The sequence below is a fragment of the Stylophora pistillata genome, chromosome 1, assembly GCF_964205215.1.
Source record: "Stylophora pistillata chromosome 1, jaStyPist1.2, whole genome shotgun sequence".
Lineage (NCBI taxonomy): Eukaryota > Metazoa > Cnidaria > Anthozoa > Scleractinia > Pocilloporidae > Stylophora > Stylophora pistillata.
The window spans coordinates 27,393,589-27,536,047 of NC_142519.1; the positions used below are offsets into that span (position 1 = coordinate 27,393,589).

At 37.8% G+C, this 142,459-nt stretch overlaps 14 protein-coding genes, 1 long non-coding RNA gene and 4 pseudogenes across 22 annotated transcripts in view; 12 read left to right on the forward strand and 7 right to left on the reverse strand.

Moving 5' to 3' along the window:
* Positions 1 to 6,668: 6,668 nt before the first annotated feature.
* Positions 6,669 to 8,995, forward strand: LOC148741924 (adrenocorticotropic hormone receptor-like; annotated as a pseudogene).
* A 5,318-nt stretch (positions 8,996 to 14,313) lies between these two features.
* Positions 14,314 to 16,199, forward strand: LOC148741925 (adrenocorticotropic hormone receptor-like). The gene has a single exon (XM_088747023.1). The coding sequence runs from the start codon at positions 14,509 to 14,511 to the stop codon at positions 15,508 to 15,510; it is 1,002 nt and encodes a 333-aa protein (XP_088603149.1). The 5' UTR covers positions 14,314 to 14,508; the 3' UTR covers positions 15,511 to 16,199.
* Positions 16,200 to 20,705: 4,506 nt separating this feature from the next.
* On the forward strand, positions 20,706 to 22,495 carry LOC148741926 (adrenocorticotropic hormone receptor-like). Its single transcript, XM_088747025.1, has one exon. It carries the CDS (start codon positions 21,042 to 21,044, stop codon positions 21,978 to 21,980), a length of 939 nt encoding a protein of 312 aa, XP_088603151.1. The 5' UTR covers positions 20,706 to 21,041; the 3' UTR covers positions 21,981 to 22,495.
* Positions 22,496 to 23,211: 716 nt separating this feature from the next.
* On the reverse strand, positions 23,212 to 24,377 carry LOC148741927 (uncharacterized; annotated as a pseudogene).
* Positions 24,378 to 25,860: 1,483 nt separating this feature from the next.
* Positions 25,861 to 29,836, reverse strand: LOC148741928 (core alpha-(1,3)-fucosyltransferase-like). The gene has a single exon (XM_088747024.1). It carries the CDS (start codon positions 28,563 to 28,565, stop codon positions 27,351 to 27,353), a length of 1,215 nt encoding a protein of 404 aa, XP_088603150.1. The 5' UTR covers positions 28,566 to 29,836; the 3' UTR covers positions 25,861 to 27,350.
* A 139-nt stretch (positions 29,837 to 29,975) lies between these two features.
* On the reverse strand, positions 29,976 to 53,689 carry LOC148741929 (uncharacterized; annotated as a pseudogene). The gene is made up of 12 exons (XR_015996041.1): positions 52,394 to 53,689; positions 48,916 to 49,931; positions 36,507 to 36,764; positions 35,246 to 35,436; positions 35,065 to 35,119; positions 32,937 to 32,997; positions 32,393 to 32,491; positions 32,035 to 32,181; positions 31,820 to 31,938; positions 31,549 to 31,707; positions 31,325 to 31,440; positions 29,976 to 30,185 (listed from the first exon to the last, which is right to left on the reverse strand). The product of XR_015996041.1 is annotated as an uncharacterized LOC148741929 (transcript).
* Positions 38,114 to 39,417, forward strand: LOC148741930 (uncharacterized). Its single transcript, XM_088747026.1, has 2 exons — positions 38,114 to 38,699; positions 39,302 to 39,417. The coding sequence occupies exons 1-2, from the start codon at positions 38,437 to 38,439 to the stop codon at positions 39,387 to 39,389; spliced, it is 351 nt and encodes a 116-aa protein (XP_088603152.1). The 5' UTR covers positions 38,114 to 38,436; the 3' UTR covers positions 39,390 to 39,417.
* LOC148741931 (G2/M phase-specific E3 ubiquitin-protein ligase-like) lies at positions 39,393 to 40,349 on the forward strand (the record flags this gene model as incomplete). Its single annotated transcript, XM_088734541.1, has 1 exon — positions 39,393 to 40,349. A coding segment is annotated over one exon (957 nt), but the record flags the coding sequence as incomplete, so codon positions are not given.
* Positions 53,690 to 55,990: 2,301 nt separating the features above from the next.
* On the reverse strand, positions 55,991 to 58,688 carry LOC111324843 (failed axon connections homolog). The gene is made up of 2 exons (XM_022928502.2): positions 58,264 to 58,688; positions 55,991 to 57,730 (listed from the first exon to the last, which is right to left on the reverse strand). The coding sequence occupies exons 1-2, from the start codon at positions 58,656 to 58,658 to the stop codon at positions 57,295 to 57,297; spliced, it is 831 nt and encodes a 276-aa protein (XP_022784237.2). The 5' UTR covers positions 58,659 to 58,688; the 3' UTR covers positions 55,991 to 57,294.
* A 249-nt stretch (positions 58,689 to 58,937) lies between these two features.
* Positions 58,938 to 61,455, forward strand: LOC148741932 (uncharacterized). 2 transcript variants are annotated; one of them, XR_015996044.1, is made up of 3 exons: positions 58,938 to 59,176; positions 59,923 to 60,190; positions 60,544 to 61,455. It is a non-coding gene; the product is annotated as an uncharacterized LOC148741932 (long non-coding RNA). The 2 variants fall into 2 exon arrangements; XR_015996043.1 differs by having other exon boundaries at positions 58,998 to 59,195; positions 59,815 to 60,190.
* A 3,493-nt stretch (positions 61,456 to 64,948) lies between these two features.
* Positions 64,949 to 66,938, forward strand: LOC148741933 (adrenocorticotropic hormone receptor-like). Its single transcript, XM_088732023.1, has one exon. The coding sequence runs from the start codon at positions 65,442 to 65,444 to the stop codon at positions 66,513 to 66,515; it is 1,074 nt and encodes a 357-aa protein (XP_088588149.1). The 5' UTR covers positions 64,949 to 65,441; the 3' UTR covers positions 66,516 to 66,938.
* Positions 66,939 to 70,545: 3,607 nt separating this feature from the next.
* LOC148741934 (adrenocorticotropic hormone receptor-like) lies at positions 70,546 to 73,681 on the forward strand (annotated as a pseudogene).
* A 5,122-nt stretch (positions 73,682 to 78,803) lies between these two features.
* On the forward strand, positions 78,804 to 80,674 carry LOC148741935 (adrenocorticotropic hormone receptor-like). Its single transcript, XM_088747027.1, has one exon. The coding sequence runs from the start codon at positions 78,997 to 78,999 to the stop codon at positions 79,996 to 79,998; it is 1,002 nt and encodes a 333-aa protein (XP_088603153.1). The 5' UTR covers positions 78,804 to 78,996; the 3' UTR covers positions 79,999 to 80,674.
* Positions 80,675 to 85,014: 4,340 nt separating this feature from the next.
* On the forward strand, positions 85,015 to 88,340 carry LOC148741936 (adrenocorticotropic hormone receptor-like). Its single transcript, XM_088747029.1, has one exon. The coding sequence runs from the start codon at positions 85,536 to 85,538 to the stop codon at positions 86,472 to 86,474; it is 939 nt and encodes a 312-aa protein (XP_088603155.1). The 5' UTR covers positions 85,015 to 85,535; the 3' UTR covers positions 86,475 to 88,340.
* A 2,503-nt stretch (positions 88,341 to 90,843) lies between these two features.
* LOC111322720 (adrenocorticotropic hormone receptor-like) lies at positions 90,844 to 93,395 on the forward strand. Its single transcript, XM_022925878.2, has one exon. It carries the CDS (start codon positions 91,678 to 91,680, stop codon positions 92,701 to 92,703), a length of 1,026 nt encoding a protein of 341 aa, XP_022781613.2. The 5' UTR covers positions 90,844 to 91,677; the 3' UTR covers positions 92,704 to 93,395.
* A 10,901-nt stretch (positions 93,396 to 104,296) lies between these two features.
* LOC111322716 (uncharacterized) lies at positions 104,297 to 105,592 on the reverse strand. The gene has a single exon (XM_022925873.1). The coding sequence runs from the start codon at positions 105,590 to 105,592 to the stop codon at positions 104,297 to 104,299; it is 1,296 nt and encodes a 431-aa protein (XP_022781608.1).
* Positions 105,593 to 114,894: 9,302 nt separating this feature from the next.
* LOC111322723 (uncharacterized) lies at positions 114,895 to 120,189 on the reverse strand. Of its 2 annotated transcripts, XM_088753014.1 has the most exons (7): positions 120,076 to 120,189; positions 119,734 to 119,976; positions 118,818 to 118,858; positions 117,865 to 117,951; positions 117,432 to 117,684; positions 116,649 to 116,722; positions 114,895 to 115,469 (listed from the first exon to the last, which is right to left on the reverse strand). In XM_088753014.1, exons 2-7 carry the CDS (start codon positions 119,828 to 119,830, stop codon positions 115,302 to 115,304), a joined length of 720 nt encoding a protein of 239 aa, XP_088609140.1. In that variant the 5' UTR covers positions 119,831 to 119,976; positions 120,076 to 120,189; the 3' UTR covers positions 114,895 to 115,301. The 2 variants fall into 2 exon arrangements, with proteins under 2 accessions (XP_088609140.1, XP_088613466.1); XM_088757340.1 differs by lacking the exons at positions 118,818 to 118,858; positions 120,076 to 120,189 and having other exon boundaries at positions 119,904 to 119,961.
* A 1,104-nt stretch (positions 120,190 to 121,293) lies between these two features.
* LOC111322719 (nucleolar complex protein 3 homolog) lies at positions 121,294 to 136,823 on the forward strand. The gene is made up of 19 exons (XM_022925876.2): positions 121,294 to 121,644; positions 122,084 to 122,262; positions 123,321 to 123,508; positions 123,882 to 124,000; positions 124,772 to 124,814; positions 125,626 to 125,719; positions 126,161 to 126,225; positions 127,339 to 127,464; positions 127,937 to 128,008; positions 128,488 to 128,544; positions 129,909 to 130,067; positions 131,247 to 131,327; positions 131,766 to 131,939; positions 132,622 to 132,685; positions 132,835 to 132,906; positions 133,766 to 133,836; positions 134,174 to 134,284; positions 134,697 to 134,917; positions 135,985 to 136,823. The coding sequence occupies exons 1-19, from the start codon at positions 121,457 to 121,459 to the stop codon at positions 136,214 to 136,216; spliced, it is 2,316 nt and encodes a 771-aa protein (XP_022781611.2). The 5' UTR covers positions 121,294 to 121,456; the 3' UTR covers positions 136,217 to 136,823.
* Positions 136,824 to 138,345: 1,522 nt separating this feature from the next.
* Positions 138,346 to 142,459, reverse strand: part of LOC111322721 (uncharacterized) — a 4,311-nt gene continuing 197 nt past the window's right edge. The window contains exons 1-5 of one of the 5 annotated variants that reach the window (XM_088736802.1): positions 141,959 to 142,459; positions 141,431 to 141,504; positions 140,964 to 141,237; positions 140,723 to 140,805; positions 138,346 to 139,388 (exon numbers count right to left, since the gene is read on the reverse strand). The exon at positions 141,959 to 142,459 is cut by the window's right edge and continues 187 nt beyond it. In XM_088736802.1, the coding sequence (XP_088592928.1) occupies positions 139,266 to 139,388; positions 140,723 to 140,805; positions 140,964 to 141,228 (471 nt within the window). In that variant the 5' untranslated portion in view covers positions 141,229 to 141,237; positions 141,431 to 141,504; positions 141,959 to 142,459 and the 3' untranslated portion in view covers positions 138,346 to 139,265. Of the gene's footprint in view, positions 139,389 to 140,722; positions 140,806 to 140,963 lie in introns of all 5 variants that reach the window. The other 4 variants (XM_022925883.2, XM_022925880.2, XM_022925879.2 and 1 more) reach the window with 4 other exon arrangements.

A 142,459-nucleotide genomic window follows, 5' to 3' on the forward strand; every position in this document is an offset into this window, starting at 1 on the left:
TTTGAAACGTCCAGGCGTAAACATAAAGAGGAGTACCGTAAAGGTGTAATCCAGGGTTCAATATAACAGCCGGTTGGCGGCAGCAGCCGGATCTTTTAGCACAAGTAGTGAGCGGGTGTGTTTAATTTCTGGGAGTGAGTGTGTAACTTTTAACTGAGGTGGGGTTCGATTCCCCAGCGAGTTTGGCGTCTGGTGACCCTCGTTTATGGTGGTCCCCATCCCTAAGGCATTGCACGCCAGCCAATGGGTTGGGATTAGACATGTAGGTCGGCGGGATTGCACCTCCCTTCATCGGGGCCCGGCCGTCCACCTTAAACATAAAAAACTTGCCGGGGATTTTTCACAAAAGAACTAGAATTTGGTAGAAAATATCATGCTTATTGATAGTCCAACTGAAGTAAAAGTCGCTGACATATTATGGTGAAGATTACATATCAGACAATAAAGCAGCCAAGAAAAGTTTTACAAGCTTTTAGGAAACGAAATTTGAAGGGTGCTAAAGATAGATTATTGTTTAAAGTGTTCAGCTTTCTACATATTTGTTCAATCGTGAAACATGCAAGTTTGCGTACACACCGTCACATTACCGTGTTTATGTTTCTGCACAGACATACTACCTTTAATCAACATTTATTTTCTGCCAAATCCTGTTTAATGTCTCTTGTAAAGCCTTCTCGAGTGTTCAAATTAAAGTCGGAACTTGGCAGTATGGATTTCTCATGACTGTGTAGGAAGAAGCGCGATAGTTTGGACATACTTGTTCCTTTCACTATGCTTTGTTAGAAAGGGAATTGCCGCAACGAAACATGTTGATGAAAATAAAAATTTTGATGGTGAAATTATTTTAACAATTTAATCATGTTGAGTGTTGAAGACGTGCTGACTGCTCATTTATTATTGAAAGCCGGTAAAAAAAGAATAAGCCGTTACAAAAGCCTACAAATTTGCGCTAAAAGCTGAAAAACTATTTTGAACCCTGTTGAGCAATATGTATTTTTTCAAGCCAGCTTCGATCAAATTTTGTTTCCCTATTTTTGTGTGGGAAGTCTTCTTATTCTGCACAACATTTAGTTTCGAGCTTCTTTTTGCAGGATATTTTTTTCTGAATTCATCCAGCCCCTGTCCAGAACCAAACAGCGTAGTTCGATCATACTCAGATTTAAAATGTGATGCTGACAGAGAAAGCAGCCGCACATACCCAGCAAAAGAATGACCCATCACATACTCAAGTACTATGATTTTTATTCTTGCAATGGTTCTAAGTTTGTTGGTAGCAACTTTAGAAGTATATATCTCTTAAATACGTTAGCCAAGAGTTGGCCAGAGGCACCCTTTAATTTGACATGTGAAGATCCGTGAGGTGAAGGTATCACGGGTTCAAAACTGTAGAAATTACGATAGGCATTAGCATCCATAGTGATAAACGTAACACATCTTTGGGCATCTGCGAATTTCCCTTTCAAACCTTGTAATTTAAAATTTGTGATTCAAAAATTGTATACTCATCACTCGTCTGCTTGAAGTTGTACTCATATTGTAAGGAGAAATTCTGTCTTATTCATTCATAGTAGTGGAGAGAGTTCATTCATAGAGAGTGGTCAGCGGCGCAATGGCGGTCAGTCGTAATTTTCTCGGCTCCGCCATAGCCACTTATCTATATCTGTTCTGTTGTTTAAGTCGCTCTTTAATTTATCTAAATACGCTCATTTTCTGTCCATCTTATGCCCTTGATGATTCTGGAGTTACAAAGACCACTAATGAAGTGGATTTATACCGTGCAAGTTGCTCGTCGTCGATGCGTTTGTTCCGCCATCTTGGATTTTCATCTTCAACAAGATCACATCGCTACTTCACTGCTCGGATATCTCATACTCCGAACTCTGTTTCTTCCTTTAACCTAACGAGTCTTCGCTTAACAACTAGTGGCGACATCAGCCCGAACCCTGGTCCACCAATTACGTCTTTTACAACAAATCGTCGAGCAGTTAAACATCGAAGCCATCATCATAGCCACCGCTCCAACGTTGTGCAGGTAAACCGCGTATCTGATCTCCATTTGAGTACATCGAACACTCAGCTGACCATGTGCACGTTAAATGCTCGTTCTATTTCAAACAAATCTGCACTGTTTGTTGATTATGTCGACGAATGCAAAGCTGACCTAGTTGCAATAACTGAAACTTGGTTATCAGACAACGACTCCGCTGTGTGCTACGAGATAACTCCTGCTGGCTATAAACTGTTACACTGCCCTAGGGGTGATCGTAGAGGTGGAGGTACGGCCCTCTTGTTCAGAGATAACATCAATGTTTCCAAGCTCGAAACTGTTTCAAGGATTTCCTTTGAATCTTCTGAATACCTTGTCTGCACTGGCTCCCTACGCTTTCGACTGGCAATCATCTATCGACCGCCGTACTCTGTTAATCATCCTGTGACTGTAAACAGCTTTATTGACGAATTTTCAGAGTACCTTGAATCTGTTATCCTATCTAACGACGTCCTGTGTTTAACTGGCGATTTTAACATCCATGTTGATGATCACAATGATTCAGCTGCTTGTCGCTTTTTGGATTTATTGGAGTCAATGTCTTTAACTCAACATGTGACAGAACCAACGCATGAACTTGGTCATACACTAGATCTGGTAATTACTCGAACGTCAGACAACCTTATTAGCGGTCGACCATCGCCTGACATTCTATTTTCGGATCATCTAGCGTTACTTTTCAAATTGAAAACACCTCGACCACCTCTCAAAGTTGGGCGTGTCTCATTTAGGAAGCTGCGATCAATTGATAAGTCTGCTTTTGCGGATGAAATCTGTAACAGCGAGCTTCTTCAAACGGATACTGAAGATCCTGACGAGCTTGCCGCCTTATTCAACAACACATTGCGTTCCCTGCTGGATCGGCACGCTCCTGTTAAGCAAAAGAATGTTACTATTAGAACTCGTGTTCCATGGATGAATCATGAAATTATATCGGCTAAACGTCAACGGAGGAAAGCTGAAAGGAAATGGAGGGCTTCTAAAGCACACATCGATTTACTATCCTACCGCGCAATGAGAAATCGAGTGACGTTTTTGAGTAACGAGGCTCGTAGTGCATACTATACAAACTTCATAACTGAGAACAGCACGGACCAGAGAAGGTTATTTAGAGCAAGTAAGTCCCTGCTGAATTTATCAAATGGTCCTGGCCTCCCACTGTCGACTAATGATTATCAGTTGGCTAATGATTTTGGAAAATTCTTTGCTCAAAAAATTGCTGATATCAAGTCTGCTATTGCAAACCAGAGCCGCCTTCCTGTCACCATTGACGCTGCCAGTACTGTGACTGCTTCCTGTTTTTCAGAATTTACTCTCCTGTCCGAATCAGAGGTGTTTGATTTAATCAAAGCTTCATCAAAGAAATCTTGTCTTCTTGATCCTATTCCAACCAAGCTTCTTACTGACTTCGCCGATGTGCTACTACCTCCGATCACGAAAATAATAAATCTTTCGCTTGATTCTGGTTATTTTCCACGCATCTGGAAAAGTGCTCTAGTACGGCCGCTGCTGAAGAAGGATGGATTACCTCTTGTTTTTAAGAACTACAGACCCGTGAGTAATTTGGCATTTATCTCAAAGCTGGTTGAGACTGTTGTTGCCAAGCAGCTACAGCATTATCTGAATGGCAACAATCTGTTCCCAGTGTTTCAATCCGCCTATCGACAGAACCACAGCACAGAAACTGCACTCCTTAAGGTTACGAATGACATTCTCCTTAACATGAACAGTCAACGTGTTACTCTGCTTATTCTGCTCGATTTAAGTGCTGCCTTCGACACAGTTGATCACGACACCATGCTACGTCGACTTGAGTCATCATTTGGTATACAGGGGAAAGCCCTCTCCTGGTTTACGTCCTATTTGTCTGGTAGAACTCAACGGATCATGATTAACGATTCGCTATCGGAACCTTTTAAATTAGAATGCGGTGTGCCTCAAGGTTCCTGTCTGGGTCCGTTATTGTTTTCGTTGTATACGAGCAAGCTTTTTGAGATCATTGAATATCATTTGCCCACGATTCATTGTTACGCTGATGACTCACAAGTTTACATCTCATTTAGTCCCAACGACAGAGCTGAACAACTTGCTGTAGTGAGGAGTATGGAGGACTGCATCAGAGACATTCGTCTTTGGATGTTGAATAATGATCTTAAATTAAATGACGACAAGACTGAATTCCTTATCATTGGCACATCACAACAGCTGGGAAAGCTCGACAATATCAGTATACGTGTGGGCGACTCAGACATACACCCCGTGCCAATTGCGAGAAATCTTGGTTCCTGGTTTGATTCAAGGCTCTCCATGGCAACACACATCACGAAAATTTGTGCCTCTTCATTTTACTACATTTATAATATTCGTCGGATCAGAAAGTACCTTTCACAGCAGTCAACTGAAACTCTTGTCCATGCATTCATAACGAGCCGCCTGGACTATTGTAATGGCCTATTATATGGACTACCGGACTGCTTGTTGAATAAGCTGCAACAAGTACAGAATGCTTGTGCCAGACTGATTCTTAAAGAACAGAAATTTTGTCATATTACGCCCTTAATTTTTAAGTTACACTGGTTACCAATTAGATATAGAATTGAGTTTAAAATATTGTTAATTACTTTTAAGATTCTTAATTTTTTAGCCCCTTCTTATCTATCCTCTCTTATTTCCCTTAGACCCCCCTCCAAATATAATTTAAGAAATTCCAGCGATAAGCTTTTACTTAGCCATCCATCATTTAAATCGAAAGCTACACTGGGGGACCGTTCCTTTACCTGTGCTGCTCCGAAACTATGGAACGAACTACCGCTGGATATTAGGAGCGCAGGAACAGTAAATATTTTTAAAGCTAAACTTAAGACTCACCTTTTTCGTAGTGCATTTTTATAGCTTTTTTAGCCATTCTAAGTTTACTTTTAATTGTTTCTTAAAATTATTGTAAGTCTATTTTAATGGTAATTTTTAATCTTGTAATGCGCATTTGAACATTTTATGGAATTTGCGCACTATAAATTTTAATATTATTATTATTATTATTATTAGTTTAGGGCTTATTTTATTAAGGCTTTAAAAATCACGGTGCTCGTTTTATCGCACTTTCTTTCCATGTATTAAGACGGAAAAATCCTTAACTTGAATTTTCATGTCCTCGTAATTCCCGTATAATGAACCAGCATTTGACTGAGTCAGCCTGTTTAAGACGATATAGTTACAATAACATTTATATTTTTATTTGACCGCTAGTAACCGACTGTCTGTGTTTAATGGCGTTTGAAATAATCATGGCTATGTAGCAGCGAACAACAGGCGAACGAGGATCATTTCTTAAAATGAAGAACATGAAAAGTTCGGAGATCTTAAAGTACACGAAAGCTGGTTTTATCTTCGTTTTTTCCATTGACCAGGCAGTTCGCTAAAATGTCTGAAAACAACGGAAAGCTTACTTTTGTGAAACCCCCATTTTGCATGAATTTTGAACTCTATTTTGTAATTTAAATCGTCCTAAGAACAGCAGAGCAAACACTACTTAGCAGTACTACGCTTTAGTTTTAATCTAGTAACGATGATCATAATCAGGAACACGGTTCGATAAGCAATATTAAACATGTGATCATAGTCTTAAAAAAAATGTTAGGCTTTTTTCCTAACACTTTGATCGTTTTGTAATACATGTCCCGGCGTTCCCATCACATTTAATAAGCAACGTACACACCCCGTATAGTTATCATCATGATTGTTATGTCGATAGGGGAGATCCAGTTTTAATAAAATAACGAAAGGTGCAATAACCAGGATTGAAATGTCAGTTAATCACTTCATGCGAAAAATAAAAGTAATAGTATTGCATTTCATGTTGTCTTTAGTATTTAAAATTGTTATGGTTTACATATCATGTGTATGTTCATAAAGCTGGCTCAAAATCGAAGCCGGTACGAGTCACTAATTGCAAGAGTAGGAGGGAGTTTTGAATAGCATAAAGGGCAGGAAAAGAAACCTTCAAACTACATAACGCCTCTAATTACGAACTCTCGGAAGCAAAAAGTGATTGGAAAAGAAATAAGAATTTGATACAGAGGTTTTAATCTACATGAAACCTTCAACTGACAAGTAAGGGAAAAAGACTTAATTGGCAAACAGAAGCCCGTCAAAAGTTATTTTGAAAGCTATATCTATTTTCCTCCTTCCATAATCGATTGAATGGTATTCATATTTTTGATCGATGATTCCAGTTTTTCAGCAATTTTTAGCTCGATCGATGGAAAGACTAAAAGTGTTATGCCGAATTTTTTCTATGCTAATAGGGGGCATAGTCTGCTGTTGGAGATCAATTTCGAGCGATTTTTTGATGACCGAAAATAAATAAACTAATCCAGAAATGATCTTGCATTTAGCAAACAAAAGACATGAATGAAATGCGAATGAAAACGACTTCAAGGAGATTTCCGCAGCTTAGGAAGCGATTATCATAGAAATCGCACTAAAAGAATAGCACTCAATCAAACCTATTATTGACTCTTCTCTATTCCATTTTAAAATGAGAGCATTTCGATTGATTCACTTACTGCGTAATTGATTAAGAATGATGTTATGAGCGGAAAATACAAGGGTTGGCATTTTTTTTATGTTGTGTCTTTTTCGGTGCCTCACCGTCCTTTAAAATGCTTTGTTTAAAAAATATTGGCACACATGACCAAAAATTTCATAAACATTTAAAAGGGTATGTCAGGTAAATTGACCTTTTTGGTTCAGCTTCTAGAATACACCAGCTTAGAAAGAAGCATATTGTAGACGCGTATCGAAATCTTTTTTGGATTGTGCTTGAGGATAGCAGTTGGAAATACAACTAAAGTGCGCTTGTTTACGTGGGTTTAGTGATGCTTTCAATCAAAGATTATAATAACCGTTTTTTTAGCTATGCCTGAGGATGAATATTCTAGTGTTCATTTCCTTTTACTATCTCGGGTGCTTTGATATTTTTTCCTTAGAAATCATTCAGTATTCATCGACTTAGCTACTGAGAGACTGGATAGGTCAAGGGAGCTTTAGTGATTACTGCCCTTAAGTGAAATGATTCAACTTTAACTGAGATTTTTCTTGAGTAATTCAGCGCAAGTTTCTCAATGACTGTCTATTCTTATCTTGGGAACGGAATTTGTCCAAACATTTAATGCAAACCATGTCATATTCATCAAGCGTAACGTCATGCCCGACCGTTGTTGTAATTGGACCCTCGTCCATTCGTATACTTACCAAGTAACTAATGTACATGGGTTACAATAAAGACAGTCAAGAAGGATTTATCCTGTTTCACCAGACGTGGGAGAGATTTTATCGGTAATGCTATTTGTTGGTGTTGCATGAACAAATTAGATATTGAAGTTTATCTTTCAGGAAAGGTGTCGCAGGTTACAAAATGCTAGCGTAGCTTCAAAACCATTTGCCTTTCATGTGACTACGCTGTTCTTTAGTTAACCTCAGCCACATTGATCATCAAATCAAGAGTTTCTACATAAAAGCGTGAGCAGTCGCCATCGGTGTTAATAATGATCGAGAGTGATGAACAAGGACATTTTGACGCAACAGCACCAGTGGCACTTTTGACAGGAGTGTGTAGCGCATTGTTAGGTTTACTTTCATTCGCAACAAAGAGTGTTCTTCTTTGGACTCTTTTCAAAGATCCGTATAATTATTTCCGAGCGCGCCCTACGACCTTTTTCGTTGCAAGCCTTTCGTTAAGTGATTTTCTTGGGGGAGCTTTCGTGCAACCTTTGTACGCAACATACATGCTTTGCCTTCCATGTGGAGTTAAGATACCGAACCTATTCAAGATTTCTAGGATTTCATCTGATACTTGCACAAAAATATCAATTTTTACGGTCGTGGCGTTATCAGTGGATAGATTTCTTGCTATTAAGCTTGCTTTGAGGTATAAATCGCTTATAACAGTCAGAAGAGTCGTTATGTGTAATATTTTAATATGGCTTTTTTGCGGACTATTTGAAGCATCGCACTGGACAAGTATATCAAAAGAAATACTCCACTTGGTGGATCTTCATCTTCAAACGACAGCTCCACTGGCTATACTTTGTGTTGTCTACACAGCGACTTACATTGAATTTCGCCGATATTCAAGAAACGCTACGATCTTCAATCAGGACAGTGGTGGGAGAAGGCGCTTTTTTGTTCGGAACATCCGATCGGAGAAAAGGATCGTTTTGACTATTATCCTGGTCATAGTCGTGCTCTTCATATCACTTATGCCTTACCTAATTGTTACTAATCTGGGAGAGGAGTGTGTCGAGGAAAAAAGCAATGTTTGTAGCGAGCTAGCTTTTGAAGTAACAAGAGCTTTGTCAATATCGATGTTGTGCGTCAGCTGCGCTGTAAACCCGTTTCTATACGCGTGGAGAATACCGCAGTACAGACAGGCGCTAAAAGCTGTTTGGAATGCAACTTTCAGCCGATGTAGGCGACGGAACTGAACTGCCTGTAGAAGTGCTCTGGCGTCTGGAAGTGTAACTGAACAGAACACTCCCGCAGGGGATCAGATTCAACCAAAGAATGAGCGACTGAAATCGCCAAGACTTGGGCACGAGACTTTAATGCTATAATTCGTTTGCAAACAGGTCATTTTGCTGCTTATGGAGCATGTAAGACTAGACATCGAGACTCCATTCAATCCTCCTTCAATTTATCTTTCTATTCAGGATTTTTTTTTCTTAAAAGGTTATCATTTTAAAAATTCTAAGGTTTGTTTCAAGAGGTCAAGACCTGGCTTTTAAAGCTTGAGAGTAAAGTGCCTTAAAGACGAATTTCAAAGCTTAACGATGAAAAGAGAAACACCTTTCACTAATCCGCATTTTACATTACTTTTTGGGATGACGCCATACAAAATCTATGTAAATTTGAATGCGATTGAATGTAGACAGCGGAAATAAAGCTTTGTCTTTCAGAAATTGACAAATCTGTAAATAATGAATATTCTTTCCAGGTGGAGGTGCTCTTCCATTTTCGAAAGACTGATAATTACACGATTTGAATCTCAGAAATACGATACGATCTAAATCTTAAAAATACTTAAGATTCTACTGAGATCAAAACCTTTTCAACCTTTTTTTTTAGCGACCCTACTCAACAGTGCATGGAGGAAATTGTATTTCCTGATAGATACTCAGTGATCAGCGTGAGACAAGATGATCAAAAAGTTTTAATTACTTGTCTTTCGTGAGAAAATGACCAAGTCTGGTTAATCTCCTACACAGCAAATGCATCCATTGTAAAAGCGCCAAGTACAAGTGACAGGCTTTCACTATAATTGCCTTCAAACGTGAAAAATTAAAGCGTAACTAAGCTGTTTTCAGATTTTATCAACAACTACGGAAGGGTTTAATTACGCCAGATGGTAAGACCTTGGAGTTTGTTAATCTACAGCATTAGAAAAGAAAAAGGGCGGGTAGATGTATTCGATAAAATAAATCAAAATATAAAAATGTCTCCCACCAAAATAAATTGAACTCGGACACCCTGTCTGCAGAGATCTAAGTATATCCATATCACTACTACGGCACTAACTGAAAGACAATTCGGAAAAATAAGCTTCTTATACCATAACCTGAACTTGGCATTTGGGAAGTAATCACATTGTCAGCAAAGTTTATCAGATCATTAGCTTATACGGCTGTTTCGACATTTACTAAATCTAAATGCAATTCGAATGTTTCATATTGGTGCTATGATCAACTTGAAGACTGAATTTGAGGGGTCTTTGAAACGTCCAGGCGCAAAGATAACGAGGAGCACCGTAAAGGTCTGGGCCAGGGTTCAAAATAACAGCCGGTTGGCGGCAGCAGCCGGATCTTTTAGCACACTTGCCGGGGATTTTTCACCAAAGAACTAGAATTTTTATAGAAAATATTCCGCTTATTCATAGTCCAACTGAAGTAAAAGGCGCTGTCATGTTATGGTGAACGTTACATATCAGACAATAGAGCAGTCAAGAAATGTTTGACAAGCTTTTAGGAAACGAAATTTGAAGCGTACTAAAGATAGTATTTTTGTTTAAAGTGTTCAGCTTTCTACGCATTTGTTCAATTGTGAAACGTGCAAGTTTGCGCACACACCGCCACATTACCGTGTTTATGTTTCTGCACATACATATTACCTTTAATCAACATTTATTTTCCGAAAAATCCTGTTAAATGTCGTTTGTAAAGCCTTCTCGAGTGTTCAAATTAAAGTTGGAACTTGGCAGTACGGATTTCCCGTGACTGTGTATAAAGAAGTGCGACAGTTTGGACAAAGTTGTTCCGTTCATTACTCTTTTGTTAGAAAGGGAATTGCCACAACGAAACATGTTGATAAAAATAAAGATTTTGATGCTGAAACTATTTTAACAATTTAGTCATGTTGAGTGTTGAAGACGTACTGACTTTTCATTAATTATCGACAGTCGGTAAAAAAGAATAGGCCTTGAAAAAAGCCTACAAATTTTCGCTAAGAGCTGAAAAACTATTTTGAACCCTGGTGAGCAATATGTATTTTTTTCAAGTCAGCTTCTTTGGTGAAATTTTGTTTCCCTATTTTTGGATGGAAAGGCTACTTACTTCGCACAAGATTCCGTTTCGAGCTTATTTTTGCAGGATATTTTTTTCTGAATTCATCCACCCCCCTCTATAACCAAACGGCGGAGTTCGATCATACTCAGATTTAAAATGTGATGCTGATAGAGAAGCCAGCTGCACATACCCAGCAAAAAAATGAACCATCACACACTCAAGTACTATGATTTTTATACTTGCAATGGTTCTACTTTCTATCGCTTTTTGACGCCTAAGTATATATCTCTTTAATACGTTAGTCAAGAGTTGGCCAGAAGCGCCCTTTGTTTTGACATGTGAAGATCCGTTAGGTGAAGATATCACGGGTTTGAAACTTTAGAAATTAGGAGAGGCATTAGCATCCATAGTGATAAACGTAACACATCTTTGGGGCACCTGCAAATTTCCCTTTCAAACCTTGTAATTTAAAATTTGTGATTCAAAGTTTAATTCAAAAATTGTATACTCATCACTCGTCTGCTTGATATTGTTTTGATATTGTAAGGAGAAATTCTGTCTTGTTCATTAATAGTAGTTTAGGGCTTATTTTATTAAAGTGCCTATGGCACTAACGGTGTTTTAACTTAAATAAAAACTAAAAGTCTTAAAAAGCAATAAGAAAAAATTTCATCCACAAAGAATAAAAATTGAAGATTTTATAGCTCTCTGAATTTGACAATTTTCTTAGTAAAAAGTGGTATTCAATTCGCGCGGCTAAAACAGGCCTCGTGACGTCATCTTGTGTACCACAGCTTTCTGGAATTCAAAGCATCATGGCGGAAAACACAACATAGAGTAAGAGAACGAAGCTAAAAGGAGGAAGATATCGTCTTGCTGGAGCTCCAAATAAACCAAGTTGTAAAAATAGTTCTTACACTCTTGGTGTTACAATGCACCAAGTTTCCAATTGATTCAAATGTTTGTGAAAAGTGGAAAAAGTTTGTTCAAAGGCACCGACGTGACTTTCGTCCTGCAAGCAAGGACACTTCGCTATGCTCAGCACATTTTGAAGACGATTGCTACCATAGAACGGTAGAGATAGAGGGTTTTAAGATGGCGAGAGTCTTAAAGAAAGAGGCTGTACCGATAAGAGACACTGCGGCACCAACTAGAAACGATACAAGCTTGAGTGTTCGCAGCTTCAAAAGTCACGGTGCTCGTTTCATCGCACTTTCTTTCCACGTATTAAGACGGAAAAATCCTTAACTTGAATTTTCATGTCCTTGCAATTCCCGTATGAAATGATACCAGCATTTGACTGAGTCAGCCTGTTTAAGACGATATAGTTACAATAACATTTACATTTTTATTTGACCGCTAGAAACTGGCTTCCTGTGTTTAATGGCGTTAGAAATAATCATGGCTGGGTAGGGTACAGCGAACGAGGATCATTTCTTAATACTTAAGAACATAAAAAGTTCGGAGATCTTAAAGTACACGAAAGCTGGTTGCTATCTTCGTTTTTTCCAACGACCAGGCGGTTCGCTAAGAAGTCTGAAAACAACGGAAAGCTTATTTTTCCGAAACCCCCATTTTGCATGAATTTTGAACTCTATTTTGTAATTTAAGTCGTCTTAAGAACATCAAAGCAAACATTGGTTAGCAGTACAACGCTTTAGTTTCACTCGCGCCATGATGATCATAATCAGGAACACGCTTCAATAAGCAATATTAACCGTGTGATCATAGTCATAAAAAAAATGTTCGGATATTTTCCTAAGAGTATGATCATTTTGTGATATATGTCAGTAGCGGATCCAGGGGGAGGGTCCGGGGGGTCCGGACCCCCCCCCTAACAGACCTGATGCTTACAACTTTGAAATTGAAATTCTTACATCGATAGGATCGTATATCACTTTTTAACTAGCTGATCTTTTTAATGAATCCAAGCAAACGGCAAGCGACCAGGAATTATAACGTGCACCCGTGACTGGTGGAAGGGGTGTGGGGGAGAAGTAATTTGCCTCGAAAGAGTCCAACAGTCCTTTCTGAACCAGAGTTTGGACCTTCCCAATTAAAAATTTTTGGATCCGCCCCAGTATGTCTCGGTGTCCCCACCACATTTAATAAGCAACATACACAGCCCATGTAATTATCATCATGATTGTTATGTCGCTAGCGGAGATCCAGCTTTAATAAAATAATGAAAGGCACAATCACTTCCTGCCAAAAATAGAAAATAATAGTATTGCATTTCAAGTTCTCTTCAGTATTCAAAATTGTTATGGTTTACATATCCTGTGTATGTTCATGAAGCTGGCTCAAAATCGAAGCCGGTACGAGTCAGTAACTGCTAGAGTAATCCCTACTAAGGAGGGAGTTTTGAACAGCATAGAGTGCAGGAAAAATAACTTTCAAAGTACATAATGTCTCTAATTACGAACTGTCAGAGGCGAAAAGTGATATGCATAGAAATAGGAATTTGATACAAATGTTTCAATTTACATGAAACATTCAACTGATAGGCAAGGGAAAAAGACTTAATCGGCAAACGGAAGCCTGTCAAAAGTTATTTTGAAAGCTATATTTACCTTTCTCCTTCCATAATCGATTGAATAGTTTTCATATTTTTGATTGATGATTCCAGTTTTTCAGCAATTTTTAGCTCGATCAATGGAAAGACTAAAAGTATTATGTCGGATATTTTATATGCTAATAGGCTCCTGTTGTGAGCTTTACATTTTGCGGCATGGTTTGTTATTGGAGATCACTTTCGAGTCATTTTGTGATGACCCAATATAAGGAAACTAATCCAGAGATGATCTTGTATTTAGCAAACAAAAGACAAGAATGAAATGCGAATGAAGACGACTTAAAGGGGATTTCCGTAGTTTACACCCTAGAAAGTTGATAGTTTCAAAGGAATCGCACCAAATAAAAAACACTCAATCAAACTTATTATTTACTTTTTTCTATTTCATTTTAAGAGGAGAGCATTGCGATTGATTCACTTTCTGCGCAATTAATTAAGAATGATGTCTGGAGCGGAGCATACAAGGTTCGGCATTTTTTTTTGTGTCTTTTTTCGGTGGTTAACCATACCGTGCATTAAAATGTTTTGTTAAAAAACATTGGCACAGATGACCAAAGATTTCATAAATATTTACAAGGGCATGTCAGTTAAATTGGTCTTTTTGGTTTAGCTTGTAGAATGCACCACCTTAGAAAGAAGCATATTATAGAAGCGTATCTAAATCTTTTTTTTAGATTGTGTTTGAGGAGAGCAGTTAAAAATACAACTATAGTGCGCTCGTTTACGTGGGTTTTGCGATCCTTTCAATCAAAGACTATAATTAACATTATTGTTTTAAGCTATGCCTGAGGATAAATATTCTAGTGTTCATTTCCTCTTGCCATGTTGGCTGTTTTTATACTTTCTACTTGCAAATTATTCAGTATTCATCGACTTAGCTCCTGAGAGACTCGATAAGGGAAATGATTCAACTTTGAATGACTTTTTTCTTGAATAATTCACGCAAATTTCTCAATTCTGTCCAAATATTAATGCAAATGATGTCCTATTCATCAAGACAACGTCAGGGCCAACCATTGTTGTAACTGGACCCTCGTCCATTCGTATACTTACCAAGTAACTAATGTACATGGTTACAATAAGGACAGTCAAGAAGGATTTATCCTGTTTCACCGGACATAGGAGAGATTTCATCGGTAATACTGTTTTTTCGTGTTGCATGATCAAATCAGATATTCAAGTTTATCTTTCAGGAAAGGTTTCGCAGGTTACAAAATACTAGCGTAGCTTTAAAACGATTTGCCTTTCATGTGACCACACTCAGGCATATTGCTCATCAAATCAAGAATTCTACATAAAAGCTTGAGCAGTCGCCATCGTTAATAATAATGACGGTGACTGATGAACAAGGACATTTTGATGCAACAGCATCGGTGGCGCTTTTGGCAGGAGTGTGTAGTGCATTGTTAGGTTTAATTTCATTCGCAACAAACAGTGTTCTTCTTTGGACTCTTTTCAAAGATCCGTTTAATTATTTCCGAGCGCGCCCCACGACTTTTTTCGTTGCAAGCCTTTCGTTAAGTGATTTTCTTGGGGGAGCTTTCGTGCAACCTTTGTACGCAACATACATGCTGTGCCTTCCATGTGGAGGTAAGATATCGAACTTATTCAAGATTTCTACGATTTCTTCTCATATTAGCACGAAAATATCAATTTTTACGGTCGTGGCGTTATCAGTGGATAGATTCCTGGCCGTTAAGCTTATTTGGAGGTATAGATCTCTTATGACAGTCAGAAGAGTCGTTATATGTAACATTTTAATATGGCTTTTTTGCGGACTATTTGAAGCATCGCACTCGACAAGTATATCAGAAGAAATACTTCACTCGGTGGATCTTCATCTTCAAACAACAGCTCCACTGGCTATACTTTGCGTTGTCTACACAGCGACTTACATTGAATTTCGTCGATATTCAAGAAACGTTACGATCTTGCATCAGGACAGTGGTGGGAGAAGGCGCTCTTTTGTTCAGAACATCCGATTGGAGAAAAGGATTGTTTTGACAATTATCGTGATCATAATCGTGCTCTTTATATCACTTATGCCTTACCTAATTGTTACTAACTTGGTAGAGCAGTGTCGCGAGGAAGAAGGCGATGTGTGTAGTAGAGCAGCCTTTAAAGTAACAAGAGCTCTGTCAATATCGATGTTGTGTGTCAGCTGCGCTGTAAATCCGTTTGTATATGCGTGGAGAATACCGCAGTACCGAGAGGCGCTGAAAGCTGTTTTGCGTGCAACTTTCAGCCGATGTAGGGGACAGAACCAAACTACACGTAGAAGTGCTGTGGCGTCTGGAAGTGTAATTGAAAAGAACGCTCCCGAAGAATGAGCGACTGAAATCGCCAAAACTTGGGCACGAGACTTTTATGCTCTACTTCGTGCGCAGACATGTCATTTTGCTGCTTATGGAGCATGTAAGACTGGACATCGAGACTCCTTTGAATCCTTCTCGATCTTTTTATTCAGGATTTTGTATTTTTTTTTCTCGAAGGGTTATCATTTTAAAAATTCTTAGGCTTGTGTCAAGAGCTTAAGACCTGGTTTTTAAAGCTAGAGTGTAAAATGTCTTAAAGACGAATTTCAGAGCTTAACAATGAAAAGAAAAAGACATTTACTTCTTAAGGATGACGCTAAATAAAAGTTATGTAAATATGAATGGGATTGAATGTAGACAGCGGAAATGAAGCTTTGTTTTTCAGAATTTAACAAAACTGTGAATATTGAACACTGATTCCTGGTAGTCTTCCATTTTCGCAAGTTTGATAACTACATGTTTTAAATCTCAGAAATACAATCTAAATCATAGAAATACTCAGATCCTAATGAGATAAAAAAACTCTTCTAACTTTTCTTTTTTAGTGACGTTACCCAACATTGCATGAAGGAAATTTTATTTAGCTGATAGATAACTTAGTGATCAATGTGAGACGAGATGATCAAAAAGTTTTAATTAGTTGTCTTTCGTGTGCAAATGACGAAGTCTGGTGGATCTCTCACACAGCAAATACATCTATCGTAAAAGCACCAAGTACAAGTGACAGGTGCTCACTATATTTGCTTTCAAATGTGAAAATTTAAACCTAAACAAAGCTTTTGTCAGATTCTATCAACAACCTCGGAAGAGTTTAATCATGCTAGACGGTAAGATCTTGGAAATTTGTTTATACACGGAACCATACAGCGAGATATCGTTAAAACTTTTAGGCTTAGGTAAACATTTTCACTCCTTTCACTTACCCGCGGCGAAAAAAAAAGCGCTTTAATGGACTTGAGTGTTTTAGTAAATTTACCTCTTTTTCCGTTCTCTGAATTACTGAGATGGTTTAATACCTCAAAGATGTCCTTTAACTCGCGGGTACGCAATAGCGTCGAAACGAGTTATTGTGGGCACCTCGGGATATGCAAATTAGCGTGTACTCTTCGTAATTAGTCATAATTAGTCGGCTCTGAACTCGTGATCTATCCTTCCGAAGAAGTCCGAAGTCCTGGCGCTATTGTGATCGCATCGATCGCTGCGATGTTAGAATGTTTCAGATTAGTGCTATGATCAACTTAAAGACGAAATTGGTTTATGCGCTAAACATAAGGAGGAACAGCGAAAATCACGAAGAGTTTGTGATTGACAGAACAAGCTGTTGACATAGAAATTCCCACGGAAACATGTGCCTTTGACTTAAAAAAAAATGTTAATCTACAGCATTACAAAAAAAGGGGGAAAATGTATTTAAATAAATTAATACATAAAAATGTCTCCCACCGAAAAATCGAGCTCGGACACTGTCTGCAGAGATCTAAGTATATCCATATCACTACTACGTCACTAAATAAAGACAATCCGGAAAAATGAGCTACTTATACCATAAGCTGAATTTAGCATTTGGGAAGTAATCACATTATCAGCAAAGTTTATCAGATCATTAGCTTATACGGCTGTTCCGACATTTATTTTTTTGAAATGTACTTCTAATGTTTCAGATTGGTGCTATGATCAACTTGAAGACTGAATTTGAGGGGTCTTTGAAACGTCCAGGCGTAAACATAACGAGGAGTACCGTAAAGGTGTAATCCAGGGTTCAATATAACAGCCGGTTGGCGGCAGCAGCCGGATCTTTTAGCACACTTGCCGGGGATTTTTCACAAAAGAACTAGAATTTGATAGAAAATATCATGCTTATTGATAGTCCAACTGAAGTAAAAGTCGCTGACATATTATGGTGCAGATTACCTATCAGACAATAAAGCAGCCAAGAAATGTTTTACAAGCTTTTAGGAAACGAAATTTGAAGGGTGCTAAAGATAGATTATTGTTTAAAGTGTTCAGCTTTCTACGTATTTGTTCAATCGTGAAACATGCAAGTTTGCGTACACACCGTCACATTACCGTGTTTATGTTTCTGCACAGACATACTACCTTTAATCAACATTTATTTTCTGCCAAATCCTGTTTAATGTCTCTTGTAAAGCCTTCTCGAGTGTTCAAATTAAAGTCGGAACTTGGCAGTACGGATTTCTCATGACTGTGTAGGAAGAAGCGCGACAGTTTGGACATACTTGTTCCTTTCACTATGCTTTGTTAGAAAGGGAATTGCCGCAACGAAACATGTTGATAAAAAAAAAGATTTTGATGCTAAAATTATTTTAACAATTTAATCATGTTGAGTGTTGAAGACGTGCTGACTGCTCATTTATTATTGAAAGCCGGTAAAAAAAGAATAAGCCTTCACAAAAGCCTACAAATTTGCGCTAAAAGCTGAAAAACTATTTTGAACCCTGGTGAGCAATATGTATTTTTTCAAGCCAGCTTCGATCAAATTTTGTTTCCCTATTTTTGTGTGGGAAGTCTTCTTATTCTGCACAACATTTCGTTTCGAGCTTCTTTTTGCAGGATATTTTTTTCTGAATTCATCCAGCCCCTATCTAGAACCAAACGGCGTAGTTCGATCATACTCAGATTTAAAATGTGATGCTGACAGAGAAAGCAGCCGCACATACCCAGCAAAAGAATGACCCATCACATACTCAAGTACTATGATTTTTATTCTTGCAATGGTTCTAAGTTTGTTGGTAGCAACTTTAGAAGTATATATCTCTTAAATACGTTAGCCAAGAGTTGGCCAGAGGCACCCTTTAATTTGACATGTGAAGATCCGTGAGGTGAAGATATCACGGGTTCAAAACTGTAGAAATTACGATAGGCATTAGCATCCATAGTGATAAACGTAACACATCTTTGGGCATCTGCAAATTTCCCTTTCAAACCTTGTAATTTAAAATTTGTGATTCAAAAATTGTATACTCATCACTCGTCTGCTTGATGTTGTACTCATATTTTAAGGAGAAATTCTGTCTTATTCATTCATAGTAGTTTAGGGCTTATTTTATTAAGGCTTTAAAAATCACGGTGCTCGTTTTATCGCACTTTCTTTCCATGTATTAAGACGGAAAAATCCTTAACTTGAATTTTCATGTCCTCGTAATTCCCGGATAATGAACCAGCATTTGACTGAGTCAGCCTGTTTAAGACGATATAGTTACAATAACATTTATATTTTTATTTGACCGCTGGTAACCGGCTGCCTGTGTTTAATGGCGTTTGAAATAATCATGGCTAGGTAGGGCACAGCGAACGAGGATCATTTCTTAAAATGAAGAACATGAAAAGTTCGGAGATCTTAAATTACACGAAAGCTGGTTTTTATCTTCGTTTTTTCCATTGACCAGGCAGTTCGCTAAAATGTCTGAAAACAACGGAAAGCTTACTTTTGTGAAACCCCCATTTTGCATGAATTTTGAACTCTATTTTGTAATTTAAATCGTCCTAAGAACAGCAGAGCAAACACTACTTAGCAGTACTACGCTTTAGTTTTAATCTAGTAATGATGATCATAATCAGGAACACGGTTCGATAAGCAATATTAAACATGTGATCATAGTCTTAAAAAAAATGTTAGGCTTTCTTCCTAACACTTTGATCGTTTTGTAATACATGTCCTGGCGTTCCCATCACATTTAATAAGCAACGTACACACCCGGTATAGTTATCATCCTGATTGTTATGTCGATAGGGGAGATCCAGTTTTAATAAAATAACGAAAGGTGCAATAACCAGGATTGAAATGTCAGTTAATCACTTCATGCGAAAAATAAAAGTAATAGTATTGCATTTCATGTTGTCTTTAGTATTTAAAATTGTTATGGTTTACATATCATGTGTATGTTCATGAAGCTGGCTCAAAATCGAAGCCGGTACGAGTCACTAATTGCAAGAGTAGGAGGGAGTTTTGAACAGCATAAAGGGCAGGAAAAGAAACCTTCAAACTACATAACGCCTCTAATTACGAACTCTCGGAAGCAAAAAGTGATTGGCATAGAAATAAGAGTTTGATACAGAGGTTTTAATCTACATGAAACCTTCCACTGACAAGTAAGGGAAAAAGACTTAATTGGCAAACAGAAACCCATCAAAAGTTATTTTGAAAGCTATATCTATTTTCCTCCTTCCATAATCGATTGAATGGTATTCATATTTTTGATCGATGATTGCAGTTTTTCAGCAATTTTTAGCTCGATCAATGGAAAGACTAAAAGTGTTATGCCGAATTTTTTATATGCTAATAGGGGGCATAGTCTGCTGTTGGAGATCAATTTCGAGCGATTTTTTGATGACCGAAAATAAATAAACTAATCCAGAAATGATCTTGCATTTAGCAAACAAAAGACATGAATGAAATGCGAATGAAAACGACTTCAAGGAGATTTCCGCAGTTTAGAAAGCGATTATCATAGAAATCGCACTAAAAAAATAGCACTCAATCAAACATATTATTGACTCTTCTCTATTCCATTTTAAAATGAGAGCATTTCGATTGATTCACTTTCTGCGTAATTGATTAAGAATGATGTTATGATCGGAAAATACAAGGGTTGGCATTTTTTTTATGTTGTGTCTTTTTCGGTGCCTCACCGTCCTTTAAAATGCTTTGTTTAAAAAATATTGGCACACATGACCAAAAATTTCATAAACATTTAAAAGGAAGTGTCGGGTAAATTGACCTTTTTGGTTCGGCTTCTAGAATACACCAGCTTAGAAAGAAGCACATTGTAGACGCGTATCGAAATCTTTTTTAGATTGTGCTTGAGGATAGCAGTTGGAAATACAACTAAAGTGCGCTTGTTTACGTGGGTTTAGTGATGCTTTCAATCAAAGATCATAATAACCGTTTTTTTAGCTATGCATGAGGATGAATATTCTAGTGTTCATTTCCTTTTACTATCTCGGGTGCTTTTATATTTTTTACTTAGAAATCATTCAGTATTCATCGACTTAGCTACTGAGAGACTGGATAGGTCAAGGGAGCTTTAGTGATTACTGCCCTTAATTGAAATGATTCAACTTTAACTGAGATTTTTCTTGAGTAATTCAGCGCAAGTTTCCAATGACTGTCTATTCTTATCTTGGGAACGGAATTTTGTCCAAACATTTAGTGCAAACCATGTCATATTCATCAAGCGTAACGTCATGCCCGACCGTTGTTGTAATTGGACCCTCGTCCATTCGTATACTTACCAAGTAACTAATGTACATGGGTTACAATAAAGACAGTCAAAAAGGATTTATCCTGTTTCACCAGACGTAGGAGAGATTTTATCGGTAATGCTATTTGTTGGTGTTGCATGAATAAATCAGATATTGAAGTTTATCTTTCAGGAAAGGTGTCGCAGGTTACAAAATGCTAGCGTAGCTTCAAAACCATTTGCCTTTCATGTGACCACGCTGTTTTTTAGTTAACCTCAGCCACATTGATCATCAAATCAAGAGTTTTTACATAAAAGCTTGAGCAGTCGCCATCGGTGTTAATAATGATCGAGACTGATGAACAAGGACATTTTGACGCAACAGCACCAGTGGCACTTTTGGCAGGAGTGTGTAGCGCATTGTTAGGCTTAGTTTCATTCGCAACAAACAGTGTTCTTCTTGTGACTCTTTTCAAAGATCCGTATAATTATTTCCGAGCGCGCCCCACGACCTTTTTCGTTGCAAGCCTTTCGTTAAGTGATTTTCTTGGGGGAGCTTTCGTGCAACCTTTGTACGCAACATACATGCTTTGCCTTCCATGTGGAGTTAAGATACCTAACCTATTCAAGATTTCTAGGATTTCATCTGATACTTGCACAAAAATATCAATCTTTACGGTCGTGGCGTTATCAGTGGATAGATTTCTTGCTATTAAGCTTGCTTTGAGGTATAAATCGCTTATAACAGTCAGAAGAGTCGTTATGTGTAATATTTTAATATGGCTTTTTTGCGGACTATTTGAAGCATCGCACTGGACAAGTATATCAAAAGAAATACTCCACTTGGTGGATCTTCATCTTCAAACGACAGCTCCACTGGCTATACTTTGCGTTGTCTACACAGCGACTTACATTGAATTCCGTCGATATTCAAGAAACGCTACGATCTTGCATCAGGACAGTGGTGGGAGAAGGCGCTTTTTTGTTCGGAACATCCGATCGGAGAAAAGGATCGTTTTGACAATTATTCTGGTCATAGTCGTGCTCTTCATATCACTTATGCCTTACCTAATTGTCACTAACCTGGGAGAGGAGTGTCTCCAGGAAGAAAGCAATGTTTGTAGCGAGCTAGCTTTTGAAGTAACAAGAGCTTTGTCAATATCGATGTTGTGCGTCAGCTGCGCTGCAAACCCGTTTCTATACGCGTGGAGAATACCGCAGTACAGACAGGCGCTTAAAGCTGTTTGGAGTGCAACTTTCAGCCGATGTAGGCGACGGAATTAAACTGCCTGTAGAAGTGCTCTGGCGTCTGAGAGGGTAATTGAACAGAACAATCCCGGAGGGGATTAGCTTCAACCAAAGAACGAGTGACTGAAATTGCCAAGACCCGGGCACGAGACTTAAATCCTATAGTTCGTGTGCAAAAAGGTCATTTTGCTTCTTATGGAGTATGTACGACTAGACATCGAGACTCCATTCAATCCTCCTTGATCTTTCTATTCAGGATTTTGTATTTAGGCTTATCATTTTAAAAATTGTAAGGTTTGTTTCAAGAGGTCAAGCCCTGGTTTTTAAAGCAAGAGAGTAAAGTACCTTAAAGACGGATTTCAAAGCTTAACGACGAAAAGAGGAGCATCTCTCCCTATTCCGCACTTTTCATTACTTTTTGGGATGACGCCATAAAAAATCTATGTAAATTTTAAGGCGATTGAATGTAGACAGGGGAAATGAAGCTTTGTCTTTCAGAAATTAACAACTCTGTGAGTAATGAATATTGTTTCCAGGTGGTCTTCTATTTTCGAAAGACTGATAATTACACGATTTAAATCTTAGAAATACGATCTAAATCTATTTGTAAATACACAAGATTCTAATGAGATAAAAAAACTCTTCAACCTCTTTTTTTTCTTAGTGACCCTACTCAACAGTGCATGGAGGAAATTGTATTTAGTTGTGATAGATAACTCAGTGAACAGCGTGAGACAAGATGATGAAAAAGTCTTAATTAGTTGTCTTTCGTGTGAAAATGACGAAGTCTGTTTGATGTCCTACACAGCAAATGTATCCATTGTAAAAGCACCAAGTACAAGTGACAGGTTCTCACCATATTTGCCTTCAAATGTGAAAAATTAAAGCTTAAGTACGCTGTTTAAGATTTTATCAACAACTGCGGAACGGTTCAATTACGCTAGACGGTAAGACCTTGGAAATTTGTTAATCTAAAGCATTAGAAAAAAAAGGGGGTAATGTATTTAATAAAATAAATTAATACATAAAAATGTCTCCCACCAGAAAATCGAACTCGGACACTGTCTGCAGAGATCTAAGTATATCCATATCGCTATTACGTCACTAAATAAAGAAAGTTCGGAAAAAAAAGCTACTTATACCATAAGCTGAATTTAGCATTGGGAAGTAATCACATTGTCAGCAAAGTTTATCAGATCATTGGCTTATACGCCCGTTCTGACAGTGATCAAGTAATTCACCCGTGTATGTCTTCAGTAATACTTTAGAAGGAGACAGAGGCTTGTCTACAAACTTATCTAGATATTCACTTCTACTCATTATGGAGAAATCTGCAGCTGTGTCTAACTCCATGATACACTGTTTGCCATTAATCTTCATTTCTATAGTATATCTGTTATGATTTTGCATATTTTGGTTAAGTGAATTCAAAGAATAAATTCCTAACTCATCATTCTCACTTTCATCATTGTACAAGTATGAAGCTTGGACATTATTAACTTTACCCTTTTACTTTTCATCCTTACTGCGGCAATCAAAAGATAAGTGCCCAATTTTGGAGCACTTGTAGCATTTTGCTGACTTAAATTTACAAGACTGACCTGAGTGATTACCCTCACACCTATGGCATGACAATTGTTCAGTGTTTTTCGTTTCAGTGTTTTTACTCCCTTGTTTAACAGTTAGACAGTTTCACTGCTTGAAGGGTGAAATTCCTGGGTGTTCGTGTCCGCCATCTCAATGGTTTTGGCAATACTGCAAGTCTGTTCGAACGTGAGGTCTACCGTGCTTAGTAGTTTGTTCTGTATCTTTGGATTGTTCAGTCCGCATACAAATCGGTCTCGTAACGCTCGATTGAGGAATTCGCCGTAATTACAGTGGACCACCAATCTCTTGAAGGCCACCATAAAATCACTAACCGATTCGTCAGACTTTTGATTTCTGACGCCAAAATGGAAACTTTGTGCAATTTCAAGCGGTTTTGGATTGTAGTGCCTTTCCACGATTTGAACAATGTTAGTGAAGGACACATCTTTCGGTTTTGCAGGCGCCAACAAATTGCTGAGGGTTGAATATACCCTCCGGCCCCACTTCTGAAAGGAAAATAGCACGTTTTCTGTTCGCTACCAATTGGTTGGCGGCAGCGCTTCCCTCTCCTGTTGTCCCCACGATGTTGTTGGCTGTAAAAAACATTTCTATCCTTTCGACGTAGGCACTAAACGTTTTGCGGGCAACGTTGAAGTCGCCAACACGTTCAAATAATCCGCTCGCACTAATGCCGGCCATCTTTTACGCCACAACACACACAGCGTTGTCCCAAAGCCTTACACTAATAAATGAGGTGGAAAAACGACCGATCCTCGTCGCCGAGATGTAGTATATTGCTATTATGTTAGGCTAAACAGAGCCACGAGGTCACAACAACATGGCCACTTCGACACAATTTTATTACTGCAATGCACTCTGGGTACATACAAAATAATTATGACCCATAGGGTGCTCAATATATTACACCTTCCTCGATCAGAACGTTGCGAAGGTTAAGAGCGAAAAAAGACACAACATAAAAGAATGCCTACCCTTGTATGTTCCGCTCCAGACATCATTCTTAATTAGTTTCCTTACTTTGGATCATCACAAAATCACTCGAATTTGATCTCCAACACAAGACGATGCCGCAAAATGTAAAGCTCACAATAGGCGCCTATTAGCATATAAAATATCCGACATGACACCTTTAGTCTTTCCATTGATCGAGCTAAAAATTGCTGAAAAACTGGAATTATCAACCAAAAGTATGAATACCATTCAATCGATTATGGAAGGAGAAAAATAAATATAACTTTCAAAATAACTTTTGACAGGCTTCTGTTTGCCGATTAAGTCTTTTTCCCTTGCTTATCAGTTGAATGTTTCAAGTTGATTAAAACCTTTGTATTAAATTCCTTTTTCTTTGCCAATCACTTTTTGCTTCTGAAAGTTCGTAATTAGAGGCATTATGTACTTTGAAGGTTCTTTTTCCTGCCCTCTGTGCTGTTCAAAACTCCCTTCTAAGTAGGGATTACTTTAGCAGTTAGTGACTCGTACCGGCTTCGATTTTGAGCCAGGTTCATGAACATACTCATGATATGTAAATCATACAACCTTTGAATACTGAGGACAATTTCAAATGCAATACTATTATTTTTATTTTTAGCAGGAAGCGATTAACGATTAATTGACATTTCAATCCTGGTTATTGTACCTTTCCTTATTTTATTAAAGCTGGATCTCCGCTAGCGACATAACAATCATGATGATATTTATATGGGGTGTGCATGTTGCTTATTAAAGGTGCTGGGAACGCCGAGACACATATTACAAAACGATCATACTGTTAGGAAAATAGCCTAACATTTTTTTTATGACTATGATCCTATGTTTAATAATGCTTACGCGAGTGAAACTAAAGCGTAGTACTGCTAACTAGTGTTGCTAACTGTGCTGTTCTTAAGACGATTCAAATTAGAGTTCAAAATTCATGTAAAAGGGAGTACCAGAAAAATAAGCTTTCCGTTGTTTTCAGACTTCTTAGCCAATCGCCTAGTCATTGAAAAAACGAAGATAGTAATCAGCTCGCTGAGCCCTATCCAGCCATGATAATTCCAAACGCCATTAAACACGGCACGCCAGTTGCTATCAGTCAAATAAAGGTATAAATCTTATCGTAACGATATCGTCTTAAACAGGCTGACTCAGTCAAATGCTGGTACATTATACGGGAAATGCGAGGACATGAAAATTTAAGTTAAGGATTTTTCCGTCTTAATACATGGAAGTAAAGTGCAGTAAAATGAGCACCGTGATTTTTGAAGCCTTAAGCCCTAAACTACTATGAATGAACACGACAGAATTTATCCTTACAATATCAGTACAACATCAAGCAGACGAGTGATGAGTGTGCAATTTTTTAATTCAATTTTTGAATTACAAATTTTAAATTACAAGTTCTGAAAGGGAACTTTGCAGGTGCTCCAAATGTGTGTTAAGTTTATCACTATGGATGCTAATGCCTGTCATAATTGCTAGAGTTTCAAACCCACGATCTATTCACCTCACGGATCTTCACATGTAAAATCAAAGGGCCCCTGTGGCCGACTCTTCGACAACGTATTAAAGAGATATATACTTGTTAAGTTGCTATCAATAAACCTAGGTGTCAAAAAAAGATAGAAAGTAGAACCATTGCAAGTATAAAAATCATAATACTTGAGTATGTGATGGAAACCCCCCGGGGCGGGTACGTGGATCATTTTTGGCTGGGTATGTGCAGCTGGCTTCTCTGTCGACATCACATTTGAAGTCTGAGTACGATCGAACTAAACCGTTTGATTTTAGAGGGGGGCTGGATGAGTTCAGAAAAAAAATATCCTGCAAAAATAAGCTTGAAACAAAAATTCTTGTGCGGAGTAAGTAGCCTTTCCATCCAAAAATAGGAAACAAAATTTGATCAAAGCAGCTGGCTTGAAAAAAAACATATATATTGCTCACCAGGGTTCAAAATAATTTTTCATCTTTTAGCGAAAATTTGTAGGCCTTAGTGAAAGCTTATTTTTTTTACCGGCTGTCAATAATAAATGAGCAGTCAGCACATGACTTCAACACTCAGCATGATTAAACTGTTGAAATAATTTCAGTATCAAAATCTTTATTTTTATTGAAATTTTTCGTTGTGGCAATTCCCTTTCTAACAAAGCATAGTGAACAACTCAATTTTTAAGGGTTTGTTCAAGCGTGAAACATACAACCTTGTCTGGACAAACCTGTCGCGCTTCTTCATTCACAGGCAGAGGAAATCCGTACTGTCAAGCACCGACTTTAATTTGCGAGAAGGCTTTACAAACGACATTAAAGAGAATTTGGCGGAAAATACATGTTGATTTAAGGTAGTGTGTATTTGTAGAAACATAAACCTGGTAATGTGACGCATGTTTCAAGATTGAACAAATACGTAGAACGCTGAATACTGAAAACAAAAATACCCTGTAGCGCGCTGCAAATTTCGAAACTTTATACTCGTTTACGTTCCTTAAAAGCTTTTAAAACATTTCTTAGCTGCTTGATTGTCTGATATATAGTGTTCACCAACACATGACAGTGACTTTTACTTCATTTGGACTATCAATAAGCATAATATTTTCTGTTTTTTGGGGAAAAATCGCTGGTAAGTGTGTTAAACGTTCCGACTGCTATTTTGAACTCTAGCTCACACTTCGGTGCTCCTCGTTATGTTTACGCCTGGACGTTTCAAAGACCCCTAAAATTAAGTCTTCAAGTTGATTAATTTTGCCGTTGTGTATTATGAACGACACTGACCATAACTTTTACTTATTAGATAACGAAGCTTTTCTAAATGGTGTGGTTCACCTAATACGCGAAGACTCTTTTTTTTAACAAGCCAAGTTTTTTGCACTTTTTTTTGTCCCAAAAGATCCTCATATCTTCGTAAGCCCTTGGAATGGCGTACAGAGTTTGGTTGTGAAGTTGCTTGCACAGTACACAGGCACGGTTCGTTGCTACACGTTTATGAAATTTCTTCCAAGCGAAGTATTCTCTGTAGGCGGTGTCATTTGCGTCTAAGTAAAGCAAATACTGAGCAAGATGTTTGGGAGAATCAAAATCTCGAACATCAATGTAGGAATTTGGAATAGCGAGGTCCTTATAATCGGCTCCGCCCATAACGATAGGTACAATATCTTTGTCAATCGCATTTTCCCAATATTTTTCAATCATGTAATCAGGACAGTTACCGTTTTCAAACGCCAAATAAAACTTGTGTCGCCTTAGCAACGCGTGGCAGACAGGTGAACCACGTTTCCAAGGACAACGTAAATGGCCGCATGAACCATATATGGAAACATCGATGTAGTTTTGTAATTCCATAACGTAGTCATATAGTTCAGTAGCCTGACAGTTGCTAACCAACCAAGGAACTTTAATATCTTTTCCAGCTGTGAGATATTTAGCTGTGGGATATTTCTCAGAGGGCTTTTCTAAAGTTATATACTTTCCGTAAGGTGTATACACTTCTGAGTCCCGGCTGTAAGACATCGTCCAGTTAAAAGTACCAGCAAACCCATTGATGTCCATAGGTACGTGCTGTGGATTTTCCAGAACAAAATAGAACCATATCTGTTCCGACGATATGCGACTCTGAAGAAATTTAGGCATGTCGCGTGCATGAAAACCAACAGCATCCGCTTCTAATATCCTGCTGCTGTTATACGTCACTAGACAACTAGAAACCGCGCAGTTCATAAACGTCGTGTGTCCCTCTTCAAATGGCAGACGAGTGGGTCCTAAGGAGGGATCATTCACCCATTTTTGTCCAAAATATGGGGTGGAAAGCAGTATCAGCTTTTTCCTTGATTCCTCTCCTTGATCAGCCTGTCTCACGACTCGCTGTGCAACAGTGAAGTTTACAAAATACGTCTCTCGGAAAAATAACATATTTTTAAACACTGCGCAGTAGAAGACAAAACTAATTGCGATAAATAAGAGAAGCAATTGAGAACCTGAATTTTGTCGAGAATAAATATTTCTCAAATGTCTCCAAACTCGTATAGTCCATCTAGGAAGCATGAAGGACTAAATTAGCGTCAAGTGAAGAAAGGGATGATGGGTTCCTTAATTGAACCCTTAAAAGCTGTTTGTTCGAGCGAACACGACAATATCAAAATGGCAGCAGGTTCATAGCAGGTTCACACAACTGGTTATAACAACCCGGAATCGACATTCACACCATGGACAGAGAAAATCCGACGAAAATACCAAAATTTAGTACCTTGGCACTTGGTAGAACACAATTAGGTTCCTTTTATCTCTTAAATCTATGATTAAATCTAGTTCACGGAATCTGGTTAAGGAAAACGATCCCTGAATCAGTGGTAAAACTGTCACCAGTGGTATTTGAATTTGACGGATCGATCTATTGATCTAAGCAACAAGCAAACAACTCAATAAATAATTGTTTAACTTGCCTATAATCCGAAAAAAAAAACCTAGCACTAATGAACTTAAAAAAAAATATATATCGCCCAGCTCTCAGTTTAGACGTGGAACTATTGATGGACATGACAAAGGATTCATGATCAGTCTGCTAAATCACTCACGAGTGAAGATACTCCTTACCTTTAACAAAGGTTGACCGGCTCGTTTCTTGGATCTGATTACTCAAAAAAAAAGTTTTGTAGAGCTCTCAAGAGCTTTCTTACGAGTATTAAAAGTTGGCGACATAAATCAATAGTTTATCTGAGGGTGCTCGAGACACCGTTAAGCTAGCCCAGGCCGGGTTTTATAAAGTACTTTGACTTAGTGCTTTGGTGGGCCTTGCCAAACGTTCTACTAATTATATCTTCATTCTTTAGAGCTCTTTTGCGACAACTTATAGCTCAAGCCTGCATCTACCCTGATACAAGCGTCTATAAAGTCCGACAAGTCAGAGTCATGCTTGACTTTTGATCTCGGACAGTTTGGGGCCAGCTGCCTCTCGAAATACCGTGCATGTTCAGTAATCCACGGATCCACGTCACAAATCTTGTAACTAAGTTACAGTGTCCTATTGGTTAGTAGGAGGCACACTCCTGAATCACCGTCATGGCGTCGGAGTAAAGAGCTTGGTCTGTAACAACTGACTTCACTTTCCTCCTTTTCATTCCAGTGTACCAAACGTTTTGAATGTTGGAAAAGTAGTAAGGCTCACTAGCCATATTTTAAACATTTTTGCAGTTTTTTGAAGGAATTATTATCCCTCTCACATATGCTGGAGATGAGAGTAATGTCATGTAACTGAAACCACGCTCTCTCTAACATCATACCCTTGTAATTTCTTGATTCCTTTATCCTGAGAAATTCGATGCAATACCGAGCACTCTAGCTGTTCTTTGATCGGCCTCACAGAAAAAGGAAATCGTGGGAAACTGAAAGGGAGATTTAACAATCAGATCGCTGGCACAGGCGAAAAGCAATTTGATACAGTTTACAAAGATGAAGTACCTATTAAGGAAATAATTTATTGCTGAGCGTAAAACAGAATGCGTAGAAATAACCCATTTTATAAATTCTACATTTTCTCAATAAATAGTTATTTCGGTCTTTTGTATCACCAATTTCCTCATTTGCAAGCCTGCAGGGAATAACTCATCCATAATCAGATTTTATCCAAAGTACTCTGGCAAATTCCTGGTTTTCTCCTTTTAAAGCCTAAGCAAGGGAAAAAGAAAATCAAGCTTTAATTTTATGAAGACTCGACATTTTCAACAATATTCTAAACGTCTTTGTCCTTTGTAACATGCATAATTCATGCTGCCATTATGGCAAACACTTTGCCTCGGTCGATATTTGCTAATCAAATGTATGATATATATTTGAAAAAGCCTTGAATATGAACTAGTATCGCAGAGGTCAGTGGTTCGAATCCCGTACAGGCCTGATTTTTTTCAGGTCTGATTTTCGCTATCGCATAAATAGCGCTATCTACTGCGAAGGATCGTGCATCATACGTATTTAATACCGCAGTTCAAAAATATATGAACTTCATATATTCATTGTATATGAATCACTCAGTTAGAAAAAAAGGTCATTATTATGCCAGAGGCAATGCAACCTGCTCGTACGTTTGCTTGGGGCTAAAAGAGGTTATACCAGAGAAGATCCATGGATTAAAGGCCTTTCAACCAATTATCAGTGAGCAATTATACCAACTTATCACTTACTAAAAAAAAAGGTCCATATCCAGATTGTACTCGGGGAAATTTTAGCTTTTAAGATCAATAAAACAATTTAATTTCTATAATACTACGAAAACGTTAGGCTTCTAAATGATCGAAAACAGGAAAACCTTTCTTTTCCGCACCCTGTTTCGAGTGATATACACCCATACAGCCCGAACGTACAGAGTACCGTAAAAAATTATTTCGGGAGGACATGATTAAAACAAAACGCATGGAATATTCGTAGATGGTCAAATGTATTATTGTGAAAAGGTTTGAGACTGCAGTCATCTCTGGCTCGCTCATTTACAGTGTGTACGAAAACTTTCAAATCATTACAGCCACAACTCAAAGAATTCTCCTAAGTCTAAGGAGTGAATGATTTCCAATACTATAACATGGACCTTTCCAGGACTAATTCGCTTCAACGACTTAAAACTACATTGTTAATTTCCACTAACTGCTAGGGCCCCTATTTTATCACATAGGTTTTCCAGTAATAATAATAATAGTGATGATAAATAATCTTCAAAGAGGAAGCTTCCACCACAGTACGTGGTTTTCAGGGAGGTCCTTACAGTTCAGTTGTAAAGAGACTTTCTAAATGAATTTAGCGTTCTAACGAATTACCTCAAGTTTCTTAACAATGCAAGAGTATTTCCTTTTCGTGACGTCATCATCCACGTCTATAAAGTAATCTGATATCCCAATGTGCACTTCGATGCGCTCCAGCCGCGGGCACGCACCTAACGGACGTAACACAATTTTAATTAAGAGAATTGCGCAATTTTTGGGTAAACAAAATCAGGCGTCTGGAGAAAAAAAAATTCAGATAAGTATTCAATTGATGTTACCGAATAATTCTTTAATGGCTCCGGGAGAGACTGGGGTAAATGTAAAGGATATAGTCTTCAGGCCCCGCAGTCCACACAGACACATGGCGTGGGCAATTTCTTCGTTGATCGCAATCGTCCGATCAAGTTCCAGCTCTTGGAGCCTCAGGCAACCTTTGACTGAGAAAAGACACAGCAGTGAAGTGACATCTTCATTCCCCACATCATATCATTCGCATGATGAATTCATCACAGAGAGTGTTTAAACTTTAACAAAGTTTACAGTGCTTACCGATATAAATAAGTCCCGCGGACGAGAGGCTGGGTCCGCCAACCGACAGATGACGCATATTCGGCCAGCAGTTTGCTATCGTTTCCAGGCTCTTGTCATTGAATCGTCCAGGATGGTCACTATAGGAAAAAGTAAATTTGTGTTGGATGCATGTAATTTTTATACAATCACCTTGAGATGCCAAACGAAACAAGATATATTCACGGTGGACTTACCACGGAAACATCGGTGAAACTCTAAGAGTGACAAGCTGTCTACACGCTCATAAAGCCCATAATGCCTCAGGGCAAGCGGGATATGAATCACTAGTGTATATTAATGCTTGTAGCTCTTTACAGTGAGAGCCTGCCAGAGCTAAACACCTAAAATAAAATCAAGGCAAACAGTGAGTATTGTTACTTACTCGTTTATTTGTTTTTGGTGCTAGTTTGCGTTTTTTCTGTTTAGTAACTCTACTTTACAGTCTTAGTGTCCTTTATTAATTTTTTTTTTCTGATGGTAACACCAGTATGTGTTTTGCAAAGCTTTCAGGTTTTTACTTCGTTATGGTCGTGCGTATTCTACACAACGTACCTGTCTGATATAAATACACCGCAGTCCTCGACGTGCAGGTTCGACAAGCTTGAACCAGCAGCCCTCAAAAGACACTCTATCCCTCTCTCGAAATGACACCTAAAAAATTAAGCATATGTAACGTTGGCAAAAAAATTGGAGATATAAGCTTAATCAACGTAAACAGGGCGAATAAACAGTGTTACCATAAAAATCACACTATTGATTGTATAAATATTATCAAAAAGTGTGTTCGCATTACCATCGTCATGATGAATAAAACGTCCGCGCATTTATCGCTCGTTGTATAGAATTCAAGGAACAAGAGAAAAATTACTCTTTTCTCCCTACTCAAACAACTGAGAGAAGAAAATCCCCCGTTCACTTTTACCAAGCTTTAAAAGGCGTGCGGTGCAACGTTAAGGTTCTTGAGAGGAGTTTCAAAACGAGGTGATGGAGCTGTAAAAGGCTATGATATAACTATAACGGTATGATTAAAATTAGATACATGACCGATAGAAAGATGAGGCTAACGGAATAACTGCTAACTTCGTAAAGGCCTCACCGCAAATCCTCTGATGTATTTAAAGCATTAGATTTGTCTCTTGATCTTATTTTCCTCAGCCCTAAAAGTTCACAACACGTCCTCACTTTAGAAATCGTTTGAACAATTAAAAAAACTTAAATGGATGGCAAACATTCCGCCTAATCATCAACGACAAAGAGTTAGTTTCTTATTAAATCAATGATGGCTAAACTCAGGGTACATGGCTGCCTCAATCAACAATTTCACAACTTAGTCTCGATAATGGCCTTCAACTTTCCCTCAAAGCCATCTCCTCCACCTACCTATTCATCTATGCTTTTAGTAAGTCACATGCAGCGTACACGAACTGACAGTAAGGACTTTACGAACCAGAACGCGACGCAGCCTGAAACGTCACCGGAAGTAATTTGCTCCCAAAGTGCTTCACTACGCATGCTTCGCGCTAAACTGCAACGCGTCTTCTTCACGTTTAGAGCACGAGGTTGGCACTTGCAGCGTTTCTAGAAAACGTGAGTAGTTTCTATTGAATTTCAACTAAAATTAAGTTTTCTTTTGCTACCTTATAGGTAAAACTGTTTTTCTGAGTCCATGAAAGTGTTATTTATTGTAAAAAATACCAAACAAACATTTTAATTTGCCTTTTACTGCAGGTCAATCGGTTACAGCTACGATGAATGGACAACACGCAGACCTACCGAGTTCGATACCAAAGTCGAAAACTGGCAAGTAAGTCCAATTTAGTTTATTAGAAGATTCAATTTCCTGCCCTGCTTAACTATACGATGAAAGTGAGTTTAAATTGTATATTTATGTTTTTCATTGAAAACAAACTAAAACAGACTGTTCTTTTTTCACGCAGTAATGTGATGTAGTGGACAAGCAAGCATGATGTCCTGTTATCCAGAGGTTGTTTCCGAGAATCCGTTCAAAACAAGAAAGGGTTCGTCGCAAAGAAGCGAAGTAGCTTCTACTGAATTTCAACTAGAATTAAATTTTCTTTTGCTACCTTAAAGGCAAAACTGCTTTTCTGAGTTCAATATGTCTGGAATATCAAGAACTTCACCGAGTAAATAAATATCGTTCTTGAAAAACTGAAACTCAGTCTTACACTCATTATCTGACATAGAATCAAGATCGAAGCGACCATACTTCCAATAAGGAGATTCGAGATTTTCAGAAGAATTTAAATGGTACAACAGGGCAAACTCTGTATCACCAATGCTTCCATCTTGATAGGCAAACAATAAAGCTTCCCTTGCCTCTCTGAATGTTGCCATTTATGACGTGTAACAGCAGCTATAAAACGAAAATATGTATAGCGGAGTTTAAAGGATTTGCACAGGTCTGTCTCTGTCGTCGCGTTCGCATCCGTAACTTTGTTTTTCCCGCGCTCGTGACGGCGTTCTCGCCCCGGGCTCTTCTCGGTTTCGGTGTTTTCAAACCGAGTCGCGTTCTGGTTCGTAAAGTCCCTAGTTCCTGTCCGAGACGAGGAAAAATGATTGATTCATTGGAGACCCAACATCAGCTTGTTGTTCAACGTCATGGAATAATATTCTACCGATCCGACACGTTTCATGTCCATGAAATGTAATATAGAATTTGAAATGATTGAGAAAAGAAGGAAAAAAAGTATGATTTCAGACCCTAACCAACTTGTGGTTGCATTACAAGGAAAACAAGAAGCTTGTCAAGAGTCTATAGACTTTATCAAACAACATACATGAGTTACATCCCCATCTTTCATTCACATTTATTCCACATTTTATTGTTCCTTGAATTTTTTTAAAGACATAACTTTTCTCTTCCTCAAGAGAAATTTCCTGACTTTCCCTGAACTAGATACAATGAGCATATGAAAGTTCATATATTCCCTTAACTCGAAGAAATTTTTTCCCTGACTATTTCTTGATCTGTGGCAACCATGGAGGTATTCTTGTACTTAAAAAACAGCAAGAAGAAACAAAAAAGTGTTTGATGATTCTCTTATCTTCGAAAAAAACACAAGCAACCTGGCGACAGCAATAATTCTTTAAACGCTGTCAGAGTCGTTTTGATAGTAAAAAATACGTTTAGCGTGTAGGTTGACTATGTGAGGACAAAAGCATCTACCATTAGCCCCTTTTTTTAACGCAATTTTTAAACAGACCTTTGAGCTTTAGGAATTGCGTGGAGCTGCATCTCCTAGAAATTACCTGAAGAGCCTGCAACAAAAACAACTAAATTAATCTTTTTTCCCACTTTGTACCATGCAGACGTTTCCTCGACAGAAATGAAATGAAATCAGTGAAATTGTTACAAAACTAACAAAACCCTTGCAGGGCACTCACCATATTATTCAGCGATATCCCGTGTAACGTCACGCTTTTCCAAAGCGCAGGATGTTCACTCAGTGCACGCCATTCACGGCACACTCGAGCCAGGCCGCAGAGCTCAACTGGATTTAGAAACTGAAATATAAGTAGCAAGGCGGATCTCTTACGCTGGCCTATGTTTTGCTTGGACCGTTGAGGATAATCACCTTTCAGAAAAAAGTAGCGCTTTATTTAATCTGAAGTAAAATCATCTTATTGATAGACATCAGAACGAGTGAATTAAAACCCCAGAGGGGAACATCGTTCCATTAAACAACATAGCATTCTCAGAGCCATAATTGTGCATGAGAAATGTATAGAGGATAGAGAAGAGAATTGGCGTGGAGATCTTGGAAGTGGAAGGGTTAATTAGCAGGAAAGCGGCCACTAAGCTCGGGAAAACGCGACTAATCAATTAATAATTGGGGTTAACTTTGCACCTGATTGGCTCAGAGTGTGGAGCGAGTTTTCATGAAACAAAAAATCGATTTTTGATGGCTTACTTCCAGCATCGGTGGGAAATTTTTCGCCACCTTTGCTGCAATCGCTGATATCCTCGGCCTTACCTTGCAAAGGCACGGCCAAGTCTGGTTATATGGTCGATTGACTGTCGATGAATGAAAGGGCTTAAACGGCCCAGATTCGCCGTATAATTTCTTAGATAAGATTGATGCAAATCAAAAAACACAACCAAGGTGAAGTAAAGCACAATTCTAACCAAACTATACGGTTTCCAACATGAAACAAAAAACAACAACAACAAAAAGCACATCGCAAACTCGAGGCAGCCAGTCTCTATAAACTGATTTTTTAACTCCTTGTTGCCATAGCAGGCAGCGTAAAAGCCTAAAAATCAAAACCAACATGTGCATTAACCCTTTCACCCCCACGAGTGATGAGCAAGGCGGAAGTTCTTATCACAATATCAACACAATATCAAACAGACAAGTGATAAGATTAAAGAGAAATGTCAACAATAGGATTATTAGTTGATCCAGTACAAATTCTCCAAACTAACATCATAAGAATTGTATGGCAGAGAGTAAGAAGAATTACTAAGGAGATCTTGAGAGTGTAAGGCCGTGGTTAAGGAGACTTTGCAACATCAAGCATAACGTTATAGGATCAACGGAACTCAGAGCTGGGGTTGTATAATCATACCAAATGCCGGATATTCTACGAAAAAATATCTCTCTCTGCTTGTTTACACCTTGTGGTGAATGTTTATTTACTTTACCTCTGATCCTTTGCTCGATTCCTTTCCTTGGTGTGGAAGTCTTAATGGATGGCGACAAATGAACTCAGTCAAAAGATTCATTTACTAATCCGCTCTCATCCTCTACGTCACTATTCAAGGGAGTTACGGATCTGAAACTGTCGGAGACGCTACTCACAGTTCCAACTGAACTACTTCGTTTTCTTGTTCCTCCCAGGCAGAGCTTCTGCCTTAAACGCTCCTTTTTGGAGTCTCGAGTATCATTGACTTTTGGTGACCCTGGTTAAACACAACAAACACTTAGTAAATTTAGCCTCGCCCTCCATCCTCAGGAGTGTAGGGATCCTTTGTCGCTTGGAAGTTGTATCTATAAGAAGTCGAAAGGGAGGAGCCGATTTATGGAGCTACTGTACGATGGCCCAGAAGGCTCAAAGCAAATAAAAAATATATTGCAGCAAATAAAAAAAAATAAAAACGCAAAGGAAAAAAAGTTCCGCAACAAATAAAAAATGCAACGCAAACAAAAAATACTGCAGCAATTAAAATATGCAACGCAAACAAAAAAAAAAAAAAAAATAGAAAACGGAAACAAAAAAAATTGAAACGCAACGCCAAGGAAGACTGGGTAATAGTTCTTTCTTAGTTTCCCGCCAACACTCGTTCCATCCTCAGCTTGTTCGCCTTTCCCGAAACCATGTTTTGCAGCGAATGTGGAAAGTCTTTGCCACAATTGGCAAAATTTTGTTCGAATTGCGGTTCTAAATCGACATCTCCTACTAAGGCTTCTACCATCGGATTTTCCGAATTTAGAAAAAGGAAAGAAGAAGAAAGAAGAGGAAAGTTTGAGCCCAAAGGGAAGAAACCCAAAGTGACTACTGCTAGTAAGAAGAAGGATGTTATGGTCAATATAGGAGTAACGAAATACTGTAATGGTGAACTTAAAAAGTGCAGAGGGAAGACATTGCCAATTACTACTACCACAGATGCAAGTGCAAGTCAGATAAAGGAGAAAGCAGTCACTAAACATACAAGTCACGATAAAAGCCTGCATGATGGATTAGAGTATGTTCTTTTTTACCCCGACGGTAGCGAGATAGTAAATATGCCAGGATCTAATGAGCCCTTCGTATTGGAGAAATACAGAGAAGAAGTTGGAAGGCAGTACAAGAGAATAACATTGTTTATCAGTACAAAATCAGATTTTCTGTTTTCCGAAATGCCCAAGATGTCGAACGTGGAAAGTGAACCAGAAACGTCCAGTGATGATGAAGAGTTGCAGAAGAGCATTTATGATAGCTCAGCTAAAGTAAGTGGTTAAAGTATATTGTTTTATATATAAATAAAAAAGAAGTGGTGATATTTAGGGAAAAAACGTAGGGGCATTTTAGACGTTAACTTCATTACCTAAAAGATTTCATTGCTTTAGGTGCCGATTATTGAGTATTTTTAGTGACGACGGTGTTTATTCGTATACTTTTCTTTTGTCCTGTGGCGGGGGATTTAAAAGTTATTTAGGAAATGTCAAAATCATAATTGAAACTTTGCTAATGCACTCACTTATCTATGCCAAGCCCACAGGGGGTGGGGGTCGGGCAAAGGGTTAGCTTTTTTTTTTTACAGGGAGAGGATTTTTTGACAGAAATTATAAGCTAATGTGAGTTTATGAATTCTCACTCTCAGGGTCATTCATCCAACTTAAGAAAAACTGAGCCCAATGTTTGTTTTGCAATTTGTTTGGAGGAAATATCTAAAGATGAAATTGCTGCCAAGCCAAATAGTTGTGGGGATGTTTTTCATGAGGTTTGTCTCAAAGAGTGGTTAGTCAATTGTGATTCCACTGCAAAATGCCCTGTCTGCCAGAAAGTCTTTACCTCAAGTGCGAGCACCTCCATTGCAAACAATACAAAGATGAGCAGTTCAAACCAAAGCCAGAAAGATCATTTCACCCCAAATGCCAGCACCTCCATTGCAAACAATGCAAGCAGAAGCAGTTCAAACCAAAGCCAAGTTTATCAGACATCCAGTGGCCTTGACTATATGTATGTTAACAGACAGTATGGGGACATACTCTATGTTTCTGATGATTCAGATGGAGATGAAAGTTATGAAAGTATTATACACATTCCTGAGGAGACTGAAGCTGGTACAACAAACACATTTACCAAAGATCTTCAAATGCAAAGCACTTGAATTGGAAGAGAAATCCTACATCAGGTTTGATTTGATAAATTTCTCAATTTTGGAGGTTACTGATTGGGGGCTTGGGGGTGGGCTGTTGTGGGGGCTAGTGCAGGACTTTAAAAACAGCTCTATTATATTGATAAATTTTGTTTAATGAAGTTAATGTTTGAAGTTAAATGGTCTGAACTGAACTTCGGTAGATATGTGTATTAGTACATTAGTTGGACCGTTGCAGTGAATAAACAATCTGGGTGATTAATGGGAAGCCTGAAAATATTTTCAGGTCTTTCAACACTCTATTACAATTTCCTAGATTGTTCATTCGCTGTGATGGTCCACCTACTATACTAATACATGAAGTTAAGAATCTCATTAGAATCTCATTTTATTCATGTATTTCAGTTTGGCAAATCAATTTTACATGGTTGAACACTCTTGCAATACAACTTATAAACAGTGACAGAAGTCATTTTGCTTATTTTTAAATAAATAGTTATGTTCATACTTTCAGTTGAAACATGTGTACCCAATTTTGTTGAGCCACTGTTTCAAATCCCTCAAAACAGTGCCTTTCTTACTTACAACACTCACTTTCTAGTTAGAAACTACCAGTAATGTCCTGTTATTTTTCTCAGGTTCAAAGTAAGAAGAAGCTCTTTATGGCAAGACACAAAGATGAAATGTGACAGGGTAAAGAAGGAAGATCTTAATAAAAATAGTTAAGTAAAAGTGCAATTTGTGGGTGAGGCTGGGGTTGACCAGGGAGGGCCCAAAAGAGAATTCTTTTCCTTAATCCATAAAGAATTATATTCTTCATCTTTGTTTGTTGGGGAAAAAGGAAATGGTAAAATCTTTGCACATAATCTAATTGCACTTCAGCAAAATGATTACTTCAAGTATGGTTTATGTTGTGGTTTGGCCATTGTTAACGGTAGTGGGGGTCTCCAGTTTTTCTGTCCACCAGTTGTGGACTATCTTTTACATGGTGATGTTAAGCATGTTAAGAGCAATAATTACAGTATTCCCAATAAAGATGTAAAAGGAAAGTTGAAAGAACTAAATAGTGTAGATGACCCAAAGTTATTTGAAGAGAAAGCTAACTCTTATTTCAGTGAATCATTTCATGATATGGGCTATACCAAAGCAATAGTCTTTTCGGATAAGGCCGAGTTTTTAACAGCCGCCACAATCCATTACACTTTAACACCTTCTCTCGGTGAAATGAATCAGTTTATTGATAGGTTAAATGCAGTTGGGGTTTTACATATGCTGAGGAATCACCCCATTGAGGCAAGGAATATATTTGAATTTTCTGGTAGTACTTTAACTGCAGAATTAAAAGATGGCCTATTTACTATCAAGTTAGCTCCTGAAGGAAGCAACAAAAGTGAAAAAGAAAAGACCATTCTTTTTTATTGGAACCAATTGTTGGAAGATGTTGGACAAGCTCTTGTTATGAGTGAGGTCTATGATAGTAGTACTGATTCCTATGTTACAGTAAATATTTCTCTTGAAGGTATATTAGCATTTTTAACAGGGAGTAGGAGTATCCCTCCATTACGTTTACATCCCAGGCCTTCAATTGTTTTCATTCACAAGGGGAATAAAAAGCTCTACGTTAGCACTTGCTCTAATGTATTGTATATTACAGTTACAGACAATCTGTTATCTAGTTATGGGTAATTTAAAGGAGATTTCATATTTTGCATGCTTAACTCTCCAGGTTTTGGCATTGTTTAGAAGAAAGTTTACAATCATAGTCATGTGTTTTACTTTACAGAATGTGTTAACACTTTAGCAGGTGGAGCAACTTTGCTATTAGTAAACTAATCAAGTTGCAGTTTTAAAAATGTTACCTTTGATAGGTTTGACAGTTCTGAAGTAAATGATTAGAGTGGTTTTCATAAACAATTGAAACAGTCATTAAAATAATGCACAGAAGTGAATACTATACCATTTTTTCCTTTTGAAGTTATTGACTTATGCACATACTACTTGATACAAGTTTCATGTATTTCTGAAAACTACTCTACTATTATATGCAATCAGATAATGACATTGTATGATTTTGTAAGAGCTCAAAGAACAAATACCCATGAAATTCCTTATAATTATAGTCCTATAAGCTTTTCTATTTTTATTTCAACTATTATTAATAACTATTTGACTTAAAGTGCTATAATTTCTTTCACAGTTGAAATTTATCATGCATTTGTAGATTACATTTAATTGTTTTGGGAATACTGTTCCATGGGTTTATATATTGCACTCCATGACAATTATGTCACATGTTACAGTTAAGTTGGGGTTGCACAAAGTTTATAATTTTACAAATAGTACAATGTAGTACATGTTATCCGTTTGTAAATTAACAAGCCTTGATGTTTATAAAGAATTATCAGTTTTGTATTTGATAATTAAATTGATTACTTGATACATGTGCTTGCTTATTTGTAGTCATGCAGTCATATTTTTTCTTAAGTTAAGTTCCATAAACATACAGTCAAGTACCTAATCGTAAATCTGAAACTATATCATGACAATTTCCTTTTGCTGTACATCTATAATTCCCTACTAGGGTTCATTTGCAGAGTTACCTGTTAGCAATAATTAATAAGGTTTTAAAGAGATGGAATGCTTCATCAGGAGTGTTTGGGTACTGAAGCATCTCATTATGCAGAACAAAATCAAAATACTCTTGGTATAATTATAGCTGAATCATTGTCATCATCATCATCATTATCATGTACATATACTTCCACAGCATTAGTCTTTTCAGCTGGAATTGTCACATTGCAGTCAATACCATCAGAACGATAAGGTAAGTGGTAAAGTACATTAGGAATGCCAGGCACTGTGCTGTGCCTTGATGGGCGTATTCGATGAGTGTTCCAATGATGTTTCACTTTGTCCAATTCATCTTGAAGTACCCTTTCATAGCAAAACCATAAGCATTCCTTGCTAAGCTTAATGTCCACTAATCCAGTGTTTACTGTGTTACTAAAATTATCTATCCATCAAGATGTTCTTGCTCGTCTTAGAGATGACCACCAACATTCGATTCTTTGATTTGCTGGTGATGTTCCATATCTATGAGATTTTTCACCAGCAAATTCCTCATTGCCTTCCTACCTAAAATATGATTGGATAGCAGCCACAGTGTCATTTTCTGTGCCACAGTCTGTTCTTACAAGAATGGGACATCCAGAGCATTCTCTGACACAACCAAGAAAAACACACCAATAACTTCTGGTTTATTATTAGACTTAGCCACCTTAAGCCAAAGCACTTTTCGGCTGTAGCCATCTATTGCCCCGTATATTGGGAACCCAAATGGTTTAAGCTTATCATAACCTTCAAAACCAAACAAAATATGGTATCAATAATGGTTAAAGGGATGCATGATTACAATGTTAGTGATAATGACAATATATAATGGTGATGATCAGGAATATGATAATAATTTTGTAAGGCCCTGTCAGAGGAGGGAAGAGGAAGTCTTGATAATCCATAATGTTGCTTGAATTAATAATCAACAATTTTACTCGTGGTGAATATAGTACTGAAGCGTTGACGTCTCACTGACACGGCAGTGATTTTTTCAGGAGACAAATGAAATAATAATAATAATAAATCATATTTTAAGAGGACACTCCCATCACGTCAAGTGGTTTTAAGGGAGGTCCTCAGTAACAAAATAACTGAAAGTTTAAAAGCTCAGATATACGCACATTTCAAATTAAAAATATACGAGAAGCTTTTTTGTTTCCAGAGAAATCGTTGTTATGGTCGTCAAGCTGCAGTACTCTAAATCCTTGCTCAAAAGATGCCCATAATCCTTAATCTTAAAATCCTGCCAAGGCTCTCGAGGATGATCGGGGATTATCCAAGGCTGTTTGCAGATGAATTACAATCTATATCAATTCAAGTATAATACCGTCGATATGCCAGGAAAAATTGGGACCATAACTTGAATATCTTCGTCTTTTCAGACGCCGTCGTCTTTGTTGAACTCCTTGCGGATTCAACTCTCTCAAAGTGTCGGCAACACGTTGTCTTGAAACATGAACATGATGTTCTATTCGCAATGAATGCCATACTGATCTATATCCCTGAAGTTCCCCGGGTCCTGAACTTAAACTTTGAATTAAGCTCAGCTGTTGATCGTCAACAGATGACTCCCTTCTTCGAAGGCCGTATCCTCTTAGCCGTCGTTTCAAAGTTGCTAAACTTATGACAGTACCATGCTGCTCCCTTAAAAAATCGATAATAACTCTATTTTCATTCCCTTGATGAAAGTAATCTTCTATAATCCTACGCAGATCGCTTTCGTCCATAGCCAAAAGCGAGTTCCAGTTCATGCTGTTTTGGCGGGAAACTAAGAACTATTACCAGTCTTCCTTGGCGTTGCGTTCCAATTTTTTTTGTTTGCGTTGCATATTTTATTTGCTGCAGTATTTTTTGTTTGCGTTGCATTTTTTTATTTGCTGGGGTACTTTTTTTCTTTGCGTTCTGATTTTTTTATTTGTTGCAGTATATTTTTATTTGCTGCAGTATATTTTTTATTTGCTGCAGTATATTTTTTGCAGTAAATGGTTTGAACCCGGGGGTAACATGTGAAGGTGTAGTCTGATCGTCCGGGTGAGTGTAGTCCTGAGAAGGACTGTTGTCGGTGGCAGTGACTGACGTTTCGACAACCTGTGCGGAAGTCATCATCAGAGTCAAGTGAGTGATTGTTGTCAGTAGAATGTTCTTATTCCAGTTCGTGTGAAATGATCGGTTGGTTTTGCCGTGATGTTATTGGCTGTAAGACTCAAGTGACGTAAGTCGTTCGTGATTGGTCTGTTTCGGTCTGTCGGTAAAGCTAGGTTGTTCTTTTTCGGTCGTTTGTGATGTTTATGTCGTGAATGAGTCGTTTGTATGGGGCGGGTAGTTGTTGACATCTGTTTAGGGGAGTCTCTTCTAAGTTAGTAAACCAGCTTTCCAGAGTCAGTCGTTGAAAATAGTCAGTGCTGTAGGTTAGGCATTGCGCAGAGTCCCAGTCAATGTTGTGGTTGGTAAGTCGATGGTGTTCAGCAATGTGATTGCTGACATCACCTTTCCTCGTCGCCCGTCTGTGTTCAGTCAGTCTTGTTGTGAGGTTTCTGCCAGTCTCACCGATGTAGGAGGCTTGGCAGTCGGAACAATTGATCTTATAAATCGTTCCCTGTCTGTTCCTCGGTTCGTCTTTGTCTTTAACGTTGGTTAGTAACTGACGTAGTGTGGTGATGGGTTTGTGGGCGACGCGGATATTGAAGGGTAGTAAGATGCGCGAGATGTTTTCAGACATACCTTTTATGTACGGTATGGTTGCTGTAGTCGTAGGGGTTGCGGTGTCGTTTGTTTCGGTAGTGGTAGTGGGTCGGTGAGTGTTTCGTCGGATGAAGTCGTTGTTGTAGTTGTTCTTCGTAAAAACACGGTGAAGGTATTTGTTCTCGTCGGATAAGCTGTCTGTCGAGTCACATACTAGTTGTGCGCGTCGTGTTAGAGTTCTAATAGTTGTGGCTTTGTGTGATGTAGGGTTGTAGGATGACTCGTCTAGTAATCTGTCGGTGTGTGTCGGTTTCCTGTAAACTGTCGTTCGTAATGAGTTGTCGTTGTGGCTTACCAGGCAGTCTAGAAAAGGAAGTTTGCCATTTTCTTCGACTTCTCTGGTAAACTGTATGTCAGTGTTTTGTTCGTTAAGGTGGTTGTGGAATGCGTCAATTTCGTCGTGTCGAACGGCGGTGAATGTGTCGTCAACGTAACGTAACCAAAGCGGTATCGTTTGTCGGCAAGTCGAAAGGGCAGTTTTTTTGATGTCATGTAGTGACGTTGACGACAAACGAGCCAACAAGACGACTGAACGCGCCCTCACTGGACATCAACAAAAATTGACACGACTGCTACGAGACAAAGAAGAGAGACGAAGCAAACCGGACGACAACTGGGTAAGTAACATTTCTTCTCGTTCCTTAGACAAGACTGAAACTCGGGTACTATCATACGGACTAAAACACTCAGTAACACCTAAACGCATACCAACTGAGGCTATTGTATCTAGTGTTGAGGCGGCCCTGTCTCGGCAACGAGAACTATCTGAGCCGACCAAGGATAACATCAGAAGCAGAATTGCCTCCACTATACAATCAACGTCACTACATGACAGCAACTTGACTAAAGACGAACAACGCGCACTGAAACGACTGAGAAACGACGAGAACATAGTTATCCTACCAGCCGACAAAGGACGAGTTACTGTTGTTATGGACAAAACTGACTATCACGACAAAATGGACGCACTAGTTAACGACAAACGAACCTACGAAGAACTCAAACGTGACCCAACTCCTGCCCTTCAACGTAAACTCAACAGTAAACTACTGACACTCAAGAAAACGAACGCCTTTGACAACCAACGGTACTATCGACTGAGGTGCTCGGTACCACAGCCACCGAAACTCTACGGTTTGCCGAAACTACACAAACCTGGTTTCCCGATGCGACCTATTGTTTCTTTCTGTGGCTCTCCCACATACCAACTATCCAAGTACCTGACGACAATACTACAACCGCTAACCGACAAATCCAGACATAAACTACAATCCACTGAAGACTTCATTAACGCTACCAAGACTGTTCAGATACCTGACGACTACAAACTAGTGTCATTTGATGTCAAATCACTGTTCACAAGTATTCCACTTCAATTAGCATTACAATGCACTGAGACTGCAATCCAAAAATCTACCGAACCACTACCGCTACCGACAGACGACATCATGGACTTGAAACTGGAGACCCCATGGCAGTGCCGTGTAACTGTTTGTAGTGTTTACCGTTGTACTGAAAGTAAGTAGACGTTAGGCAAATGTTTAGCAAGTCCATGATGTCGTCTGTCGGTAGCGGTAGTGGTTCGGTAGATTTTTGGATTGCAGTCTCAGTGCATTGTAATGCTAATTGAAGTGGAATACTTGTGAACAGTGATTTGACATCAAATGACACTAGTTTGTAGTCGTCAGGTATCTGAACAGTCTTGGTAGCGTTAATGAAGTCTTCAGTGGATTGTAGTTTATGTCTGGATTTGTCGGTTAGCGGTTGTAGTATTGTCGTCAGGTACTTGGATAGTTGGTATGTGGGAGAGCCACAGAAAGAAACAATAGGTCGCATCGGGAAACCAGGTTTGTGTAGTTTCGGCAAACCGTAGAGTTTCGGTGGCTGTGGTACCGAGCACCTCAGTCGATAGTACCGTTGGTTGTCAAAGGCGTTCGTTTTCTTGAGTGTCAGTAGTTTACTGTTGAGTTTACGTTGAAGGGCAGGAGTTGGGTCACGTTTGAGTTCTTCGTAGGTTCGTTTGTCGTTAACTAGTGCGTCCATTTTGTCGTGATAGTCAGTTTTGTCCATAACAACAGTAACTCGTCCTTTGTCGGCTGGTAGGATAACTATGTTCTCGTCGTTTCTCAGTCGTTTCAGTGCGCGTTGTTCGTCTTTAGTCAAGTTGCTGTCATGTAGTGACGTTGATTGTATAGTGGAGGCAATTCTGCTTCTGATGTTATCCTTGGTCGGCTCAGATAGTTCTCGTTGCCGAGACAGGGCCGCCTCAACACTAGATACAATAGCCTCAGTTGGTATGCGTTTAGGTGTTACTGAGTGTTTTAGTCCGTATGATAGTACCCGAGTTTCAGTCTTGTCTAAGGAACGAGAAGAAATGTTACTTACCCAGTTGTCGTCCGGTTTGCTTCGTCTCTCTTCTTTGTCTCGTAGCAGTCGTGTCAATTTTTGTTGATGTCCAGTGAGGGCGCGTTCAGTCGTCTTGTTGGCTCGTTTGTCGTCAACGTCACTACATGACATCAAAAAAACTGCCCTTTCGACTTGCCGACAAACGATACCGCTTTGGTTACGTTACGTTGACGACACATTCACCGCCGTTCGACACGACGAAATTGACGCATTCCACAACCACCTTAACGAACAAAACACTGACATACAGTTTACCAGAGAAGTCGAAGAAAATGGCAAACTTCCTTTTCTAGACTGCCTGGTAAGCCACAACGACAACTCATTACGAACGACAGTTTACAGGAAACCGACACACACCGACAGATTACTAGACGAGTCATCCTACAACCCTACATCACACAAAGCCACAACTATTAGAACTCTAACACGACGCGCACAACTAGTATGTGACTCGACAGACAGCTTATCCGACGAGAACAAATACCTTCACCGTGTTTTTACGAAGAACAACTACAACAACGACTTCATCCGACGAAACACTCACCGACCCACTACCACTACCGAAACAAACGACACCGCAACCCCTACGACTACAGCAACCATACCGTACATAAAAGGTATGTCTGAAAACATCTCGCGCATCTTACTACCCTTCAATATCCGCGTCGCCCACAAACCCATCACCACACTACGTCAGTTACTAACCAACGTTAAAGACAAAGACGAACCGAGGAACAGACAGGGAACGATTTATAAGATCAATTGTTCCGACTGCCAAGCCTCCTACATCGGTGAGACTGGCAGAAACCTCACAACAAGACTGACTGAACACAGACGGGCGACGAGGAAAGGTGATGTCAGCAATCACATTGCTGAACACCATCGACTTACCAACCACAACATTGACTGGGACTCTGCGCAATGCCTAACCTACAGCACTGACTATTTTCAACGACTGACTCTGGAAAGCTGGTTTACTAACTTAGAAGAGACTCCCCTAAACAGATGTCAACAACTACCCGCCCCATACAAACGACTCATTCACGACATAAACATCACAAACGACCGAAAAAGAACAACCTAGCTTTACCGACAGACCGAAACAGACCAATCACGAACGACTTACGTCACTTGAGTCTTACAGCCAATAACATCACGGCAAAACCAACCGATCATTTCACACGAACTGGAATAAGAACATTCTACTGACAACAATCACTCACTTGACTCTGATGATGACTTCCGCACAGGTTGTCGAAACGTCAGTCACTGCCACCGACAACAGTCCTTCTCAGGACTACACTCACCCGGACGATCAGACTACACCTTCACAGTATATTTTTTGTTTGCGTTGAGCCTTCTGGGCCACCGTACTACTGTTTATAACGGACTAACTAAAATTATTAAAAACTAGATCATTGGATAATGCAATTCAAGACTTTTTATTGGCTTAGCGATTATGGTATATCAGCCAATATACCATAATCTACAAATATGGCAAGCGTACGTGTCAGCTTAAAATTAAAAGGGAGCTAAAAATTTAATAAAATTTAATAATTTAATTTAACGTTTTTAATAAAACAATTATTCCACTCGTGCTTGTTGGATATGAGATGATTATAGCCAACTCGGCGCTACGCGCCTCGTTGGCTATCTATCATCTCATATCCAACGCGCGCTCGTGGAATAATTGTTAAATATATTAACGGGATAAGCATAATGTCAAGTATGTTGGCCGAGAAACGAACTTTCGAATTCGAGTTTTAACAGCTATTGAGGTCAGGGAATATTTAGAGTAATCATAATCTTGAGAGATGAGTTTTTTTATTTAAATGACCATTTATCACAATTTTCACGCCGTGGTAAAACCACCAAGGAACTTAAAAGAGGGGAAGTACTCTTAAAGAAAAAAGAGCTGCAATTACCAAGGTATTATACCAAAAAAAACATCATGTTAAGTGTCCTATTTCTAAACAGTTTTCCGCAAGATGAAGTAAACTAACATTAAGGATGAATTAACACTATTTGGAAGACCTATATGTCTGGGCGTTGATAAGACCATAATTGCTTCTTCAAAACCATCGACCCATCCAGGCTCAATCAAAGGGTTTACACCTCAAATTTTTTAAAACTTTATGAGCGCTTATTTATTGGACAAAAGAAAAAGTCGAAATACAGTCAAGCAAGCATCTTCGTAAATTCCCTTTTTTTAAGAAACCGCATGGGTGGGGCAACTCTTCTTGCTAAAAATACCAGACAGACAGACAGATAACCTGTGTAGTTTTGTGTGCACTTTGAAGCGCCACGCAGCGGAGCAGTGAAAATGAACGGTATGAAGTTGTGCGGCTTCGCCGCTTTTCACTTTCAAAGCGTAAATAAAACCACCTTATACGTAAAATGACAGAGAAACTGACAGACAACCTAATTCACTTCACTCAGACCGAGAGAATCAGGCTATATTTTTATTTCAGAAAGTGATCTCGTATCCTACCTGGACCTCTGTTTTCTTTGGTAAACTTCCTCCTAAGCTTGCTGATACTGAACTTACGATCCTTGTTGGTGAGCATAGGAGAATTTCTGAAACTTTCACCAAATCCAGAATCTTGCCGAAGATTACTAGGAACAGTTAATCCTTTCTGATAAATTGACGCCACTGCCGGGGGCTCTCTAGCAGCCGAAACATCTGCTTTCACTGGACCTACACCGACTTCTTCTCCACTAGGGACAGTGGGTAGTCGCCGACCTGACCCTCCGCGGGAAACCCTACGCATGTTTGTTGTATCGCGGGATATATGTGATTCAGATGACGTTATCGACAGTGTTTCGTCAGATTGTGATAATTCACTGTCTGTGCTTAAGGCACGTGTTTTCCTGGTAGCCTGGGGGAGCTTTCTTCTTTTCCCTGAGCCCGTTTTCCGAGCTGGGCGTTGGACGGAGACATGAGAATCCCTCACGTTCGTTGTTCTCGCATCAGGAACATTGGCAACGGTTCTTACCTCAGGAACGTGGGCTACAAAGGTCTCTGTACATGCCACCCTGGCCATCCGCACCTCCTCAGGCTGAACGACAAGTCCGGCTGAAGATTGGAAACAAAAGTCGATGCTTTCCTCTTCTGGCGCGAAAACTTCGTCCAAATCAACAGCAATAACTTGGCTGTCTCGCAAAGCGTCTTTCAAATCCTTCTCCCCATCAACCTCAGACGATTGGGGACATTTTAGATAATCTACAAAGTTCATATTAACCGATGGGTTTAGCTCTGGGCTAACGTGCTGCCAATCATCTTCTTCTAAATTCTCAATCTTTGCAGGCTCACTCTGTGCAGTGGCCTCAGTAGACCACTTTCTCTTATCTCGCGTAGAGTCACTCTGCTTGTTGGGGATCGATTTGTTCTTCTTTAATTCCCTTAACTGTTTCTCAAGCATTCTTACATAATCAGCAATTTCGTTCCTAGCTCCAATCTGCTGCTGGTTCGTATCTTCCACAAGTTTATTCATGACGGTAACAATCCTGTAAAAAAAAAGGGGAAAAAAACTTAGAACAAATATGACCACGAAGTACGTGTAGTCTCCCAATCCTGTTAGCCCATTACTGATGACGCCCCCTCCCCCCCCCCCTCGTTTCATGAGCATGAAGAGTATTAATGTTGTTTCTCTGGGAAGCCCAGCGCAAGTTACCTCTCAGCTTTAAGCCATCACATTAGGCACTGTGATAGTTAACTGTCTTGTCCAAGAACATCCCTCGTTAATCGGGTGCTTATAGTCTTAATTCCACGAGCTGTAAGCCGGTAAAGAAATATTCGTATCATTTAGAAACTGAGTACGCTCAGAATGGAGTTTAGATATCCAGAAGCACAACATCTCTTTGCTTTTGACGCAACCCCTTACCTATTACCAAATGTACTTGGACAAAATGTATGATATAGAAACCCTATAAAAAAACTGATCAAACAGCTTAGCTATTCTTACAAAGGCTGGTTTACACGTGCGACACAACCTAAACACAAGCAAAAGGCACAGACCTAAACGCGCCTGTTATGTCGCCGGCTTAAGGGATATGCCATTAACAACAGTCAAGTGAGGCCTTTACTTAGGATAAATAAAACAGTCTTACCTAAGCCATCAATGATAGTACTTTTACTAGGATTGAATGTCTCATATGCGCTTATATGCTTGCGTACGTGTAAACCAGCCCCAGAAATAAAAACCAAGGTAATTCAAATGGCCTATCAGTACAACGTAAAATATCACAAGAAACTACCGACGACTTGAAGGAAAAAACCAGCCGATCAACACTCGATTGAAAATTGCTCTAGCACAAGGACGATAAAACGATGCTTACCCTGACTCAGAAACAGAAACAACAGAACTCTCTTCCTTATGTCAATAAAACCATTACAATCCCGGTCTGATTGAAAACACAGCTAACGCAAAACATTTTCCTCTCAAATTAACCCTTTAACTCCTAGAGGTGACAAGCATCCAGTTTCCCCTCACAGCATCGCTTCTGAATCGAATATTAGGGTCATGAGAATAAAGGATAATAATAATGATAATAATAAACAAGTTAACGTGGAGAAACACTTAGCTAGAAGCTAGTTTACAGGTTTTCCACGAAACAACTTAAACAAATAATTCAAATTGAAAATAACGTTGCTAAGAATACCAACTGGCCGAAGGCAAACCAGTTGGCTACATTACAAGCTTGGTCGAGGATCTGAAACTCGGTGCTACCGTGAAACAAATCCAAGTAGTGGCCAGGGCGGGGAGTTGAACCCGGGAGCGACGGATTGCAAGTACGACACGCTGACCCCTCGATCATGCTGCCTTCAGAAGAAGGCAGCATGATCGTAAATTAAAGAAGCCCTTGATTGTTAAACAAATTCGTCTTGATAGTCTCATAGGAAATGTATAGAGAACAGTCCGAAGAATATACATATTGATGTCGGGCGTAAGGAGTTCAAAGAAAATCTAGGCATATTTACAACTGACGTTTTACACTTCAACTATAATGGTTCAGTTTCTCGTTACACTTTTCTGCTTTCAGATGAACAAGCACATATACCACGAAATGCATATTGCAATCGAAAGCTCTTTCAGAGCAGATGTTTCTGCATTTAAAAAAGGACTTCTAAGATTTACTTTGTCTTTTTGTTTATTCCATCTAGACAGAATGGGTTTCAAAATAATCATTAAAACAGATTAGTTCCGCGATATAAAGTAAATTTTTTCTCTTCGCTATTTCACTCGAGGAGATCTGGTTGCAAACCAATTATATACAAAAATAATTGTTTCAGCTATTTTAAGGTTTCCTTTAAAAGACAGATTATAACTTTTCAATTTTAAATTTAAATTTTTTGAAGCTAACTCTGCTGATGAGAAATTCTCCGTTTTCATTTTACGCTGTGTAATATAATGAATCCTTTCGACATTGTTCCTAAAATACTCACCACAAAAGAACCAATTATCCCTCTTTCTTAAGATTTTATTACAGAGTGATGCTTCTATAATAGAGAAAACATTTTGAATCAAAATCTCCGCAGAACTATAATACCATCTGGAAGCGAATGAATCCAATCAACGAAAAGTCCACGAAAAACTACGTTAGACTGTTTTAGGACATTTTTTTAGGACATTTTTTAGGCAGGCGTTCAAACAGAAATTTTATTTCAGTTCAATTGGCAGCTGAGAGCAACTACATTGAAATTATATTGTGTTTTGCTAGGACTTTACCTTTCGGTCGATAGGTTTGGGGAAAAAAAGGCTGTTAAGTGATTTTTTAAACCGACTGAATCTTTTGTAATACACGCAACTATTAATATCTCGTTTGCGCCGATATATTTTTTGCAATATTCCATAACAATTACGAAGTAACTCGACAACATCAGTATAGCTGATAGTGTAAATATAGTAGATTAAAATGATATTGGATATTTTTACTAGAGAAAACTAACTTTCAAAGCTTTTACAAACCTTTCCCATTCTTTAAGTTGTGCACTCAAATCGCTGATGACTTTCATGTCTTCGTCATGTCTGGCCTCCAGGGCGCGTATCTCATCTTGAAGTCTTGCGTCCTCCACAATGACTTGTCTTTCGCTTGGAAGGCGCGAAATCTCAGTTTGAATTCCAAGTGAGTGACCCGTGTAATTTGAATTGTTGGCATTTTCCTCCTTGGAAAGTAGGAGGTTTTGAAGTTTCTCTGTCAGAGCTTCTATCTCTTGTTCACTCCGGACTACTGCATCCCTAAATGAATATTTCTCGTCTCGTATCTTCTCAAGTTCTTCGTCCTTGTGTTTTATATCTTTTTCAAAGGCAGCCAACTTGTCTTGAGCGGATGATATTTTGGCATCTTTCTCTTTGATATCGGCTGTTAAATCTTTGATATGGCTCTGACAAAGCTCCAACTCCCTTTCTCTATGATCGCTTGTAAGCGAAACCAAACGCCGTTCATTTTCACTCTTATTTAGTTGTTCTTTCAGCTTGTCTCGCTCTTTCATAAGAGCACGCAAGTCTTCTCGCGTTTTCACAGATTCTTCTCTCCTCAAAGAAAGCTGCAACTCTATAATTTTGCTGTCCGGTAACAACAGGCTTTCACTCAAGCCATTAGTACCACTGAGTTTACCGTCACAGCTCGACAAAATAGCATTCACTCGTTTTTCTCGCAAACGTAGATCTTTTATATCTCGATAAGCTTTTGCCAAAGCGTCCAGCACTTCCCAGTTGCTTTTTTTGGCTTTCAGCAATTCGTTGTTCAGCCTTACGATGGCAGAATTATCGTTGCGACGAGAAACAAGCGAAGAAGATGGCGAAGCACTGTTCAGACATTTAACCAACGAGATCGCAGAGTCAGCTTCTGTGTCTGATGCTGAGAAGATCGACTCCTCGGGATATTCCATGCTAAGGCTCTCATATAGTCCGTTTTCATCCCCAGTTAAATCTTCTGACAGCCCCAACGAGGAACATAATACATCACTGTGGAACAATATCGAGTTATTCGCGGAAGGCTCCTCAGTTTCTTGTGTAACTAGAATCATACCGTTTTCGCACATTGAGCCGTCCACGCAATATTTTCAAATCATTTCGTGTCTGCTAGCACACGTTCTTTTGGTCGCTCTGTGAACGTCACAGAGACAAATCTCTGTGACACAAATGTTGCACGTGCAAGAAAATCGCGCCTTAAAATTATCAGCGTTTTGGATTTTTGGAACCTATGCTCCGGGTTCACATCGAAAGCCATTTGTACTAAAAATATGCTTAACTCATATGGGCTTAAATTATTCATAAAGCAGCAGAGTTTGTATTTGTTGACTTTAAACAAACTGCATACCACCCGAACACACTGAAAACCTTAGCAACATTGTTAATTTTAACAACGCGCCAAAAACCCGAACGTTTGTAAAAGGCGTGGAAACGTTTTTATTGTCTTTTTAATTTAATGTCAAACCGACTGACAACTGCTAATGAAGTGTTTGCTTTTCAAGCGTTAGATGAAAACTTAATCGTATTAATAAGAGGCTTAACTAATTCTACGATACAACTTAAAGAATATTAACCAGAAGCGTTAGTTGTCGCTAGACGACTTTTTGCTCTTGTAAAATATAAATCAATCTGTCTTCCTTACTTAGCATAACTGAGAAGTTTAAGTAAAACTCATTTAACCCTTTAACTACCAGAAGTGATTAACATACAAATTCTCCCAATAATATCCTACGTCATTCAGCAAACAGAACACTCAAACTTACCAGAAAGAAGTTTTTATGTTGATCTAAGGACAAATTCTGTCAACTAATTTACAAGGAAATGTATAGGAGGTAGAGGACAAAACACTTCAAAAAACATGTTTGTTTCTTAAAATAGGAAAAAGGATAAAATAATGTGAATAGCAACCATCAAAAACACCTGATCATTGTGAGCTAAAGGCGTTGGTCAATGGACTGAGCCTGTTTGCACACCTGCCTTATCACGTCGATCGAATAGTTTGCGTACGAGCTTAACTCAACGCAGTTGACACGATTTCAGCAAAAATGGTGCATATATGCTTGATTGGTAATGCGCTGAAGGGACTAAAAATCCCTCTTAGAGACTCCAACTTATTTTCCACCATCAAACACCGGCGTCTAATTTGCAACATCGATTCAACAAAAATTCGGAGGTATATTCGTTGGAAAGCACTTGTTTTGAAGTTTGTGGCAATTTCTGCCGACTAGCTCCCCGTCCATTTTGCAATAAAACGGATTGAGAAAATGCGATTTAATATCTTGGTATCTAGGGTCTATTTCAATTTCATTATCCTTTTTTTTTTCCATTGGCGAGTTGAAAAAGTCCCAACAGCTACCCAACGTTAAGACGAAATTTGCAGATATTTGACAAAAAAACTATTACAACATTGTTGGAAGAAAAGCTTGGACAATACATACTTCAACAAACATGTATTGGTCAAAACGTTTGACCAATACTCGTGCAAAGTGTCTGTCGAGGAATAATGAAACTCAAGTAGCTCAAGTCGCTGGTTATTTTAATAAAGTTTAGCCGTTGTTGATCAAACCACCTTCAAAGCTAACTTGAATTTGGCTGAATCTTTTACCTGTACGTTTAGTTTTGCGAACAGTGTCAAGGAGTCGAAAGTTAGCAGTGGAAGGACATTTATTAAATAAAAACAACCCTCTTAAAGGGAATACCTGGGGTCCACTGCTTGCGTAAAAGTGCATCGTTGGTTAGACATCGTGTAAATAACTGGCTCAAAGAGTTTTGTAAATGGGCATGTTTCAATATTGCTGACATTTAACTAACATCCGATTTTCTTTAGTTCAATATGAAGAAAGGAAATCTCGATCTCCACATAAAACATGGATGTATTCTGAACAAATGGGTTGTCCTATTGCATCATGAATTGTCTCTCTCAATCAGACATTTCATCTTTCTGTCGGTCCCTTCATCCCACCATTAGTCATTCTGTTATTCATTCGAACTGAAAGTCAGTCTGTGCCTGTCCTTTGGTCAGTCTGTGCCTGTCTTTTGGTCAGTCTGTGCCTGTCCTTTGGTCAGTCTGTGCATGTCCTTTCTTCTGTCTGTGCCTGTCCTTTGGTCAGTCTGTGACTGTCGTTTGGTCAGTCTGCAAACAGGCAGTTGGTTAGTCTACAGTTTCAAAGTCAGTCAGCTAATCAGATCAGTCAGCCAAGCAGCTGTTCCTCTGGAAACCTACCCTTACCGTTCAATTTTACATCTATCCGGCCAATATATTATTTCAGCAGTTTAGCAATCAGTCTCAGCCTGTTTAAGCTTTAGAGTTGCAGCACAAAAGTATTGATACTTAATGACCACTTAATACAGTTTCCACAGATTAGAGGTATAAAAATACCAGACACGACGCCACTTGATGTAATGAATCTTACTCAAACATACTACTTACTTTGATTTTGGGAGAGAAACATGGATAAAATATTACTTGAAAGATCATTCTTAATTTAATTTGAGTAGTTATGCTTTAATACAGTTGGATGACAGTACAAACAGGCCTTTGGGACTGCTTAATACAGGGTGACCACTAAATACAGTGCCACTCAACACAGATTTCAATCAATCAATCAATCAATACTTTATTTACCCACGTAGCGTCAAGGAGCTCATAGAGCTCGTTCAAAATACGTACGTGCCTCTAAGATTAAGAATCTAAAAAACCTAATACATACTGTCAAAACCTAATTGATTAAAAATTAAAATAACTAACAATTGATATTGAAATTTAAGTTTCTACAGTAAAATTCAAAGTCACTTAAATACAGGTATAAAATGGTGAAGCAATAGCTTAAATAATTTAAAATTAAAATTAAAAATTAAGTTTGTACAATGAAATTGAGAGTCACTTAAATACAAGTATAAAATTGAGAAGCAGCTAAAGTTTCAATGTTCTCAATGGCTTCTTAAATTTGACTGAAGTAGTTCAGGGTGCTTTAAATCTTAAAAATTGTAACTTGTTGGTATTGTATCTTTCTGAAGTGATCATGCATGAGTACAGTAATTATAAGCTTTAAGACATGAACAGCTCATAGGATATTAAAACCAAAAGGCAAATTTTACAAAAGAAGCTGCATGAGTACAGGTACTGAACATAAATTAGCACTTTGGATGTTGCATTCTTCTCTATTGCCAGTGGGAAACTGGTAAGAGTACTGTTGAAAAAGGAGAACTGAAAACATTAGTACAAGAAATCCAAAAACAATGTCTTATTTTTTTGGAGTGAAATTTCGCTTCAACCAATAAACATTGCTTGATTAAGTTCTTTTATATGTAGGCAATTTGAGAGGTTGAGAAAAGAAACTTCCCTTCTGGTTTTAATGTGACAAATGCTTGATTTAAACTATCTCCAATTCAACAAAAAAACTTCTCCTTCAACTAAGAGATAAGTTTTGAACCTTATTACTCCCAAGATCTGATAAAATAATATCAATTCTCCACGTTGCCTGTCACACATAATTTATTTCAACAAATTCAACTCTCGGAATTTGGTATTAAATCAAACAGTATCCCCTGGTTTACCTTTTTCTTATCATAAACTTTCTCCTGGACAACATATTGATATTGTGACAAGATGTCCTATTTTTTGGTCCTGCAGGTGAAAGGGTTAAATCTTTAAACCCAAGGAGTGTCCAGCATCAGATATCTCCTTACAGTGCTATTCTGCTGAATCATTCATTAGGATCAAGAGAATAAAAAAGAAATATGCACATAAAAGTATGGAGAATATTGATCCTGAATTTAGGGTATAAAAGGGTTGAAGAACTTAATTGTTCCATGTTCAGGGTCATCAGATGTGACAAGCACAGTGTACCTCAATGTGCATGCATAATAAGGAAAATATTCTTTGTCTATGGTACTCATGCTTCAGAATGAAATTTTTTTCTATGTGCAATTGTGTCATCCCAGTCTGGCCAATATTTCTCTTTCATTCTCTCACAATAACCTAACAGATTCTTAAAATCCTTGTGAATTGCTGCATTTTGTGGGGAGGCCTTGTCCTGCCAGACAAATTCTGCCAAAAGACCAAACACTGATGCATCCACAGTTGTAGGCTCCTGGCCCATGACAAATGGTTTGACATCCAGATAATCAGACAAGGTCTGCAAGTCCTTCTTTGCAATGGAATAAACTTCCTCTTTTTTATGACGGCCCATACCATGCCCATTTAGGTACTCTTTCATGGTGCGCTGGAACATTGAAAAGAAGAGGTCCTGTTTCCTTTGTGAGGCTTTTGGAAAGACAAGTTTTGACGTCAAATCTGTGGCATCAATCCAACGATAGTATACCATTGTCCTAACAGGAAGGATAGAACACACAGGTTTCATTTTAATTCATTTGGATTTATTTCAACTTAACAGCCACTCTTAAAAAGTTAATTTTTTTTTCCAACACTGAGCATCTGCAAACCAGTTAATCAATCCAATTATGTGATCACTCAGTAAAACAAATGAGGAACTTTGTCAACGTGCAGACATCAGTCATTACTGAAGAAAAAATAAAACTGTCAACTAATGACAGTGAATTTTGCAGCTAACTATTCCAAGGAACTTAGAGTTATGCTGAGACAGTATTACTCTCTGATTATTTAAATTCCCAGTACCTCTAAGCTTGAAGGTATATTTCAACATTTCAGTGGTAATTTGAATAGATTTTACATACTGATCATTCCAGTGAGTCAAAGGTTTAATGGAAGGTAGAATACTGACATTTTGTCTAACGTCAATTGAATTTAGATTAATTATCAAAGCAAGGGGACAAATTATTTAATAAGATGGTTTAAGCGTTAGGTACCCCCTTTAATTAGACATATAAACATACATAATTACCAATAAGTGTTCTCCTCCACCATACTTTTGAGAGCATGAGATACAGCCTTCTCTGATTTGCTGAGCTTGTTATCTAAAGTAACTTTGAATTCTTCATTCAGAAACGAAATGCAAAAGTTAGAATCGGCCATCTTCTTTCCATTGTATTCGATCCATGGTATTTTTCCTTTAGAAGAATTCTTGGGCACGAAAGAATTTTTGTAAGGGATGTCCGCCATTCGAAGGTAAGTTTCCAGTTTCAGAGCAAAGTTTGAAATCATGGGAACTCCATCTGAAATCGGAGGTTGATGCAGCAATACGATACCATTGGGAACAGTTATCTTCGGTGCATTAGCACCAGGAATAATGTCTTTCATGAAGACACGCACTAACATTGATCGCAATCGTGCCGCCATCTTGTTTCTCTGGTGACGATGCTGGGTAGTCATAATTGCGGGCTCAAGAAATAATAAAGTCTACCCCTTGACCACCCCCAACCGTGCCCAAATTTCCAATTTTATTATCTTACTTACATATTTATTGTTTATTAATTTGTCGATTCATTTAGGTGCGACTTCATTATGGTGGCCGAGGGCTGCCAAGGCAAAAAATTCATTACTTTATATTTTCCATTTCACTTTGTTTTTCATTTCAAATTTCAAATTTCAAATTTCAAATCGCTTTTAGGGCAGCGCTCGGCAGCCTACCGCTGCCGCGATCCTTTGCGCACCCTGGTTATCCCAGCATGCATTGCTGTTTACGGGCCTGTAAATTTTGTTTATTCGCATCGGCATTTCTTCGATGTTCTAAGTTTCTTTACACGGTTTTCGAATGGATGAAAGAGAGGCGCCGTGGAAAGACGACGAGAGACTGCATGAGTCTTTGGAGAATCACTTTCGACTGTTTGTTGAAGGGATTGAAAATTCTTGGGATTGTGAGTTGATGAATATTAAGTACGTATTTAATACCGCATACGTATTTAATACCGCAGTTCAAAATATATGAACTTCATATATTTATTCTATCTCATTTATCACTTTCACGGGTTTATTACGAACCAACTTAACGGCCTGCTCCCAGTTGGCTTCTTAGCTCAATTGGTAGAGCGCTGCACCAGTATCGCAGAGGTCAGTGGTTCGAGTCCCGTACAGGCCTGATTTTTTTTTAGGTCTGATTTTCGCTATTGCATAAATAGCGCTATCTACTGCGAGGATCGTGCATCATACGTATTTAATACCGCAGTTCAAAATATATGAACTTCATATATTTATTCTATCTCATTTATCACTTTCACGGGTTTATTACGAACCAACTTAACGGCTTGCTCCCAGTTGGCTTGTTAGCTCAATTGGTAGAGCGCTGCACTAGTATCGCAGAGGTCAGTGGTTCGAGTCCCGTACAGGCCTGATTTTTTTCAGGTCTGATTTTCGCTATTGCATAAATAGCGCTATCTACTGCGAGGATCGTGCATCATACGTATTAAGTACTCTCTTTACTCGGGAGAACCCAGCATTCTTTTATCAGACTGGGGATCAAGTTTTCATGTTCGCTCACACGAATATTTATCAATAGATGAAGAGACGTATAACCCGTTGGCCGATCGATTTGTTGTTAGTGCTATAAAGATAAACGACAAATCATATCTAGAAAGATCTCTGGACGGATCTTTCTTATTTCCAGCATCAGGAAATATATCCAGTGGTTAGGCTACAATTCTTCCTGGCCCCGATACCATCAATGGTCACGATGACAGATCGTTATTCTTGGGAGTCATAGCCAGCGTACACAACAAAATGGGATTGTCTTATGTTTGGTTTCAAAACGATCAAGCTGTTGACAATGGAGCAAACATTTGTGTCATAAAGGTCAAGGAACCTGAGACTTATTTTTGTAAAGTAATTTATGAAGGCTGTGAGGCAACATCTTCCGTTGTCAATGTAGTTAGAAGGTGAGTTTTAGTGCCGTGTTAACCGGAATCGTGTTTTAAGCTTGCGTTTAGTTATTATAAAGCTGAAGCGAGCTGACCAAAGTCGACATTTTCTACATTTTGGTTGAACTGGTCACTCACTAAAACTCCTGATTTATAATATTAAGATTAAAACAGATACTGGCACATTTCAATATAAAATTGTATAAAAATAACTTATTCAACATTTGGATCTAGCTATCCAACGTCAGTGTCAATGGTTATTCTGTTGGAGGCCGCGTAGGTTACAACATTTATTTTCGCAAGTTAGATCTCGACAGTGAGGCCTTGACCTTTGAAATTTCCTAATCGACATTGTCTGGCTTATTCTGTAGCAGATCGTCGACGTTCAGCTTAACTGGCACCTGATCTTCCCGCCCTGGATTAAAATGGCCGTACCCTGATGGATGCTGCATACGCCGATTCTACCCAATGGAACTTGAACTCACACATACAGAGTTTTATTATCCAACTACACTCCGTAGAGTACAAATAACGCCATGGACGAGTACAAATATCACGCGGTATTTGTACTCCAGAGAACCGGTTAGACAGGTTTTCTCGCATTGCGCAAGCGAAGAATTGGATTGAAGTTACGAAAAAAAAATTAGCGGACAATTTGAATCATATTTCCGACGACGAAGAGTCGGAATGGCTGGAAAATATAAATCCAAGTTTGTTAGATGAATCGAACGAGGAAAAACAATTAGACAATCAGGAAATTTCTTCATTTATTGAAGAAAATAGAAACAGCAACACGACAACGCGCCAATTCCGTTCCGCTTCGAATACTTCTGTCACGCACTCCCCGTAAGTAAATATCCGCGAAATTCGCCGGCACTGAAATAACAATTTGGCGTGTTGGATAATAAATAACTTATTAGACGTTTCGTTGTGTAGTATCGCTGAGTATTTTTACTCGTTATTTGTATTTTGACTCGCCCTACGGGCTCGTCAAAACACGGCACAACTTGTAAAAATACTCAGCGATGCTACACAACAAAACGTCTAATGAGATATATATATCGCGTTTTGTGACACGTTTTCATTTGTTCCTTTCCCAAACCAAAGACAAGAACTACAAAAAAAGGACCACCATACATTCATGCAGGTACCCGAGTGCTGCGAGCCAATTAAATTGTCTAATAAGTGTACTCTTAGCAGCCCATCAAGAACAGTCATGTTAACTGCGGGCTACAATGGACTTTGTAAATATCTTAATTGAAAAATGTTCACTATCTTGAAAAGGTGTTATTGTTGGTACATTGTCTTGGCTTTAGCCCTTACTACGCCCCGTGTATTTCAATTTCGGATATTGAAAACCCAGAAGCATATCTTACAGTTCTTGTACAGTGGCACTGTGATTGTGATGTGTTGTGGGATGAGAAGGAAGAGGAGATAAAAATACAATTTTCACGAACAGGGGTAATGTCCCCTAGAAGATATGTAAATTACGATTTCTTTTATTTTCACTCAAGAAAAGACGTGGCTTCCAGATTAAAAGATCTGTATTTTTGAACAACTCATTTTATGGTATGGAAACAACCTTCCAATGGGTTCAGCAGAAAGACCCTCAATACGAAGTGATAACGAAAATTAATTGCGGAACGGTTTTCAAATCGTAATTTCTCGCCCAAGAATTGACTTTCAACTATAACTGTTATTGAAAAGGCTTTATTAATCACTAAAAATTGATATTAGAATGAAATAACTGAATTTTTCGGGTTTTCAAATTATAAAGCGGTTTCATCAGAGTGCTCCTTTAATGCCTTATTGGTTATACAAAGGAACAACTTTTAAAACAGACACTGTAGCCGCTAGGACCTACACTTGCAAAGGTAAACAAAACTTATGAATAGCATCGCCACTGTAATGCCCTTTTCATAGTGCTACTGGTTGCATGATGAAATATATTGTCCTGTACCTCTAACGGTGGGATCTCGGGAGGCTTAGAAAATACTACCGGCCAGAGGTACAGCCTGCATATTTAGTCGACCTTTCTCAATTTTTTACTACGGTTTATTTCACATTTTACTTTTCTGCTCTACAAATTAGTCTTGTACGGAGCCCGCAAAGGCCATGACAAATAGCTGTTATTATAGTTCCGGAAGTCATTCTTATGGTACAGCGGTATCTGCGTGAAAATACACGCAAACGAGGCTATCGGGCGAGAGAACACAAACACTGCATAGGAAATGATGTTGTCATCTTAGCCTGATTGTATAAGATTTGCGTTAATAGTTGTGTGATTTTGTTGCACATAGCATTTGGTCTCACTTCGATTTTTGTGGTGTAGTGGGAATTGTTTTCTGACGTAGCTTTTTCACTTTTCAGAGTTGTAAGCTACTTGAAGAGTGGCTGGGAGAACGATTTTATCGACAAATATAAGCACCTTCGACCTGACATTTCAGATGCCTCTCATTCTGTTCCCGCCAATTCGGAAAAAAAACCGCCAGAATTTCCACAAGCAACAAACTAGCAGCCTTTCATACAAGTCCGAGAAAACTTTCCTTTGTTTACTATTGAAAAGATGTTGAATTATTTTATCGAACGAAAAGTATGCGACAATAAAGGAAACAAAGATTACAAGAAATTATAAATAGTGAGACATGCGGTCTTTTCAAACATGGACATGTTCAGGTAATTGAGGTTGCTTTGGATGAAGATGCAAACCTATTTCCTATAAAATGTGAATACTTACCTGAAATGAAGAAAAATCTCATTACAAAATTTGTCTTTCTGTGATTAATTTGAATGTATCAACAAAGTTGAAATGGTAAATTGGTCGCCGTTACGGTTATAAAAGCTGACGTTTCAAGCGTTAGCCCTTCGTCGGAGCGAATAAAGAATTGTGGGTTGTGTGTGCTTTTAAAGGAAGAAAATGGAGCTACGTGATTGGTGGGATCATAGCAACGAGAAAAACACGAATAGATAAGTGGAATGAAAAGCGTTCGTTGATACCTATGGGATTTAGACTGCTGGCTTGAAAGATGAGCTTTTGTTCAAGAGTTTTGCGGCTTTCCGTGCTACCTAAGTGTAAGGAAAGACCGCAGATTCCCATATGTTGTTTAGGATGATTGGGTAAATTAAAATGTCTAGCGACTGGTTTCGATGTGTCCTTGTCACTCCTCTCCACGTCGCGAAGGTGTTCTCGGAATCGTTCACCTAGTCTTCTGCCTGTTTCGCCAATGCAATAATTAAATCTGGTGGAGGTGCAGGAGAAGTTAATTTTGCTAGCTGCAATCCTTGTCCGGCAGGAAAAGCACCCTTTGCTTATTGTAAGCATATTGCAACACTATGTTATGCCCTCGAAGAATTTGTTAGAACTGGCAGCAGTAACACAGACTACCAAACATGTACTAGCAGACTGCAGACTTGGAACCAGCCAAGAAAAAGGAAATTGAAATCACATTCTGTGTATGAAAGAGACTGAAGTAAGAAGGTATATGGAAAAGATTAAAACAAAAAAAAAAAAAAAACAAAAAACGAGAACTTCATGATCCCAGATTGCCTGCAGTCAGAGAATCTAGTCCATCAGCAGCAAATCAAGTCCTCCTAGATGATATCAATAGCATTTCCTAGGATTGTGGATTTACAATTAGATAATGCCAAGGGATAAACCTAAGACTGTTGAACACATCATCTCCCCAGCAAAAGCTCTAAGGGTAAAATTTACCAAAGAGCAGCAAAAGTAAAAAAACATTTGTTTGTCAGTGACAATGAGAAGGAAATGATTAGCAACAAAACACAGCAGCAAAGTAAGACAAAGCATTGGCATGAGTACAGGAAATATCGCACAACAGCCTCCAAGTGTAAAAGGGCCCATTTCGAAAACCCACAACCAGCCCAACCAAAGTCATCAGTGAGACTACATTAGAACACAAATTTCCAGACTCTACAAAAGATACAGGGACTTCAGTAGTACGTTGGCCCAGAAGGGTCACACATGCAAATTAAAAATGTTGCCGCAAACTAAAAATATTACCTGCAAATTAAAAACAATGCTACAAATTAAAAATGGTACATGCAAATTAAAAATTTCACATGCAAACTAAATTTAAGTATAGTACATGCATATCTAAAATGGCCCAGAAGGATCACACGTGCAAATTAAAAATGTTGCTGCGGCAAATCAAAAATGAAAAGTCGTGCGCACGCATTATGAAGTATAACACCTGCTTCGAGCCGTACGACCTCGCCTTTCAGCCTTCATCTATGTTTGGCACGGGAAAGGAAGGCATTCTAGTTGAGCTCTTTTAATGATGTTCTGCTCATTTTGTGGCGAGAAATGTGTGACAGCTGCAATCTTTTTCCATAAATGTGGAAAAATGATAAGCTCAAGTATGGATAAGGAGAAGGGTTCTCCTAGTGGCGTCCTTTAAAATGCTTTGTTAAAAAAACATTGGCACAGATGACCAAAACTTTCATAAATATTTAAAAGAGTATGTCAGGTAAATTGGCCTTTTTGGTTCAGCTTGTAGAATGCACCAGCTAAGAAAGAAGCCTATTGTAGACGCTTATCCAAATATTTTTCAGATTTTGTTTGAGGAGAGCAGCTAAAAATACAACTATAGTGCACTCGTTTACGTGCGTTATGCGATCCTTTCAATCAAACATTATAATTAACATTATTGTTTTTACCTATGCCCAAGGATAAATGTTCTAGTGTTCATTTCCTTTTACCATCTCGGCTGTTTTATACTTTCTACTTGCGAATCATTCAGTATTTATCGACTTAGCTACTGAGAGACTACATAAGGGAAATAATCCAACTTTGAATGAGTTTTTTCCTGAGTAATTCACGAAAGTTTCTCAATGACTGTCTATGTCAGAATTTTGTCCAAATATTAATGCAAATGATGTTATATTCATCAAGAGAACGTCATGACCGACCATTGTTGTAATTGGACCTTCGTCCATTCGTATACAGGGATACTTATGAAGTAACTAATGTACATGGGTTACAATAAGGACAGTCAAGAAGGATTTATCCTGTTTCACTGGATGTAAGAGAGATTTCATCGGTAATGCTGTTTTTTAGTGTTGCATGATCAAATCAGATATTGAAGTTTATCTTTCAGGAAAGGTGTCGCAGGTTACAAAGTACTAGCGTAGCTTCAAAACGATTTGCCTTTCATGTGACCTCGCTGTTCTATAGTTAACCTCAGCCATATTCATCATGAACTCAAGAGTTTCTACATAAAAGCTTGAGCTGTCGCCATCGGCGTTAATAATGAACGAGACTGATGACGATGATGAAGGACATCTTTACGCAACAGCGCCAGTGGTGCTTTTGGCAGGATTATGTAGCGCATTGTTAGGGTTAATTTCATTCACAACAAACAGTGTTCTCCTTTTGACTCTTTTCAAAGATCCGTATAATTATTTCCGAGTGCGACCTACGACTTTTTTTGTTGCAAGCCTTTCGTTAAGTGATTTTCTTGGGGGAGCTTTCGTGCAACCTTTGTACGCAACGTACATGCTTTGCCTTCCACGTGGAGTTAACATATCGAGCCTATTCAAGATTTCTGCGATTTCTTCTCATATTAGCACGAAAATATCAATTTTTACGGTCGTGACGTTATCAGTGGATAGATTTCTGGCTGTTAAGCTTATTTGGAGGTATAGATCGCTTATAACTATCAGAAAAGTCGTTATATGTAACATTTTAATATGGCTTTTTTGCGGACTGTTTGAAGCATCGCACTCGACGAGTATATCAGAAGAAATACTCCACTTGATGGATCTTCATCTTCAAACTACAGCTCCACTGGCTATACTTTGCGTTGTCTACACAGCGACTTACATTGAATTTCGTCGATATTCAAGAAACGTTACGATCTTGCATCAGGACAGTGGTGGGAGAAGGCGCTTTTTTGTTCGGAACATCCAATTGGAGAAAAGGATTGTTCTGACAATTATGATCATCATAATCGTGCTCTTCATATCACTTATGCCTTACCTAATTGTTACTAACCTGGGAGAACAGTGTCCCCATGAAGAAAGCAATGTGTGTAGTGGATCAGCTTTCAAAGCAACAAGAGCTCTGTCCTTATCGATGTTGTGCGTCAGCTGTGCTGTTAATCCGTTTGTATACGCGTGGAGAATACCGCAGTATAGACAGGCGCTAAAAGCTGTTTGGCGTGCAACTTTCAGCCGATGTAGGCGACAGAACCGAACTGCCTGTAGAAGTGCTCTGGCGTCTGGAAGTGTAATTGAACAGAACACTCCCGTAGGGGATCAGATTCAACCAAAGAATGAGCGACTGAAATCGCCAAGACTTGGGCACGAGACTTTAATGCTATAATTCGTGTGCAAACAGGTCATTTTGCTGCTTATGGAGCATGTAAGACTGGACATCGAGACTCCATTGAATCTTCCACGATCTTTCTATTCAGGATTTTGTATTTGTTTTTTCGAAGGGTTATCATTATTAAAATTCTTAGGCTTGTTTCGAGAGCTGAAGACCTGGTTTTTAAAGCTGGAGTGTAAAATGTCTTAAATACGTATTTCAGAGCTTAACGATAAAAAGAAATAGACATTTCAATTATGCGCATATTTCATTACTTTTTAAAGATGAAGCTAAATAAAATTTAGGTAAATTTCAATGGGATTAAATGAAGACAGCGGAAATGAAGCTTTCCCTATCAGAATTTAAGAAAACTGTAAAATATGAATATTGATTCCTGGTAGTCTTCACTTTCGCAAGTTTGATAATTACACGATTTAAATATTAGAAATACAATCTAAATCTTAGAAATACTTAAAATCCTAAGGAGATTAAAAAAACTCTTCTAACTTTTCTTTCTTAGTGACGTTACCCAACATTGCATGGAGGAAAGTGTATTTAGCTGATAGATAACTCAGTGATCAGCGTGAGACAAGATGATCAAAAAGTTTTTATTAGTTGTCTTTCGTGTGCAAATGACGAAGTCTGGTGGATCTCCCACTCAGCAAATACATCCATGGTAAAAGCACCAAGTACAAGTGACACGTGCTCACTATAATGCTTTCAAATGTGAAAATTTAATCTTAACAAAGCTATTGTCAGATTCTATCAACAGCTGCGGAAGGGTTTAATCATGCTCGACGGTAAGACCTTGGCAATTTGTTTATACACGGAACCACACAGCGAGATATCGCAAAAACTCTTTCACTGAGCGACAGTGGAACATACTTCACTTGCCCGCGGCGAAAAAAAGGCGCAAAAATGGACTTGAGTGTTTTAGTCATTTTTCTCTTTTTCCGTTCTCTGAATTACTGAGAGGTTTAATACCTCAAAGATGTCCTGTAACTCGCGGGTACGCAATAGCGTAGAAACGAGTTATTGTGGGCACCTCGGGATATGCAAATTAGCGTGTACTCTTTGTAATTAGTCATAATTAGTCGGCCTTATGTGTTTCACAACACGAAGAGGATTAAGTAAGTAAGTAAGTAAGTAAGTCGGCTCTGAACTCGTGATCTATCCTTCCGAAGAAATCCGAAGTCCTGGCGCTATTGTGATTGCATCGATCGTTGTGATGCTAGAATGTTTCAGATTAGTGCTATGATCAACTTAGAGACCAAATTGGTCCATGCGCCAAACATAAGGAGGAACAGCGAAAATCACGAAGACTTTGTGACTGACAGAACAAGCTGTTGACATGGAAATTCCCACGGAAACATGTACCTTTGACTTTAAAAAAAATGTTAATCTACAGCATTACAAAAAAAGGGGAAAAATGTATTTAATAAAATAAATTAATACATAAAAATGTCTCCCACCAAAAAATCGAATTCGGACACTGTCTGCAGAGATCTAAGTATATCCATATCACTACTACGTCACAAAATGAAGACAATCCGGAAAAATAAGCTACTTATACCATAAGCTGAACTTGGAATTTGGGAAGTAATCACATTGTCAGCAAAGTTTATCAGAGCACTAGCTTATACGGCTGTTTCGACATTTACTAAATTGAAATGCACTTCGAATGTTTCAGATTGGCGCTATGATCAACTTCAAGACTGAATTTGAGGGGTCTTTAAAACGGCCAGGCGTAAACATAAAGAGGAGCAACGTAAAAGTGTAATCCAGGGTTCAATATAACAGCCGGTTGGTGGCAGCAGCGAGATCTTTTAGCACACTTGCCGGGAATTTTTCACCAAAGAACTAAAATTTTTATAGAAAATATCATGCATATTGATAGTCCAACTGAAGTAAAAGTCGCTGACATGTTGTGGTGAAGATTACATATCAGACAATAAAGCAGCCAAGAAATGTTTCAAAAGCTTTTAGGAAACGAAATTTGAAGCGTGCTAAAGATATATTATTGTTTACAGTGTTCAGCTTTCTTCGTATTTGTTCAATCGGGAAACATGCAAGTTTACGCACACACCGTCACATTACCGTGTTTATGTTTCTATACATACACACTACCTTTAATCAACATTTATTTTTCGCCAAATCCTGTTTAATGTCGTTTATAAAGCCTTCTCGTGAGTTCAAATTAAAGTCGGAACTTGGCAGTACGGATTTCCTATGACTGTGTAGAAACAAGTGCGACAGTTTGGACAAAGTTGTTCCGTTCACTACGCTTTGTTAGAAAGGGAATTGCCGCAACGAAACATGTTGATGAAAATAAAGATTTTGATGCTGAAATTATTTTAACAATTTAATCATGTTGAGTGTTGAAGACGTGCTGACTGCTCATTTATTATTGAAAGCCGGTAAAAAAAGAATAAGCCTTCACAAAAGCCTACAAATTTGCGCTAAAAGCTGAAAAACTATTTTGAACCATGGTGAGCAATATGTATTTTTTCAAGCCAGCTTCGATCAAATTTTGTTTCCCTATTTTTGGGTGGAAAGTCTCCTTATTCCGCACAAAATTTCGTTTCGAGCTTATTTTTGCAGGATATTTTTTTCTGAATTCATCCAGCCCCCACTCTAGAATCAAACGGCGTAGTTCGATCATACTCAGATTTAAAATGTGATGCTGACAGAGAAGCCAGCTGCACATACCCAGCGAAAGAATGACCCATCAGTTACTCAAGTACTATGATGTTTATACTTGCAATGGTTCTACTTTCTATTGCTTTTTGACACTTAAGTTTGTTGCTAGCAACTGTACAAGTATATATCTCTTTCATATGTTAGCCAAGAGTTGGCCACAGGCGCCCATTGATTTGACATGTGAAGATCCGTGAGGTGAAGATATCACGGGCTTAAAACTGTAGAAATTATGATAGGCATTAGCATCCACAGTGATAAACGTAACACATATTTGGAAAACCTGCAAATTTCCCTTTCAAGACTTGTAATTTAAAATTTGTGATTCAAAAATTGTATACTCATCACTCGTCTGCTTGATGTTGTACTCATATTGTAAGGAGAAATTCTGTCTTGTTAATTCATAGTGGTTAGGGCTTATTTTATTAAGGCTTTAAAAATCACGGTGCTCGTTTTATCGGACTTTCTCTCCATGTATTAAGATGGAAACGCTGAATCCTTAACTTGAATTTTCATGTCCTCGCATTTCCCTTATAATGTACCAGCATTTGACTGACTCAGCCTGTTTAAGACGATATAGTTACAATAACATTTATATTTTTATTTGACCGCTAGAAACCGGCTTCCTATGTCTACTGGCGTTTGAAATAATTATGGCTGGGTAGGGCACGGCGAACGAGGTTCATTTCTTAAAATGAAGAACATGAAAAGTTCCGAGATCTTAAAGTACACGAAAGCTGGTTACTATCTTGGTTTTTTCCGTTGACAAGGCAGTTCGCTAAAAAGTCTGGAAACAACGGAGAGCTTATTGTGCTGAAACCTCCATTTTGCTTGAATTTTGAATTCTATTTCGTAATTTAAATCGTCTGAAGAGCAGCAAAGCAAACACTACTTAGCATTACTACGCTTTAGTTTCACTCGCGTAATGATGATCATAATCAGGAACACGGTTCAATAAGCAATATTAAACATGTGATCATAGTCATAAAAAGAATGTTAGGCTATTTTCCTAACAGTATGATCGTTTTGTAATATGTGTCTCGGCGTTCCCACCACATTTAACAAGCAACGTACACACCCCATACAGTTATAATCATGATTGTTATGTCGCTACCGGAGATCCACCTTTAATAGAATAACGAAAGGTGCAATAACCAGGATTGATATGTCAGTGAATCACTTCATGCCAAAAATGAAAATAACAGTATTGCATTTCAAGTTGTCTTCAGTATTCAAAATTGTTCTGGTTTACATATCATGTGTATGTTCATGAAGCTGGCTCAAAATCGAAGCCGATACGAGTCACTAACTGCTAGAGTAGGAGTTTTGAACAGCACAGAGGGCAGGAAAAAGAACCTTCAAACTACATAATACCTCTAATTACGAACTGTCAGAAGCAAAAAGTTATTGGCATAGAAATAGGAATTTGATACAAAGGTTTTAATCTACATGAAACATTCAACTGACAAGCAAGGGAAAAAGACTTAATTGGCAAACAGAAGCCCGTCAAAAGTTAATTTGAAAGCTATATCTTTTTTCTCCTTCCATAATCGATTGAGTAATATTCATATTTTTGATCGATGATTGCAGTTTTTCAGCAATTTTTAGCTCGATCAATGGAAAGACTAAAAGTGATATGTCGGATTTTTTATATCCTAATAAGCGGTAGTCTGTTGTTGGAGATCAATTTCGAGTGATTTTGTGATGACCTAAAATAAAGAAACTAATTCACAGATGGTCTTACATTTAGTAAACAAAAGACATGAATGAAATGCGAATGAAAACGACTTCAAGGGGATTTCCGCAGTTTAGAAAGATCGTATCAAAGGAATCGCACCAAATAAAATAGCACTCAATCCAACCTATTATTAAATTTTCTCTATTCCATTTTAAAATGAGAGCATTCGATTGCATGATTCACTTTATGCGTAATGAATTAAGAATGATGTCTGGAGGGGAACATACAAGAATCGGCATTTTTTTTATGTTGTGTCTTTTTTCAGTGGTTAGCCTCACCGTCTTTTAAAATGCTTTGTTTAAAAAATATTGGCACAGATGATCAATAATTTCATAAATATTCAAAAGGGTATGTCAGGTAAGTTGGCCCTTTTGGTTCAGCTTCTAGAATGTACCAGCTTAGCATATTGTAGACGCCTATCGAAATCGTTTTTAGATTGTGTTTGAGAAGAGCAGTTAAAAATACAACTATAGTACGCTCGTTTACGTCGGTTTGGCGATCCTTTCAATCAAAGATTATAATAAACATTTTTTTGTAGCTATGCCTGGGGCTACATATTCTAGTGTTCGTTTCCTTTTACCGCCATCTTGCCTGTTTTTATATTTTGTACTTGCAAATCATTCAGTATTCATCGACTTAGCTACTGAGAGACTCGATAGGTCAAGGAAGGTTTAGTGATTACAGCCCTTAAGTGAAATGATTCAACTTTAAATGAGATTTTTCTTGGGTAATTCACACAAGTTTCTCAATGAAAGTCTATTCTTATCCTGGGAACAGAATTTTGTCCAAACATTCAATGCAGATGATGTCATATTCATCTAGAGAACGTCATGACCTGTTGTAATTGGACCCTCGTCCATCACGGCATTCGTATACTTACCAAGTAACTAATGTACATGGGTTACAGTAAGGACAGTCAAGAAGGATTTATCCTGTTTCACCGGACGTAGGAGAGATTTCATCGGTAATCCTGTTTTTTGGTGTTGCATGATCAAATCAGATATTCAAGTTTATCTTTCAGGAAAGGTGTCGTAGTTTACGAAATCCTAGCGTAGCTTCAAAACGATTTGCCTTTCAAGTGACCACACTGTGCTTTAGTTAACCTCAGCCATATTGATCATCAAATCAAGAGTTTTTACATAAAAGCTTGAGCAGTCGCCATCGGAGTTAATAATGAACGAGAGTGATGAACAAGGAAATTTTGACGCAACAGCACAAGTGGCGCTTTTGGCAGGAGTGTGTAGCGCATTGTTAGGTTTAGTTTCATTCGCAACAAACAGTGTTCTTCTTTGGACTCTTTTCAAAGATCCGTATAATTATTTCCGAGCGCGCCCCACGACATTTTTCGTTGCAAGCCTTTCGTTAAGTGATTTTCTTGGGGGAGCTTTCGTGCAACCTTTGTACGCAACATACATGCTTTGCCTTCCATGTGGAGTTAAGATACCGAACCTATTCAAGATTTCTAGGATTTCATCTGACACTTCCACAAAAATATCAATTTTTACGGTCGTGGCGTTATCAGTAGATAGATTTCTGGCCATTAAGCTTGCTTTGAGGTATAGATCGCTTATAACAGTCAGAAGAGTCGTTATGTGTAATATTTTAATATGGCTTTTTTGCGGACTATTTGAAGCATCGCACTCGATAAGTATATCAAAAGAAATACTCCACTTGGTGGATCTTCATCTTCAAACGACAGCTCCACTGGCTATACTTTGTGTTGTCTACACAGCGACTTACATTGAATTTCGCCGATATTCAAGAAACGCTACGATCTTGCATCAGGACAGTGGTGGGAGAAGGCGCTTTTTTGTTCGGAACATCCGATTGGAGAAAAGGATCGTTTTGACTATTATCCTGGTCATAGTCGTGCTCTTCATATCACTTATGCCTTACCTAATTGTCACTAATCTGGTAGAGGAGTGTGTCGAGGAAAAAAGCAATGTGTGTAGCGAGCTAGCTTTTGAAGTAACAAGAGCTTTGTCAATATCGATGTTGTGCGTCAGCTGCGCTGTAAACCCGTTTCTATACGCGTGGAGAATACCGCAGTATAGACAGGCGCTAAAAGCTGTTTGGAGTGCAACTTTCAGCCGATGTAGGCGACGGAACTGAACTGCTTGTAGAAGTGCTCTGGCGTCTGGAAGTGTAACTGAACAGAACACTCCCGCAGGGGATCAGATTCAACCAAAGAATGAGCGACTGAAATCGCCAAGACTTGGGCACGAGACTTTAATGCTATAATTCGTGTGCAAACAGGTCATTTTGCTGCTTATGGAGCATGTAAGACTAGACATCGAGACTCCATTCAATCCTCCTTCAATTTATCTTTCTATTCAGGATTTTTTTTTCTTAAAAGGTTATCATTTTAAAAATTCTAAGGTTTGTTTCAAGAGGTCAAGACCTGGTTTTTAAAGCTGGAGAGTAAAGTGCCTTAAAGACGAATTTCAAAGCTTAACGATGAAAAGAGAAACACCTTTCACTAATCCGCATTTTACATTACTTTTTGGGATGACGCCATACAAAATCTATGTAAATTTGAATGCGATTGAATGTAGACAGCGGAAATAAAGCTTTGTCTTTCAGAAATTAACAAATCTGTAAATAATGAATATTCTTTCCAGGTGGAGGTGCTCTTCCATTTTCGAAAGACTGATAATTACACGATTTGAATCTCAGAAATACGATACGATCTAAATCTTAAAAATACTTAAGATTCTACTGAGATCAAAACCTTTTCAACCTTTTTTTTTAGCGACCCTACTCAACAGTGCATGGAGGAAATTGTATTTTCTGATAGATACTCTGTGATCAGCGTGAGACAAGATGATCAAAAAGTTTTAATTACTTGTCTTTCGTGAGAAAATGACCAAGTCTGGTTAATCTCCTACACAGCAAATGCATCCATTGTAAAAGCGCCAAGTACAAGTGACATGTTTTCACTATAATTGCCTTCAAACGTGAAAAATGAAAGCTTAACTAAGCTGTTTTCAGATTCTATCAACAACTACGGAAGGGTTTAATTACGCTAGACGGTAAGACCTTGGAGTTTGTTAATCTACAGCATTAGAAAAGAAAAAGGGCGGGTAGATGTATTCGATAAAATAAATCAAACTATAAAAGTGTCTCCCACCAAAATAAATTGAACTCGGGCACTGTCTGCAGAGATCTAAGTATATCCATATCACTACTACGGCACTAACTGAAAGACGATTCGGAAAAATAAGCTTCTTATACCATAACCTGAAGTTGGAATTTGGAAAGTAATCACATTGTCAGCAAAGTTTATCAGATCATTAGCTTATACGGCGTTTTCGACATTTACTAAATCTAAATGCAATTCGAAGGTTTCAGATTGGTGCTATGATCAACTTGAAGACTGAATTTGAGGGGTCTTTGAAACGTCCAGGCGCAAAAATAACGAGGAGCACCGTAAAGGTCTGGGCCAGGGTTCAAAATAACAGCCGGTTGGCGGCAGCAGCCGGATCTTTTAGCACACTTGCCGGGGATTTTTCACCAAAGAACTAGAATTTTTATAGAAAATGTTCCGCTTATTAATAGTCCAACTGAAGTAAAAGGCGCTGTCATGTTATGGTGAACATTACATATCAGACAATAGAGCAGCCAAGAAATGTTTTACAAGCTTTTAGGAAACGAAATTTGAAGCGTACTAAAGATAGTATTTTTGTTTAAAGTGTTCAGCTTTCTACGCATTTGTTCAATTGTGAAACGTGAAAGTTTGCGCACACACCGCCACATTACCGTGTTTATGTTTCTGCACATACATACTACCTTTAATCAACATTTATTTTCTGAAAAATCCTGTTTAATGTCGTTTGTAAAGCCTTCTCGAGTGTTCAAATTAAAGTCGGAACTTGGCAGTACGGATTTCGCATGACTGTGTATAAAGAAGTGCGACAGTTTGGACAAAGTTGTTCCGTTCACTACGCTTTTGTTAGAAAGGGAATTGCCACAACGAAACATGTTGATGAAAATAAAGATTTTGATGCTGAAGCTATTTGAACAATTCAATCATGTTGAGTGTTGAAGACGTACTGACTTTTCATTAATTATCGACAGTCGGTTAAAAAGAATAAGCCTTCAAAAAAGCCTACAAATTTTCGCTCAAAGCTGAAAAACTATTTTGAACCCTGGTGAGCAATATGTATTTTTTTCAAGCCAGCTTCTTTGATGAAATTTTGTTTCCCTATTTTTGGATGGAAAGGCTACTTACTCCGCACAAGATTTGGTTTCGAGCTTATTTTTGCAGGATATTTTTTCTGAATTCATCCACCCCCCTCTATAATCAAACGGCGTAGTTTGCTCATACTCAGATTTAAAATGTGATGCTGACAGAGAAGCCAGCTGCACATACCCAGCAAAAAAATGACCCATCAGACACTCAAGTACTATGATTTTTATACTTGCAATGGTTCTACTTTCTATCGCTTTTTGACGCCCAAGTATATATCTCTTTAATACGTTAGCCAAGAGTTGGCCAGAAGCGCCCTTTGTTTTGACATGTGAAGATCCGTTAGGTGAAGATATCACGGGTTTGAAACTTTAGAAATTAGGAGAGGCATTAGCATCCCTAGTGATAAATGTAACACATATTTGGGGCACTTGCAAATTTTCCTTTCAAACCTTGTAATTTAAAATTTGTGATTCAAAGTTTAATTCAAAAATTGTATACTCATCACTCGTCTGCTTGATATTGTATTGATATTGTAAGGAGAAATTCTGTCTTGTTCATTCATAGTAGTTTAGGGCTTATTTTATTAAAGTGCCTATGACACTAACGGTGTTTTAACTTAAATAAAAACTAAAAGTCTTAAAAAGCAATAAGAAAAAGTTTCATCCACAAAGAATAAAAATTGAAGATTTTATAGCTCTCTGAATTTGACAATTTTCTTAGTAAAAAGTGGTATTCAAATCGCGCGGCTAACACAGGCCATATTGTGTACCACAGCTTTCTGGAATTTAAAGCATCATGGCGGAAAACACAACATAGAGTAAGAGTACGAAGCTAAAAGGAGGAAGATATTGTCTTGCTGGAGCTCCAAATAAACCAAGTTGTAAAAATAGTTCTTACACTCCTGGTGTTACAATGCACCAAGTTTCCAATTGATATAAATGTTTGTGAAAAGTGGACAAAGTTTGTTCAAAGGCACCGACGTGACTTTCGTCCTGCAAGCAAGGACACTTCGCTATGCCCAGCACATTTTGAAGACGGTTGCTACCATAGAACGGTAGAGATAGAGGGTTTTAAGATGGCGAGAGTCTTAAAGAAAGAGGCTGTACCGATAAGAGACACTGTGGCACCAACTAGAAACGATACAAGCTTGAGTGTTCGCGGCTTCAAAAGTCACGGTGCTCGTTTCATCGCACTTTCTTTCCATGTATTAAGACGGAAAAATCCTTAACTTGAATTTTCATGTCCGTGCAATTCCCGTATAAAATGATACCAGCATTTGACTGAGTCAGCCTGTTTAAGACGATATAGTTACAATAACATTTATATTTTTATTTGACCGCTAGAAACTGGCTTCCTGCGTTTAATGGCGTTAGAAATAATCATGGCTGGGTAGGGTACAGCGAACGAGGATCATTTCTTAATACTTAAGAACATGAAAAGTTCGGAGATCTTAAAGTACACGTAAGCTGGTTACTATCTTCTTTTTTTCCAACGACCAGGCGGTTCGCTAAGAAGTCTGAAAACAACGGAAAGCTTATTTTTCCGAAACCCCCATTTTGCATGAATTTTGAACTCTATTTTGTAATTTAAGTCGTCTTAAGAACATCAAAGCAAACATTAGTTAGCAGTACTGCGCTTTAGTTTCACTCCCGCCATGATGATCATAATCAGGAACACGCTTCAATAAGCAATATTAACCGTGTGATCATAGTCATAAAAAAAATGTTCGGATATTTTCCTAAGAGTATGATCATTTTGTGATATATGTCAGTAGCGGATCCAGGGGGAGGGTCCGGGGGGTCCGGATCCCCCCTAACAGACCTGATGCTTACAACTTTGAAATTGAAATTCTTACATCGATAGGATCGTATATCACTTTTTAACTAGCTGATCTTTTTAATGAATCCAAGCAAACGGTAAGCGACCAGGAATTATAACGTGCAACCGCAACCGGGGTGTGGGGGAGAAGTAATTTGCCTCGAAAGAGTCCAACAGTCCTTTCTGAACCAGAGTTTGGACCTTCCCAGTTAAAAATTTTTGGATCCGCCCCTGTACGTCTCGGTGTCCCCACCACATTTAATAAGCAACATACACAGCCCATGTAATTATCATCATGATTGTTATGTCGCTAGCGGAGATCCAGCTTTAATAAAATAATGAAAGGTACAATCACTTCCTGCCAAAAATGAAAATAATAGTATTGCATTTCAAGTTCTCTTCAGTATTCAAAATTGTTATGGTTTACATATCATGTGTAAGTTCATGAAGCTGGCTCAAAATCGAAGCCGGTACGAGTCACTAACTGCTAGAGTAATCCCTACTAAGGAGGGAGTTTTGAACAGCCTAGAGTGCAGGAAAAATAACTTTCAAAGTACATAATGTCTCTAATTACGAACTGTCAGAGGCGAAAAGTGATATGCATAGAAATAGGAATTTGATACAAAGGTTTCAATTTACATGAAACATTCAACTGATAGGCAAGGGAAAAAGACTTAATCGGCAAACGGAAGCCTGTCAAAAGTTATTTTGAAAGCTATATTTACTTTTCTCCTTCCATTATCGATTGAATAGTTTTCATATTTTTGATTGATGATTCCAGTTTTTCAGCAATTTTTAGCTCGATCAATGGAAAGACTAAAAGTATTATGTCGGATATTTTATATGCTAATAGGCTCCTGTTGTGAGCTTTACATTTTGCGGCATGGTTTGTTATTGGAGATCACTTTCGAGTCATTTTGTGATGACCCAATATAAGGAAACTAATCCAGAGATGATCTTGTATTTAGCAAACAAAAGACAAGAATGAAATGCGAATGAAGACGACTTAAAGGGGATTTCCGTAGTTTACACCCTAGAAAGTTGATAGTTTCAAAGGAATCGCACCAAATAAAAAACACTCAATCAAACTTATTATTTACTTTTTTCTATTCCATTTTAAGAGGAGAGCATTGCGATTGATTCACTTTCTGCGCAATTAATTAAGAATGATATCTGGAGCGGAACATACAAGGTTCGGCATTTTTTTATGTGTCTTTTTTCGGTGGTTAACCATACCGTCCATTAAAATGTTTTGTTAAAAAACATTGGCACAGATGACCAAAGATTTCATAAATATTTACAAGGGCATGTCAGTCAAATTGGTCTTTTTGGTTTAGCTTGTAGAATGCACCACCTTAGAAAGAAGCATATTATAGAAGCGTATCTAAATCTTTTTTAGATTGTGTTTGAGGAGAGCAGTTAAAAATACAACTATAGTGCGCTCGTTTACGTGGGTTTTGCGATCCTTTCAATCAAAGACTATAATTAACATTATTGTTTTAAGCTATGCCTGAGGATAAATATTCTAGTGTTCATTTCCTCTTGCCATGTTGGCTGTTTTTATACTTTCTACTTACAAATTATTCAGTATTCATCGACTTAGCTCCTGAGAGACTCGATAAGGGAAATGATTCAACTTTGAATGACTTTTTTCTTGAATAATTCATACAAATTTCTCAATTTTGTCCAGATATTAATGCAAATGATGTCATATTCATCAAGACAACGTCAGGGCCAACCATTGTTGTAACTGGACCCTCGTCCATTCGTATACTTACCAAGTAACTAATGTACATGGTTACAATAAGGACAGTCAAGAAGGATTTATCCTGTTTCACCGGACATAGGAGAGATTTCATCGGTAATACTGTTTTTTGGTGTTGCATGATCAAATCAGATATTCAAGTTTATCTTTCAGGAAAGGTTTCGCAGGTTACAAAATACTAGCGTAGCTTTAAAACGATTTGCCTTTCATGTGACCACACAGGCATATTGCTCATCAAATCAATAATTCTACATAAAAGCTTGAGCAGTCGCCATCGTTGATAATAATGACGGTGACTGATGAACAAGGACATTTTGATGCAACAGCATCGGTGGCGCTTTTGGCAGGAGTGTGTAGTGCATTGTTAGGTCTAGTTTCATTCGCAACAAACAGTGTTCTTCTTTGGACTCTTTTCAAAGATCCGTTTAATTATTTCCGAGCGCGCCCCACGACTTTTTTCGTTGCAAGCCTTTCGTTAAGTGATTTTCTTGGGGGAGCTTTCGTGCAACCTTTGTACGCAACATACATGCTGTGCCTTCCATGTGGAGGTAAGATATCGAACTTATTCAAGATTTCTAAGATTTCTTCTCATATTAGCACGAAAATATCAATTTTTACGGTCGTCGCGTTATCAGTGGATAGATTCCTGGCCGTTAAGCTTATTTGGAGGTATAGATCGCTTATGACAGTCAGAAGAGTCGTTATATGTAACATTTTAATATGGCTTTTTTGCGGACTATTTGAAGCATCGCACTCGACAAGTATATCAGAAGAAATACTTCACTCGGTGGATCTTCATCTTCAGACAACAGCTCCACTGGCTATACTTTGCGTTGTCTACACAGCGACTTACATTGAATTTCGTCGATATTCAAGAAACGTTACGATCTTGCATCAGGACAGTGGTGGGAGAAGGCGCTCTTTTGTTCAGAACATCCGATTGGAGAAAAGGATTGTTTTGACCATTATCGTGATCATAATCGTGCTCTTTATATCACTTATGCCTTACCTAATTGTTACTAACTTGGTAGAGCAGTGTCGCGAGGAAGAAAGCGATGTGTGTAGTAGAGCAGCCTTTAAAGTAACAAGAGCTCTGTCAATATCGATGTTGTGTGTCAGCTGCGCTGTAAATCCGTTTGTATATGCGTGGAGAATACCGCAGTACCGAGAGGCGCTGAAAGCTGTTTGGCGTGCAACTTTCAGCCGATGTAGGCGACAGAACCAAACTACGCGTAGAAGTGCTCTGGCGTCTGGAAGTGTAATTGAACAGAACGCTCCCGAAGAATGAGCGACTGAAATCGCCAAAACTTGGGCACGAGACTTTAATGCTCTACTTCGTGCGCAAACATGTCATTTTGCTGCTTATGGAGCATGGAAGACTGGACATCGAGACTCCTTTGAATCCTTCTCGATCTTTTTATTCAGGATTTTGTATTTTTTTTTCTCGAAGGGTTATCATTTTAAAAATTCTTAGGCTTGTGTCAAGAGCTTAAGACCTGGTTTTTAAAGCTGGAGTGTAAAATGTCTTAAAGACGAATTTCAGAGCTTAACAATGAAAAGAAAAAGACATTTACTTTTTAAGGATGACGCTAAATAAAAGTTATGTAAATATGAATGGGATTGAATGTAGACAGCGGAAATGAAGCTTTGTTTTTCAGAATTTAACAAAACTGTGAATATTGAACACTGATTCCTGGTAGTCTTCCATTTTCGCAAGTTTGATAACTACATGTTTTAAATCTCAGAAATACAATCTAAATCTTTGAAATACTCAGATCCTAATGAGATAAAAAAACTCTTCTAACTTTTCTTTTTTAGTGACGTTACCCAACATTGCATGAAGGAAATTTTATTTAGCTGATAGATAACTCAGTGATCAATGTGAGACGAGATGATCAAAAAGTTTTAATTAGTTGTCTTTCGTGTGCAAATGACGAAGTCTGGTGGATCTCTCACACAGCAAATACATCTATCATACATCTAAGCACCAAGTACAAGTGACAGGTGCTCACTATATTTGCTTTCAAATGTGAAAAATTAAATCTAAACAAAGCTTTTGTCAGATTCTATCAACAACCTCGGAAGGGTTTAATCATGCTTGACGGTAAGATCTTGGAAATTTGTTTATACACGGAACCATACAGCGAGATATCGTTAAAACTTTTAGGCTTAGGTAAACATTTTCACTCCTTTCACTTACCCGCGGCGAAAAAAAAAGCGCTTTAATGGACTTGAGTGTTTTAGTAAATTTACCTCTTTTTCCGTTCTCTGAATTACTGAGATGGTTTAATACCTCAAAGATGTCCTTTAACTCGCGGGTATGCAATAGCGTCGAAACGAGTTATTGTGGGCACCTCGGGATATGCAAATGAGCGTGTACTCTTCGTAATTAGTCATAATTAGTCGGCTCTGAACTCGTGATCTATCCTTCCGAAGAAGTCCGAAGTCCTGGCGCTATTGTGATCGCATCGATCGCTGCGATGTTAGAATGTTTCAGATTAGTGCTATGATCAACTTAAAGACGAAATTGGTTTATGCGCTAAACATAAGGAGGAACAGCGAAAATCACGAAGAGTTTGTGATTGACAGAACAAGCTGTTGACATAGAAATTCCCACGGAAACATGTGCCTTTGACTTAAAAAAAAAATGTTAATCTACAGCATTACAAAAAAAGGGGGAAAATGTATTTAATTAAATAAATTAATACATAAAAATGTCTCCTACCGAAAAATCGAGCTCGGACACTGTCTGCAGAGATCTAAGTATATCCATATCACTACTACGTCACTAAATAAAGACAATCCGGAAAAATGAGCTACTTATACCATAAGCTGAATTTAGCATTTGGGAAGTAATCACATTATCAGCAAAGTTTATCAGATCATTAGCTTATACGGCTGTTCCGACATTTATTTTTTTGAAATGTACTTCTAATGTTTCAGATTGGTGCTATGATCAACTTGAAGACTGAATTTGAGGGGTCTTTGAAACGTCCAGGCGTAAACATAACGAGGAGTACCGTAAAGGTGTAATCCAGGGTTCAATATAACAGCCGGTTGGCGGCAGCAGCCGGATCTTTTAGCACACTTGCCGGGGATTTTTCACAAAAGAAATAGAATTTGATAGAAAATATCATGCTTATTGATAGTCCAACTGAAGTAAAAGTCGCTGACATATTATGGTGTAGATTACCTATCAGACAATAAAGCAGCCAAGAAATGTTTTACAAGCTTTTAGGAAACGAAATTTGAAGGGTGCTAAAGATAGATTATTGTTTAAAGTATTCAGCTTTCTACGTATTTGTTCAATCGTGAAACATGCAAGTTTGCGTACACACCGTCACATTACCGTGTTTATGTTTCTGCACAGACATACTACCTTTAATCAACATTTATTTTCTGCCAAATCCTGTTTAATGTCTTTTGTAAAGCCTTCTCGAGTGTTCAAATTAAAGTCGGAACTTGGCAGTACGGATTTCTCATGACTGTGTAGGAAGAAGCGCGACAGTTTGGACATACTTGTTCCTTTCACTATGCTTTGTTAGAAAGGGAATTGCCGCAACGAAACATGTTGATAAAAATAAAGATTTTGATGCTAAAATTATTTTAACAATTTAATCATGTTGAGTGTTGAAGACGTGCTGACTGCTCATTTATTATTGAAAGCCGGTAAAAAAAGAATAAGCCTTCACAAAAGCCTACAAATTTGCGCTAAAAGCTGAAAAACTATTTTGAACCCTGGTGAGCAATATGTATTTATCAAGCCAGCTTCGATCAAATTTTGTTTCCCTATTTTTGTGTGGGAAGTCTTCTTATTCTGCACAACATTTCGTTTCGAGCTTCTTTTTGCAGGATATTTTTTCTGAATTCATCCAGCCCCTATCTAGAACCAAACGGCGTAGTTCGATCATACTCAGATTTAAAATGTGATGCTGACAGAGAAAGCAGCCGCACATACCCAGCAAAAGAATGACCGATCACATACTCAAGTACTATGATTTTTATTCTTGCAATGGTTCTAAGTTTGTTGGTAGCAACTTTAGAAGTATATATCTCTTAAATACGTTAGCCAAGAGTTGGCCAGAGGCACCCTTTAATTTGACATGTGAAGATCCGTGAGGTGAAGATATCACGGGTTCAAAACTGTAGAAATTACGATAGGCATTAGCATCCATAGTGATAAACGTAACACATCTTTGGGCATCTGCAAACTTCCCTTTCAAACCTTGTAATTTAAAATTTGTGATTCAAAAATTGTATACTCATCACTCGTCTGCTTGATGTTGTACTCATATTGTAAGGAGAAATTCTGTCTTATTCATTCATAGTAGTTTAGGGCTTATTTTATTAAGGCTTTAAAAATCACGGTGCTCATTTTATCGCACTTTCTTTCCATGTATTAAGACGGAAAAATCCTTAACTTGAATTTTCATGTCCTCGTAATTCCCGTATAATGAACCAGCATTTGACTGAGTCAGCCTGTTTAAGACGATATAGTCACAATACATTTATATTTTTATTTGACCGCTAGTAACCGGCTGCCTGTGTTTAATGGCGTTTGAAATAATCATGGCTAGGTAGGGCACAGCGAACGAGGATCATTTCTTACAATGAAGAACATGAAAAGTTCGGAGATCTTAAAGTACAAGAAAGCTGGTTTTTATCTTCGTTTTTTCCGTTGACCAGGCAGTTCGCTAAAATGTCTGAAAACAACGGAAAGCTTACTTTTGTGGAACCCCCATTTTGCATGAATTTTGAACTCTATTTTGTAATTTAAATCGTCTTAAGAACAGCAGAGCAAACACTACTTAGCAGTACTACGCTTTAGTTTTAATCTAGTAATGATGATCATAATCAGGACCACGGTTCGATAAGCAATATTAAACATGTGATCATAGTCTTAAAAAAAATGTTAGGCTTTTTTCCTAACACTTTGATCGTTTTGTAATATATGTCCCGGCGTTCCCAGCACATTTAATAAGCAACGTACACACCCCGTATAGTTATCATCATGATTGTTATGTCGATAGGGGAGATCCAGATTTAATAAAATAACGAAAGGTGCAATAACCAGGATTGAAATGTCAGTTAATCACTTCATGCGAAAAATAAAAGTAATAGTATTGCATTTCATGTTGTCTTTAGTATTTAAAATTTTTATGGTTTACATATCATGTGTATGTTCATAAAGCTGGCTCAAAATCGAAGCCGGTACGAGTCACTAATTGCAAGAGTAGGAGGGAGTTTTGAACAGCATAGAGGGCAGGAAAAGAAACCTTCAAACTACATAACGCCTCTAATTACGAACTCTCGGAAGCAAAAAGTGATTGGAAAAGAAATAAGAATTTGATACAGAGGTTTTAATCTACATGAAACCTTCAACTGACAAGTAAGACAAAAAGACTTAATTGGCAAACAGAAGCCCGCCAAAAGTTATTTTGAAAGCTATATCTATTTTCCTCCTTCCATAATCGATTGAATGGTATTCATATTTTTGATCGATGATTGCAGTTTTTCAGCAATTTTTAGCTCGATCAATGGAAAGACTAAAAGTGTTATGCCGAATTTTTTATATGCTAATAGGGGGCATAGTCTGCTGTTGGAGATCAATTTCGAGCGATTTTTTGATGACCGAAAATAAAGAAACTAATCCAGAAATGATCTTGCATTTAGCAAACAAAAGACATGAATGAAATGCGAATGAAAACGACTTCAAGGAGATTTCCGCAGTTTAGAGAGCGATTATCATAGAAATCGCACTAAAAAAATAGCACTCAATCAAACCTATTATTGACTCTTCTCTATTCCATTTTAAAACGAGAGCATTTCGATTGATTCAGTTTCTGCGTAATTGATTAAGAATGATGTTATGAGCGGAAAATACAAGGGTTGGCATTTTTTTTATGTTGTGTCTTTTTCGGTGCCTCACCGTCCTTTCAAATACTTTGTTTAAAAAATATTGGCACACATGACCAAAAATTTCATAAACATTTATAAGGGTATGTCAGTTAAATTGACCTTTTTGGTTCAGCTTCTAGAATACACCAGCTTAGAAAGAAGCATATTGTAGACGCGTATCGAAATCTTTTTTAGATTGTGCTTGAGGATAGCAGTTTGAAATACAACTAAAGTGCGCTTGTTTACGTGGGTTTAGTGATCCTTTCAATCAAAGATTATAATAACCGTTTTTTTAGCTATGCCTGAGGATGAATATTCTAGTGTTCATTTCCTTTTACTATCTCGGGTGCTTTTATATTTTTTACTTAGAAATCATTCAGTATTCATCGACTTAGCTACTGAGAGACTGGATAGGTCAAGGGAGCTTTAGTGATTACTGCCCTTAAGTGAAATGATTCAACTTTAACTGAGATTTTTCTTGAGTAATTCAGCGCAAGTTTCTCAATGACTGTCTATTCTTATCTTGGGAACGGAATTTGTCCAAACATTTAATGCAAACCATGTCATATTCATCAAGCGTAACGTCATGCCCGACCGTTGTTGTAATTGGACCCTCGTCCATTCGTATACTTACCAAGTAACTAATGTACATGGGTTACAATAAAGACAGTCAAAAAGGATTTATCCTGTTTCACCAGACGTAGGAGAGATTTTATCGGTAATGCTATTTGTTGGAGTTGCATGAACAAATCAGATATTGAAGTTTATCTTTCAGGAAAGGTGTCGCAGATTACAAAATGCTAGCGTAGCTTCAAAACGATTTGCCTTTCATGTGACCACGCTGTTTTTTAGTTAACCTCAGCCACATTGATCATCAAATCAAGAGTTTCTACATAAAAGCTTGAGCAGTCGCCATCGGTGTTAATAATGATCGAGAGTGATGAACAAGGACATTTTGACGCAACAGCACCAGTGGCGCTTTTGGCAGGAGTGTGTAGCGCATTGTTAGGCTTAGTTTCATTCGCAACAAACAGTGTTCTTCTTGTGACTCTTTTCAAAGATCCGTATAATTATTTCCGAGCGCGCCCCACGACTTTTTTCGTTGCAAGCCTTTCGTTAAGTGATTTTCTTGGGGGAGCTTTCGTGCAACCTTTGTACGCAACATACATGCTTTGCCTTCCATGTGGAGTTAAGATACCGAACCTATTCAAGATTTCTAGGATTTCTTCTGATACTTGCACAAAAATATCAATCTTTACGGTCGTGGCGTTATCAGTGGATAGATTTCTTGCTATTAAGCTTGCTTTGAGGTATAGATCGCTTATAACAGTCAGAAGAGTCGTTATATGTAATATATTAATATGGCTTCTTTGCGGACTATTTGAAGCATCGCACTGGACAAGTATATCAAAAGAAATACTCCACTTGGTGGATCTTCATCTTCAAACGACAGTTCCACTGGCTATACTTTGCGTTGTCTACACAGCGACTTACATTGAATTCCGTCGATATTCAAGAAACGCTACGATCTTGCATCAGGACAGTGGTGGGAGAAGGCGCTTTTTTGTTCGGAACATCCGATCGGAGAAAAGGATCGTTTTGACAATTATTCTAGTCATAGTCGTGCTCTTCATATCACTTATGCCTTATCTAATTGTTACTAATCTGAGAGAGCAGTGTCTCCAGGAAGAAAGCAATGTTTGTAGTGAGCTAGCTTTTGAAGTAACAAGAGCTCTGTCAATATCGATGTTGTGCGTCAGCTGCGCTGTAAACCCGTTTCTATACGCGTGGAGAATACCGCAGTACAGACAGGCGCTAAAAGCTGTTTGGAGTGCAACTTTCAGCCGATGTAGGCGACGGAACTGAACTGCCTGTAGAAGTGCTCTGGCGTCTGAGAGGGTAACTGAACAGAACAATCCCGGAGGGGATCAGATTCAACCAAAGAACGAGTGACTGAAATTGCCAAGACCCGGGCACGAGACTTAAATCCTATAATTCGTGTGCAAAAAGGTCATTTTGCTGCTTATGGAGTATGTCCGACTAGACATCGAGACTCCATTCAATCGTCCTTGATCTTTCTATTCAGGATTCTGTATTTAGGGTTATCATTTTAAAAATTGTAAGGTTTGTTTGAAGAGCTCAAGCCCTGGTTTTTAAAGCTAGAGAGTAAAGTGCCTTTAAGACGAATTTCAAAGCTTAACGACGAAAAGAGGAGCATCTCTCCCTATTCCGCACTTTTCATTACTTTTTGGGATGACGCCATAAAAAATCTATGTAAATTTTAAGGCGATTGAATGTAGACAGGGGAAATGAAGCTTTGTCTTTCAGAAATTAACAACTCTGTGAGTAATGAATATTGTTTCCAGGTGGTCTTCTATTTTCGAAAGACTGATAATTACACGATTTAAATCTTAGAAATACGATCTAAATCTATTTGTAAATACACAAGATCCTAATGAGATAAAAAAAACTCTTCAAACTCTTTTTGTTCTAGTGACCCTACTCAACAGTGCATGGAGGAAATTGTATTTAGCTGTGATAGATAACTCAGTGAACAGCGTGAGACAAGATGATCAAAAAGTCTTAATTAGTTGTCTTTCGTGTGAAAATGACGAAGTCTGTCTGATCTCCTACACAGCAAATGTATCCATTGTAAAAGCGCCAAGTACAAGTGACAGGTGCTCACCATATTTGCCTTCAAATGTGAAAAATTAAAGCTTAAGTACGCTGTTTAAGATTTTATCAACAACTGCGGAACGGTTCAATTAAGCTAGACGGTAAGACCTTGGAAATTTGTTAATTTAAAGCATTAGAAAAAAAAGGGGGAAATGTATTTAATAAAATAAATTAATACATAAATATGTCTCCCACCAAAAAATCGAACTCGGACACTGTTTGCAGAGATCTGAGTATATCCATATCGCTATTACGTCACTAAATAAAGAAAATTCGGAAAAAAAAAGCTACTTATACCATAAGCTGAATTTAGCATTTGGGAAGTAATCACATTTTCAGCAAAGTTTATCAGATCATTGGCTTATGCGCCCGTTCTGACATTTACTAAATTGAAATGTACTTCGAATGTTTCAGATTGGTGCTATGATCAACTTGAAGACTGAATTTGAGGGGTCTTTGAAACGTCCAGGCGTAAACATAACGAGGAGCACCCTAAAGGTGTAATCCAGGGTTCGATATAGTAGCTCGTTGGCGGCAGCAGCCGTATCTTTTAGCACACTTGCCGGGAATTTTTCACAAAAGAACTAGAATTTTATAGAAAATATCATGCATATTGATAGTCCAACTGAAGTAAAAGTCGCTGTCATGTTATGATGAACATTACATATCAGACAATAAAGCAGCCAAGAAATGTTTTACAAGCTTTTAGGAAACGAAATTTGAAGGGCGCTAAAGATAGATTATTGTTTAAAGTTTTCAGCTTTCTACGTACTTGTTCAATCGTGAAACATGCAAGTTTGCGTACACACCGTCACATTACCGTGTTTATGTTTCTGCACATACACACTACCTTTAATCAACATTTATTTTCCGCCAAATCCTGTTTAATGTCTCTTGTAAAGCCTTCTCGAGTGTTCAAATTAAAGTCGGAACTTGGCAGAAAGGATTTCCCATGAGTGTGTAGGAAGAAGCGCGACAGTTTGGACATAGTTGTTCCTTTCACTATGCTTTGTTAGAAAGGGAATTGCCGCAACGAAACGTTTTGATGGAAATAAAGATTTTGATGCTGAAATTATTTTAACAATTTAATCATGTTGAGTGTTGAAGACGTGCTGACTGCTCATTTATTATTGACAGCCTTCAAAAAAGGGTAAAAATTTTCGCTTAAAGCTGAAAAATTATTTTGAACCCTAGTGAGCAATATGTATTTTTTTCGAGCCAGCTTCTTTGATGAAATTTTGTTTCCCTATTTTTGGATGGAAAGGCTACTTACTTCGCACAAGATTTCGTTTCGAGCTTATTTCTGCTGGAAATTTTTTTTCTTCTGAATTCATCCAGCCTCCCATTTATAATCAAACGGCGTAGTTTGATCATACTCAGATTTAAAATGCGATGCTGACAGAGAAGCCAGCTGCACATACGCAGCGAAAAATGACCCATCACATACTCAAGTACTGTGATTTTTATACTTGCAATGTTTCTACTTTCTCTCGCTTTTTGACACCTAAGTTTGTTGGTAGCAACTTTAAAATTATATATCTCTTTAATACCTTATCCAAGAGTTGGCCACAGGCACCCTTTGATTTGACATGTGAAGATCCATGAAGTGGAGATATTACGGGTTTGAAACTGTAGAAATTATTATAGGCATTAGCATCCATAGTGATGAACGTAACACATCTTTGGGGCACCTGCAAATTTCCCTTTAAAAACTTATAATTTAAAATTCGTGATTCAAAAATCAAATTCAAAAATTGTATACTCGTCACTAGTCTGCTTGATTTGGTACTGATATTGTAAGAAGAAATTTTGTCTTATTGATTCATAGTAGTTTAGTGCTTATTTTATTAAGGCTTTAAAGATCGCGGTGCTCGTTTTATCGCACTTTCTTTCCATGTATTAAGACGGAAAAATCCTCAACTTGAATTTCTATGTCCTCGCAATTCCCGTATAATGAACCAGCATTTGACTGAGTCAGCCTTTTTAAGACGATATAGTTACAATAACATTTATATTTTTATTTGACCGCTAGTAACTGGCCTCCTGCAGCGTTTAATGGCGTTTGAAATAATCATGGCTAGGTAGGGCACAGCGAACGAAGATCATTTCTTAATACTGAAGAACATGAAAAGTTCGGAGATGTTAAAATACCTGACAACTACCATCTTTGTTTTTTCCATAGTTAGTAGAGGGAACTGGTTATGAAACCCGGCTATGTTTTTTGCAATGACCAGGCGGTTCGCTAAGAAGTATGAAAACAAGGGAAAGCTCTTTTTTCTGAAACCCCCATTTTGCATGAATTTTGAACTCTATTCTGTCATTTAAATCGTCTTAAGAACAGCAAAGCAAACACTAGTTGGCGGTACTACGCTTTAGTTTCACTCGCGTAATGATGATCTTAATCAGGAACACGCTTTAATGAGCAATAGTTAAACATGTGATCATAGTCATAAGAAAAAAATGCTCGGCTATTTTCCTAAGAGTTTGATCATTTTTTTACTATGTGCCTCGGCGTTCCCACCACATTTAATAAGCAACGTACACACCCCGTACGGTTATCATCATGATTGTTCTGTCGCTAGCGGAGATCCAGCTTTAATAAAATAACGAAAGGCGCAATAACCAGGATTGAAATGGCAGTTGATCACTTCCTGCCAAGAATGAAAATAATAGTGTTGCATGCATTTGAAATTGTCCTCAGTATTCAAAGTTGGTACGGTTTACATATTATGCCGTATGTTCATGAAGCTGGCGCAAAATCGAAGCCGGTACGAGTCACTAACTGCTAGAGTAATACCTACTTAGGGGGGAGTTTTGAACACCATAGAGGGCAGGAAAAAGAACCTTCAAACTACATAATGGCTCTAATTGCGAACTGTGAGAAGCAAAAAGTGATTGGCATAGAAATAGGAATTTGATACAAAGGTTTTAATCTACATGAGGCATTCAACTGACAAGCAAGAGAACAAACTTTTATTGGCAAACAGAAGCCTGTCAAAAGTTATTTTGAGAGTTATATTTATTTTTCTCCTTCCATAATCGTTTGAATAGTATTCATATTTTTGATTGATGGTTTCAGTTTTTCAGCAATTTTTAGCCGGCTCGATCAATGGAAAGACTAAAAGTGTTATGCCGGATATTATATATGCTAATAGGCTTCTGTTGTGAGCTTTACATTTTGCGGCATGGTTTGTTATTGAAGATCAATTTCGAGTGATTTTGTGATGACCCAAAATAAGGAAACTAATTCGGAGATGATCTTGTATTTATCAAACAAAAGACAAGAAAGAAATGCGAATAAAGACGACTTAAATGGGATTTCCGCAGTTTACAGCCTAAAAAGTTGATATTATCAAAGGAATCGCACCAAATAAAAAACACTCAATCAAAATTATTATTGAACTTTTTCTATTTCATTTTAAGATGAGAGCATTGGGATTGATAAGCTTTCTACGCAATGAATTAAGAATGATGTCTGGAACGGAACATACAAGGGTCGGCACTTATTTTATGTGTCTTTTTTCGGTGGTTAACCTCACTGTCCTTTAAAATGATTTGTCACAAAGACATTGCCACAGATGACCAAAGATTTCATAAATATTTAAAATGGTATGTCAGGTAAATTAGCCTTTTTGGTTCAGCTTCTAGAATGCACTAGCTTAGAAATTTGTAGACGCGTATCGAAATCTTTTTTAGATTGTGTTGGAGGAGAGCAGTTAAAAATACAACTATAGTGCGCTCGTTTACGTGGGTTTTGCGATAATTTCAATGAAAGATTATAATTAACATTATTGTTTTAAGCTATGCCAGAGGATAAATATTCTAGTGTTCATTTCCTCTTGCCATCTCGGCTGTTTTAATACTTTCTACTTGCAAATTATTCATTAGTCATCGACTTAGCCACTGAGAGATTGCATAGGGGAAATGATTCAACTTTGAATTAGCTTTTTCTTGAGTAATTCACGCAGGTTTCTCAATGGCTCTCTATTGCTGTGAACAGAATTTTGTCCAAATATTAATGCAAATGATGTGATGTTCATCAAGAGAACGTCAGGGCCGACCATTGTTGTAATTGGACCCTCGTCCATTCGTATACTTACCAAGTAACTAATGTACATGGGTTACAATAAGGACACTCAAAAAGGATTTATCCTGTTTCACCGGACGTTGGAGAGATTTCAATAGTAATGCTGTTTGTTGGTGTTGCATGAACAAATGAGATATTGAAGTTTATCTTTCAAGAAAGGTGTCGCAGGTTACGATATACTAGCGTAGCTTCAAAACGATTTGCCTTTCATGTGACCACGCTGTTCTTTGGTTAACCTCAGCCATATTGATCATCAAATCAAGAGTTTTTACATAAAAGCTTGAGCAGTCGCCATCGGTTTTAATAATGACCGAGACTGACGAACAAGGACATTTTGACGGAACAGCACCAGTGGCGCTTTTAGCAGGAGTCTGTAGCGCATTGTTAGGGTTAGTTTCATTCGCAACAAACAGTGTTCTTCTTTTGACTCTTTTCAAAGATCCGTATAATTATTTCCGAGCGCGCCCCACGACTTTTTTCGTTGCAAGCCTTTCGTTAAGTGATTTTCTTGGGGGAGCTTTCGTGCAACCTTTGTACGCAACATACATGCTTTGCCTTCCATGCGGAGTTAAGATATCGAACTTATTCAAGATTTGTATGATTTCTTCTCATATTAGCACCAAAATATCAATTTTTACGGTCGTCGCGTTATCAGTGGATAGATTCCTGGCCGTTAAGCTTATTTGGAGGTATAGATCGCTTATGACAGTCAGAAGAGTCATTATATGTAATATATTAATATGGCTTTTTTGCGGACTATTTGAAGCATCGCACTCGACTAGTATATCAGAAGAAATACTCCACTTAGTGGATCTTCATCTTCAAACAACAGTTCCACTGGCTATACTTTGCGTTGTCTACACAGCGACTTACATTGAATTCCGTCGATATTCAAGAAACGTTACGATCTTGCATCAGGACAGTGGTGGGAGAAGGCGCTTTTTTGTTCAGAATATCCGATTGGAGAAAAGGATTGTTTTGACAATTATCGTGATCATAATCGTGCTCTTCATATCACTTATGCCTTACCTAATTGTTACTAATCTGAGAGAGCAGTGTCGCGAGGAAGAAAGCGATGTGTGTAGTAGAGCAGCCTTTAAAGTAACAAGAGCTCTGTCAATATCGATGTTGTGTGTCAGCTGCGCTGTAAATCCGTTTGTATATGCGTGGAGAATACCGCAGTACCGTGAGGCGCTAAAAGCTGTTGGGCGTGCAACTTTCAGCCGATGTAGGCGACAGAACCGAACCACACGTAGAAGTGCTCTGGCGTCTGAAAGGGTAATTGAACAGAACACTCCCGCAAGGGATCAGATTCAACCAAAGAATGACTGACTGAAATCGCCAAGACTTGCGCACGAGAGTTTAAGGCTATAATTTCTATTCAGGATTTTGTACTTTTTTTCTGGAAGGGTTATCGTTGTAAAAATTCTTAGGCTTGTTTCAAGAGCTCAAGACCTAGTTTTTAAAGCTCGAGTGTAAAATGTCTCAAAGACGAATTTGAAAGCTTAACGATGAAAAGAAAAACACATTTCAATCATCCGCATTTTTCATTACTTTTTCGGGATGAGGCCAAATAAAAACTATGGAAATTTGAGTGCGATTGATGAATGTAGACAGCGGAAATGAAGCTTTGTCTTTCAGAAATTAACAAATCTCTGAATAATTAATATTTATTCCAGGTAGTCTTTCATTTGCGCAAGACTGATAAGAACACGATTTAAATCTTAGAAATACGATCTAAATCTTAGCCGGAAATACTTAAGATCCTAATGAGATCAAAAACTCTTCAACCTTTTATTTTTAGTGACTCTACCCAAACATTGCATTTAGCTGATAGATAACTCAGTGATCAGCGTGAGACAAGGTGATCAAATGGTTTTAATTAGTTGTCTTTCGTGTGCAAGTGACAAAGTCTGGTGGATCTTCAAAGCAAATACATCCATTGTAAAAGCACCAAGTACAAGTGACAGGTGCTCACTATATTTGCTTTCATGTGTGAAAAATTAAATTTTAAAAAATCTGTTGTCAGATTCTATCAACAACTGCGGAAGGGTTTAATCGCGCTAGACGGTAAGACCTTGGAAATATTTTTATACACGGAACTATACAGCGAGATATCGCAAAAAGTTTTAGACATTTTCACTCCTTTGACTGAGCGACAGTGGAACATACTTCACTTACCCGCGGCGAAAAAAAGGCGCTATAATGGACTTGAGTGTTTTTAAGTGAAATGTGTCTCTTTTTCCCTACTCTGAATTACTGGGGTAGATTAATGAGTTAGATGAACCAAACCTTTTTTCGAAGTTTTCTTTCGATGGAGATAAATTTACCGTATTCAAACCTAAAGTAAACCACAACCAAAAACTTTTTATCACAAACTGACTGATCTTCCTTAATTTTGGGCAATTACATTCAATTACATTCAATTCAAAAGATTTCACAGGGCTCCAAGCGGGTCATTATTGAGGCGATTAGAGCCATTCTCGCTTCAACATCATGATCAAAAAACCTTTCAGATTTCATCACCAATGGCAATTAGTCTATCCAATCGGTGATAAAAATGAAAAACTTGAGATAAATACAAACTGAATGTTTTTTCCAGGTTTTTAATGATTTCTTTAGCTTTTATTTTCTAAAACAAGCTTGTTTGCAGTTGAAGGGATGGGAAACTCCTCAATTTTCGAAACCGAAAAGAGGGATTGTTCGATATCTTGTAAGCTGCTATGGTGGCTGAAAAACCATTTCGTTTCGTAAAGAAGCTAGTAAATGCTAACGTACCGTAAATTTACCAGACAAATTAGCGTGATTTATTGGTCTCAACATGGGAAACGTAAAGGTTCTCGTCCGAAGTCGTGAATAATGCAAAATATACCCTTCATTGATATTCCATCATACCCCTGCTGTGCATTTTACAAACTGATTACCTGAACGCACTGAGAATATATTGATCAGAGAAAAGATACCCTTACAGTCGAACCGCAACACAGCCTCGGCAGAAGAAAATGATCTTCGTTCAGAGGAGAAAAGTTACAGGAAGGAAGAAGTGAAATATGACTTTTTTTTTTAACCGAGGGTACAGTTTTCTATCGGTTTAACCTTCGAACACCTAAGAGTAGTAAGCAGCTAATGACTCCTATGCAAGAGATGTTGATGGTATGTATACTGACTAGCCTCGTTTTCGATTATTTTCACCACCAGTCCATCTGCGCGAGCAGAGCTGTCCCCCATTTTTCGAATCGGTGTGACTCCTATGCAAGAGAATTACCCCTAAATCAACACATTGACTGAGATGATGGGAATGAAGGGAATGATCGCAAACTCAAAAAAGCTTTTGATTATTGGGCAAATACTCCCTGTAAGAATCATAGGAAATGTATGGAGAGCAGTATGCATACTGATGTTAGGGTCTGAAGGGTCAAAAGATGCCTGTTGAAGGACATTGATACAAACTACCCCAAAATAAATCAGCGCAAAAGAAACTACATATTCAGAGTGTTCAGAAAAAAAGTGTTTGTGAAATAAAGCGGGTAATGTAAAGTGAGTCTATTTTGTTTATATGCTTTTCTTGCTTCTTTCTTTTCGTTTATTAACCGGTCGTAGTAGAGAAGTTGGTTTGGTAATTAGGGTTCTTTCTAGTGGAATTTGAAGATGTAAAGAGATGGCCATTTAACAAGAAGTTGAAATAGTAACAATGACTGTATGAACCTTCCACCGGGGCAGACGAAAAAAATTGCCATTGTAAGGAAGTGACCGTCAGTGGAGGTTATTTAAAGACAAAGATGATTGCTGGAAACATGATATATCAAAGCGTTCCTGTTTTTTTTTTGGTCAAAAAATGAACTATTAATATTAAAGATGAATATCCGAAATATGTCCTGTAAATTTGATCAAATAGACAAATATGACTCGTTAACGGTCAACTGACAAACTGACTAGCGATCTTAACTTCAAAAACTGTCATTAAATTAAAGGGTTTCTTGCTAAAAGGACGGATAATTAGCGAGTTTGACTAGCTGAAAAAATCAGAAACAACAACAACAACAATTTATTTTGCATTAGGGTGGGGGTTACAATGATTAAAAATTACTCAAGAAAAATAAAGAAAAAGAAAAACCTTGCATAATTGACACTGCCCGCAAGTAGCACAGGCTAGTCGCGGCGGGCAGTGACAACAAACAAAAACAAAAAGATTTTAAAAAGAGAGGGAAAGTTGTTTTCCAAAGACAGCCTCAGAATATTTTGATCTCTCATCTCTCATCTCAAGAACTTAAACATTCACAGAATGAAAAACGACGCAAAGCTAAAAATGTAGCCAGATGATTCATTTTTAGTTATGCAATCCCTCATGGCATAGGTTAGAACATAAAATGGACCAAATGATCCTTGAACGGTTGGACTGACCAGGTCTCCTTTTTTCTTTTCTTTTTTTTCATTATTCTTGGGCAATGCTGGGAAGGAAATGACAGTAATTAAGTGGAGGTCATTTAACGACAAAGGTGATACACATCATGCTCCTTTCAGAGAAAAACGACAATGAAAGGACTGTGTTTATCTGCGCGCCTCAGTAGCTCAGTGCTTCCGGCTAGTTCAAAATTTCATGCAAAAAAAAAGCAGATTACAATCAAAGTGAAACTGATTTAAATTAAAGTTAGTGGTTAGATAAATATCATACAGTTCCTGGTTGTTTGGCAAAAAGAGCGAAGTGAGAGATGTAAATCTGTTTTTTATTTTGCGAACTAGAATCAAACAACTAAATTAACTTGTTTACAGTCAGTTGATGACCTAATTAGCTGTCCTAATCTTTAAAAACTCTCATTAATATAAGGGGTTTCTTGTATAATTTTCCAATCTTTTCGAATCATAAAATTCTGACTGCACTCAGACGAGATATTCAATGTGAAAAGTTTATTTAGGATGAGTCAGCCAGTCTTGCCGGTAGTATATGCATCCTAAGACATTCTGCAAAGCACTGCATGTGAAACTGAAGGGTTCTACAAAAAGAGCCTGTGCTACGCCAGATACGAAAAACCACTAAAAAAAACCACTCTTTCGAAAAAAATATGTGGAAACGTATTCCTCATCTAATGCAGCAGCACGATACCCCGCGGAAAGGGTAACTAGCCTAGTTACGCTGCTCATCATTACATCAAATAATAAAAAAGAAGGTGGTCAAACTAAGACAGGCCGACCTAGAATGACTTAATTTTCCCGCTAAACGCTTAAACAATCTGAAAGTACCATGATGCCGCGTGAACCTCTTCAACCTCCCATCAGAATATTCATTTCTGACTAATTCGTTCCCATGTCGCTCAAACGTCAGAAATTACATTTTGAATTATCCGATAACAGTTGTATGACTGCATAATTAGTGAGCTTGACACCATGGAAGAGATCATAAGAAAACTTCAAAGGTCAGATAATTACTTGATTAATTAGAACCAATTCCATTTGTGCCAGTGGGACGTTTGCTTTGAAAAGTAACGACAACAGCCTTGACATCATAGATTAAGGGAGTGGACAAGTTTATATTTTCAGACGACTCTCTTGGAGTTACATGCTTAAGTTAAATACGACTATCAAGAGAAAAAACTCAGCATTCTCTCGAAAGTGTATTGCACGTAGGACGGGAATCCTGGAAGGAGAGTGCAGAAAGATGAATTGCTCATCCCCTTCCCATGTAATATTTTGGAGAAACAGACATTAATTCGGGATCCGCAAAAATCAGAACCCTCTTCAACTTACTGAGCTGTCCGTGAAGAATGAAGAAGTCTCCACAGGTCGATGAAGTCTCTTTGGAGCTAATTGTCCCTTCCTTAACTCCCATATTTCCATTATCGTCATGAAGAAACGGCTCCACTAGAAAGTAAAACTGAGAGAGAATTAAACGAACATTTCATATCCAGTCAAGGGATGGTACTAACAGCAGAAGCTGAAGAACTAAGCGACGAGGAGTGGCGTTTGCTGTACGAGGACATTTTCAAGCCTCTCGACTTTTATTCCATTTTGCATAGACGCAGTGAAAAAGGAAAAAACCTTCCCAAGGAATACTTTAGAAAAACATAAGTTTGTCTGGGATCCGCAAAAATCAGAACCCTCTTCAAGTTACCGAGCTTTACCTGAAGAATGACATGAGAACTTTCTCTACAGGTTGATGACGTCTCTTTAGAACCAACTGTCTCTTCCTTAACTCCATATTTATAGCACTACTAGAAAGTAAAACTGAGAGAGAATTAAACGAACATTTCATATCGAGTCAAGGGATAGTACTAACAGCTGCAGCTAAAGAACTAAGCGACGAGGAGTGGCGTTTGCATGTGCGAGGTCATTTTCAAGCCTCTCGACTTTTATTCTATTTTGCACCAACGCAGTGAAAAAGCTTTTTCCTTCTCAGATCTCTAGTTCATACTGAGGTGTTTCTTTTCGTGATGAAATAATTGAGGAAGTTGATCATGACTTGAAAAACTGAATACAGTAAACATAAACCTAACAATGGACATTATGAAATACTTATTGAAAAGGAATATGTATCGTTTTGTTGTGGTTCCGAAAATGATCCAAAGTGTGGTCTAAGAAAATAGTCCTATATTCCAAGGGTCCATTGGTTCAGTCGATATTCTACTTTGATTTTCATGGGTGGCAGATCTTTAATTACTTTAAGTAATTAACCGACTTCTCGACAAATACCCTTAAGAATAAATTAAAATGAACTAAAATTAATTAAAGCCAATATTATTGGCAGTAATGGTAAGTCTAACGCAGTGAAAAAGCTCTTTCCGCGTACATCTCTGGTTCATACTGAGGTATTTCTTTTTTGTGATGAAATAATTGACAATGTTGATTATGACGCGAAAAACTGAATACATTGAACATAAAACTGGTGAAGTTTGTTATGTTATGCAATACTAAAATGTAATTTATTGTGTAGTCCATGAATGTACAGGATTGATGTAAAAAATAATGGACTATCTTCTTTCAAAAGAAAAAAACAGTTAACAATGAATCTGTCGGTTTCGCAAGGAAGCAGCTCCCTCCCAAAGTAACTTAGCTTAATATCCTTGAAGAGCAATTATGTTATGTGTGACTCTATAATATTATGTAATAAATTAAAGTTTCTAAAGTTGAATATAAATGTGTGAACTTTAACTGTTATTTACCCTTTCCTAAGGGGTCCAGACGTTCATTGCCGGGTACATAAACAGTTATCATGATAAATGACGCATCCACCTATGATTTCCTGATGAGGCTGACTCAAAAAGTATCCCAAGTGTTTCTCTTTGTTAATTGTAATTAGTGTGAATAGTTCTCGTCTCGATAGTTCAGTTCTGTATCTATTAGTTTGTATTTTTTCGTGCTGTCAAAATGTAAATTAAGTTTGTCAGCGTTGTTTCATGTAATCGCCTTTGAGTATTGTGTAGCCTTGTTTAGTCTATTGTTTTAGCCTTTATCCGCTATATAACATCGTAGTTGTAATTTTTATTCAGTCGTTGTTATTCCGGAGTGCCGTACAGATCTTGTAAGTAGTTACGCTTTCGTTTGTATTTTCCTGTAGCTTTTCGTATTCCTTTCGTTGTATTTTAGTTTCGTTGAGTTTAAGTTCGCATTGTTAATTCTGTATTTTTTTTTTGTGTGTTATGTACAAGTGAATCGTCGAGATTGAAAATAGGGTACGTATTTCAAACTGTAACGGAGTGTCAGTTATACTCATGATTGTATGGACCTTCCGACGAAACATGCAAAAAATGTTATTAAAGTGACCGCCAGTGGAGGTCATGTAACGACATGGGCGATTGTTGAAAACAACTGAGATAAATCAAAGGAGTACTCAGTCAAATTTGTCTTCAAACCTTTTGGAGAAAATGGAAAACGGATCAGTATCATAGAGTTCCTGTTTGTTTGTCAAAAATAAGAGATAAGGGGTTAGGGATGTATATCTGTAAATTAGAATCAGACAGCTAAATTGACTCGTTAACGGTCAATTAACGACCAGATTGGAGGTGTCAAATTCGAAACCTCCCTTTATTTCAAAGAGGTTTCTTGTATAATTATCCAATCTTTTCGAATCATAAATATAAATTATCTTTTAACATTTACAAGAATGGATAATTAGCGAGTACGACGTCCTGGAAAAGATGATAGCAAAAACTCTATGTATGGTAAAAAGGTTTCGTCCAAAGTAAAGCTGGCCTTATATATTTTGATCAAGAAATGTAATCTTTCTAAAACGTTAATCACAAGAAATTAAACATTTTTCTAGTTTGCAAAACGAGGCAAAAATAAACATTTAGCTAGTGGTGATGTTAAAATTCACGGCTGTTCAAAGATCATTTAATTCCTCAACGAATTAGAACAAATTTCCTTGGTGCCAGTGGCAAGTGTACTTTTAAAAATAATAACAATAGCCTTAATATGTCACAAATAAAGCAAGCAGATAAGCTTAAGTTTTCAGACGACTCTCTGGGAGTTACACGCTTAAGTTAAGTTCGATTATCGAGAGAGAAGAACTCTTAACATGATACTCTTATACGTGTATTGCACATTGGAATCCAGGAGTTAACCATGATCATTTCAGAAGGAAAGTGCCAAAGGACGAATTCTTCATCCCCTACTCAACGAAAAAAGTTGAAGTACCAGAAATTTGCTTAGGATCTGCAGGAATCAGAGTCCTTTTAAAGTTAGCAAACTGTCCGTGAAGATTGTATCTGTTGACCACACCCGCTTCAGACCTGGGTTTTCTCGTCTTAGAGAATATTTTACAAAATTAACAGTTGTGTGTTGCAAAGTACAAAGTTTTATAATTAACAATTATCGCTTTTCGGAGGCCAGTGTTTGATTGTTTAAATGATATGTTCCTAGCCTAGTTAGTTCATTCATTGATATCGCAAATTTTGTGTGTTGTTTGTGTGAGCTTGGACAAATTGATTTAAAATGCGTAATACTGTAATCCCCCCTCGTTAAGCCTAGATGCTTTTGGGGAAAACTGTGAAAATATGTCAGTTATAAAAAAAACCAACAACAACACCTGTCTCTTCCCTAACTTCACATTCCCTTTATCTTCATGAGGAAAAGAAGTAAAAGTAAGAATAAAACTGAGAGAGAATTGAACGAAACTTCTCCTATAGCATCCGTACATTACGATGCCGCAAACTGTTAATGAGAAAACTCAAACTTATCAGGTGGAGGTTTTTATCATGATCTAACACCCAATTCTTTGTAACTGATTTACGGAGAAATGTGTAGCAGCTAAAGGGAAGACTGAAATAGCAATAAGATCTTGGGATTTGAAGGGTTGAAAGGCACAAAAGATTGTAGCCGAGTCCAACAACGGTTATCATAATATATTAGGCACTCAGATGAGGATACATGATGATGCTGAGCCAGACAATTTTCCTTGTTGGTTTTTATCATTCCGTACGTTGTCATGTATGGTCCATCTAGTATTATACAAATGATAAAGATGGAAGTACTCAAAAAAATTAATAAAACGAATCGAGTATTTATTGAACGTTCGCTTTTGGGTTTATCAGCATATGCTTGTTTTTATTAGAGAGAAGTTGGGAGAAGCTGTAGTTGTACGTAGTTGTTCCGGGCGTTATATAATATGAACCATTGGGACTGTGAAAAACGTGATCACAATCACACGTTTTTTGGTTGTTTTCTAGAAGAGTCAAGGTTGTATCATTAATTATCTCGTAAATCAAAACCGGAATTTTTAATTATCTCAGACGTTAACAGACAATTGAAAACCACGGTCAGTGATCTGAATTCCAAATTCTAGAGTGGAAAAGTCTAAGGAAAGTTATGATTAGCAAGTTTTAACGTCCAAAAAGAACTCATGAACAAAAGCACAAAAAAGTTCTAGGAATAAATGTAACGTTATGGTTGGAATGAAACTCAGTCTCTGAATTTTCTGATCAAGGAAATGGAATATTTTGTACGAAACGGATAAGTAAATTTTGAAAACGTTTTAGTGAAAAGATTAACAGAAATCACAAACTCAAGGTCTATAATGTTGTCTAAAACAATCCATCAGTGGTTAATCATGACTCAACTAATTAGAACGACCAATTCTTGTGGGGCTTATTGAATAATTGATCGTCATAGTAATAACTATGATATCGGTGTGTTGTCTACAGCTAACAGACAAGCTGATGTTTTCAGTTGTCACTGAGTTACACGTAGACATTCTATACGACTACCAAAGGATGGAAACGCGACTCCAAATACTACTAAAGGCTCCAGTTTCCTGGAATTTAACACGGCCACTTGAGAAGGAAAGAGCTCAAAAATAAAAGGTTGGAGAATCAGAAATTTATTCAAGATTCGCAAGAGTCAGGGTCCTCTAAAAGTAACACAACTCTCCTCGATGAACTCCGAACCGTCTCCACAGCGAGATAACATGACTTCAGAACCAACTTTCGCCTCCTCATTGACTCCATTTTTTCGCTATCATCTTCACGACAATGTAGCTAGAGATGGTCGAACTGAGAGAGAACTGCAGGAACATTTCATTTCTTGTCAAGAGATAGTATTTACAACAGCTGCTAAAGACCTGGGCGACGAAGAATGGCCGTTTGTTATAAGAAAACATTTTCAAGCCTCCCGATTTTTATTCCATTTTAAATCAACGGAGTAAATCGCTCCCGTCGGGGGACCTGTGGCAATTTTTGAGAGCTTTTTTTTGTGCGTGGTAAAAATCCTTGACATGGTTGGTTTGCACTTGACTAAATAAATTCTGCAAAATAATGTCAGGAGTACATTAGTTATGCAACGTGTGTGAGTGTTTTTTTAAGTTTTCGAGTGATACTTTTTCCTTCTGCAATATGACACATAAACCATATCTTCCAGGGAACATATTTCTGGCAATTTAAACACGAAGGTTCGCTATAAAAGGAGCCTTAGGTCCCACTGGACCATTTGTCAATCAACCGGCGTGTGATGTAGAACTCTTAGAGTCAAGTCAGCTTGAGCTACAGCTACTCCAAAGCAGCAAACAGTGGGCGCATTCCTCAAAATTGTTTTATGTCTTCATCACAATACAAGAATTTTTGAGATTTGTATTTACTTTTTCTAATGGAAACTGTCTTTATTTGTGGAGGTAAATTTGAGATCGAAGTAGGTGGTTCGCACGTTACCTCATGCCACCATGCTGGTGGAAGTAAACAATAGATATCTCATTAGCTCCTTTTGTTCGTCTACCAGCATTTAAATTTGACCCGCACACGTCAATGGTGAGTGACAAATGAGCCTAGGTCTTCCCAGGGAAGACTTACTTATATAGTGCGCCTTTGTGTTTAAAGTATTTTGTGTAAGTAGTCAATTTATGCAATAGCGAAAATCAGACCTAAAAAAAAAACCAGGCCTGTACGGGATTCGAACCACTGACCTCTGCGATACTAGTGCAGCGCTCTACCAATTGAGCTAACAAGCTCATATATTGAACTTCATATATTCATTGTATCTGATTTATCATCACGGGTTTATTACGAATCAACTTAACGGCCTACTCCCAGTTGGCTTGTTAGCTCAATTGGTAGAGCGCTGCACTAGTATCGCAGAGGTCAGTGGTTCGAATCCCGTACAGGCCTGATTTTTTTCAGGTCTGATTTTCGCTATTGCATAAATAGCGCTCCCTACTGCGAGGATTGTGCATCATACGTACGTTTATCATCATTCGCCGACAAAGCGACTTTATTTATCTCTTGTGTGAAAATTTCATGCTTATGACTTCGAATGTCATGCATCTTTCGAAGCTGTTTTTTCTTTGAAAAGAAAGTGCGTGTTAATCTATAAGGCACTGCATGGGGAATCCCCTACGTATATTGAAAGTACTTTAACTACAAATCACTCCCTACATGGTAGAGAGACCAGGCATGGTCAGTATAACCTAATCTGTCCCAAGTATCGAAATACTACTGAGGCAGGAAGGTCTTTCCAAGTTAGTAGTATTAAGTTATGGAATAGTCTTCCAAATGAGCTTAGGAAACAACGTAGCATCTCCTCTCTTAGGAATGATTTGATGAATTATTTTATAAATTCTTATAGAGACATTGATTCTTTTATAATCTTTGAATAGTTACATTGTTCGACTAGTTAGTTGTATTTTTAATCTCTATGGCTTAGAATGTATTACCAACTAACTTTAGTTTTGAGGGCCACTGGTTTATCAGCGCAAGCTGTTATGTGTATACCCTCTTTAAATAAAGTCGATTATTATTATTATTAAACATTTCTTGTAATCATCATGAGTAATCTTCTTCTTCACAACGATTTTTTTCACCCCTTTGCATTTCTTGCTTTCATCACCTTCAAACAATTTATAACTATACAACTTTGCTCTTAACCCCACAAACTCTATGATTATTGATTCACCAGTCTCAGTTTTAAACATCCCGATGACTTTCTTATTTTGTCCAGTTTTTATTCCAGAAGGATGATTCACATCAAAGTTACTCGTATCAAACATTGTCTTTATGTCAGACGCAATGTCTTTGAAGAAATCATCAGTCTCAATCTCATAACAGAGACTGTCAGTATCAGTAAAAAGAAGTTTGGCTCTTTCACCGTATTTTGGTTTGATGTAATTATAATGAAAATCATACATCAATGTCTTGCTTAAATCCAGAATGCTCATCCCAAGATAAACAGGCTTTTCAAATCTTATCTCAGTCTTTTTCATGTTCATCGCCACCAAATTCTCAGAAAAGATGGTACAATTCTTGAAATTTGGTTTTGCTGCCAACTTCTTTGCACTCTTCTCATTGTTCACCAATCGCAAGTCAATCCGATTTCTCATATTCTCCATGGTCTTTCCAAAGACTGAGTTATTCATCAACTTGAAAAAATCTTTTTCAAATTCATTCTTGGCTTTTGAGCGCAATCTGGTATTCAGGTCGATATATTCTGTCATCCAATCACTCTCTTGAAATTAAATCCCTCCATGAATCTTTGTGAGTTTCATCCCCAACTGAAGAGACAACTTGAGATTTTCACAATGAAGAACATATTTTTCTTTGTCTTTCACGTTGGGAATCAACTTCTCCACATTGTTAATCTTTTTTCTCTCAGGAGCCAATGGATACTCATTGTGCAAGTCATGCAATTCTTCTGGATATAACAAATCAACCTCTAAAAAACACGAATAATTTTGCCAATTTTTCAATTCACATTCATCCATCCACACAAAGCCATGTGTTGGAAGTTTCTTTGCCATTGCCCAACCATAAAGATTATTTGCGTCAAGATATGATATGAATTTGGATGGTTCATTCTTGTCAAATTTTTCACCCATATATTTATTATTCGCTTGACCATATCGATTTGAAATCATTGAAATCCCACCACGAGTTCCCTTTTCAATCATCAACAACATGTCTGAGTCAGACAGGAGTTCGAGTCTCACTCCTGTCTTTTTCAAACATGCATCCCAAGCCAACCCAGGCGCAGTATAATACCAAGCTGGGTCGAGACCGTAGTTTTTTCTACAAACATCACGAAAATTTTCAAAGACATCACACAAAAGCAACACATCTGCTTCGTTGTATAGATTATGATAATCTCTCAATGCTTTGCAACCGAAAACTCTCCACACCTTTCTTGCATGTTCATAATCTTCTTCAGAAATACATTCTCCATTAAGTGAAGAGAAAAAAGCGCTTCTCAGCGGTAATTCACTTTCATCTAGCTTATCAAGTTTATCCATATATTCATAAGGATAAACTCCTTTCCTCAGCAAAAGATCAAGTTTTTTGCCTTTGTAATACTTTTGCATTGTTTTGAATCTATTCTTTGAATCTGATGCCAGATTGGAAACTAGTTGTTCAAGACTTGAAGCCATAAACTTCAAGCTGTCAACAAAGCGCAATGCAAATGTCACATGTTTTTCTTCACCTTTTTCATTGACTCTTGTATCGACCTTTACTTGCTTTGAGAAACTAATGTATTTTTCTTCATTGCTGGCAATACAATCGATCTTTCCCCATGTCTCAGCGAGAGATTTGATGAAGAGATGAGCGTCATAACCACTCGTGTTGTGAAAGAAAACGGGTAAAAATTTTGAAACTCTGTATTTGAGGTCACATGATCGATGTGCTGCACCTCTAAATTTTCCAGAGAGATGACAATGATCTCGAACTTTCATGTCATCATTGCTGAATCGCCCACCACAAATCCAACAAGTGGTGGATTTTTCATACTCATTCATTTCTTTTTTTGAGATAATCATGTCTTTGACATTTTCATATATTTATGATAACTCATAGATATCTTTCACCTCTTCTTCAAGCGCTTTAACAAATATTTGGGCGATGTCTTCATCGCCTTCATCGAAATAAAAATTCATATGGTCCAAGTTTTGAAAACAGTTTTGTGTCGATCATGTTTTCTTTACCAGTAAGATTACAATGTTTTTTGTTGGAGGAGTGAAAAGTATCTTATGTGAGCAGTTCAACCTGATTTTTTGTGGTGTGTGATAATATAGTCTCCCTCGCAGCATAATACGACTAAGTCAGATAGATCGGTAAAATTTGGTGATGTCGCCCATCGGTAAAATGGTTTGCAATCTTAGATTGTATTTTTGCGGGTTCATTGACGAGATCGTCAAAGATGACAACCTTTCTATTTCCCATCGGATACTCTGATGTATTCATGATATCATCCGGTTCCATAATTTCTAATATGTCGTAAACGACTTTCTGTGAAATAATATCCATAAACTTTTCTAAATCCTGTATTTTATCTTGGTGAGGGTTGGGTGTATACAAATATATTTTACCGTAGACAACCAAAGGCAGTCTCAATATATTCATAACAGTGTTTTTCTTTCCACTCCCACTCACCCCTGCTATAAGCATTCTGTAGTCTTCGTCCAAAAAATCATTCAATCTTCGTTTAGGTTTTTCATTCACATGAGTATCAAAATTTTTCAATTTCACCATTTATTATTATTTTTCATTTTATTCACTCAAAAAGCTAAAAAGCTAAAATAAAAGCTAAGAAGCTAAGAAAGCTAGGAAGCTAGGAAACTAGGAAGCTAAGAAGCTAGGAAGCTAAGAAGCTAGGAAGTTAAAAAGCTAGGAAGCTAAAAAGCTAAAAAGCTAGGAAGCTAAGAAGCTAGGAAGCTGGGAAGCTGGGAAGCTAGGAAGCTAGGAAGCTAGGAAGCTAGGAAGCTAAAAAAAATGACTTAAATAAAATGAAAATCTAGATGAACACCATGCAAATTACAAGTCTTGAAAGCTCAACAAAGAAACTATAATTTTCCACGAAGCAGTGGTTAACCAACATAATCACGAAAGGATTAAAATCGAGGTGAAACAATCCACTGATAGTAAACCTGGTCCTTTAGTGATTGAAACCCCTTTTCTCTTCAGCTTCGGTGTACAAGAGAGAATGGATGGTGAAAAAAACGCTGTTGAAGGTTACTCTCTTCCTGTTTGTTTGTGGGGAACTGAAGGTGAACCAACACGTTTACAAAATATCTGTCACGAATATCTCGAAGAAAATTTTGAAGCTGATGTGTCAGAAGATTTGAGTAATATTCTGCATGAGAAAGAATCGAAATCTCCAAATCTATATGCCAAACTGATTTACTCCAAAAAGATGAAAAAGATCGTTTCGCTTTTCAGATCAAAGGGTAATCCAAATGACAATCCGTTTGATTACATCAACCAATATTGCAAAGTGAGAATGGCATTGATTATTGAATCAATTTACATAAGCGATACTAGCGTCTCAATTCAAATGAAAATCAATATTTAAAATAAATTGGCCCATGAAATTGATAAATTCTACAAAAAACTGAAACTTCATGTAAAAAAAAGACCAGTTTAAAGCCTTAACAATTTTATTTAGCAATAATTTCCATAGAATCCTTTACAATACAAAATATTAACAGCGTAAAAAACAATCCAAAATAACTCACTTTCGGCTCACATCTACTCAAACCCCTAAAACCCAGAGAAGCATTAGTCACAGTTGAAGAAAGCGAAGATGAACGAGAAGAATAAACTTTATTCAACAGTCGTTTTCTTTTCATGAACCGTGAAAAGAAAAATTCGTTTGCAAGTGCTTTTGGTTATTTCAACGTGAAAGACAATGTTCAAGTTTCACCTTGATCGAACTTTTCCTTGTATTGTTTTTCCACGTGAGTGCTAATGCCCTACTCTTTTCGAAGAGTGTGTGGGTTCTTCCACGTTCCAATTTTTATCACATATAAGGGCTTGTGAGACGGGACCTCATTTATCGTCCCTATCCGAGAAGACTAGAAAGTCTAACCATTTGCAGATATTATTACAAAGGCAGCACTTTCTTCTCAGTTATTTAAAGACCCTGAGTGTTGGTCCGGCCGGAGTCGAACTCTCGACCTCCCGCACAACAGTCCAGCGCTATACCAATTGAGCTAACCGGGAGGCGGTTAGCTCAAGCGAAGTGTCAAAATGATTGAATCCAAAAATACTTCGTTTTCTTTTGAGTTTTATTTTATTATGTGTTCGCATAATAAAATCTTGATTTTTGTTCAATCTTGTTTCATTATCATCAAATAACTATAATTCAAACCGTCGAGAAGAACAGAGCTATTATTATTATTATATGCCTCTAGAGTGAGCGATGTGTTGGCTTGGAAATATAACATGACGGAAACAGTATTTGTTACCCAAGAATCGTGTGTGTTGGGTAATTGAACAATTATTCCGTTTGTTGTGTTCACAAAATGCTTATTCAATGAAGTAAACTTCAGTTGTGACGAATGCTTAGACTTGATACTATCTATTAATGTGAGTTGGTTAGGGTTGTGATTATGAGTTTCAAATTAACAACAGCCGTACCGTTTAATGGTTAATCTGAAATACCTGTTATTTGTCTTTGCCCTCCATGTGAACTTGTAAAATTCAAGACCTTCTCAATATTTCCACCTTTTGTTCTATCGAGATAATTACTCAGATCAACACTTCCAACATCATGTTTCTTGGCTAATTCGCTGTCGGTATATGTTTTGTTACAAAGATCAATGCCAGCTGTAGGTGCGGCTGAGTTAATCGCCTTGAAATTATTGAGATCAAAGTTACCAGTCATTGCTTGACTTCCATCACGCAAAACAACAAGACCTGTATTTGGTTTGGTGGCAACTTGATTGTCAACATATTTTTTACTCGCTGCTTTATCATTAGCTATTGGTGTACCAAGATTAACGACCTGTCTGTCTCTATTTGGAAGATGACCGTCGAAAGATATAGTGCCATCGATTGTATTATCATTTCGCTTGTTGAAGTAATCGTTTAAATCACTTGAGTCAGCCTTTTTCCTCAACTCTGTGGTAAAAGTGGATGTATCAACTTTACTTGATAATTCAGAATTGAGTTTTTGTAGATTTACCACATCTTTGTTGCTTGTTGGATCAGCTACATTGATAATTTTGTCGTCTTGCATGTTGAGCGCACCTGTCATTGGTCGTCGCCCAACTGTATGAACGTGACTGTCAGTGTAAGCTTTTGTACAAGAATCCTGTGGATGAGTCGGTTCTTTTAAATTCTTGAGTTGTTTATTTTCAATGTCGAAATTTCCATCAGAAGTTTTTTTCAATCCTTCACTTGGTGGACCCGGTGGACCTGGTGCACCTGATGATGTAGTTCCCGTTTTGTATTTATTATGGTAACCATCAGAGAACACCATTTTACTTGTATTTTTGATTATGTTTTTTTGAAATAATTGATTATGAATTGTTCATTATATTTTGTATCAGTATGTGAAAAAGGTTTTACCGCATCATAATATGATTTTCCCTTGTACGATTCATTTACAAAATACAGACATTAATATCCACATAACACACTCATTAGATCTTGATATTGTGTGCTGTTGTATCGAATATTCACTTCCAACAATATGACAAATAATATAATTCTTGTGGAGCATTTAACCCAAAACTGTCGAAATATTCAATGATTGTTGGTTTAATGTTTATTATAACCCAATGCGAACCAGATTAGTCTGAGTCATTAAAATTAGCGATGTAATAACCACCTTCGGTGCACGCTTGATTTGATCTCTTGAGATGACATCTTTGAATTGTGGTATCTTTAGGTAATTGATCCACTTCGAAATGTCGAAATTTGAAATCGGTTTAATCACAAACTGTGGTTTTTTTACAAAGTTGCGCCGACAAGTGGGATTCCATTGAATGGGGAGTTTTTTCCGAGCAACAATCCTTTGCCCGTCTTTCTTTTTTTTGTTTTTTTTTGTACCTATACCAATCGTTGGTACTGGTGGAGCTAGAGGTAGATAATAAGGTATATACGGTCTATTTTGCATACTAGCGCCACCTTTACCGCTAGCCATTCTGTTTTGAAGACCTTTGCCGGTCAAAGCGTTCAAAAGTAGTGGAACACCGATCGAAGCCAATAAAGTTCCGAGAAAACCACCACGTTGCTTCACTGTCGGTTTTATCATTAATTCTCCCCCAGATTGAAGAGCATTTAATATGTCTTTTTTTTGTTTAACTGTCAATAAATGTTTATGATCAATAAGTTGTTGAATTTTAGAATTTGGAATGGGGAAACCTCCTACCTGTCCAGAGCCGAGAATTTTATCCATTGCAAAATTTCCCAAACTAGTTGTAGCACCTGTTTTATGCTAGTGCAGGTATAGCCTTTGTAACCAAATTCATTGCTTTTTGTAATAGTTTTGCACCCATACTGACAAGTGATGAAAACAAACTCCCACCTTCTTGAACAACTTTACCGATCTGCGTTTTACTGATTTTGATGTCAACACCTTTTTTCAAACTTTTAGCTTATTGAATTCTATTGATCTGAGTTTTAGTAAACATCAGTTCATCAGGTCCATCTAGATTTTCATGTGAGAGGCGAATATTCAAAGGTGATCTCTCATTTAGAGCTTTCGCTAATTTCAGTCTTTGATTTTCAGATAATTTCACACCATGTAGATGATCTTTTGTCATTGTGTTTTATATATGATTCATATATAATAAATTTTTTTTGATAAAGTTGAAAGTTGTTTTTATGTTCTTATGACAGCCTTTCCTTTTTACACATCGACACTTATCTCTTCCTCGTTAAGTATTAGTGCATATACAATATATTGAGCATTAGCCGCACCACTAAGATCGTAAGATATTTCTAGAATTGTCCAGTTATTCTTGAGCGAATCTGCCTGTTTTGTCAAATCAAAATATAGAATACCGTACAGATCTTTGAATGACTTAAGATCTATAGTTGGGCCAGACAGTTGATCATTGAAACCCTTGTTGTATTCTGTCAACATCCTCCATACTGTTGACATTTCATTAGTTGGTTCGATTGCATTTTGTGGGTAATACGTGCCAGTGCCCAAATTCAACCGTGCACTTGTAATCGTTCTTGCGGCAGCGCCTGGAATGTTGTAAGTATCAAAAACAAACATATTTTGTTCCGGGTCATTCATCTTTGCATTATTAGAACCCAGACAAAGACATGCCTTGGTTTTCTGATACTATTTGGGATATTGAAAAAGTGTTTTCGCAGTTGAGTTGTTGTGGTTACAATACTCTCATTAAGGTAAGACCATGTATGAGTTTTGAGGTACTTTTCAAGCCACATTTGTCGTCCTTCAGGATTGAATTCCATTTTTGGAACCCACAAAACAAATTTTTCGATAATATATCTACCAGCAGCAGCTGCTCCAGCTCTGAACAGAACATTATTATCACTTTCTAATTGTATTTGAAAATCGACCTTCCCATTTGGTGCGATTTGATTTTTAAATGACTGAAAAAAGCCGAAACGATTCAATGGAAGAATGATATTATTTGTTGCACCACAAGCAAGAAGTACCTTCCTTTGTGTAAACCCATCATTATAATTAGCGTTATCTGTTGGTGTAATATTCTGTGCGTTTCCATCAAGTTGAAGTGTAGTCTATTTTTGAATAACCGCTCCAGTAGCTGTATCGGGGTAATGAAACATTGACGGGCCTTCTTCTTTGCTATAAACCTTTGAAAAATCTATGAGACTTTTGACATTGATAGCATGATTAGTGTTTTGTGAGTCAAGGACTTTAACACCATCAAAGTTAACTTTCATCTGTTCTATTATTCCAAACCCATCGTTCATAATTGCAGCAGCATCAGCTGCACCGTAAGCTGTATTGTCCATTTTCGTAATTTTCAAGTCGATCTCAAAATAAGCATTATACCAATCTATTGGTAACTCCTCACTATTGTTTTCAATGCTAAATTGATAGCCGCTTTTGGTTTGATATGCATTATTTCCAGGGATAATGATCGGTGTTTTCAAATTCACTTGTTGATAATCGTATTTTTGGAGAAAATTTCTAAACGATGACATTTTGTTATTCTTCAATATTTTTTTATTTTTCAATTATAAAGTTAACAATTCGTCAAACTGGTTAGATATAGAGTTTTTTGGTGTTGACTTTGTAGTCTTTGACTGTTTTTTAGGTTGATTTTGTGTGCTCTTCGAGTTCCTTGACATCACTATTTTAGCGATTTCATCCCCTTTATTTTCATTAGTTTTATTAACTTTGTTGGTGCTGAGTTTGTCATAGATTTTTTCTCCACTTACTTGTCCTGTTTTCTTACCAACCTCTTCAGCACCTTTTTCAAAAGCTTTTTCAGCCGCTTTTGTTGCTAATTTCTTCGCTGTTTTACCTGTCACTTTTGTTACTATTTTTTTCGCAATATCAAATATACCTGCACCTTCATAGGTACCACAATAGATACTTTCACCATTTTCGTCTCTTTCACGTCTTTGATCTGGCATTTTTGAATATACTCGATAAAAAAAATTATTCATTGTTTTATCACTTGAAGCGAGTGATAAAAGAAACAATTTTTCATGTTGCCAAAGATTTTATTCCTCTGCTACTCGAACTGATTTCACTTGATATTTTTCTTTTAAAATCAAGGTTAATGACATTGGAATATTGTTCAGATCCAAAGGTCTGCCCAACCCATCAGAAATATAAATTCTTAAATCTCTTAGTGTGCTCGTATTGATTTCATTGAACATGGCTCTCTGGGGTACAATATGAAATGGATACGACAATGGTAGATTGTCCACACACAAACCGCCGCCTGGTTAGCTCAATTGGGAGAGCGCCGGACTGCTGTGCGGGAGGTCGAGAGTTCAATACCGGCCGGACCAACACTCAGGGTCTTAAAATTAACTGAGAAGAATATGCTTCCTTTCTTTAACATCAAGAAGTGGTTAGATATTCTAGTCTTCTCGGATAGGGACGAATAAATGGAGGTCCCGTCTCCTGCAGGGTTAGGGGCAGGAGACGTTAATTTCCCACGCACGAGATTACTGTGTGATGGATGTCCTCCCCTGGGGTGGGTTGGGTGGGTATACAGCGCTTTGGACAATTAGTGGATTTTAGCGCTATATAAATACAATTATTATTATTATTATTATTAATTATTATTAAATCGGTATAATACATCCGATGCGACTCCTGAAACAACGCTTTCAGACATAGTATTAGTGTGAAGGAGTATATTGTCTACAGATCTCGTTATATTAGGTAAGTTCTGCCCGTATCCGGTTGATGTAACGATCGATTTATTAAAACCAGTAAGGCTAGCAAAACCACCAATTCTCAAGTCCACCTGAAAATTGGTTTCCAGGGTCATCAACACTTTGAATAGTGATGGAACAAATTCGATTGTGATACCTTTCTTTGGATGACTATTTGAATCATGTTCTTGCGGTATATGACCATTTGATTTGAGTTCTCGTTTTACATATGGATTCAATTCTTCATATGAAAACTTGCCATTCGGAAGTGTTACAGTATGCCACGTTCTACCTGCATCATTGCTATAAGATAGTTTATGATTGTTGTAGCTACTACTCACATTGTACCAACTGTGTGACATTTATAAAGAGTCAAGAGCTATCTCAAAGTATTTGTTTTTATCCACATTTAATGCTGGATTGAAGCGAATTTTAATATCGTGGCTTTTCGAATTTACAACACCATCACTTGAGTCAATAAAAATTGGTATGTTAATTTTATACATTACATATAAAATGATTTACTGAATCTTTTTTAAATCAAAAATTTTTGAACATATTTGTCGTATTGTTTCCTTGAAATTTTTTCATTTTTCAACAAGAGGTCGATAATTTCCTATGACTCATTTCGGAGTTGTATGTTTGTATTACCATTTAGACGAATTCCTGTTAATAAAGTTAGCCTTTCCATTAACTGCTCTGGAGATGTATAATAAATTTGTCCACCGCGAAAGTGATTTTTTCTTTTACCTTTTCCTTGACTGACGAATACCACTATCACTGGTTTCAACGCTAGAACCATTATCACCACCTTCATCACCACTGAAGAACTCACTATCACTATCATCAAAAATAAGTTCCTGACCCTTGTTTAACAACTTTATACGATCTCGATAGTTTTGCAATAGCTTGATATCATTCTCTACTTTTTCGATTTTTTCTTTATTTTTCTCTTTATTTTTTGAAAATTCAGCTTTTTTACCCCCAAGCTTTTGTAGCTGTTTACCAATGCTTTTATCAAAATCACTCCAATTCAACGTTTTATTAATTAATTCCTCATTTATGGCGGATGGTGGAGCTAAGTTATATTGCATTAATATTTTTATTTCATCTCCGCTAAATTTTTTATCACTATCTGGCATCTCAATCAATTTTGCTTTGGGACTTGGTGGTAAATCTGGTGGTGGAAGTGCAGATGTTGTCGGCTGCACCTGAGGAGCTTGGATTCCTGTGGTTAATGCGTTTTGATTTTCTGTTAATTTCGCAATGACTTTATCCTGTCTATCGTCGATTGTTTCTTTCTCCTCTTTTACCCTGCTAACAATGGGTTGAAATATTTCCTCTCTTTCGAACCGCATATCTTGTCGTTTATCACTTATGTCTTGTAATGTGTTCTTAACATTTTGTCTTAAACTTTCAGCACTCAGTTGTTTTTCAAGATTTTTACTAAATTTTTCAACGTCCATATTTTTATTATAAACAACAAAAATAATCATAAATGAAATTTTCAACTCATGAGTCGTGAGTTGAAAAAATTTTGATGTAAAGGACAAAATCGTTAAATCATCGTGAATTCACGATAATTTAAAGATTTGTCCCAGACTCATGAGCACTCATGAGCGTGAGTAGACTGATTTGCCGTTAAATTAAAGTAGATGTTCGATAATTTAACGATTTTGTCCCAGAACCCGCCTTTCTACGCTACTTGCTCGCTGAACGGGTGTGTTTTAACTGAGTTCGTTCTTTGGTTCCCTTGTGAAGCATTGTTATTTGGTTCGATGAACATTTCTCTTTGTTTTTGTTTTTTGGTTCTTTATAGTATCATTTTCTTTGGGGTTGCCCCTTTCCAAGCTCATAACATAAATATGTCAGCTTACCTGGCACTTTGGTTATCAATTTTTATTTGATGAAAAAAAAAAAAAAATAGCAGGAGGTACCCTCAGCAACAAAGCATATCAATAACAAAGTTGAGTGAACACAATTAAACGGTCTCTTATTTCACTCAACCTTCCAAAATTTATTGAGACTGTTACAATAAATGTACACGCTTAGCGTGACTAATGATTTGACTTGATACTTTTGGCTAAATTTAAACTCTATTTCAAGATTTTGAAATATGTTTTTAGATCTATAACAATGTGCAAACCGGGAATCTGTGGATTTCTCACATCAAATCCGGCAACATTAAAAGGCTCTAGACATTGAAAGCTTAGCTTTGACACCAAAGAAGTTAAGATATCTGAGGCGTTGCAACTCAAATATCTCTTTATAGAAGAACTATGTAAAAATTCTACTTTTATTTGATAACGTAAATGAATCCAAAAGCGATTTCACTTATAATTATTCAGGTTAAGATTTTACTTGTCTCTAACTACTAATTTCCACTGGTGGAAATAGGACATCTCAATAACAATGTTGAAAATGTCCAAAGCACGGAAAAAAGGTGCTGATCAAATCCATCAATGTATCGTTCCTTACTGCGGTGTGCGTGGAGGGCTTTCGATTCCCGATGCTTGTTTCTTGGACGGGACGTTTGAATGTTTCGGATTGTTCCCGGGCAGCATCGTTTTTCTAAGCAGAGCAAATCAGAAAAAAGGTGTTAAACGTTTTACATTAAGGTTAAAAACGTCTTGGGCTATCCGGATGAATTATAACTGAGTTATTGTGCTTATGGATATAGCTATACTGATATGGAAATAGATTTCACCTCTAATTTTTTAACTGTTCTATTAACATCAAATCAGAATAACTTAGATAATAATGGTAAGAAAGAAAACAAAGCAAAACATAAAGACTGCAATTCATGTATTTACGTTAGGGTACCCCTTACAACAGTTAAACAAGTTATACATTTTAGGCCATTAATTACATCATTAATCAACTTTCAAGTTTCAAGTTTATCAGGTCTTCCAAAACAATTACTAACAATAAACACCGCCTGCAAATAGCAACAACAACAACAAAAACAACGAACCGTTTAACCATTTATTTGCCAAAAGAACAACAGATTACGTCGGCAAATGGATAAGACACGTAAACAGTAATTAAGCAAAACAAAAAAACAAAAAACAAAACACTTAGAAATTAAGGAAAAAGCTTATCAAGGCGAGTGTTGACATGAATTTTTAATATATTTATATTTGCTTGTAATGCAGTTTAGAATCTCCTTATCAAGAATAAGTTCTTAACTTTATCAAAAGGTGAAAATAAAGGTTAGTGTCCCTGGTGTAATTCCTATGGTACTGGACTGATGTACTACAAACTGATTTACCTTAAAGATTAACATTGATATTCTACCTTTACCATGATAAAGGACTGTCCTGCTTTGATATCTCGCTGACTTAAAATGTTCTTTATACGAACTTTTAGCAGGCTGAGCTGGATACAGACATTCAGTGACCGATGAAGGTTCAGTGTTTCGGCTTGTTCCCGAAAACGGGAACAAGCCGAAACATTGGACCTGCATGGCCTGTACTCCTCGTGACACATGTCCTGTTATTGCTTGGTTTACATATGTATTTAAGACTAGTTATACATATCTAATGATATTGAAAAAAAAGTATAGAGAATCGTCATAAGCATCCTAACATACGCGAAAAACTTTTGGCTAAGTTGCAAATACTGTGTCGTTTTCGTCCATGTCATTGATTGTTATCATTATTCCTCAAGATATCTCACCGGTAAATACAAGGTTTATAGCCTTACTGCGACTATAATATGACTAGAAATAAAACAATTATGCAGTAGTACCTCTTCAGGCTGCCCGGAGCTGACCCCTGGGGTAAGCTGTGGCATCTCACGATCCATACAGCTTTTCCTTAGTTCTGGAAATGGATTTGATAAACGCAATATTTGATTAAGAGGAAGGAAAAAAAAAGATTGTAATATAATACTTTCGAAAAAAGATCCTAGACTGCGTTTTTGCAGGAAATAAGGTACTGTAGAGACAAAAGATCGCTGGAGTTTATTGTCTTCTAACGCCTTTTCAGGTTTTTTTTTAACATACCGTTAACATCAAGAAAGATCAACTTGTTCTTAATTGAGTAAAGAAAGTAATCTGGGTTTGCACTGCAAGCTTTTCGATTGGTCAAGAGGACTCAGGCAAACCTCAACCAATCAGAAACAACACTAAAAGCTACAGCTTGAAAGTTTGCGTTTTCCGTGCTAAAGTTCGTTTACATGTTTGTCCACTGATTGGCTCCTCGTGGTAACTCCCTTTATTCTTATTGGCTGTGATAATTCCTCCAATGTTAAATTGAGGAATGGCTAATTGTCGCGAGTGAGTTAAATAGTATAGTTTGGAGTTTTCTAGAGAAGTACATTGGAAGAACAGGTATGGAAATAATGGGGGAAGAGAACCAACTACAGCCATAACTAAAGTGGTGCATCAAACATGGGACCCAACTGTAGCGTGATCTCTTTAGTACGGTTTTTTGTCAGTTATCGATGGGAAGACAAAGAAATCAAAAGAAGAACAATCTGAAGGGGAACAAATTAAAGCTAAATAATAAACACTATAAATAACAAGCTTGCCTTTCCGGACTATTTCTCCGGCTTTTATATTTCCAATTTGGTTCAGAGCTAGCAAGAGATCTTGTACCGTTACATGTCGATTGGTAAGATCATCTAACAGCTGGCTACTGCTTTCTAATGGAGCCAAGCCTCCAGAATAAAATAAAGGAAATCCCTTTATCGCGAGTACTTTCCAGTTGACCGTGGGGCCTTTTTCAAGCGAACGAGAAAGACGTTCTAGGCACTTTACAGACAGCCGGTCAAGAAACATGTCCTAAAAAACAAAGGTGCTTGTGAGTTGCAATGGCGCTCTGACTGAGGACTGAGGTAAAGGTTACCTTGGGATCTCTATTTCTTAATTCATTTTGAGACATCTCCATCTCTGCTTCCGATCCAATTCCTCATAGTTCAAGGTGCAAGGCTATTAAAATATACGACTCAGATTCATACAAACCTGCCAAAAGACGTCCCGTATCTGAGTAAAATCCATCAATTCTTCCTCAACGGAGATTTTTCGTTTTCTCGGGCAACAGCAAGGGAACTGAAAATTGGAGAGATAATAGATAAGAATCTCCAGCCCCAATGACCTAGTCAAACCGACACAATCGTCGCGCAATCGTCAGCCAATCAACTCTCGTGTGTCACGCACTGCATGGGACCTCATTAGGTACCAAGTTAAGTAATAATTCTAAGTGAATATAGGGTTCTCATTAATGAAGGGTCACTTCCCTTGCACACAGAAAAATTGCAGCTCTTTTTCAGGTAAAACATAAAATCATGCGACATCAGCGTTTTCCTTGACGAACAGATATTTTTGTCTCCACTTTGGTATTCCCTGTATTAGTTAGTAGGCTGCCAAATTATTGATAGGGTGCAGTGATGCTGTTTTACATGTGGCATATACGTTGAACTCAGTAATTCAAATTCGTGATTTGACTCCTAAGTTTCTAGGATAATTTCCACTAATCAAAATTTTGCTTAATCGTCAACATTTTACTGAGCGAGAAGAAACAATTTGAAGCTTTTCATCAACACAGGTCAGTCCCTTGTAAACTGTCCCTCATAAAAAGCCGGGTGAGTTTAGTGAGTTCGCAGGAATGCAAGAGAACACTCGCAATGTAAAAAGAACATCCGAACGCCCGTGCAGGAGCGCATAAACTTAGCTACAGAGAGTACAAATCTGCGCAATAGTGACTCAAACCTTTATGGCGCCTGAATCCTTTCGTTTGTATACATACATACATACATCCATACAGAACCTTTATTAACGTGTCTAGTCGTTCTAGTGCCTGTAAGCACTAATTGGGGACACCCAATGGGAAGAAGGCATGAAAATACGAAGTGGCATTCGAAGCTTTTTAAGTTTCATGAAATTATAATAAGAATAATGGTATGATAACTACTTACTGTCCTTAAACTACAATGGTCCGAATCCGATAATACGAAATCTAATGTGAGAGAAAGTTAAAGTCTAACCAAAAATTTCCAAACGGAACGATGCCTGTAAAATAATGATTACATCAACAGAATCCAGGGTTTAGTTACTGATATTCATCCAATCTCATTTCCACTTTAATGGTAAAGGTCGACAAAGCCAACCTCGAGTATTGAATCTGCGTATGTTCACCGGGAATACACCACCGTAGGAATTGGTTTTCGCGGAAAGTATAGTATCTTAAATTGATCTACTCACAGCTCTCCAGCATTATTTATGTATTCAAACAGATATTGTTTCACTGTTGAATATGAACCTATGTGACCGACTTTATCATATGTACAGTTCGGTTCCATTGACTAAAATTATGATTTCGAAGTTCGCAAAGCATTGACCTATGCAAATTATTTTCTTTCCGCGGGGATTCCCCGTTTTCAAATGTGCTTCACCAGCACATTTTACTAAGACAAACAACTTACATGTCTTGTCCGATCTTTTGTGTAAACAAAACGCCTCAAAATGCATGGAAATTTAATTTTCTAAGGAGTTCACAGCTAACGTTGGTGAAAAGTTTGATAAACATATCAACAAGCCCTGTTAAGAGAGTTTGTTAAGAGTACGGTTCGTGCGCCTTCACCTGCAAATCTTGCTGACATAACAAATTTCGTGTCTTGACTGGGCACATACCGCCTCAAAACACGAAGACGTAAAATTTGCTAAGAAGTTCTCGCTAACGCAAGTGAAAATTTAACTAATAGATCAATCTATTCTAAGAAGCAACACTTTATTAAGATAGCAGTGATGCGATCTCTAGGGAATTTATTTGAACCAAAGGTTATACAGAAGCGAATGGAGTAGTTGTTTTGATACAACACTTCAAGTACAAACCTCTGTCTGTCGCGGAACAACACTGGTCAGTTTTTGTGGCGAGATATTTCAGGCTCCTGAAAACACAAACAACGAAATTCGCTTCTCGAAACAACATGAAGTATTCAGAGGTTAAGAGAGCCCAACATTCTAACTGTGACGATTACCACTGTAGCATGAAAACTGGTTACCTTAGCGAGTCGGCGTTTGAGAGAAAATCCACAATATGAACTTGGTATGAGAAATATCCACTTTGTCTTCGATCTACGATCAAAATTCAATCGTAAGGAACTTGAATCTATATCTATGGTCAACTTAAATTTTCCTTTTATAATTCTTAACTGATAAATCTTTACGACCTACCTGACTGAAGCAGCTGTGAATTGTGTGAGGTAAGGGACTGTTTGTATTTATGGGGTATCAAAGAGGTTTCCCCCTAATCAACTAAACAGCCTATCACAGCGCGGCATCTATGGCAAAGTTCAACATGGTTTGATATGATTGGTGGTATCATAGTTAGTAGAGAAAAACAGAATTGTGTTCATTGATGTTATTTAGATGCTATATAAGAGTCTTATAAGGGATTTCCCCTAATTGACCAAGCACGTGAAGGTTAATACTACTTGACTGATTTGATTGGTTAGATGAAGGAAAACACGAGTGTAGCCCCTTTTGCCATTACAAATGGCGAGTTTTGTCAGGCAATGAACTTTAATCAGTAGCACGTGTATGATTTTTGGATGTTTTAATAATCTGGAGGCAGTGAATAGGAAAGAGAGATCCTCTGTTATTATATAGATACTGATGAAATACCAGGATGTCTCCTTTTACTAAAAAGGAAAGTATCTCTCACGAGTGAGCGCAGCGAACGAGTGAGAGATACTCTCAGCACTCGAAGATAAAATTCGTATCCACAAGCGGCCATATAATATCCTCTATTTCCACTCTGAGTTCCCTCTTACTTAAAACCCCGCTGCAAGATTAAATCAAACAAAAGGACATGTTTGTAACTTAGCTAAGCTGTTCAGAGGAAAAACTAGTGCAATCAATAACATTAGAAATTGAGAATCAAGAAAGATTAGGATAATCCTGCCATGGGCTTATGTAGTGGATGATCCCAATAAAACACGGAATTTTCTCGCAAGGAATAGCTTCTTTTACAGCTAGAATAACAACGCGTATTTCACGTGCTAACATCTGTGCAGCCTCTGTTCTTGATGCTCAATATATAGAATATCCTGATGACTACTCAGAACACTCAATTCCTTCACGCAACGCTCCTGTGAATGAGCTCAACGACCTCAACGTGACATGGCGAAAAGATCTGCGTTTATTAACAGCCTCCTTAGTCTTTTCGATTTTAGGTGATAGAACAATGTTTCTTCTATGACTTTAAGTATTCTTTTAAACCAAAGCTATACTTAAAGGAGGTTCAAATCCACCGCATTTGTCTTCAAGCGATGCAAAAATATTAATTCGAAAGTTTTAATTTGACCACGTTCCGGCTTGTCAAAGAAAGTGACACTTAGTGGGAGCATATATGAACAAAAAACTTTCTTTTGCGACCGTGCGCTGCAAGCACGTGTTAATTTTACGGCTGTTATCCAAGATGGTGGGAGATGCAGATTGGATTGGATCGAAAGGACTCGATTAATTAAATAGTTTTTTTTTTTTTTTTACTTCCCTGTTGCCATTGCATTCTCATATTCCAATAACTTCCTCTAAAAACAAGCATAAGGTGATAATGAGAAAAGGGAAAAGAGGCAAGAAAAGCAAAACGACAGGAAAAACTACTAGTAAAAATGTTCCCACGAGAAACGTATTTGTGGACGATGAGATATTTGAAGATGACGGCGAACTTGACCCTGAAGACTTGGAGTATTTTCAAGATTCCGGCAGGAGTTTTGCCTTTTTGCAACAAGTGGAAGCAGAGTAAGTTTTGTGGTGTTGTAGATTTGTTTGATGTATACAAGCAAGTGATAAGCAGAAACAAGAAGTGTAAGGATCTCATAAGAGACTCTAGCCGGAGTGATGTGGTCGCTAATTTAACCCTTTTTCCCCTTGGAGTGACTAGTATCTCACAGTACCACCCCTAAATCACGCAGTGAGTTCACGAGAATTAGGGAAAGGACCACAAACTAAAAGAGCTCTTGATTGTTAATCAAGTTCTCTTTGTCAGCAGGTTTGAAAATTCGTAGAGAACAGTATGAAGAATATGTATAATGATGTTAGGGTGAACACTGTATCGGGTTGAGTACATTTTGCACCAATTTTTTTATCCACCAATATCACTTAGCTTTGTGTACCCATTATGCTGTGGACAACATGTACAAATACACTGTAGCTGACAAGTTGTTCTATCCTGGTTTAGGCTCCCAAGTAGTGGAAAGAAAAGAAAAAGAAAGCAAACTGCGGATGAGGAAAGAGAGGCCGATTATGAGAAGAAGCCTAGAACAGCACCATTAGAGCAGGATCACAAGGAAAGAGCCTTACTCCCAATCAAAACTAAAGACAGTGTTATACAGAGGAAGGAGAAGATTCTTAAAACAGGTGCTTGTGCATGCATATTATTTGTACAGAGGTATTCATGGTGTACATCTTACAACTCTGCTCATCTGACAGGGATGGTTGTCAAAAACAGGGACATGGTTACCACAGATCAGGGAAGAGTCATGGAATTCATAATTGAACATTTGACTGTTTTCATACAATGTAGAGTCAAGCTACCAATTGTACTGACTCAGCTGCTACATTCTTTTTTTTTTTTTGCTAGTCTTTGTCCACGTAGGTTGTCATAGAGTCAGTCAACTTAAGGGCTAATGCTCAAAACGTCAGTTCAAATAGACACACTTTGCGTGCTGTGCAATTTGAAGCTTCAATGTCCCCTCCCCTTCCCATGGGCAGATTGCTGTTGTCCATGCCTGGAGGGTGGGGAATTTGAACCTTATATGGTTAGGGTGAGGAATTTGAACCAGAATGATCAAGTCTTTCCAGCAGACCAAGTGTTATATCTTTAAATACATGTATGGAGGTGTTTCAGGTAAATGGTTTACTTTCATAAACAAAAAAAATTAATGGCTTAGAAGAAAAGGTTTTGCTTTTGTACAAAAATGTGAGTGGGCTATTTGAACACAATAATATTTTTGTCCCTAAGGGCAGGAATTGGAACAGAACAACCTACTAAAGCTCAAATACCTGGGATAGTTGTCAGGAAGGGGGGGAGGGGATGCTTAAGCTTTAAACTGATCAATGCATATTATGGTGGCCATCTTACATCATCAACTCAGTTGACAAAACCAATGAAATCAACTTCAATGATGGCTATCTTTCTTGCCAAATTAGCCCTCACCCTGAGGATCTAATGGCTACTTTAGCAGGCCTACTTTCTGGTATTTTTCTTATACAAGTCATGTAACTTAATCCACAGTTCTTGATATTAATTCGTTTGTTTCATAGTAGTTCTGTAGTGTTTTCTAATGCAAAAGGGACAAAAATTAAATTAAAACCAAGCATTGAATTGAACTGAATCTCATATACAGTAGTTGTACTTGCTTCTACTCATAAATGAAAGAATTGTACATTTTTTGTATATTAAAATTGTATTACAGGTCATTCTCTTCAAAATGGGGGTGTGGATTCAGAGGAACAAGCTCTAGAAGTGTCGCCAGTCCCTTCAGCACCTCCACCGGTTTTAAGTATGGTTGAACTCTTTAATCAAAGACGACAGAAGCTGATCCAAAGAAAACATAGGATTGCGGAGTTATCCAACAGCATTTTGGAAAACCCTGAAGGCAGTGTAAGTGCTCCTCTGGTTGTGAGTGACTTAACAACACGAACTGTAAATATTGCAGTTAAATTGATTGTGTTAATCACAGCAGCTGTTTATAGCTGAAGAATTCTAATGGTTGTTATAAATAAGAATGTGAAATATTAATTAACAGTCATTCAAAGGCATCTTAGTGTCAGGAATGTAGGATGATACATGTAGTAAAATGAATTGTATACTAAGTTACAGGTTTTCATCAACCCTTTAAATCAAACATATATGGGTTGCAAAAATGGCTGTGAATTAAAAGAAATCACACAGTATCATCATGATAATTACATTGTACTTGCACCAATCTGAGAACTTAACAGCTAAATGTTTCATTTTGCATTTTTTACCCAAGGTATCAGAGCTTCAGGAGCTTTGTTCCATGTGCTACGAAAAAGAGGCCGATATCAGAATAACAACAAAAAAGCTGGCAATGGTTTCTTTATTGACAGTGTTCAAGGATATCATACCTGGGTGAGTGTGCATCTATAGAAGGTATCAGTAAAGTAAGGAAAGATATTATTATGGGACAATAAACTTAATTCCTAGTGGATTTGAGTTACATACATGCATACATACATACATAGGTTAATTGACCACTCCCCACAGGGCTTTTCAGGGCCAACACCCACCCATCCCACCAAGCGGAGGACATCCACCACCCAGTAATCTCGTGCGTGGGATATTAGCGTCTCCTACCCCTAACCCTGCAGGAGACGGGGCCTACAGTTTATTTGTCCTTATCCAAGAAGACTAGAATATCTATCCATGCATAGAAAGGTAGCAAATTCTTCTCACTTATTTTAAGACCATGAGTATTGGTCTGGCCAGGGCTCGAACCCTCGACCTCCCGCACAAGACAATCCGGCGCTATGTTGCTATGATAATGTGATTGTTGCTATGATAATGTGATCGGCGCTAGAGTTGCTATGATAATGTGATTGTTACTTAATTTTTATGTTACAGGTGTGTTTAAATTTGATAACTTTGAGGTGTTTTCTACTATTGTCACATACACTCCAGATGGCCTGCACTTTGACTGGCTACTTATTTCTAAAGTGCTAGCTACTATATCTAGACAAAACAGTTAATTACATGTGGTGATCTTAAGACAATTTTAACATTTGCTGCATTCTTTTTTTCAAATGGCTGGATACTTGACAATTCTGGAGGACACTGAGTTTTCACATGCATATAAGTGAAAGGAGTGTTTTTATTGATTTATGCTTTGTGATTTTAATTCAGATATCCAATTAGGACAGCTTCAGAGAAAGAGCAAGGTGTAAAGGTTGGTTTAACATGTAAAGTAATGAATTTAATTCAGCTTCAAATTTTATCAAAAGTGTTAATGTTAATTAATGGATTAATAAATACATGTAGATCACAAATGATAAAAACCATTGCAAGAAAACAAAATATCACAGGAGGTGCAACTGAGCAAGCCAGTGATGTTCTTTGCACATTTTAAGATCTGATGAGATATCTTGCCCATGGCAAGGTAAATATAACAAAGTAGCAAAATGTAAAGTTAACTTAGATTTGGGGAGAACCTCTCTATGATATAGAGGCCTTTTGGCCTGGAATTATAGTATACCAATCAGTCTAAAACAGGCTCTCTCTTCAATTACTTTGAAATATGCTCTACAGAATGTGTATAAAAATCAATAGGTCAACATATTATTTCAAAATCTCACAGAAACACTAAGATTTCATATATTACTTCACAACTATTTACATAGTACTTTTAAATTTACAATATTTGGTAAATTTTAATTAGTAAAATACTGTCATATACTGTAGATGTAGGTCCACATCAGCTCAGCTACCTTTAATTTTAAGCTACCCTAAATAAAGTATGAAATTGTTCAGTAGGTACTCGTGTATGAACATAATACACTGTATATAAATGGTGATGTCATCTAAATGTCTGCGCTTCCAATCAAACCAAACAAACTGCATGTATAATTCAGTTTATTACATAACAAGTCATGTTTATTAAATAACATGCAATACTATTGTTGTGTGAGGATGGTTATCAGTTCAAGCCATTTTCTGTTTTTCATTTCTCTCTTTGATGATGTTTACTTGCTATTTTTCAGCTATCCAAAGAGGTGAAAAAACTGAGAGATTATGAGCAAGGGCTTTTGAAAAACTATCAAAAATACTTACAGATTTTGGAAGAAACAGTACAAGGTACAATTATACTGACCTATGACAACCTGTGTTGTTGACATGCATGATACTGTATTTCTTTGAATGAGTGCCTTGGCACTTGTATTTAATTTAGGCTAAAAGGTAGGGTGCTTATTGGAAGGAGGGCACCTCCTAGCAGGGGGGGGGGGTGAATTTTATCTAATGGGATACTTTAAACTTAGTACAGTACAATAATTAGCTCTCTGAAGAGACCAGCTGCAGAATGTTATATGCACCAAGTTTTTTTAAGATCATTTTTTATGCTAAAATTACTAGAGGTCAAAAAGTAAATGATTTTAGTACAGTATTGTGTGATTATGAATCAGGTACATGAAGTTTATCAACTGCTTTTCCTGTTGCAATATGGTTATAGATAATTTATACTCATTATTCCTAGTAACTGTACATTCTTTTTCATTTTGTTCTTTTTTAATTCTTCAGAGTGTGTTAAAACTCAGAAAAGAAGTTCTAAAAATGGATTGATTGACAAAAAATCATCATCTGAGGTACAGTTAAGTGAGAGATAGATAGATAGATAGATAGATAGATAGATAGATAGATAGATAGATAGATAGATAAGATCTTTATTGACTTGGAAAAAATAAAAGAAACACATCCAGAGACAAAACGTCTGGACTTACAATTTTCTACATATATCAATTCATTATGTATATACAAGACTAAGTGGCTACACAAATTCGTAAAGACATCTATTAAAAAAGCAACTTTTAAAACGTTCGGTTCTAACTAGAGGTAAGATGTACTTATGTCCTCTTTTCCTGAGAGAAGTCTGTTTTCTCAAATACTGGTACTTGTACCATTAACTTACTACTTCACATGTGGCTCTGCTTTTCATTAATGGGCTTTTTACTTCCCTAGTGTTTCTCAGAGAACTTGTTTCACAGTAATGCTCAGAGATAATTATGTTACCCCTTTAACTCCCAAGATCTGATTATTAATTCTCCCCTCAAACTGCTACGCATTTCCTTGCAAGTGTGTAAAGAGAATTTGAAGGTAGATCAATATGAATATGTACATATATAGTATTGTGCATGTAAATTTAGTGTACATGCATATAGATAAGGGTATACACATTTTAATAAATGTACTTATAAATTGTGCATATATGCACATAAGTCTACATATCTGTGTGGGCTAGCTTTTTGTTTTTCCATTGATTATGGGTAACTGATCTAAAGAATAGAATGACTGCACTAAAATACTACATGACTACGAACTACATGTTGACATGTCAGTTTCAATTACTGTTTTCCACTGAGATTGACTGTTTTTGACTGAGATTGTATTTCTGTGAGACGAGTGCTGCTGATCTTTGCATATATTGCCTTTGAAACATGTTTTAACATTGTTGTTGATTTATATTCAGTGTGTCGTAAATATTTATTTGTCAAACAGAACATCATCACGATATCCTGTCTTGTTGATAAAAACTGGATCCATGTTCAGCAATGATGTATTGCTGTTCATAGGTGAAGACTCTGATTTAACAAAAGGCTATGCTTATTTTCTTTTCTGGTACAGTGATTTCAACTGAAGTTAACCTGCAAAGATCAGATTGATATTTAGAACCAATTTGGTTTTTATATTTTATTTTTCAGAGTTTGATGCTTGTAACAGTTCAGTGTATGTGTGATCTACTGACATCTGTGCCTCACTTTAATTTCCACACAAACCTTATTGCAGTACTTGTACCTAGAATGAATGAAAAATCTCTTGATGGCGAGGTTAGGCAATAGAATTTATTTATTGTTAACACTGTGATAATAATTTTTACTCATATCAGTATGAATTAATGGAGTTGTGTCAGAGACAACTTTAGGCATTTCTACATGTTCACATGTAGTCCTTTAGTTAACAATCAATTATAGAATGAGCTTAAATATTCCATGAAAAGTCAAGAGCAGCCATGGATAGGCAAAACTGGAGGGTATTCACTAAAGGTACTGTAGTTGAACAATCTTGAAATGTGCTACAAGTGATATTATCTTGTAATGTTTCTACAATTGTACAGTGCTTGTTCTATATGTGCCATATGTTTTGTCTTCAAACTACATGTTGTACAAGCTCACACATGACTTGTGTGAATAAGATTTCCCTAGAATGTACATGTACAGGTATTTCTCTCCAAAATTAGCTAGATAAACTATTATCTGTAGTGAAATTGATCAAATTAGTAATGGTTTATTCCTTTCTCAGATTTCAGAGTTGTGCAGTAATGCCTTTATATCATTGTTTAAACAAGATACAGTGGGAAGTGTTTCCCTTGAGGTATGCTTGCATGATTATCGTGAGGTATAATTATGCATTTTACAGGATTTGATTTGTGCCAATTTTGCAGGTTGCCCCCGCTGCCAAAATTTAAGTTCTTGAAGAAATGTAGATCTATCCCATCTAATCAAATGCTGCAAAACTTTGTTTGATAGGATAGGGTTTTTGTATGGATTTGTTGTAAGTGTGTTGAGCAGAAGGTATTACATGTACCGGTACCCTCTGGGAATTTTAAAAAATTCAGCAAAACATCTTTAATAATTTGAATGGGCAAATTAATGCTATTAGACAATGTTACTACAAAACTTTCAGCAATGCTGCCTCAATGGAAAGTGCTGTGAACAATTACACACTGACAGGGGTCTTCAAATCCTTGTAAGAATCCTTTGGAATGGAAAATCTACAAAATAATGTACTTGTTTGCACATGAATACATTGCTAAAAACTTTTTCTAACTCTGTGTTTACTAAATTTGTCAGGCTGTCCGAGTAATCAGTAAATTTGTAAAGAGTAAAGGATTTCGAGTTCAACCCTCTGTAAGTACATGTGATTGAACTTAATTTTGTTTATTGCTATTTAACAATTATCTGCCAGTTCCCTTCCTTAACAGTTCCATCATTTTAGTCCCTTCACTCTGTACATGTAGCTACACCCTTGGACCCCCTTCTCCCCTGTAGCTACACCCTCGGACCCCCTTCTCCCCTGTAGCTGCACCCTTTGACCCCTTTCTCCCGTAGTTCTACATGTGGTAGTTTAACTCTTGGGTCCCCTTCTGCCCCTGTAACAACACCCTTGGACCCCCTTCCCCCCTGTAGCTACACCGTTGGACCTCCTTCTCCCCTGTAGCTACACCCTTGGACCCCTTTCACCTGTAGTTATACATGTGGTAGTTTAACTCTTGAGTCCCCTTCTCCCCCTATAGCTACACCCTTGGATCCCCTTATCCCTGTAGCTATACCCTTGGACCTCCTTCTCCCCTGTAGCTACACCCTTGGACCCCTTTCTCCTGTAGTCATACATGTGGTAGTTTAACTCTTGGGTCCCCTTCTCCCCCACATAGCTACATCCTTGGACCCCCTTTCCCCTGTAGCTATACCCTTGGACCTCCTTCTCTCCTGTAGCTACACCCTTGGACCCCTTTCTCCTGTAGTTATACATGTGGTAGTTTAACTCTTGGGTCCCCTTCTCCCCCTATAGCTACACCCTTGGACCCCCTTCCCCCTGTATCTACACCCTTGGACCTTCTTCTTCGTGTAGCTAAACTGTTGGGGCTTCTTCCCCTTGTAATGCTACATCCTCAGACTCCTTTCCTCCCTTACCTTCACCTTATGACTCTTTTCCTTCTGTAGCTGCTCCCTTGGACCAATACCCTTTTACATGTAGCTTCACTCTTGATCCCTTTTCACCCCTTTCCCCACACTTATGAACTTCTCTCCCTCATAATACCTTTAGCCCTCGACTCCATGCACCATCTGGCTGCATGCTTTGAACCTTTCCAATCCTTAGCTACAGTTGCACCTCTCCATTCCCCCCCTACCTAGCTACAACCTTGGAACCTCTTCCTCCATATCATTCACATCTCCATTTCCATCTTTGAACCGTATTTTGGCTATACCTTGGCTAACTTCCACTGTCGTTTTTACATTAAACACAGATGTGTTATCATTATGATACCCTCTTACTTGAAACAAAAAAAGGACACTAAAAAATATCCGCTTCAATGTTAGGTGTAGAACTTACGTTTAATCCAGTTTTGGATGTTTTATTATTTAAAAAAAAAAAGAATGATAGTGAGCTTAAATGGACCACGATATAAGTTTTCCTAGATTGGTCTTGAGATGGAACAGTATTGTTTTGCCTCTCTGTTAATACATATTGAGACTTTTTCTTTCCAACGCAGGTTTTAGAAACATTCCTTCATTTAAGAATTAGTCAGATAGATATCCAGTCGCTTAAACAGCATAATGAGAAGAAATCTGCAGTGGAACTGAAGATTGAGAAAAACAAGAATCGAATGGAGAAGAAGTTGAAAGGAAAGATTTCAAAGAAAGAGAAAAAGGTGCGTTCAATTCAGTTTTTTTTTCCAACGATGTGTTCGTTGGAGTACCTTTAAGAGGAAAAAATCACTTCACTTTGAGTTTTAATTTATTTGTATTTGTTCAGATGTATACCACAGGAGATGTCCAAAGTTGTAAAAGTATCAGCGACACGTGTGCCTACAGCCCGTGTGCCCCTTCTTTTAAACCCTTTAACTCCCATGAGTGATCGAGACAAAATTTCTCCTTAAAATCGATACAATATCATGCAGACAAGTAACGCGAATAAAGAAAATATGAATCCTCACACACCGCTGGTAGCCATGTCAAGCTGACCGCCGCAACCTGACCTTTATTGCAAATTCAAAGCTAATACAAGTAGCTTACACTAACACCGGAAATAACGAAAAATGTTCCAGGCTAGTACATTATACTGGTATTGTATTAACACTTGAAGTCTTTGGGTGGGTGGGCGGGAAAGTCGACAATGGCGGACGCAACAAAAACAACTGCCCGCCCCATAGGTCACATGACCTATACCCAGGCCCCAGCGGCGTGTGAGAAAAACATTTTTCACTTGTTTCGTTCCACTCAGCCAGTGAAAAATTACTCTTAGGGTATTCCTACATTCCTACAGTTGATCCAAGAACAAATTCTCCAAACTAACATTATATGAATTGTAAGGCGGACAGTAAGGAGAGCTACTAATGAGATCTTGGGAGTGAGGTTATCTGAAATGACTCAGTGGGAAATGGATGCAATTTTTAGATAAGGAAAAAAAAGGGCTTTTCATGACGTCCTCTTTGCATCCAGTATCTCGCACGCAATTTTCCCTTTCGTAAACGGCCGTTGCCATTTAAAACGATCGTTGCTATTTTGAAACGGTCGTTGCCATTTGTCGAAACAGTCGTTGCCATTTTGTAATGAATGACAACGACTGTTATCGGAAACGGCAACGACCGTTTCAAAATGGCAACGACCGTTTCAAATGGCAACGGCCGTTTACGAAAGGGAAAATTGCATCTCGCGCATGCGTCAGGATCATACTCCTGCGCATGAACACTGTATGAAATCCTGGTTTTAGTTTCATTAGAGTATGGCACATTGGCCGTTTGATTTTTAAACAAATTGCACATTAAAAAAAAGAATACTTATTGTTGTGATATAACTTAATACGTCTACATCACGGTCTTTACGTGCAGCGAAAGAGAGAAATGAAAAAGTTAGAGAAAGAAATGCAAGAAACTGAAGCTGTTGAAAGTCAACAGAAACGAGCCAAGTTGGTAGGTGTGAAGTTTGCTTTATCTTCCTAGAACTGTTTTTTCTAGCATCGTCGTGAATATATCGCGAAGTTGGTTATCCACGTGAAGCATCGACGTTGTGTCGTTGTGAATTTCAAAAAGCGGAATTTTCAAGCATGAGCCCTTTGGTGCAGTTGTTGTGAAGTTCTATCTGTTGAAGCCATGAGATCGAAACTTTCCTGGTGACAACACACTCTAGTCTCATTAAATCTTAGCCTTTGAGTTTCTATTATGTTTGCCGCCATGGTCTCGCTATAATGATACTTGTAAGATTGTACTATTGGAAAATCCAGCCACTTCAGATGTTTATAAAGATAAGCTTTCCATATTTGGTAACCCTTTTGATCCTTTACACCCTTCATTGTCCTGGTAATATGAGTTTGATCAAGATTATCAGATACCTCTTTTCTCCTTTAACAGCAAACAGAGATCCTGAAGTTCGTGTTTGTGACGTACTTCCGAGTATTAAAGACAGTTGGACACTCGCCACTCTTGTCCCCAGTACTCGAGGGACTCGCCAAGTTTGCACATCTCATCAATGTCGACTTTTTTAATGATCTTATGGGAGCTCTTCGTACACTTCTAGACAACAAGGTACCTCATATTACTTGTCAGGGTAAACAAGCTGTTTGCGTAATCTTTCTTAGAGATTTTATGTCGCGATTTTGCGACTCGATGTTATTCATACAAACGCTAAACCCCCCTTCCCCCCCCCCCAAAAAAAAAGTAGCTCAAATGATTGAGTTTGTTAGTTACAGTCTTCTCCATGGCCAAGAACTCTTACATATTTCTTGCTTATTCGTCTTTAAACATTCCTTTGAAGGCTATCGTTATCACTGGGAAAAGAACGAGAGTAGTTTGATATAAAAGCTTTAAACCACCTTTGCAACCACGTTAAAGGCAGATGGTTCTTTTAATTTGTACAATGCGTGCGGCTTGCTGCAGTGAAAACCAATAAATCCTTCCGAGCAGTTTGAACGAGTTTTTCTGGTTGCTCAGCTCAAACTTTCCCGAAAGTTTCCGAAAATACTACAAGGGAATTTGAAATAGAAAATTATAACTTGGTATGCCTTTTTAATCCTTGCGGAGTAAGGAAGTGATTGTAAACTGACATCTGAGAATCCAAGAATGTAAAAGAATTTCATGGGGTGTCTGCTTATTTAGCTTGCTAAGACTCGTCGGAAAAGGCATCGTTGGAATCGTGCAGATAATGTGCCAGCAGTTTTGCAGTTGTATTTGCGACAATAGCTTTCCTTTTTTTATTCTTCCGCTTCAGGAGCTTACCCTGAGGGAGACTCTCAACTGTGTACTCACAGCATTTAAAATTCTATCAGGCCAAGGCAAGTAGAAGGCTTTTATTTTTGCCTTTTGTTTTGTTTTGTGTTTTTTGTTTACTTAGTGGCTTTCGTTAGAAACAATTTGAAGTTATTTCTGTAAATTTTTTGACACTACTTTTTTGGTCCTTCTTCACTTCATTTTCAAAATACAGGGGAAGCTCTGAACATCGATCCTCGAGAATTCTACAGAATGTTGTACTTGTCGCTGCTGCAAACTCATGCAGGTAAGAGCTGAGAGAATTGAGTTACTTCAGCTAAGTTCCCATTTTGCTCGACTAGTATACACGAGGGAGCATTGTCAAGTGGGTTAAACTATGCTCTGTTGGTACACACAGAGGGGCTCCGGTCCTACAGTGTGCTCTGACCCGGGAGCACATCCCTTCGTATGTCTCGGCCTTCGTAAAGAACAAGCTTAGTCCATGGTAGAGCATTGGAGACTTCCAGGTATAAAAAGTTGTCATTGATTCGCTCACTACTTGGCTGCAATGGTGTAGAATGATAGTTCAGTGTGTTTGTAACCACAGTCTGCTAATTTTTCAACCCACGAGGAACTCACGATTCATAATCACCTTTAACGTCAAGACTTATCGATTAACCGTGACGTGAGAATAGGCGTATACCCTTGGTTATCAGTTGAGGGGGCCAGTTGGTGTCGTTACGCATATTTAGAGGTAAGAGGGGGAAAGGGAGGGGGAAAGGGAGGGGGAGTGGGAAAGGGAGGGGGAGTGGGAAAGGGAGGGGAAATGGAGGGGGAGGGGGAAAGGGAGGGGGAGGGGGAAAGGGAGGGGGAGGGGGAAAGGGAGGGGGAGGGGGAAAGGGAGGGGGAGAGTGAAGGGGAACAGCTACCGTCGCTTCTCGTGCGTTCTTCGGGGTGTTGGTAGTGGACTACACATTCTAACAATCACACCGAAGGAAGAACTCAAAGGGGTCTCTTTTGGGAAGTATATGTTAACTCGAGAAAGCTGTATTTTTGCTGCTTCAGCTAGAACAGAAGCTGGAATGCTTCCTTGCTGTTTCAACCCCTACTTATTTTGGTATTTCCTTCTTATATTTATATGTCTGTTTTCGGTTTTTCCATTCAAGGAAGTAGCAGTGAAGATGTTCCAGTGGCATTGCAGTGTCTGGAAGAAATGTTAAAAAAGCGACGCAAGCAGGTAGTCAGTCGCATTTATCAGAACATTGGGTACAAATGTTTGTGCGAATTTGTAGTTACCACGGGAGTTAGTATAAGCTAGTGTCATAGATTGACTCGTGGACCTTAAAGGTTGAAACATGTGAGGAAACAATTCTTGAAAAAAATTCTTTTATATTAGTTTATTTCATTTCAATCGGCATAATAAAATCTGTCTGATTGTTTAGTTGATTGATTAATTGCCAGATTGATGGTTTTTGATCAGCACGGCAATTAGGGTCGATAGCTCATTGCAGCTTTTAACCTCGAGTCTTTTTTTTTTTTTTTTTTTTTTTTTTTTTTTTTTTTCAACTTCATAGGTTCCTGTGCAACGCGTGGCTGGTTTTGTGAAGCGCCTCTGCACTGTAAGCTTACAGTCTGAAGCCAACAGTTCAATGGCTTTTCTCGCCTACGTTAAGTCATTTCTTCAGGTGAATCCAACGCTGTGTAATACTAAAATGTCTCAGGTCCTATTCTGAGACGTGTGCGTATACTCTGTGGTCGTTTTTGATGTATTTTGATGTGCATTTCGTCATTGCAGTCGTCACAGAATTCTTCTATATCATTCTTCTATGAACTCGAAGAATAACATTTCTACACGGAACTGAGGTGCCTCTTCTTTATGCTATGATAGTTACGATCATGATCATCAAAGTTCAGACTGTAGCAGGGGGCATTCCTATGAGGACCAAGCTTATGTTAAACACTAATCTATGAAAGCAGCTAGGTTTCAAGCGTGGAAAAAAATCCCTCGCAATGGCTAGGTTTTTATGCAGCCCTCTGACACTTTCCATTGGGTATTTTCAATGGTTTTAACTTTTTCTTCCTCCTATTTGTTTCCAGTCTCACACTAAGGTACAAGCGCTACTTGACAGTGAAAGCATGGGCACTGGTGTGTTTAGACCAGACGTAAATGATCCCGAGCTCAGCAATGCTGATAGCGCGACGGTTTGGGAATTGGCTATGTTGGGGACTGGGCACTTTCACCCAGCTGTTCGCTTAGTGGCTCATCATGTTGCTGAAGGAGCGCCAAGTAAAGGCTCCGGTTCCTCTATGATGAGGATGTGAGTAGTGCATTTTGTGTCTTTTGTTTTTTTAGTTTGTTTACAAACATTTAGTTATTCCGCAAAAGGCGGCCTCATGAAAATCGGACCGTCAGGTTTGGCTTATGGGTGAGTGACAATTGAAATAGTTGGTGCATTGAAAGCAGAACCCAATGGTACTGGAAGTAGTAATTTTCAGTAGCCATTTACTTGACCATTCAAGCATCGCTTTCGTTCAGGAAAGACAGCATAGTCCTGTTGTACAACAACACCTGTTGCAAAAAAGAACACTTTCATCTTTTCATACACATCCTTTTGCCATCTTACCGTGCTCGATTACTGTGAAAAGCATGGAGCCTTATAAAGTTACGGGTTGATGAAAGACTGGTTAATGTTGCGTAAGGGGTATATCAGTTTTCGTTTGCACCTGTTACCCCTCCGCTAACCCCACCCGACACAACCTTCTAAAGCGTAACATGATAGATTGATAAACTACTTAGTAGCCCTAGTAGGCGTGGCAAAGCAGATAACCACAATTTACAGTTAGTCTCTTCCGATATATTATAATCTTAATCAATACTCGGGTTTTTTTTTTTAATTCTTGACGGAACGTCAACCCCGGTTTCGTAAGCCAGGAAATTATATACATTCTGGGTCTCAAAAACGATGAGCATGCGGACTCGATGTGGTGTCTTTTGTACCAACCAAAAGACTTCAGGGTTGAAGACCTTGCATTGGTTTCAACGCCATCTGGATGGGTAGAAAAAAGCGTTAGAGAGAATAGTTTTTATTTGGAACAGATTTTTGAAAACCTGGAATACTTGATAACGAAAAGATTCAACTAGGCTAAATTAGATCTGTATTATTTGTCGGCTAGTATCTGAAGTTCACGATCTCTTCATATTCCAGGATGGAGAGTTTTCGCAAAATGTTTCATTTGGACATCTAATAAAAAGTGAATTTTGTTTGTGGCGTGTTTGTCTACCCGTGTTGATGATATCTACAACCGTGGCAACGCTCAAACACTGTATGTGCTAAATAGCAACGTAGCCTTTAAAAATAATGAATTAATTCGGTGTCTTCCCCAGGTCACCCAACGATTTCTGGACAAAGTATGACCCATCTGAAATGAAACTTAATCCTGATTTAAAAGAGAATGAATTGAACCGGAAAGGAATGACCTTTAAAAGAATAAAACATATGGAAGATGGAGAATGGAAAAACTCTGATATGGTTTCAGCAGTTAAAGAAGCATTGGACTTTACTGAAGCCAGTCGCGGATTAGAATTCTCTTTTCCAGTGCTTAACGCTGAGAGGTAGCATCAAGAGTTGTCAGGACTTGATTTTTATTTGAATCACCGCCACAGCTCGAGTAATAGTCAGGAATCTATTTCAAGTCAGCGAAAATAGAATTTTGAGGAAAAGTGATAGGAAATTGACATTTAAACAGTGGATCATTGATATTTCTCCTCTTCGTCCATTTCAAATGTGCTATTGTGCTGTGTTGATAACGATCGAAATGCGCCGATCACAGTTGTCGGGAACCAACCACAGCAGAACATCGCGTTTCGAGTGTGACACGTGACCAGTCGAAACTCATCGCCAGATAAAGGTTAATCAGTGCACAGTCAAAACGTCACGATCTGTTAAAACAGGTGACTACTCCCTAAGACAGACTTTATTACTTTATTGTTCTAGCTCTTTTTCGTGTTGTTGCTGCAGTGATTAATTGTTTAAAATACTCACTATCTTATGGAGAATCGTCTCCTCCGACAAAATTTATCTCAACATAGATTTTTAAGAAGCTAGGTTGACGGCTTTGAAAGCAGAGTTGACTTATTTTCTGAAAGATCTCTCTGTGAACTTTATCGACAATGCAGCGAAGTCTCTCAATTCTGAAGACAAATTAAATAATCTGACAACTCAACTGCTTTTTCTTCGAAACGATTATTTTCTCCACTTGCAGCTGGTTTTGTATACGAATCCGCCGACAGCATAAACTATCTCCAATGCTACACGGTTTATTCATGAGGAAATACTTAGCTTCCGTTTCCCAACTTCATCTTGAAAGAAAACTTCAAACGAGTTTTGACAAAGACGAACTAATCAAAATCTTCATATTAAGCTGTATTTCTGAAATAACTCCATCAATAACCCAACTAAAATTGAATCCAATTACAAAAACATACTCAGTGAAGTAAAATTTACAGTTCCTTTGCTTTAACTGCCAAGTTCGATTACCTTGTCATAGTTGATTATTCCAAGTAGCTTTTCTATGGCCCCTGCGGTGGGGTACCGTTGGATCAGGTCTGGAACGACAGAAGTAGTGCGTGTGCCCCTTTTTACTGCAGTTGTAACCAATTTGCGTCACCAAAACGAGAGCGGTAAGTTGGAGGTTTAATACTGGAATTTTCCATCAGTTCTCTAAGGTCTTGATAATTTGCTTCATGTCGGACCCTCTCAAGTATGGGCTTCTGTGCTCGAAAGCACCTATTGATTTCTCTCTGGGGGTTGACAGCTTTTGAAAGCTCCTCTAAAAAAATTTTAGCCGAAACGTCCTTAGGATCCAAATCTGTGCGTTTCCCTAAGTGGCGAGCACCGATTCTTTCAACTTGGCGAAATTTTCAGCAGCTTCTGAATTTCTGTAGCCGTAAAATAACATACTCGTGTATCCCAAGGAGAAGTCCCTGCACAAATTAGGGAGTCCACTCATTCCTCACTAGATTTAACCCAGTCCAGTTTTGGCGGCGACTATACGAAAAATCAGTAACAGTTTCGTTTTCTAACTGACGGCGTTGGCCAAGCACATATCTTAAACGGCATTTGCTAACTCCCGAGGCAAAATGCTTGATCGTCTCTCCGGACTTTTGCGCGAAGGACAATCGCTTCCTTCACTTGAGGTTAGAATTTAATCGACTGGTTGCGATCAAACCTTTGATTTAGGGGATGCAAGTGAGTTCAGTAAAGAGCAAAACGATGGTCCCTTGGGGCTGTGGAGATGGAGGATTAGACTTCGTATGATACAGAAAACCCGGCCGAATCTCCTTACAGAGCAGTCTGTTCGGCCTGGGCGTGTATTTTTTGTCTGGTAAGTGGCAGGATTACGACCGAAGTGCAATTTTGTCACGAAGACGAGATTCCCCAACACTCAAACATAGAAATCCAGCCTTGAAACTGACTAGTCTTTATAAATGCCAAAGCCGGCAAATGGCAAAACTCCTAAGTAAACTACGATCCAATGAAAAAGCGTGCACCTTCCTACTTAACAACATATGTTTTTTTTTGTTAAAACAGTTAAAAAGCTTGCAACGGAAAGGAATGCAAATGAATATGGAGAGTTCCTCTTACGAAATTAATCGTTTCCAATGAAGTGCTACATCAATCTTGTTGCGACTAACTTAGAGGTTTGGCTCTTTGAAAAATCGCTCTATTAAGAAGGACCAAGACTCTTCTGGTTTTTCTTCTTTATTTAGCTAACTGATCAACTCTCTTTAAGTTCTAAGATAAATCATAGTTATTTAGACAGGGTAGCCGCATCAACCATAGGCTGGTATCAATAAGGGCCCCTAAATCAAGTCTAATACACGTCCTTAACTACTTCATTAGTATGGTATATGTTTGGGCTGCAAAACCTGTCGATCTCTGATTAAAGTTCTTTGTAAAATTGCCAATCTAAATATTTGTAGAAGTTAATAACAAATATATCTTATTAACCAAGCGCGAGGGCCGTACTGGGAGAATATCGGCCCGAGGTCTCGACAGTACGGACCGAGCGTAGCGAGGTCCATACAAAAAAGACCGAGGGCCGATATTCTTCCAGTACGGTCCCGAGCAAGCTTGGTTAATAAGAGATTTATTATACGACTGAAGTTCAAAGGGACACTAGTGCGGTATCATTTGGGACCATTCGGGACAGTGCCCGGTCCAATACTGAGAGAATATTGACCGGCAATAGAGCATTTTGATTGGTTGATTTAAGTTATTGGCCCTCTGACTGCCCGAGTCGGGTAATAAAACACTTTATTTCTAACCTATTAACAGTCGATTAAAAAAAACAAACAAACAGGAACTATGTTGTTGGTCTAAACCAACAAACCCAAACAAGGACACCACTAGCAAAACCCATACAGGAACTGTGTTGTTCCTGTTGTTCAACGCAAATATACTATATATTTTTTAATCAATTTGGTAAAGGGTGTACAAATCTAGACAGCTGGGCATGACACACAATCAGGAAACCTAACGTAGGCTAGATCTACATTCTAAACAACTAACTTCACAACAATATACGTGTTTTCTTATAAGAATGAGAAAAAGTAAACAAGTAGGTTGGTTACCATCCTTTCACAGTAACGGAATCTTCATTACTCTACTGTGATGAATTGATCAGTGTTTCCTGAACAGGAGCTCTGTATGTTTTGACTTGTTCCCTGGTAGGGTACGGCAAGGGTGAAGTACCGCTGGCTACTTCGATTACTACAACATCTCTGTGCTGGGAAGATCAATTAAATGCAAAAATTACAAATTGACGGATTCGATTCTGATCAACAGCCACAACCGTGACCGTATACCATATTTACCGTATACTATATCTGTATACCATAATCTGATCATGATCAACAGCCACAACCGTAACCGTGTACCATATTTAAGCGAATAATTCACTCTAAAGTTGTTAATCAATTAGAATTAAACGAGGAGAAAACAAAACGATGAAAGATCTGAACTAAACACCTAATTGATTGAGGCAAAAATATTCTTTTTTAAACTAATTTGATAAATTATTGCCATTTAATCAGTTTGTGAAAGGGAGGAACTAGGCAGTATTATTGTTAACATTACTTTGTTTCAACAAAAAAAAAATTGTAATCCATAGAAAGCATCTCAAAAATGTTCCTGTTGGCTGTCAAGCGGTACTACGGATTTCAAGTTGTTCTTATCACTGATTTAAATTTACTTAAATGACAGAATGCCGAGATTAACACTGGATTTACACTCGATTACCGGTTATACTGTTTTTGTAAAGGACTTGTAACCTTGCTGATTAACCCATAAACTCCCATGAGTGACCAGGACAGAATTTCTCCTTACTATATCATTACAATACCAAGCAGACAAGTTATTGGTTGATCCAATACCAAATTCTCCAAACTCACGTCATAAAAAATTGTAAAGCAGACAGTAAGGAGAATTGCGAATGAAATTTGGGAGTGAAGTGTTAATAGACGCCTTTATGAAATAACCGAGATGTATTATCCGTACCCCTTAATGGTCACTGGGTGTGTTAAGAAACGAGAGCATGTAAACCTTTCTCGTGTTTAGATGGAGCTATAAAAACAAGCAAAAATGCTCTATTTCTTGAATTTTAATATAGAATTTTACATTTTGAAAGAAATATTAAATATTCCGCTGGATCTACATGTGTAAAGACCGACCGAGGTCTATGTTTTGACTTGTCCTCAAAAAATTGGGAACAAGCCAAAACATGAACACAGGTGATCATATAGTGGCGTCCTCTTTATAGTCAACGGTTTTTGTAATCACTCTACTGATACGCTTGTATGTATTCGTAATTATATGCACTCATCACTAACATAAAACGTTGATGTAAATATTCCTTTAAAAATTACTTTGTTGTAGTTATCTTAGATGTAGAGCCTTACTTTGCCGGCTTAACATTTACTATAAATCCATTGTTTTTCGCCAGCCAAGATACCCAGGAGAAAAATTGATTTTTCAAGCTTTGTCTCGACACAAGTGTTGAGAACGTTATCAGAAGCGGTTCTTAGAAATCTAGATAAAACACATTTTAGAGAATAAGCATACCTCCTGTGGCTGCCTAGTGGAGCAGCATCCAGAATATGGATTATCCTTAGGCAAGTTAAGAGTCTTCCCTCTTTTCATGACATCTGTGTAAATAATCACAATTTCAGTACTTGCTGGACCAAGGTTGGAACAAATACGAATTCCTTGACTGAAACACTTCAAATTCACACGTAGCCAAAGTATTTGCAAATAGAAGAAAACGATTATTCATGTTTAAACAAAGCAGAACAAAACACTATACCCTTCATTATAATATTTATGGCCTTTATGTTTCCAATAGCTTCCAATCCTTCTAGGAGTCGCTCCACCGGTATTTGCCGGTTGTTAAGATCTTGTAGTAATTTCTTTGCTGGATTCCTCCTTTTTTCAATCTCAATTACCTCCTCGTGGGAATAAAGGTCAGTAAACATCTTCGCTATCAGAGCTTTGTAGCCAGTGCTCAGTCCATCATTTAAGGAGACACACACTAGCTTTAACGTATCGTGAGAAAGCTCTCCAATCTGCATTATTATTTTCTTTAAAAAAAAAAAAACCACAAGGCGAACTTGAACGAGACTGTATTTATAAAAAAAAAAAAAAAAAAAAAAAAGATTGCAATGCAAGAGCGTTTTTGTGGTCAAAAGCTCGAATTCTTAATTTTTATTTAAAATCCAGGAGGGAATCAGGGGACGAAGAGGGGTTGAGTCAACTGAACAAACTCTGACATACAAATCTTGGCGAGCGTGTAGTTACCCTGATCGTCAGCTTCGAGACTTTGTGATAGTAACTTCTTACTAAGGTACCTGAAAACGAAATCAAAAGACGCGAAGAGGCCACTTAAAAATAGATACTGCTTAAGTATAAGGATTTAGAATATAAACTGATCGGCGAAACCTTTGCTACAAAAATTGATGACGAGGCGAGTTTACTTAAGGGCACAAATCTTGGTGCAGAGTACACTCGTCACGAAAATACATTTGGAAAACCTTCACCAAATTAAGAGTCAGAGAAAATTATTTGTGACGATTACCGCAAAATTTTAAAATTCAGTTCTCTTCTGTAATCTAACCATGACGATAACGACGGAAATTTAAAAACAGCTGCCTGACTTTCCGTATAAAATAATTCGGCAGCCAAAACTTTCAGTTACCGGAAGTAACTGAAATTTCGTATCAAATCTGTGACTGAAATTTGGAGGTATGGTGAATATATTTGCTAGAGTGGTTTCGTTACCTGTTCCTTTGTATGCAAACTTACCTTTCCATCGACCGATTAGGACTGAACTTGGAAGTGCGTGGCGCTCATAATATACTGAATATTTGATGAAACTTTTCCTTTGACTACGTCATTCCAGTTCCTTATCATTACGACTGTCTCAGCAACGACGGAAATTCTAGATCAGTCGCTCTGACTTCCCGTGTAAAATAATTCGGCAGACAAAACCATTCGGTACCAAGAATAACTGAAATTTCTTATTAAATTTGTTACTGAAATTTGCAGACATGGTAAATATATTTGTAAAATTGGTCTCGTAACCTGTTCCCTTGGAAAGCAAACTTATCTTTCCCTTCACATTTCCTTGATCGTTGATGTTCCCTATGTTAATGAAGGGTCTCCAATTCCTTTTTAACACTCAGTCACGTAAATGCATTTGGCCTTTTCATACATCACGAATTATATTCAAAATTCTTTCACGTTCATTTGAGATGATCATGTTTCACATACAAATAAAAATCTGATGTCACGAATTGACATTTT

Excerpts from the sequence above, each read along its gene's own strand:
- LOC111324843 (XM_022928502.2), bottom strand. The coding sequence starts at position 58,658 with ATGGCGGCACGATTGCGATCAATGTTAGTGCGTGTCTTCATGAAAGAC. Across the intron at positions 57,731-58,263 it reads GTGGAGGAGAACACTTATTG|GACAATGGTATACTATCGTT; the intron begins GTAATTATGTAT and ends CCTTCCTGTTAG.
- LOC148741933 (XM_088732023.1), top strand. The coding sequence starts at position 65,442 with ATGAACGAGACTGATGACGATGATGAAGGACATCTTTACGCAACAGCG.
- LOC111322719 (XM_022925876.2), top strand. The coding sequence starts at position 121,457 with ATGAGAAAAGGGAAAAGAGGCAAGAAAAGCAAAACGACAGGAAAAACT. Across the intron at positions 121,645-122,083 it reads TTGCAACAAGTGGAAGCAGA|GCTCCCAAGTAGTGGAAAGA; the intron begins GTAAGTTTTGTG and ends ATCCTGGTTTAG. Across the intron at positions 133,837-134,173 it reads TAAAAAAGCGACGCAAGCAG|GTTCCTGTGCAACGCGTGGC; the intron begins GTAGTCAGTCGC and ends TCAACTTCATAG.
- LOC148741928 (XM_088747024.1), bottom strand. The coding sequence starts at position 28,565 with ATGCTTCCTAGATGGACTATACGAGTTTGGAGACATTTGAGAAATATT.
- LOC111322720 (XM_022925878.2), top strand. The coding sequence starts at position 91,678 with ATGACCGAGACTGACGAACAAGGACATTTTGACGGAACAGCACCAGTG.
- LOC111322723 (XM_088753014.1), bottom strand. The coding sequence starts at position 119,830 with ATGTTGTTTCGAGAAGCGAATTTCGTTGTTTGTGTTTTCAGGAGCCTG. Across the intron at positions 117,952-118,817 it reads ACCATTGTAGTTTAAGGACA|TTCCCTTGCTGTTGCCCGAG; the intron begins GTAAGTAGTTAT and ends TCCAATTTTCAG. Across the intron at positions 117,685-117,864 it reads TACGGGACGTCTTTTGGCAG|GACATGTTTCTTGACCGGCT; the intron begins GTTTGTATGAAT and ends TTTGTTTTTTAG.
- LOC111322716 (XM_022925873.1), bottom strand. The coding sequence starts at position 105,592 with ATGATTATCTCAAAAAAAGAAATGAATGAGTATGAAAAATCCACCACT.
- LOC148741926 (XM_088747025.1), top strand. The coding sequence starts at position 21,042 with ATGATCGAGACTGATGAACAAGGACATTTTGACGCAACAGCACCAGTG.
- LOC148741925 (XM_088747023.1), top strand. The coding sequence starts at position 14,509 with ATGACGGTGACTGATGAACAAGGACATTTTGATGCAACAGCATCGGTG.
- LOC148741936 (XM_088747029.1), top strand. The coding sequence starts at position 85,536 with ATGATCGAGAGTGATGAACAAGGACATTTTGACGCAACAGCACCAGTG.
- LOC148741930 (XM_088747026.1), top strand. The coding sequence starts at position 38,437 with ATGCCAGCACCTCCATTGCAAACAATGCAAGCAGAAGCAGTTCAAACC. Across the intron at positions 38,700-39,301 it reads GAAGAGAAATCCTACATCAG|GTTCAAAGTAAGAAGAAGCT; the intron begins GTTTGATTTGAT and ends TATTTTTCTCAG.
- LOC148741935 (XM_088747027.1), top strand. The coding sequence starts at position 78,997 with ATGACGGTGACTGATGAACAAGGACATTTTGATGCAACAGCATCGGTG.